A 114,465-nucleotide genomic window follows, 5' to 3' on the forward strand; every position below is an offset into this window, starting at 1 on the left:
GAATTATAACGCGTCGACTATTTCTCTCTAAACCATATACCTTTGACTATTACGAGCCTGCTGCTGCCTAACACCCCTCAGTCAGACTGCTCTATCAAATATCAAATCATAGACTTAACTATAATAAACACACAGAAATACGAGCCTTTCCGGTCAAATCCGGTAACTATCACCTCGAAAACAAAACGTTTATTCCGTTCCGTATTTTATCTAACGGGTGGCATCCATGAGTCTAAATATTCCTGTTACATTGCACAACCTTCAATGTTATGTCATAATTACGTCAAATTCTGGCAAATTAGTTCGCAAAGAGCCAGGCGGGAAAAATTGTTGCATTACCCTGACTCTGCGTGCAATGAACGCAAGAGAAGTGACACAATTTCACCTGGTTAATATTGCCTGCTAACCTGGATTTCTTTTAGCTAAATATGCAGGTTTAAAAATAGATACTTGTGTATTGATTTTAAGAAAGGCATTGATGTTTATGGTTAAGTACACATTGGAGCAACGACAGTCGTTGATTGATTGTTTTTTATAAGACAAGTTTAATGCTAGTTTGCAACTTACCTTGGCTTACTGCATTCGCGTAACAGGCAGGCACCTTGTGAGGCAGGTGGTTAGAGCGTTGGACCAGTTAACTGTAAGGTTGCAAGATTGGATCCCCCGAGCTGACAAGGTAAAAATCTGTTATTCTGCCTCGTTCCTGGGCCGTCATTGAAAATAAGAATGTGTTCTTAACTGACTTACCTATTTAAATAAAGATTAAATAAAGGTGTTAAAAAATATACATTAAATAAATAAATAAATAATATATATATATATATATATATATATATTTTTTTAATCGGCAAAATCGGCGCCCAAAAATACAGATTTCTGATTGTTATGATTAATAGGTCAACCTCTAATATGGAGACTGTTTAGTGCCAAAACTAAGGGGTTAATTACATAAACTAAATAACAAATGCTCCCTGATCTTTCTTATATCTTCCAGATATAACCCATATCTTTTCTTCCATGTAGTGAATATGTTATTCAATGCATTTGTATGGGCTAATAGCAATAAGGTTAAATATGTTTTTCATAGACAGGGACATCTTAACGCTACAGCATACATTGACATTCTAGACGATTCTGTGCTTCCAACTTTGTGTTTGGAGAAGGCCCTTTCCTGTTTCAGCATGACAATGCCCCCGTGCACAAAGTATGGTCGATACAGAAATGGTTTGTCGAGATCTGTGAACTTGAGATTGGTCAAAAACTTGACTGGCTTGCAGAGAGCCCTGACCTTAACTTAAATCGAACACCTTTGGGATAAATTGTAACTCAGACTGCGAGCCAGGCCTAATCGCCCAACATCAGTGCCCCACCTCACTAATGCTGTTATGGCTGAATGGAAGCTGCAGCAATGTTCCAACATCTAGTGGAAAGCCTTCCCAGAAGAGTGGAGGCTGTTATAGCAGCAAAGGGGGGGACCAACTCCATACTAATGCCCATGATTTTGGAATGAGATGTTCAATGAGCAGGTGTCCACATACTTTTAGTCATGTAGTGTACAGTATGTGTGTTGTATTGATGATTCTGGTCAACCCCTTACTTTGATCACCTGTTTCTAAAGCATGACAAGTAATCAGTCAAACCTTAGTTTGTTACTTAAGCTAATCTAATACAATCAGAGTGTCCCATCAAGTCCAGTGCTGACTGTCAAGTCTAGGGATTGTTTGAAAATAGTTACTTTTGGCCTGCCACAAGGACTGTCTGAACTTTGGAACCAGGGTGCTATTCTGGCAGTACAGGATCTCTGAAAGAGAGATGTGAGAACTATAAAAGTCAAGAGCCAAAGCAGAGAAATCAATCTTCAGGGAAAGAGGAGGATTCCCCTATCCCAAAAGGCTTCTAAGAGCTTCTTCCAACCCATCATGGGGGATACAAAGTTAGCCCTTTTGCTGCTGTTAGGCAAAGCCTGTGTCTAGGCCTGTAAGTACAGCACAACTTACAGTTTTTAGGTCCTTGTTTTATACATTAATTTCATTATTATAAAACACGTTTTGATAGTGCTGTTAGCATCAGATTGTGTTGAAATAAGCCTGAACTTAACAAGAGATCATATACCTCATTCTGAGTACACTACTTCCATTTTGTTTCTATTGACATAGGCCTATATATAATGAAGATATGCAGCTAATACATTTGACAGACATACACTTTCTGTAATGGGACAATCTCCAACTTTTCTCTGTACGTTTGTTATTTTTTCATTTACATTTTAGATGAAGGTATACAGTATAAAATAGTCCCAAGGAGAAGATAGGAGGAAATAACCATATTGCTAGCTAATGTTAGCTTGAAACTTCAAGGGATTAAAATGAAATACTGATATAGTAAACGAGTAGTAACTGAGCAGTGTCGATACAAGTATGATATGGAATTTCCGTGATTCATACACTTCATTTGCAAACATTTAAACATTTAAAAAGAGGGAACGAATAGGACAGAACAAAACTGCTGTTTACCTCAGTCATTGGGAAAATACAGGACAGAACAATACGGCTGCTTGCCTTACATGCTGACCAGACCGGACACGTCGCATGCGCGAGCGTCGCAAATTAAATTTAGAAATCCATGTTATTCAAATATTGCACCCAGACTGCTCGCGCGCGCCAACGAGCATCTGCGACACCAGGGGCTAAAATAGAACTCATTCCTATTTCTGACGCAGACCGCGCTGAAAGTCCTGCCTCTCCCATCTCCTCATTGGTTTATAGAAGCAGGTACCCATGTGCCATCTCCTCATTGGTTATACCCACGTGGGTGACTAACTGTTTTGCCGGTAGTTGTGGTAATACAATGAAAGTTTAGGTGCGATCACCATATAAGTTAAACGATGAAAAAGCCTGGAAGGAGGAGAGATGACTAAAAACGATTCGGTTGGCCGTTTTTTTGTCGGAGTAGAGGTCCTTGTGCATTTCAGGTAAAATAACAACTCAATGTTTATATCCCAGGACAAATTAGCTATCAACCGCAAGCTAGCTAAATAGGACAAATTAACGTTAGCTAGCAAGTGCAAGCTAACTAGCTAAATTGCCATACATGTTTAATGATTTTCGACCTGTCCCCAAATTAATGTCATTGGTTCAGAGTTTGTTTTGATATTTTAACGTGCGTGTCGTGATCGCGTTTGGTGTGGGGGGACAAAATAAATTTATGCACGATGGGTTCAGTGTCAGCCTCTTAAGCGCGCGTCTCTTACGTCCTCAGAACCCAAAACAGGTGTGAGATTAAACAAAAAGGAGGGTGATTTTGTGAGAAGTTATCACTGCTTGTTATAACCATAGAGGAAGAGGCAAATCTTTATTATAACTCCTTGTAGCCTAAAAGTACAAAAGTAAAATACTTTAAAGTTTTTTTTTAAATCTGTTCTTTAGTCGGATCTGGAGGACTCAGGAAAATAACCTCACACTCAACGTCAACAAAACTAAGGAGATGATTGTGGACTTCAGGAAACAGCAGGGGGAACACCCCCCTATCCACATCGATGGAACAGTAGTGGAGAGGGTAGCAAGTTTTAAGTTCCTCGGCATACACATCACAGACAAACTGAATTGGTCCACTCACACAGACAGCATCGTGAAGAAGGCGCAGCAGCGCCTCTTCAACCTCAGGAGGCTGAAGAAATTTGGCTTGTCACCAAAAGCACTCACAAACTTCTACAGATGCACAATCGAGAGCATCCTGGCGGGCTGTATCACCGCCTGGTATGGCAACTGCACCGCCCTCAACCGTAAGGCTCTCCAGAGGGTAGTGAGGTCTGCACAACGCATCACCGGGGGCAAACTACCTGCCCTCCAGGACACCTACACCACCCGTTGCTACAGGAAGGCCATAAAGATCATCAAGGACATCAACCACCCGAGCCACTGCCTGTTCACCCCGCTGTCATCCAGAAGGCGAGGTCAGTACAGGTGCATCAAAGCTGGGACCGAGAGACTGAAAAACAGCTTCTATCTCAAGGCCATCAGACTGTTAAACAGCCACCACTAACATTGAGTGGCTGCTGCCAACACACTGTCAATGACACTGACTCAACTCCAGCCACTTTAATAATGGGAATTGATGGGAAATGATGTAAATATATCACTAGCCACTTTAAACAATGCTACCTTATATAATGTTACTTACCCTACATTATTCATCTCATATGCATATGTATATACTGTACTCTATATCATCGACTGCATCCTTATGTAATACATGTATCACTAGCCACTTTAACTATGCCACTGTTTACATACTCATCTCATATGTTATACTGTACTCGATATCATCTACTGTATCTTGCCTATGCTGCTCTGTACCATCACTCATTCATATATCCTTATGTACATATTCTTTATCCCCTTACACTGTGTATAAGACATTAGTTTTTTGGAATTGTTAGTTAGATTACTTGTTGGATTATTACTGCATTGTCGGAACTAGAAGCACAAGCATTTCGATACACTCGCATTAACATCTGCTAACCATGTGTATGTGACAAATAAATTTGATTTGATTTAGTATTTATATTTTTGACTACTGTTACTTTTACTTCACTACAGTCCTAAAGAAAATAATGTACTTTTTACTCAATACATTTCCCATGACACTCAAAAGTACTGTTACATTTTCAATACTTCAATCAGGACAGGAAAATGGTCCAATTCACTCACTTATCAAGAGAACATCCCTGGTCATCCCTACTGCCTCTGATCTGGAGGACTCACTAAACAGAGAACATCCCTGGTCATCCCTACTTCCTCTGATCTGACTGACTCACTAAACAGAGAACATCCCTGGTCATCCCTACTTCCTCTGATCTGGAGGACTCACTAAACAGAGAACATCCCTGGTCATCCCTACTGCCTCTGATCTGGAGGACTCACTAAACAGAGAACATCCCTGGTCATCCCTACTGCCTCTGATCTGGAGGACTCACTAAACAGAGAACATCCCTGGTCATCCCTACTGCCTCTGATCTGGAGGACTCACTAAACAGAGAACATCCCTGGTCATCCCTACTGCCTCTGATCTGGAGGACTCACTAAACAGAGAACATCCCTGGTCATCCCTACTGCCTCTGATCTGGAGGACTCACTAAACAGAGAACATCCCTGGTCATCCCTACTGCCTCTGATCTGGAGGACTCACTAAACAGAGAACATCCCTGGTCATCCCTACTGCCTCTGATCTGGAGGACTCACTAAACAGAGAACATCCCTGGTCATCCCTACTTCCTCTGATCTGGAGGACTCTCTAAACAGAGAACATCCCTGGTCATCCCTACTTCCTCTGATCTGGAGGACTCACTAAACAGAGAACATCCCTGGTCATCCCTACTTCCTCTGATCTGGAGGACTCACTAAACAGAGAACATCCCTGGTCATCCCTACTGCCTCTGATCTTGAGGACTCACTAAACAGAGAACATCCCTGGTCATCCCTACTGCCTCTGATCTGGAGGACTCACTAAACAGAGAACATCCCTGGTCATCCCTACTTCCTCTGATCTGGAGGACTCTCTAAACAGAGAACATCCCTGGTCATCCCTACTTCCTCTGATCTGGAGGACTCACTAAACAGAGAACATCCCTGGTCATCCCTACTTCCTCTGATCTGGAGGACTCACTAAACAGAGAACATCCCTGGTCATCCCTACTGCCTCTGATCTGGAGGACTCACTAAACAGAGAACATCCCTGGTCATCCCTACTGCCTCTGATCTGGAGGACTCACTAAACAGAGAACACCCCTGGTCATCCCTACTTCCTCTGATCTGGAGGACTCACTAAACAGAGAACATCCCTGGTCATCCCTACTGCCTCTGATCTGGAGGACTCACTAAACAGAGAACATCCCTGGTCATCCCTACTGCCTCTGATCTGGAGGACTCACTAAACAGAGAACATCCCTGGTCATCCCTACTGCCTCTGATCTGGAGGACTCACTAAACAGAGAACATCCCTGGTCATCCCTACTTCCTCTGATCTGGAGGACTCACTAAACAGAGAACATCCCTGGTCATCCCTACTTCCTCTGATCTGGAGGACTCACTAAACAGAGAACATCCCTGGTCATCCCTACTTCCTCTGATCTGGAGGACTCACTAAACAGAGAACATCCCTGGTCATCCCTACTGCCTCTGATCTGGAGGACTCACTAAACAGAGAACATCCCTGGTCATCCCTACTGCCTCTGATCTGGAGGACTCACTAAACAGAGAACATCCCTGGTCATCCCTACTGCCTCTGATCTGGAGGACTCACTAAACAGAGAACATCCCTGGTCATCCCTACTGCCTCTGATCTGGAGGACTCACTAAACAGAGAACATCCCTGGTCATCCCTGCTGCCTCTGATCTGATGGACTCTCTAAACAGAGAACATCCCTGATCATCCCTACTGCCTCTGATCTGGAGGACTCACTAAACAGAGAACATCCCTGGTCATCCCTACTTCCTCTGATCTGGAGGACTCACTAAACAGAGAACATCCCTGGTCATCCCTACTGCCTCTGATCTGGAGGACTCACTAAACAGAGAACATCCCTGGTCATCCCTACTGCCTCTGATCTGGAGGACTCACTAAACAGAGAACATCCCTGGTCATCCCTACTGCCTCTGATCTGGAGGACTCACTAAACAGAGAACATCCCTGGTCATCCCTACTGCCTCTGATCTGGAGGACTCACTAAACAGAGAACATCCCTGGTCATCCCTACTGCCTCTGATCTGGAGGACTCACTAAACAGAGAACATCCCTGGTCATCCCTACTGCCTCTGATCTGGAGGACTCACTAAACAGAGAACATCCCTGGTCATCCCTACTGCCTCTGATCTGGAGGACTCACTAAACAGAGAACATCCCTGGTCATCCCTACTGCCTCTGATCTGGAGGACTCACTAAACAGAGAACATCCCTGGTCATCCCTACTGCCTCTGATCTGGAAGACTCACTAAACAGAGAACATCCCTGGTCATCCCTACTTCCTCTGATCTGGAGGACTCACTAAACAGAGAACATCCCTGGTCATCCCTACTTCCTCTGATCTGGAGGACTCACTAAACAGAGAACATCCCTGGTCATCCCTACTGCCTCTGATCTGGAGGACTCACTAAACAGAGAACATCCCTGGTCATCCCTACTGCCTCTGATCTGGAGGACTCACTAAACAGAGAACATCCCTGGTCATCCCTACTTCCTCTGATCTGGAGGACTCACTAAACAGAGAACATCCCTGGTCATCCCTACTTCCTCTGATCTGGAGGACTCACTAAACAGAGAACATCCCTGGTCATCCCTACTTCCTCTGATCTGGAGGACTCACTAAACAGAGAACATCCCTGGTCATCCCTACTTCCTCTGATCTGGAGGACTCACTAAACACAAATGCTTCATTTGTAAATGATGCGTGTTTTATTGTGCCCCTGGCTATCCGTAGAAAAGAAAAGAAAATTGTGCCGTCTGATTTGCTTATTATAATCAATTTGAAATTATTTATACTTTTAGTTTTGATACTGAAGTATATTTTTGCAATTACATTTTCTTTTGATACTTAAGTATATTTAAAACCAAATACTTTTAGACTTTTACTCAATAAGTATTTTTCTGGGTGATTTTAACTTTTTGTGAGTCACTTTGCATCAAGGCATCTTTACTTTTACTGACGTATGACAATTGCGTACTTTTTCCACCAATGGAAAATTACTAATTCATACCCCATTCTTTTTTAGTGGCAAAGAGGTTCAAGAACTTCAGGAGATTTGTGTACGAGTATGAAGTCGAGACCCTTAATGGTGTAAATGGAGCTACCAGCCTCAAGAATGGTCCAAAAGTCACCTGCAAGGTACGTGACAGACAGCTGAGCCCAGAGCCCTTAATCAACTCTTCAGTGCTTTCACTCAACTTCCCTTATAGAATGGAACATTAAATTGACAGTCCTCTGACCATCCCTTTTCTCCTTCTTCTCACAGTTCGAAATCGATGTGCTCCAAGCATGCAGTTTTATCCTGCGCACCACAGAGTGCTCCCTGAGCGAAGTCATTGACGTCGACGCATAGGGTTTCCCTGTGTTCACACCAGCTGCTGGTGCTGAGGCTTTCCAGGCTGCCATGGAGAAGTACGTTTTCACGTCACTTTTATCCCACAGGGATTTACAGACCTTTTGGGGCAATTTAAAACCGCTAAAGGAGTTCACTGAAGTGTGCAGTTGTTTCAATTGATTATTCCAACTTGATGTAATTACCTGATGTAATGTATTTATAGCTTTCTTGTAGTTTTTTATATATATTTTGTTGTTGCTGTATTGATGTCATTTGTGTCCTCAGGGCACTATTGTAAATGAGATAGTGGTCTCAATTGGGTTACCCTGAATAAATAAAAGTTGTTAAAATAAATAATAATATTTGACTCTTACAAAAACTCTCACAACTTTCAGGCCACCCTTCATGGAGTGTGACACCGACTTCACCGTTAACTCCAGGGAAGACATAGCCACTGACGTCACCGTCACCAGACACCTGTCCAAATGCGACAGCTTCATTGCCCAGAAGGATCACACCAGCCCCCTGGATATCATCTCTGGCAATGTAAGAGGAGGGAAAAAACAACAATTTGATGGCGATCCTTTACAAAAAAACATTTGGTAATTATTTGATTAAGCACTACATTTGAATATAATATAATAGTTGTATTAATTTACACGATAAACCCACCATGATTGTTGTTCCTGACAAAGTGTTTGATTCTGGTTCCCCATCAACAGCAATACCCACTGTCCAAGCTGATCAGCAGCACCCAGACTTGCAACTACAAGTTTGACATTCAGAAGAAGCACATGACTGCTGGATCCTGCACTGAGAAACACACATTCCTGGCTTTCTCCCACCAGTAAGTCCAGACAATTAAAAATCTGTTTTTCCAGTGAATAGCAAACGGAGTCTGCAATAATGGTAGCCAACATATGATCCTGGCCAGTTTGTCATTCATTAAATGTTCTTTCATCCTCTTTCCCAAATGACTGAGTATGTAGTGTCAACACTGGTGATACAGACTGACTCTCCTAGAGACTAGCAAGAACAACGAAAGAGTCTTCAACCACAGTGAGAATTTCCTCTCATAGTTCCTTTTACTGTTCAACTTTAACTTGACAACTCCGCTTTTACCAAAAATTATGAAAAGTATGTGTACTGTACCAGGCGACTATTACAACATTTCTTCTATTTTACTCTCTGAAGATGAAGCCAACCTCAAGGGTCTGCCCATGGAGGCTGCTGAGGACAAAGCTGTCGTCCAAACCGCAAATGCTGCTCTTGCCACCATGAGGGAACAGAACACCCATACCAGAGACCAACCAGGGCTGCTCCCTGCACAGAAGTCCGCCACGTGCTCCTTGGATATCAATGATTACACATTAACTATACATACAGGAAAAGTACAGGATAGTATTTCAACCAGTGGAGAATGTGGAATGCTTTATTGAAATATTTTAAGAGTTCAATCTTGGGCGGGCAGGTGGTTAGTGTTGGACTATTAACTGGATGGTTGTAAGATCGATCCTGAGCCGACCAAGGTAAATCAGTCCTTCTGCCCCTGAACAAGGCAGTTCCCTAGGCCGTCATACTAATCTGACATGCCTAGTTAAAAAAAAAAGTAGGAAAATCTGTACTTCAATGCACATATGGTGTGCGTTAAACTAGGTGGGGGGGGGGGGAGCATATGATTCATGAATGACAGTGCTACCCTAATAGCGCTGTCGTGACTGGATTCCTCTCAAAAAAACGGCAGACGAGAGCACATGATTAAGCCTTTTTATTTGAACACTGTCAGTCATAAATCACGAGGTGACCTTGGATCATTAACTCTGGGATTTCAATGTAAAGCATCTATTTAATAATCGTTCCTGTTGACTCAACCAAGTGACATCTCACCTGTGAAAAGGCTGTGCCCTCTGTCAGCCATTTCAGATGCGGGAGGGGTTCAACAAAACAGCTGCTATAACCTAGAGGATTTAGGGGGAGAGGGATGACATGGACACCACACACAATAAGTGGCTACAGAGTACTTTAAGCTGAAAAACAGACCCATGAGGACAAACAATAGAAGATGGTGTCTGCGTCACATACAGTATCTTTCTAAGTGTACCTGAAACATTTAAATATAGAGGGCTGTGTTTCTCACCACTTGGTTATTGCAAGGCTAACCCATGACTTGGCAGCAACAGATAGTCCAGTCGAAATATTTGCTGTGTGCAGCTGACGTCTTAAGGTTTTTTTTAACTCATGCACACCAGACAGATTCCACGGAGAAAAAGAACACAGAACAGTTGAATTACCTCTGGTTATGGGCACTTTTTGCCAGCAATAAAGCTTCCAAGGCCTGGTTCTCACACAGTGAACATCTGGCAATATCTACATTTTCGACCCCCTTGGTCAGCTCGCTCTCTAATGTAAAGAAAACAATAACTGAGGTATGACCGTTCAATCTAAAGCAGCACGTGTGATTTTTTTTTGGATAAATCAACACAGTCAGTGCTGCCTACCTGAGATGCCATCTTCGTAGGTGTCCGCTTTGACTTCCTTTTGTGTCGGGAAAATAATTGCTTTCAGAACTATTTTTGATTTAATCAAAAAGACTCAACAATTCGCCTGTGAATAACCACACCTTCATACAAACATGGTACTGTATACAGAATTCTTGATGCGCACCTGAAGACGCTGCCCTATCCTGCCAGCACGCCCACAAGCGAGCCACTCCGGAGCAGAATGATGACGCATGGAAGAGAGAAAGGAATGAGAGGGGAACAGCAATTTGTTGCAAGTTGGGCTAATAGCTGAACAATAGACTATTCTTTAGTAAAGGTTGAATAGTCTAATAGCCGAGCTAGGTGTGAACCCCCCCTCCCCTCTATCACAGACCAGATTTCCCTAACGACCAATGTAATGACTGTTCAAATAAGTTATGTTGCCTGACAATTTGTTAGCTACGCTGTCCATACGAACCACATAACATATTATTACACAGCACTATGTACCAGTATGTTACCTAGCTACCTAATGTTAGTAGTTGTACACCAAACTTTCCAGTATATTAACTTTAGTCTAACTACCCAACTTTTATTGACTTGATTATTCTCGTCATTCTTAGCTTAGCTAAATGGTATAGTTGTTATGCTTTCTCAATGGACTTTCGGGTGCTTTCGTAAATTCGCTCTGCCTATCCACACCGATTTCAGAGTACTCTCGTCTGAGTGTACCAGAGCGCAGAATAATGAATTTACGAGCACTCAACACCCGTTGAATATGGCTGGTGTCAGTAAATATCGATAATATAGTGCAATTAAATTGTTTCCAGCAGCACAGTCACAGTCACCAATGCCCTGGTTAACATAACTGCCTTACCAGCTCTGCTAGGGTGAATAAAATTGTCAGAGTGGTCTCATTTGTGTCTGGAAGTAGCTAGCAAGCTAGCCAACGTTAGTTTACATGCTTGACTGCTGTCAAGACAAACGTCAAGTTGATTTCCAAACTGTATCAAAGGTTGATAGAGGCTTTTCCCGATGACACAAAACATGCAAACAAAAATGTGAGGAAGACCTGGGAGACACTATTGATGATGATGAATAGATACAGATATGTTTGAATGCCCAGTTATGTTCCCAAGGGGGGCTCCCGAGTGGCACAGCAGTCTAAGGCACCGCATCACTACTGTCCCTGGTGCAATTCCAGGCTGCATCACATCCTGCGGTGATTGGGAGTCCCATGGGGCGGCGCGCAATTTTCCCAGCGTCGGCCGGGGTAGGCTGTCATTGTAAATAACAACTTTTTCTTCACTGACTTGCCCATAGTTAAATAAAGGTTAAATAAAATGAAATAATAATATATATATATATATATATATATATATATATATAAAATCTCTGTGCTGCCATCCTGTTAGAAGGTAACAGATTATTTTATTACAATGGTTCAATTGGATTTTCATTGTGTTCAATGGTGTTATTTGCCCCCTAGTGGAGCTTTCTGGTACTTAGAAAGACTACGCAAACAGGAAGTAGAGAATTTGTTCTGCACGCATAGAAGCAGCTACAAACAACGCTACGGTGCAGGTCTTTCAATGTAGTTATTTCTTGTCACGTTTCAGCCTTGGAAAATATTTGTTTGTAAATTCGATTCAAGCATTTAGCTAATGATGATAATCTTGTTATTGATAGTTGCTTTACATATCAATGTTGGTTGGTTGCATTTACTCACAAATTGCAATGCCTTTCATGTATGTCGTTAGCTGTATCACTTTGCTTGTGCGTCATGCAAACGAACTGTAAAATATACAATACTGTAGTTTTGTTACTGTTTCTAGTGTAATATGCTTTGTTATTCTACATAGATGGTTGTACATTATTAGAGTAATGAAAGGAGCCAATTACCATATGAGTAACAATTAGCTATATGGTTTGGCATCATGCCAGATGCATGGTACCTTGGCACGTGCTTTGTATTTATGCAACTGCAAATGTATAATGTGCATCTACAGTGTGTCGGTGTGAATTGAATACTAAAGTATATTCTTTTCTGTATTTTGCAGTTTCACAACAAACGTTTTCAATATATTCATTCAAGAAAAGTCACGCCTTGGGAGTTTTATTGAAGACTTAGTTGTTAGCTATCTGTCTAGTTTTGCATGGGAACGCAACTCAAGGGCAGAATAATCTCAGACATATTCAGTTTCACTGGCATATAGTATATTCTATGGATTATATTACTGCAGTTTAAGACCATCCATAGAAATACTATATGCGAGTGAAACTGAATATCATCCACTCTGAAATGTAGTTCCTCTGCTCAAGGTGTAAAACACAAAAGGGGACATATTTGCATGTTAGGATCTTGTGAAGGCTGGCTGAAATCAGGCATCGAGTATGTTTTTTTATCTCAGCATTTCTACAGATTCTCCCTGTTTTTGTTTGCTTGGAAATGTTGATATTGGAGACTTTTCAGAAGAAACTGTTTAACCTCTCTCACGCCATTTTGTGGGTATTCATTTTCAGAAATTAATTGTGTGCATTGTTTGCTGTGTATCAATTCCCCATTACATATCACAAGTATTAGCCTAAATTTGCTGTTAATTCACATAATGTCTAATCTGCAATGTTTGTTTCGTTACGGTAATTTCTGTTAATGCATTCAATATATTATCAGAGCCTAAAATGAACGTTTTGGTCCACCAGCCGCTGTGTCAGGTAGATTTTAAAAAATCGACCTGCTTTGTAATGTTTCTAAAACTATAAATGTATTACTAGTAAGAAGTAATGTGGTATATTGTTTAATTTTAGATTTTTTTTGTGGTCTTTTAACCAAAATATCACAGAATATCAGTCAAATGTTCACCTGCCCCTTTAAGGGTGGGGGTTACCGTGGTAACGCAACTCAAGAGTCATGTGCCTGTAAGATTGAGTCTGACTAATAGCTGAGTTGTCTAATCTTCCCTAGCAGTTGAAACTCAAATATTTAAAAAAGAACCTAGTTTGTGAACAAAACAATGTAAATAGGCAAGAAACACAAGGACAAAGTCTCTCTTCAGTAGACTTTCGTTTCAAGTAAATTGTGCACAGCGCTTCTAATCTTCAGCGCTTCTCCTGTCTCAGCCTCCAGTATTTATGCTGCAGTAGTTTATGTGTCGGGGGGCTAGGGTCAGTTTGTTATATCTGGAGTACTTCTCCTGTCCTATTCGGTGTCCTGTGTGAATCTAAGTGTGCGTTCTCTAATTCTCTCCTTCTCTCTTTCTTTCTCTCTCTCGGAGGACCTGAGCCCTAGGACCATGCCCCAGGACTACCTGACATGATGACTCCTTGCTGTCCCCAGTCCACCTGGCCATGCTGCTGTTCCAGTTTCAACTGACCTGAGCCCTAGGACCATGCCCCAGGACTACCTGACATGATGACTCCTTGCTGTCCCCAGTCTACCTGGCCATGCTGCTGCTCCAGTTTCAACTTCCACCTGACTGTGCTGCTGCTCTAGTTTCAACTGTTCTGCCTTATTATTATTCGACCATGCTGGTCATTTATGAACATTGAACATCTTGACCATGTTCTGTTATAATCTCCACCCGGCACAGCCAGAAGAGGACTGGCCACCCCACATAGCCTGGTTCCTCTCTAGGTTTCTTCCTAGGTATTGGCCTTTCTAGGGAGTTTTTCCTAGCCACCGTGCTTCTACACCTGCATTGCTTGCTGTTTGGGGTTTTGGGCTGGGTTTCTGTACAGCACTTTGGGATATCAGCTGATGTACGAAGGGCTATATAAATAAATTTGATTTGATTTGATTCTAATAATGAATATTTCACGTGAACGCGCACATCCACAAGCCAGGCAGAGCTGCAGCTCGAGGTGGGATAGGAAAAAAGATTTGTAGTTATTAGACTTTGTGCGATTAATTTAACAGTTATGAAACAAAACGGCAGAGATACATTGAAAACACGTACTGCAGCTTTTACTTTGCTATGTGGTCATACTTTACTATTTGTATTCATAAATACAAGTGAAATGCTCGCACTGTGGACCCCTTGGCCAACAGCCAACGTAGCTGGTGAAATGGACATCTTTACCCGCCAATGCCAAAATCTACCAGCATTTGGCAGGTGTTCATTTTAGGAGCTGTATTATTATTACAGTCATTTACAGTTCTCATTGTCAGAGTGGACATGTGTTTTGCTGAACTCACAACCTATGCTACACTTGTGAGAAACACATTTTTGTTTATTTCATTCCATTTATGAGTTTTGTCAATTTATCTCATTTGAAACGTTCCTGTTAATATTGTGTAAGGACCCAGCACCTGATTATGCATATAGAAGTAGGACTAGTCTACAAGGCCTGCGAATGTGCCCAACCATTTGAGGATGTCTGATAATTAACACCACTAATGAGCTGTGGAGCTTCTCAAAAGAATTTTTTCTTTAACTCAAACAGCAAGTAAACAAAGTCTGTTTTTAGAATCAATTGAGAATGACAACATATCCTCAGTATTTGAACAATATTTCCAACTTTCCAACAATATTTACATGTTTCCCTTTCATGCCGAGAGGCTATGAAAGGGAAAAATGTAATGCTCTGATCCACTGTAAAATATCTGATTACTTCTTATCACTTGCACAAATAACCTACAGGAAGTTCTGAGGGCCCAGAATATATTATATGATGTTTTAAGTTTGCTATTACGAAAGGCGTCCCAGTTGATAGTTGATACAATATTTAAAGTTTGTTGCAGACATGCCATGCCTAGTCAATGTGTCACGTTCGTTATAAAGATGAGACCAAGGCGCAGCGTGAGTAGAGTTCCACATGTTTTTAATAAAACCGAAACTCAGCAAAACAAAACAAACAAGCACAAACGAAATGTGAAGCTATACGAATAGTGCAGACAGGCAACTAAACATAGAACACAAAACATAGAAATCAGAACATAGAATCCCACCCAAATCACACCCTGACCAAACCAAAATAGAGACATAAAAAGGCTCTCTAAGGTCAGTGCGTGACACAATGTGATTTATAGATATTTACCAAGATATTCTCTACATGCATGATGCAATGTTTTGTGTGTTGGCTTTATGTTGGCTATTTTTACATAGATGGCAATAAGTTAAGACGGTCGTGAAGAGGGCACGACAACACCTTTTCCCCCTCGGAAGACTGAAAAGATTTGGCATGGGTCCCCAGATCCTCAAAGTTCTACAGCTGCACCTTCGAGAGCATCCTGACCGGTTGCATCACCGCCTGGTGTGGCAACTGCTCGGCATCTGACCATAAGGCGCTAAAGAAGGTAGTGCGTACGGCTCAGTACATCACTGGGGCCAAGCTTCCAGCCATCTAGGACCTATATAATAGGCGGTGTCCGAGGAAAGCCCAAAGAATTGTCAGGATCCAGTCACCCAAATCAAAGACTCTTTGTTTTCTCTGCTACCGCACGGGAAGCGGTACCGGAGCGCCAAGTCTAGGACCAAAAGGTTCCTTAACAGCTTCTACCCCCAAGCAATACGACTGCTGAACAATTACTACAATGGCCACCGGACTGTTCACAATGACACCATTTGTTTTGTACACTGCTACTTCTTGCTGTTGATTATCTATGCATAGTCACTTCACCCCTACCTACATGTACAAATTACCTTGACTAACCGGTACCCCTGCACATTGACTCTGTACCAGTACCCCCTGTATATAGCCTCATTACTAACCGGTACCCCTGCACATTGACTCTGTACCAGTACCCCCTGTATATAGCCTCATTACTAACCGGTACCCCTGCACATTGACTCTGTACCAGTACCCCCTGTATATAGCCTCATTACTAACCGGTACCCCTGCACATTGACTCTGTACCAGTACCCCCTGTATATAGCCTCATTACTAACCGGTACCCCTGCACATTGACTCTGTACCAGTACCCCCTGTATATAGCCTCATTACTAACCGGTACCCCTGCACATTGACTCTGTACCAGTACCCCCTGTATATAGCCTCATTACTAACCGGTACCCCTGCACATTGACTCTGTACCAGTACCCCCTGTATATAGCCTCATTACTAACCGGTACCCCTGCACATTGACTCTGTACCAGTACCCCCTGTATATAGCCTCATTACTAACCGGTACCCCTGCACATTGACTCTGTACCAGTACCCCCTGTATATAGCCTCATTACTAACCGGTACCCCTGCACATTGACTCTGTACCAGTACCCCCTGTATATAGCCTCATTACTAACCGGTACCCCTGCACATTGACTCTGTACCAGTACCCCCTGTATATAGCCTCATTACTAACCGGTACCCCTGCACATTGACTCTGTACCAGTACCCCCTGTATATAGCCTCATTACTAACCGGTACCCCTGCACATTGACTCTGTACCAGTACCCCCTGTATATAGCCTCATTACTAACCGGTACCCCTGCACATTGACTCTGTACCAGTACCCCCCGTATATAGCCTCATTACTAACCGGTACCCCTGCACATTGACTCTGTACCAGTACCCCCTGTATATAGCCTCATTACTAACCGGTACCCCTGCACATTGACTCTGTACCAGTACCCCCTGTATATAACCTCGTTATTGTTTTGATTTTGATTTAACCTTTATTTAACCAGGAAGGGCTCATTGAGATTTACAATCTCTTTTTCAAGAGCGTCCTGGGCCAAGATAGGCAGCACCAAGTCATTACAAAAATTACAGACAAACAACATGAAAGAATTCACAAGAGTATAACAAAATCAAAAACATTGACAAGTCAGGGAATCCGTCTCAAGATCATTCATCAGTGATTTAAAAATACCAATCGGGACAAGTTCTTCCAGTTTAAAAGTATTTTTTAATGTGTTCTAAGACGATGGAGCAGAGTACATAAAAGCCCTTTTACCAAATTCAGTTCGGTCATTTGGAACAGTTAGCAGGATAAAGTCCAGCGAACGAAGAGAGTATCCACCACATTTCTGAACAATAAAAATGGCCAAATAAAAAGGTAGTAAACCCAAAATGGCTTTGTAAATAAAAGTATACCAGTGCCTGAGCCTACGAGTGACTAGAGAAGGCCAGCCAACCTTGGTATACAAAGTACAGTAGTGCGTAAGGTTTTTGCAGTTTAAAATAAATCTCAAAGTGCCATGGTAAAGGGGGTCAATTGATTTCAAACACTGAGCGGAAGCTTTCATATAAAATTCCCCCATAGTCTAGTAAAGGCATAAATGTAGCTGATACTAGCCTCCTTCTGGCTTCAAAAGAAAAACAGGCCTTATTCCTAAAATAAAATCTAAATTTCAGCTTCAATATTTTTGTAAGTTGTTCAACATGCAATTGAAAAGAGAGGCCGTCATCAATTAAAATTCCAAGATATTTACATGAGGTTACAACCTCAACCTCCTTGCCCTGACGGGTAGTAATAGGTGAAAGGTTCAGAGGTCTTTTTCTTGCTTTAGAAAACACCATTTGTTTAGTTTTGTCAGTATTGAGGATAAGCTTCAATTGATTCAAGGTATGTTGTATAGTATAAAAAGCAGTTTGCAAGTTCTGGAAAGCTTTTGTAAGAGTAAATAACAGTATCATCAGCATAAAAATGAAGTTGCGTATTTTGGACATTTTTGTCTAAATCATTTATATAAATATATATATATATGAATAAGAGAGGACCAAGTACAGAACCTTGGGGCACACCATTAAAGACAGACAATTTAACAGACATAAGCCCATCAAATTGAGTGCACTGAGTTCTATCAGACAGACAGTAAGCAAACCAGGCAACTGCATGCTCTGAAAGACCTACACTCAACAATCTCTGCCTTATTATAGCATGATCAACTGTATCAAAAGCCTTAGAGAAAGTAAATACAAAAACTATTTTAGCAGTTCACTTGCAAGGGTTTCAAGTATATTCACCAGGGGTGACAGCTTTGAGATTGGCCTATAATTATTTTAAACAAGTTCGATCTCCCCCTTTTAAAAGTGGTAGGACAAATGCTGATTTCCAGATTTTCTGAATTTCATTACATTCCAGGGTTAGATTGAACAGATATGTAAGTGGTTCAGCTATGAAATCAGCTGCCAGATTTAAAAAGCAGGGATCCAAAAGATCAGGACCTGCAGGCTTTCTCTGATCTAAGGATTTCAGGGCTTTATGTACCTCCTGCACTGAGAATGGCAAAAAGCAAAACGTTTGACCAGCACTCACTGGTTCATCCACACAGGGTTGTACAGAGACAGAGGACACTGAATCAAACAGCCTACCAGATGATACAAAGTGCTCATTGAAACAATTCAGCATTTCGTTTTGTTTTGTCATATTCAGCAACAGAGTCCTTGACACATGACGGTAATTCATTAACATTACTGTTACCAGACATAGACTTAATATCCTTCCAAAACTTTCTAGGGTCATTCAGGTTATCAGTGGTAACAGACGTAAAATATTCAGACTTGGCCTTCCTGAGAAGAAAAGAACACTTGTTTCGTAACTGCCTAAAAATAAGCCAATCAGCATCAGAACATGATTTCCTTGCTTTAGCCCAGGCTAGAATACCGTCGTGAATAATACAAGACAGCTCAGAGGAAAACCATGGATTAACCCGCCCTTTAACTCTGAACCTGTGGAATGGGGCATGTTTGTTTACTATTTGGGAAAAAACATCATGAAAGAATTTCCAGGCAGTTTCCACATCAGGGATAAACTCAATCTGCTCCAGTCAAAATAAAACAATTCATGAAAGAAAGCCTGCTCATTAAAACTCTTCAGATTTCTCTTACGAATAAAACGTGGGTTTGTTTTAGGAACCTTAGTATTTCTAACAGCAACAACAGCACAATGGTCACTTAAATCATTACAAAAACACCAACCGCAGAATATTTATGTGGAACATTTGTCAATATCAAATCAATCAGGGTAGATTGATCTGGGCATTTAAGATTTGGGCGAGTGGGTGAGTTAATCAACTGGGTAGGATTCATAGAATTACAAAACATTTTTTAAATCATCAGACACCTGCTTTAACCAACACCAGTTGAGATCACCAATCAAGATCATTTCACTGTAAAGAAGTTTAGACATGAGGTGCGTCAAAGAAGAAAATGCATCACCGAGAGCAGAGGGGGGTCTATAACAGCCAATCACAGTTATAGAGAGACCCTTTGAAACCTCAATATTCAAAGCAAGAAATTCCAACTGTTTACAAATAGTTTCAGACTTTGCCACACTTACAGGGAATTTAGTTTTTACATATATAGCCACACCCCCACCTTTCTTAACTCGATCAGTGCGATAAACATTGTAACCACTTATACAAATATCCTTATCAAAAACAGACTTGCTGAGCCAGGTTTCAGCATCAGTTGATTTAGCCCAAATCCTAACCCCATCCATTTTTGACAACGGGCTGCGTACATTTAAATTAAAAATACCAAAACCATTGATTTAAAATCAGAGGGGGTCTGGAGACCTTGCATATCAGGGCCAGGGTTAGGTTGCACGTTACCTGATATCAACAAAAGAAGAATAACTAGGCACCTCTGTTTAATAACCTTGCACGGCTTCTCTTTTTTAAAGACCTACTGCACCCAATTTCACAGGAAGGCCATAAAGATCATCAAGGACAACAACCACCCGAGCCACTGCCTGTTCACCCCGCTATCATCCAGAAGGTGAGGTCAGTACAGGTGCATCAAAGCAGGGACCGAGAGACTGAAAAACAGCTTATATCTCAAGGCCATCAGACTGTTAAACAGCCACCACTAACATTGAGTGGCTGCTGCCAACATACTGACTCAACTCCAGCCACTTTAATAGTGCAAAGATTGATGTAAAAATGTATTGGTAAGTTAGTAAGCTGGTAAATTAGATCTTTATGGCCTTCCTGTGACATCGGGTGGTGTAGGTGTCCTGGAGGGCAGGTAGTTTGCCCCCGGTGTAGCGTTGTGCAGACCTCACTACCCTCTGGAGAGCCTTGCGGTTGTGGGCGGTGCAATTGCCGTACCAGGCAGTGATACAGCCCGCCAGGATGCTCTCAATTGTGCATCTGTAAAAGTTTGTGAGTGCTTTCGGTGACAAGCTGAATTTCTTCAGCCTCCTGAGGTTGAAGAGGCGTTGCTGCGCATTCTTCACCATGCTGTCTGTGTGGGTGGACCATTTCAGTTTGTCCGTGTGTACGCTGAGGAACTTGAAACTTACTACCCTCTCCAGTACTGTCCCGTCGATGTGGATAGGGGGTGCTCCCTCTGCAGTTTCCTGAAGTCCACGATCATCTCCTTTGTTTTGTTGACGTTGAGTGTAAGGTTATTTTCCTGACACCACACTCCGAGGGCCCTCACCTCCACCCTGTAGGCCATCTCGTCATTGTTGGTAATCAAGCCTACCACTGTAGTGTCGTCTGCAAACTTGATGATTGAGTTGGAGGAGTGCATGGCCACGCAGTTGTGGGTGAACAGGGAGTACAGGAGAAGGCTCAGAACGCACCCTTGTGGGGCCCCAGTGTTGAGGATCAGCGGGGTGGAGATGTTGTTACCTACCCTCTCCACATGGGGGCGGCCAGTCAGGAAGTACAGTACCCAGTTGCACAGGGCGGGGTCAAGACCCAGGGTCTCGAGCTTAAGGACGAGTTTGGAGGGTACTATGGTGTTAAATGCTGAGCTGTAGTCGTTGAACAGCATTCTCACATAGGTATTCCTCTTGCCCAGATGGGTTAGGGCAGTGTGGTTGCGATTGAGTCGTCTGTAGACCTATTGGGGCGGTAAGCAAATTGGAGTGGGTCTAGGGTGTCAGGTAGGGTGGAGGTGATATGGTCCTTGACTAGTCTCTCAAAGCACTTCATGTTGACGGAAGTGAGTGCTACGGGGCGGTAGTCGTTTATCTCAGTTACCTTAGCTTTCTTGGAAACAGAAACAATGTTGGCCCTCTTGATGCATGTGGGAACAGCAGACTGGGATAAGGATTGATTGAATATGTCCGTAAACACACCAGCCAGCTGGTCTGCGCATGCTCTGAGAACGCGGCTGGGGATGCCGTCTGGGCCTACAGCCTTGCGAGGGTTAACACGTTTAAATGTTTTACTCACGTCGGCTGCAGTGAAGGAGAGTCCGCAGGTTTTGGAAGCAGCTTTTCCGAAAGGTGGGCGGGGGAGGGCCTTATATGCGTCGCGGAAGTTAGAATAATAATGATCCATGGTTTTACCAGCCCTGGTAGCACAATCGATATGCTGATAGTATTTAGGGAGTCTTCTTTTCAGATTAGCCTTGTTAAAATCCCCAGTTACAATGAATGCAGCCTCAGGATATCTGGTTTCCAGTTTACATAGAGTCAAATGAAGTTTGTTCAGGGCCATCGATGTGTCTGCTTGGGGGGAATATATGCGGCTGTGATTATAATCGAAGAGAATTCTCTTGGTAGATAATGCGGTCGACATTTGAATGTGAGGAATTCTAAGTCAGGTGAACAGGAGGACTTGAGTTCCTGTATGTTGTTAAGACCACATCACATCTCGTTAATCATAAGGCATACCCCCCCCCCCCCCGCCCCTCTTCTTACCAGAAAGATGCTTGTTTCCTTCTGCGTGATGCGTGAAGGTCCCCAGTTCACTTCGAGAGTCTGGAGGGCGTTCATGGAACGTCTGGGGGTCTCGATCAGTCTCACCTCAGGTTTTCACCGCGAGAGTAATGGGCAGGTGGAAATAGTGAACCAGGATGTGGGCAGGTTTCTGCGGTCCTATTGCCAGGACCGGCCAGGGGATTGGGTGCTGTTCGTGCCCTGGGCAGAGATGGCGCAGAACTTGCTCCGCCAGTCCTCCACTAACCTCTCCCCCTTTCCGTGTGTATTGGGGTACCATCCGGTTCTGGCACCGTGGCATCAGAGTCAGACCGAGGCTCCTGCAGTGGACGATTGGTTCAGGCGCACGGAGGAGACATGGGAAGCCGCCCATGGTCACCTCCAGCAGGCCGCGCTGCGCCAAAAGACCAGCGCGGACCATCACCGCGGTGGGGCCCCGGTGTTCGCACCTGGGGACCGGGTCTGGCTCTCGACACGAAACCTGCCCTGCCGGAAGCTGGGTCCGCGGTTTGTGGGGCCATTCAAAGTCCTGAGGAGAGTGAACGAGGTATGTTACAGGTTACAGCTGTAACATATTAACCCCTCATTCCATGTGTCTCTCCTCAGGCCGGTGGTGGTTGGTCCGCTCCAGGAGTCTGAGGTGCGGGAGGTTCCTCCACCCCCTCTGGACATCGAGGGGGCCCCGGCATACTCTGTCCGTTCCATCCTGGATTCGAGGCATCGGACGAGGGGCCTTCAGTACCTTGTGGAGTGGGAGGGGTACGGTCTGGAGGAGAGGTGCTGGGTTCCGGTGGCGGATATGTTGGACCATGAACTGATGCGGGCGTTCCACCGTCGCCGGCCGGATCGCCCTGCGCCTCGCCCTCTGGGTCGTTCCCGAGGTCGGTGTTGGCACGCTGCTGGAGCCGCGCGTCAAGGGGGGGATACTGTCACGACTTCCGCCGACGTCAGTCCCTTTCCTTGTTCGGACCGGCTTTCTAGCCATCACCGCTCCATTTTTCATTTATCCATTTGTTTTGTCTTTTTCCCTGCACATCTGGTTTTCATTCCCCAATCACACTACATGTATTTATTCCTCTGTTCCCCCTCATGTCTTTGTGTGAAATTGTCAATTTTGTCAATTTTGACATGCTGGACTGATGTTCGTTTATTCCGTGTTTTGTCACGAGGTATGGTTATTTGTTTGAACTGAATTATTGTGACTGTTTGCTCGTTTTGCACTTTTGCCTCCTGGCTGGAGGTTTCGACGCAGTGGCATCCGTCTGTTGGTTTCTCCTGCCTCAATAAAGTGTGCGCCTGTTCACAACTCCCTGCTCTCCTGCACCTGACTCTGCTCCCAGTACGCACACCATTGACACCACGCCGCTAGGTGACTAACTTACCAATCTAAAAAATGTTGGCTGACATGGGCTAATTGAGTGACTGCTGATGCACAACCAAATTTCTAAATTGCACCTTGTGTAGTCTATTATTCTAAATCTCAACGGTAAATTGAGAGTTCCCTTAAAAATATATATATTTTGGGAGGGAAATTGTCGCTGGCACTTCAAAAGGGGATGCCAGTTGCCCATCCCTGCACTATGCATATTTAACCCAATATCCTTGAACATTATAAATATGATATTGACACTGACCCTGGAAGTGGTGGCGCAGTGGTTAAGGGCGCTGTACTGCAGCGCCAGCTATGCCACCAGAGACTCTGGGTTCGCGCCCAGGCTCTGCCGTGGAGGGACGCACAATTGGCCTAGCGTCGTTAGGGAGAGTTTGGCCGGTAGGGAAATCCTTGTCTCATCGCGCACCAACGGCCCCTGTGGCGGGCCAGATGCAGTGCGTTCTAACCAAGGTTGCCAGGTGTTTCCTCCGACACATTGGTGGTGCTGTGTTAAGAAGCAGTGCGGCTTGGTTGGGTTGTGTATCGGAGGATGCATGACTTTCAACCTTCGTCTCTCTCTCTCTATGTGGATACACTACCCCCAAGCATCATTTCACACATTACACATGTTGACATTAAGATTTTTTCATATATATTTCGCTCCAACATTTGATTACTGGGAATAAAACAGCAAAAACATAAGTCATCAGCCGTATGTTGATTCACAGGCAATTTTAATGTGGTACTGTAAAGGTAGGGCTCCAAAAACATCAATAAAACACAGAGTTTATTGAGACACTCTGACAAAGACCACATCATATCAAGACGTGTTGCAATTTTTTGTTGCTTTCCATTGAACACATTTCACCTCTTATAGTTGAAGTCGGAAGTTTGCAACCATCTTAGCCAAGAACATTTAAACTCAGTTTTTCACAATTCCTGACATTTAATCCTAGTAAAAATTACATGTCTTAGGTCAGTTAGGATCACCACTTTATTTTAAGAATGTGAAATGTCAGAATAATAGTAGAGAGAATGATTTATTTCAGCTTTTATTTCTTTCATCACATTCCCAGTTGGTCAGAAATGTACATACACTCAATTAGTATTTGGTAGAATTGCCTTTGCATTGTTTAACTTGGGTCAAATGTTTCAGGTAGCCTTCCACAAGCTTCCCACAACTCTTCCTGACAGAGCTGGTGTAACGGAGTCAGGTTTCAAATCAAATCAAAGTTTATTTGTCACGTGCGCCGAATACAACAGGTATTACAGGTATCACCTTCCTCTTACACAGCCTGGTGTAGAGGTCCTGGATGGCAGGCAGCTTAGCCCCAGTGATGTACTGGGCCGTACGCACTACCCTCTGTAGTGCCTTGTGGTCAGAGGCCGAGCAATTGCTGTACCAGGCAGTGATGCAACCAGTGTTGCTCTCGATGTTGCAGCTGTAGAACCTTTTGAGGATCTCAGGACCCATGCCAAATCTTTTCAGTTTCCTGAGGGGGAATAGGCTTTGTCGTGACCTCTTCACGACTGTTTTAGTGTGTTTGGACCATTCTAGTTTGTTGTTGATGTGGACACCAAGGAACTTGAAGCTCTCAACCTGCTCCACTACAGCCCCGTCGATGAGAATGGGGGTGTGCTCGGTCCTCCTTTTCCTGTAGTCCACAATCATCTCCTTAGTCTTGGTTACGTTGAGGGATAGGTTGTTATTCTGGCACTACCCGGCCAGGTCTCTGACCTCCTCCCTATAGACTGTCTCATCGTTGTCTGTGATCAGGCACTGTTGTGTCGTCTGCAAATTTAATGATGATGTTGGACTCATGCCTGGCCATGCAGTCGTAGGTGAACAGGGAGTACAGGAGGGGACTGAGCACACACCCCTGTGGAGCTCCAGTGTTGAGAATCAGCATGGCAGATGTGTTGCTACCTACCCTCACCACCTGGGGGCGGCCCGTCAGGAAGTCCAGGATCCAGTTGTTGAGGGAGGTGTTTAGTCCCAGGATCTTTAGCTTATTGATGAGCTTTGAGGGTACCATGGTGTTGAACGCTGAGCTGTAGTCAATGAATAGCATTGTCACATAAGTGTTCCTTTTGTCCAGGTGGGAAAGGGCAGTGTGGAATGCAATAGCGATTGCAGCATCTGTGGATCTGTTTGGGCGGGTATGAAAATTGGAGTGGGTCTAGGGTTTCTGGGATAATGGTGTTGATGTGAGCCATTACCAACCTTTCAAAGCACTACGGACGTGAGTGCTACGGGTCTATAGTCATTTAGGCAGGTTGCCTTTGTGTTCTTGGGTGGAGGGACTATGGTGGTCTGCTTGAAACATGCTGGTATTACAGACTCAATCAGGGACATGTTAAAAATGTCAGTGAAGACACCTGCCAGTTAGTCAGCACATGCCCGGAGCACAAGTCCTGGTAATCAGTCTGGCCCCGCAGCCTTGTGTATGTTGACCTGTTTAAAGGTCTTACTCACGTCAGCTATGGAGTGCGTGATCACACAGTCGTCCGGAACAGCTGATGCTCTCATGCATGCCTCAGTGTTGCTTGCCTCGAAGCGACATTGAAGTGATTTAGCTCGTCTGGTAGGCTCGTGTCACTGGGCAGCTTGCCAATGTGCTTCTCTTTGTAGTCTGTAGTAGTTTACAAGCCCTGCCACATAAGACGAGTGTCAGAGCCGGTGTAGTATGATTCAATCTTAGCCCTGTATTGACGCTTTGCCTGTTTGATGGTTCGTCGCAGGGCATAGCAGGATTTCTTGTAAGCTTCCAGGTTTAGAGTCCCGCACCTTGAAAGCGGCAGCTCTTCCCTTTAGCTCAGTGCGAATGTTGCCTGTAATCCATGGCTTCTGGTTGGGGTATGTACGTACAGTCACTGTGGGAATGACGTCCTTGATGCACTTATTGATAAAGCCAGTGACTGATGTGGTGTACTCCTCAATGCCATCGGAAGAATCCCGGAACATGTTCAGGTCTGTGATAGCAAAACAGTCCTGTAGTTTAGCATCTGCTTCATCTGAAAACTTTTTTATAGACCAAGTCACTGGTGCTTCCTTCTTTCATTTTTGCTTGTAAGCAGGAATCAGGAGGATATAGTTGTGGTCGGATTTACCAAATGGAGGGCGAGGGAGAGCTTTGTACGCGTCTCTGTGTGTGGACTACAGGTGATCTAGAATTTTTTCCCCTCTGGTTGCACATTTAACATGTTGATAGAAATTTGGTAGAACTGATTTAAGTTTCCCTGCATTAAAGTCTCTGGCCACTAGGAGCGCCGCCTCTGGGTGAGTGGTTTCCTGTTTGCTTATTTTCTTATACAGCTGACTGAGTGCGGTCTTAGTGCCAGCATCTGTCTGTGGTGGTAAATAAACAGCCATGAAAAGTATAGCTGAAAACTCTAGGCAAGTAGTGTGGCCTGCAATTCATCACAATATACTCTACTTCAGGCGAGCAAATCTAGAGACTTCCTTAGATTTCGAGCACCAGCTGTTGTTTACAAATATACACATATAATTTATTGTCCAATGATTGCACATTGGCAAGTAGTATTGACAGTAACGGCGGCTTTCCCAGTCGCCTTCTCCGGATCCTGACCAGGCACCCGGCTCTTTGTCCTCTGTACCGGCGTCGCTTTCTCTTGCAAATAACGGGGATCTCGGCCCTGTTGGGTGTTTGGAGAATGTCTTATGCGTCGTCCTTGTTGTAGAAAAAATCTTTGTCAAATCCGAGGTGAGTGATCGCTGTCCTGATATCCAGAAGCTCTTTGTCTAATCCGAGGTGAGTGATCGCTGTCCTGATATCCAGAAGCTCTTTGTCTAATCCGAGGTGAGTGATCGCTGTCCTGATATCCAGAAGCTCTTTGTCTAATCCGAGGTGAGTGATCGCTGTCCTGATATCCAGAAGCTCTTTGTCTAATCCGAGGTGAGTGATCGCTGTCCTGATATCCAGAAGCTCTTTGTCTAATCCGAGGTGAGTGATCGCTGTCCTGATATCCAGAAGCTCTTTGTCTAATCCGAGGTGAGTGATCGCTGTCCTGATATCCAGAAGCTCTTTGTCTAATCCGAGGTGAGTGATCGCTGTCCTGATATCCAGAAGCTCTTTGTCTAATCCGAGGTGAGTGATCGCTGTCCTGATATCCAGAAGCTCTTTGTCTAATCCGAGGTGAGTGATCTCTGTCCTGATATCCAGAAGCTCTTTTTTTGCTGTAAGCTACGGTTGCAGAAACATTATGTACAAAATAATTTACAAATAAAGCGAAAACCCCCCACATTTTAGCACAATTGGTTGGGCGCCCGTTAAACTACTGCCATTTCTTCCGGTACCATTTTTAGGTTTGTAGGCCTCCTTGCTCCTTGCTTTTTCCATTCTACCCACACATTTTCTATAGGATTGAGGTCAGGGCTTTGTGATGGCCATGCTTGGGGTCATTGTCCATTTGGAAGACCCATTTGCGACCAAGTTTTAACTTCCCGACTGATGTCTTGAGATGTTGCTTCAATATATCCACATAATTTTCCTGCCTCATGATGCCATCTATTTTGTGAAGTGCACCAGTCTCTCCTGTGGCAAAGCACAACCACAACATGATGATGCCACCCCCGTGCTTCACGGTTGGGATAGTGTTCTTCGGCTTGCAAGCCTCCCTCTTTTTCCTCCAAACATAACGATGGTTATTACGGCCAAACAGTTCTAATTTTGTTTCATCAGACCAGAGGACATTTCTCCAAAAAGTACATTCTTTGTCCCCATGTGCAGTTGCTAACCATAGTCTGGCTTTTTTATGGTGGTTTTGGAGCAGTGGCTTCTTCCTTGCTGAGGGCCTTTCAGATTATGTCGATATAGGACTCGTTTTACTGTGGCTATGGATACTTTTGTACCTGTTTCCTCCAGCATCTTCACAAGGTCCATTGCTGTTGTTCTGGGATTGATTTCCACTTTTCACACCAAAGTACATTCATCTATTGGACACAAAACGCATCTCCTTCCTGAGCGGTATGACGGCTGCATGGTCCCATGGAATTTATACTTGCGTACTATTGTTTGTTCGTGAACGTGGTAACTTCAGGCGTTTGTAAATTGCTCCCAATGATGAACCAGACTTGTGGAGGTCTACAATTTGTTTTCTGAGGTCTTGGCTGATTTCTTTTGATTTTCCAATGATGTCAAGCAAAGAGGCACTGAGTTCGAAGGGAGGCCTTGAAATACATCCACAGGTACACCTCCAATTGACTCAAATTATGTCAATTAGCCTATCAGAAGCTTCTAAAGCCACAACATCCTTTTCTGGAATTGTCCAAGCTGTTTAATGGCACAGTCAACTTAGTGTATGTAAACTTCTGACCCACTGGAATTGTGATACAGTGAATTATAAATGAAATAATCTGTCTGTAAACAATTGTTGGAAAAATTACTTGTGTCATGTACAAAATAGATGTCCTAACCGACTTGCCAAAACTATAGTTTGTTAACAAGAAATTTGTGGAGTGGTTGAAAAATGATTTCTAGACAATGTATTGTAGTTTTACAATTATTGTGTAATATATCCTGACAGTTCTCTTGATAGAACCATCCCAAAACCATTCCCATTTTAGAAACAAAAACCGTCTATCTTATCTCCCTAGTTTAAACCAATAACGTACACAATACAATAGAAGTGGCAAAAATTGTGTCATTATTGTCTTAAACCACTAAGCTGACCACTAGCAGCTTACCTTCACATTTAGTAGGCCTACCAGTGCTTCCAGTCGTTTCTATGTAGTTGGGGTGTAATGGAAAGCAGTCTCCCAGTCATCCTGTTTGCTCTGTCTTTATCTGTGTGCTCTGTCCTTTGAGCTCATTTCCTCTTATTGTGCTGTACTACTATTTCCAGTATAGTATTTCTCCTCTTGCTTTTGATAGCTTTCCACACCACCTAACCCCTTCCTGCATCAGGGGTAGTTGGTCTTGTCCTGAATTGTGTTGCCATTTATCCTAAACAAGGCTGAAGTGAAAACATGCATGATGTGGGTGAGCTGCTGCCAGCAGTAAGCTATAATTGCATTACATAAGTTGATTGCTTTGTGACCCTGAGGAATACGAGACACATAGGTCAGGGTTGAAATATTTTTTGGGGGGGGGATCTCTATATTGACCTTAAATTCCTGACTTCTGAGTTAATTCTTGCTATGATGATCCACTATGAAACTGTCCCTATCAATTATGGGACAGATAGTTATACACAAAAGTAAAATAATGAGGTTTTCCCATGTGCATTTACAGTTTACATCCCCAGCAGAGGCCAACCATATGGAATTCAACTGGCACTAGGTTATACATTATGATCATATCTTTATTTAAAAACAATAGAAATAACTGTGACACAAACTTGAAGACATAACAACATATTGCACTATTGGGGTCTTTTTGAAACTCCATATACAATATGTGAAATAATTGCATTCATTCTTTACAGTGCTGCAGACCCTGTCATCTTAATGCAATGTCAAAAATGTACACAAAAAAAACAAAACACTGCAGGCAGGATGGACAGCCTTTTTGATCAGTTTGAGAGCAGCTTGGCCCCCAAAAGAATGTAGTCTAAGGCTTACAATTCAAAACAGTCATGTAGGCTCCAACACTTTGAGTAAGTAGAATCTTGGCTTGAAAACTGGACAATAACCTCTTTCACATGAATAATGCAATGTGACCATATAAGGGGATAAAGCCTTCACTAAAACTCGAGGTTGTACGTTGCTTTTCCCTTTTGAACACTGCTTTCAGCTATAGGCCTATATTTCCCTCCACAGATTCCATAAATTGCCAAACACACTGGTTGCATATCAACAAGCCTTGGCCCCCGACACTCAAGTAGGCTACTTGGAACAAGATCCTCAAAGACTACAGCATAATTTCAGGCAGCATCTTGAATATTTGATCAACGTATTTCTTCAGTAAATTATAATCACAGGGAGTGTCCGTTGTACTTGTATTTGATTATATATTCGAGTCAAATAAGGTAAATTGGTCAGAATAGATCCAGATGATGATCCATAATCGGATTATCATTTATTTTGAACATTATGCTACTGGCTCGCAAGAAAGTTTTTAATGAGAGGCACGCACAGAGTTGTTTTTTTTTTTTTTTACTTTTCAAGCACAAGGACAACAGGTCTTGATGGTGTTGGCGGCCGTGGGCCTATATTATCGCTTACGTCAGCCGTTTATTCAATCACAACAACAGACAGCAGTTTACACAACCGTTGGAGGGTTTTGATCTCTTCTGTAAAGCTGCACGTGTCGCAGTGTCGAACACCTCCCGAATACCATCCTTTGTTTTAGCAGAACACTCCAAATAGTCATATGCACTAATGCGCACGGCCATGGCGCGCCCGTCCTCTGTTTTCACGGGTTCCTGTTTCATTCTGGACAGCTCGGTCCTAACCATCTCGTCGTTGCGCAAGTCTCTCTTGTTGGCGACTAAAATAATTGGCACGTTGGGACAAAAGTGCTTAACCTCTGGCACCCATTTCTCGGGGATGTTTTCGAGGGAGTCCGGGCTGTCCACGGAAAAGCACATCAGGATGACATCGGTGTCCGGATAGGACAGCGGGCGAAGGCGGTCGTAGTCCTCCTGTCCAGCCGTGTCCCATAGTGCTAGTTGGACTTGCTTGGTGTCCACTTCAATGTCCGCCACATAGTTATCAAATACAGTTGGCACATAGACCTCAGGAAACTCGTCTTTGCTGAATACAATCAGCAAGCAGGTTTTCCCACACGCGCCGTCACCGACGACGACCAGCTTTTTTCGTATCTCTGCCATTTGTTGCTTTTGACACTGATAGACCACTTTCCCTTGACTCTAGCTTTTAAACAAATATGACATTCGAAAATGATTATGTATCAGCTGTCTTTGTGTTAGCTAGCTACGAATTCTGGCTATGAGTCTTGTTAAATTTCCCTGAAGGTATGCTAGTGCGTTTAGCCGCTCGATTCTATAATTCGCAAATATGTATCCCTGTCTAACCACTGAAGCGCTGGCTTTATAAAGAGCACGGCGCTTTCCTAATATAGCAATCCAATCGTATCTACCGAGGTGATATCATCATTTCGAAAAAAGGAGGTGATTGGATCCCAGTCCTGCTTTGTCGGTAGGGGAGGGTAGTGTACCACGAGGATCATGTCTCGCCCAGATACCAACCTGGGATCAACTAATTTGGCAATGTCTTTGGCTTATTTCCTACATTTTTTTCAATAAATGTTTCCTAATTCACAATCACATAACTTAATGTATGAATAGTCATTTGACATAGGCCTATATGCCACTATCCATATGACAAACACATAAGGCCTATACTAATGTAGAGCCAGCTCTAGGCCTACAAAAAAATATGTTTATATTTCAATAAATTGTGGGTCGCAGCTGGCCATCAAATAACAAGATAACAATTCCCAATGAGATGTTTTTTCCAGGACCTACGCACGGGCAGGCCTATGTACCCCATGAAACAACTTGCTTTCTCTCCACATGAAACAAAGATGATGAAATATTGCAAAATTGCTCAAACCAATAGAACTATTTGAAATGAGCTCATGTAGAGTTTCCTACTGCGCGTGCCATGGTGTGTTCCCATTCACAATAATCATGTTGTCGTTCCAAAATGCCTAGCATATACATCATATTGTTGCGATTTAAGTACAATTGATTGAGATAGGAGCATATGAAGTTGAGTCTTAATTGGTTTTTGCTACACCTATGGAATTAGTCATATTGATTAAAAATCATGAAAAATATTGATCAGCATTACTGAAATTTTACACTGGACTGACTCCCTAGTAGACTTTAATTGATACAGAGAAATCATGCATACTACATGTAAATAATTGAGAAATTATGAGTGGGTAATTTCATAGTCTATTTGATTATAATCGCAAATATTGGCTTGTTTGACATGTTAGTGCGCAGGTCTAATGTACAACATGCATATAGACTGCAGGGAGGGCACTAGCGTGATAGTCAAACTCCTTCATTGCACGTTCAATCGTAGCTAATCATTAAAACACCGATCTCCACGGAAACAAAACAATATACATTTCAACCACTGACATTTTGTACAAACATCGCTCTTCACTCTAAAAGACAGCGCGTGAGTATCTAAGTTTATATAATGCGATGTATTACGCATTCTCAATATTTTAAGTGTGGATTGTTGCCTTGGTCGTTGAGTATATCCCCTTTTGTTTAGCGGGTAAGGCCCCTCTGGAACTTGGAGGGGGGCCATGTTGTTAGTGTAGCTAGTTACCCAGCAATGGTGTTTTGTTAATACAGCTCACCAGGCGGCATTTGTATGTTTCACTCGGTTAACAAGGTTTGCTTACTGTTCAACGGCGTGTGCACAACGAAGAGTTATGCCTTTATTGTATGCACTTATTAAACTACACTAGTAATTTTACAGCGCTGATTTTTATCAAACTGAAAAGGTAAGGGGCCTCCCTTACTCTGCCTAGCTAGCTAGGCTAGTAGCTAACAAACAAATTAAACGTTGACGCTAGATTTGCAAGTGAACTGGTAACGTTAGCTAGTTAACTTGGCTTCTATCTACTGTTATTTTAACGAACAAATGTGATAGCCAGGTAGCTAGGCATTATAGCTAATGATCTAGTTATCTAAGTAGTTCACGAAGGGTTGTTTTGCTAGTCTGAACCAATGACTGGTCTGAACTATGAAGCCAGTTGTCATGAACAGGGAAATCGTGGACGTAGCTAGCTACTGTAGTTAACTGTTTTTCTGACGTCAGTTTCATGCTATACAGTAGACAGTTTGTAGAGTTGGTTTAGCTAGCTAGTTAAAGTAGCCAGCTAGGTACCTAACTACTCGTGGTATTCAACATTTTCGTGAAAGCAATAACCACACACTAACATTAACGTTCGCTAGCTAGTAATCTAGAGACTCTATGCGCCGAATTGCCAGCTAACGTTAGCTAGCTAGCGAATGTTATAAATTTCGCGTAAAACGTGTTTGAATGACGTTCCTACTAGCTAACGGTAGGTAGTTAAACTAACGTTAACGAACCATGTACAATATGTGGCTAATGTTAGCTAGCTACTAACTAGGTACACCGGCTTTCTACACTAATACAGTGTGTAATATTTATTTAGCAAAACACACACCCGATAACGGCGACTTGAACACTCCAGCCAGACATTCATTGTTCGAAGGCTACGCTAACAAGTTAGCTAGCTAAGTAAGCTAGCAACGGTAGGCTAGCTTGCTATCCATCTATCTAACATAGTTTTGCTAGCTATATCCATAACGTTCCATTGGTTTCTGTTTGTGATGTAGGTAGCGTATGTTCACGATTGATGTTAGTTAACTTTAGCTGTTTTGCTAAGAAGGCCAAAGCGCATATTACACGGACTTTAGGGACACTTCCGCAACGTAATGGAGTTAGCTAGCTAACGTTTCATAGCTAATTTAGCTTAAAATACGTTAATGTTAGCAGTGTAATAAATAAATTGTCTAGATAGCCAGGTAGCTAAATCAAACAAGGGGCATGTAACGTCCCCAGAGAAGATTATGTTGCTGTTGCTAGCTAGAGACGATGCTTATTTATGACGCTGACAGTGCTTCTGCTGCAGTTCTGCAGACATTTCAGCTAACTTATTAAATAAATAAAATAACGGAAACTGTCTTAACGTTAGGGACCAAAAAAGTATATATCGATATTTATTTTACTAGCTACAGTTGATACACGTGTATGTTTGGTTGGTTCAATAAGCTTACATTCAATATCTGAAACGTCAGCCTAATGTTTTACAAGTGCTATCCATAACCAATGTAAAGCAACCCTCTGACATGTTCTATTATTTCCCCCTTCCATAGGCTTCCCCGTGGAATGAGCATTCCATGCAGCATCCTAAGTATGAATGACGTGGCCTGGCAGGAGACACGGGGTGGGATGCTGCACACAAACGGTGCCCCTGAAGCTGGGGGCATCAGAGTTCATGGAGGGGGTTCCCTGGCAGCTGTAGGGGGAGCAGGGCAGGGTCCCGGGGGGCCACACCCTCTGCAGGGCATGGATAGGGGCCCCAACCCCACCCCAGGCACCCCACAGCCTCCACTGAGTGGGCGCTCTCAGGACGATGCCACAGTTGGCTACTTCTTCCAGAGGCAACCTGGTGAGCAGTTGGGAGGTTGCACCCCTAGCAAGCACCGTTGGCCTACAGGAGATGGCAACCACATTGACCAGGTATGATTATTTTGCCAGGGCCAAACTGCTTTCTGTTTGAAAAAGGTACACTATTTGAATGAAGCAAACCTTAGACGTTTTAGAAACTTACTTTACCACGCAGAGACCTTATGCCGTTTCAGCCCCAAGCATGACAGAAATTTCACCGGTCATGCTTGTCTACAGGTTAATTTGCATAAATTAGTATAATTAAGTTGGCACGTGTGCATCTTCGTTACTTTATCCTGTGTCTTATTTATCACACATGCACAGCGTTTAGAGCCTAGTTTGAGCAGAATAATATCACCTGTCAGACAGCGAGAGCTGCTGCGTGAGAGGAACGTGCTCTTAGAAACACAGTCATTGCGCTGCAAATTGTAAATGCAATCGTGTGTTAACACTCTTGATGGCCACGGCTTTCTAATGCTACTATTTTTTATTTCTCAACTCCTAATTGAAGCCCGTGCTCCATTCGAGTGCCTAGGCAATGAATACGGTAGGTAGGCTACCAGCGTGTCACCAACCACCTTGCAATTGGAGTATGCATTGTTTGAAACCTGGATGTTTTTTACTTCATATTATGAGGCATGTCTTACCTTGCTCCAAAGTAGACGAGGCGAAATCCCATGACAGAAACATTATTTTATAAAGACTCCCTCATTTGCCATTGAAACCAGCATTTATCTCCTGTTCTATTGGTTTTCATATCAACTTTCTTTCGTTGTCCGGAAGCCAAAGGCACAATTCTAGTTATTATTTTTGTTGCATCTTTAGATTCCCCCTCTAATTTTAATCTCACATGGAACTGTTTGCATCAGGTGTGCTATTTACAGTGCCTTCAAAGTATTCACACCCTTGACTTTTTCCACATTTTGTTAAAGCCTGAATTTAAAATGGTTTCAATTGCCAAATTAGAAATGTGTGTTTAGACCCCCCCCCACAAAGAAAAGGTTAAATGTCTTGTCAATAAGTATAGAGTAAATTTGCTTCACAAGTTGCATGGACTCAATCTGTGCAATAATGGTGTTTAACATTACTTTATTTAATGGCTACCTCATCTCTGTACCCCTGACATACAACAATCTGTAAGGACCCTCAGTCGAGCATTACAGTTCAAAAACAGATTCAACCACAAAGACCAGGGAGGTTTTCCAATGCCTTGCTAAGAATGGCATCTGTTGTTAGGTTGATAAACAAGCAGACTTTGAATATCCCTTTGAGCATGGTGAAGTTAATAATTACAATTTGGAGGGTGTTTCAATACACCTAGTCACTACAAAGATCCAGGCGTGCTACCTAACTCAGTTGCCGGAGAGGAAGGAAACCACTCAGGGATTTTGCTATGAGGCTCATGGTGACTTTAAAACAGTATAATTGCTTTGGTAGGAGAAAAAAAATGAGGATGGGTCAACAACATTGTAGTTACTCCACAATACTTACCTAATTGACAGTGAAAAGAAGGAAACCTGTCTAAAGTACAAATATTCCAAAAGATTCATCCTGTTTGCAACAAGGCATTAAAGTAATAATGCAAAAAAAAAGTGGCAAAGCAATTAACAGGGAAATGTAGAGGGCCAAATTCAAATAATTTACTATAAAAATCAAACTTTCATTAAATCACACATGCAAGATAGCAAATTAAAGCTACACTTGTTGTGAATCCAGCCAACATGTCAGATTTGAAGGCTTTTCGGCAAAAGCAAACAATGCTATTATCTGAGGATAGCACCTCGGTAAACAAAGAGAAACCATATTTCAACCCTGCAGGCGTGACGCAAAACACAGAAATATAAGTCATGCCTTAGATTTGACGAGCTTGGCACTACAATATGTCCCATAAACATCACAAATGGTCCTTTTGTTTGATTACTTCCGTCGATTATATGTTCATTTATTTGGCGCGTTTGATCCAGAAAAACACCGGTTCCAACTTGCTCAACGTGACTACAAAATATCTCAAAAGTTACCTGTAAAACTTTGCCAAAACACAACTTTAGGTGTTTTTTTGTACGTAAATAATCAATCAAATTGAAGACTGGGTGATCTGTGTTCAATACAGGAAGAAAACAAACTGAAGCATGCTTTCTGGTCACGCGCCTCTATCTAACTACACTTCAAGTGACCCTCGTTCAAGATCGCTGTACTTCTTCATTACACAAAGGAATAACCTCAACCAATTTCTAAAGACTGACATCCAGTGTAAGCGATAGGAACTGCAAGAAGGTCCCTTGGAAATCTTGATTCCCAATGAAAACCCATTGAAAAGAGTGAACCCCCCCCAAAAAAATATATGAATGGTTTGTCCTCGGGGGTGTATCTGCTAAATAAGTTCTGTTATACTCACATACATGATTCAAACAGTTTTAGAAACTTCAGAGTGTTGTCTATTCAGATCTACTAATAATATGCATATCTTATCTTCTGGGGATGAGAAGCAGGCAGTTGAATATGGGCATGCATTTCATCCGGATATGAAAGTACTGTCACCAAGAAGTTAACCTTTTGTCCTGAATACAAAGTGTTATTTTTGAGGCAAATCCAATACAACCACGCTCTACATTTCCAAGCATAGTGGTGGATGCATCATGTTATGGGTATGCTTGTAATCGTTAAGGACTGGAGAGTTTTTCAGGAACAAAAAGGAAACTGAATGGAGCTACGCACAGGCAAAATCCTAGAGAAAAGCCTGCTTCAGTCTGCTTTCCACCAGGCATTGGAAATTAATTCACATTTCAGCGGGACAATAACCTAAAACACAAGGCCACATCTACACTGGAGTTGCTTACCAAGAAGAAAGGAAAGGAAATGTTCCTGAGCGGCCTAGTTGCAGTTTTGACATAAGTCTGCTTGGAAATCTATGGAAATACTTAAATGGTTGTCTAGCAATAATCAACAACCAATTTGACAGAGCTTGAAGAATTTTGAAAAGAATAATGTGCAAATATTGTACAATCAGGTGTGCAAAGCATTTAGACTTACCCAGAAAGACTCACAGCCGTAATCACTGCCGAAGGTGATTCTAACACACACTACAAGTCAAAGGTTTGGACACTTACTCATTCAAGGGATCACTGCCTCATTGCCTGCATCCGTAATGGGTCAGCGGTCAAACGACCTCCACTCATCACTGTAAAACGCTCCCTGAAACACTTCTGCGAGCAGGCCTTTCTAATCGACCTGGCCGGGGTATCCTGGAAGGATATTGATCTCATCCCGTCAGTAGAGGATGCCTGGATATTTTTTAAAAATGCCTTCCTAACCATCTTAAATAAACATGCCCCATTCAAGAAATTTAGAACCAGGAACAGATATAGCCCTTGGTTCTCCCCAGACCTGACTGCCCTTAACCAACACAAAAACATCCTATGGCGTTCTGCATTAGCATCGAACAGCCCCCGTGATATGCAGCTGTTCAGGGAAGCTAGAAATCATTATACACAGGCAGTTAGAAAAGCCAAGGCTAGCTTTTTCAAGCAGAAATTTGCTTCCTGCAACACTAACTCAAAAAAGTTCTGGGACACTGTAAAGTCCATGGAGAATAAGAACACCTCCTCCCAGCTGCCCACTGCACTGAAGATAGGAAACACTGTCACCACTGATAAATCCACCATAATTGAGAATTTCAATAAGCATTTTTCTACGGCTGGCCATGCTTTCCACCTGGCTACTCCTACCCCGGACAACAGCACTGCACCCCCAACAGCAACTCGCCCAAGCCTTCCCCATTTCTCCTTCTCCCAAATCCATTCAGCTGATGTTCTGAAAGAGCTGCAAAATCTGGACCCCTACAAATCAGCCGGGCTAGACAATCTGGACCCTTTCTTTCTAAAATTATCTGCCGAAATTGTTGCCACCCCTATTACTAGCCTGTTCAACCTCTCTTTCGTGTCGTCTGAGATTCCCAAAGATTGGAAAGCAGCTGCGGTCATCCCCCTCTTCAAAGGGGGGGACACTCTTGACCCAAACTGCTACAGACCTATATCTATCCTACCGTGCCTTTCTAAGGTCTTCGAAAGCCAAGTCAACAAACAGATTACCGACCATTTCGAATCTCACCATACCTTCTCTGCTATGCAATCTGGTTTCAGAGCTGGTCATGGGTGCACCTCAGCCACGCTCAAGGTCCTAAACGATATCTTAACCGCCATCGATAAGAAACATTACTGTGCAGCCGTATTCATTGATCTGGCCAAGGCTTTCGACTCTGTCAATCACCATATCCTCATCGGCAGACTCGACAGCCTTGGTTTCTCAAATGATTGCCTCGCCTGGTTCACCAACTACTTCTCTGATAGAGTTCAGTGTGTCAAGTCGGAGGGTCTGCTGTCCGGACCTCTGGCAGTCTCTATGGGGGTGCCACAGGGTTCAATTCTTGGACCGACTCTCTTCTCTGTATACATCAATGAGGTCGCTCTTGCTGCTGGTGAGTCCCTGATCCACCTCTACGCAGACGACACCATTCTGTATACTTCCGGCCCTTCTTTGGACACTGTGTTAACAACCCTCCAGGCAAGCTTCAATGCCATACAACTCTCCTTCCGTGGCCTCCAATTGCTCTTAAATACAAGTAAAACTAAATGCATGCTCTTCAACCGATCGCTACCTGCACCTACCCGCCTGTCCAACATCACTACTCTGGACGGCTCTGACTTAGAATACGTGGACAACTACAAATACTTAGGTGTCTGGTTAGACTGTAAACTCTCCTTCCAGACCCATATCAAACATCTCCAATCCAAAGTTAAATCTAGAATTGGCTTCCTATTTCGCAACAAAGCATCCTTCACTCATGCTGCCAAACATACCCTTGTAAAACTGACCATCCTACCAATCCTCGACTTTGGCGATGTCATTTACAAAATAGCCTCCAATACCCTACTCAACAAATTGGATGCAGTCTATCACAGTGCAATCCGTTTTATCACCAAAGCCCCATATACTACCCACCATTGCGACCTGTACGCTCTCGTTGGCTGGCCCTCGCTTCATACTCGTCGCCAAACCCACTGGCTCCATGTCATCTACAAGACCCTGCTAGGTAAAGTCCCCCCTTATCTCAGCTCGCTGGTCACCATAGCATCTCCCACCTGTAGCACACGCTCCAGCAGGTATATCTCTCTAGTCACCCCCAAGACCAATTCTTTCTTTGGCCGCCTCTCCTTCCAGTTCTCTGCTGCCAATGACTGGAACGAACTACAAAAATCTCTGAAACTGGAAACACTTATCTCCCTCACTAGCTTTAAGCACCAACTGTCAGAGCAGCTCACAGATTACTGCACCTGTACATAGCCCACCTAAAATTTAGCCCAAACAACTACCTCTTTCCCAACTGTGTTTAATTTTTATTTATTTATTTATTTTGCTCCTTTGCACCCCATTATTTTTTTATTTCTACTTTGCACATTCTTCCATTGCAAAACTACCATTCCAGTATTTTACTTGCTATATTGTATTTACTTTGCCATCATGGCCTTTTTTGCCTTTACCTCCCTTCTCACCTCATTTGCTCACATTGTATATAGACTTGTTTATACTGCATTATTGACTGTATGTTTGTTTTTACTCCATGTGTAACTCTGTGTCGTTTTATCTGTCGAACTGCTTTGCTTTATCTTGGCCAGGTCGCAATTGTAAATGAGAACTTGTTCTCAACTTGCCTACCTGGTTAAATAAAGGTAAAAAAATAAATAAATAAAAGGGGTTTTCTTTATTTTTACTATTTTCTGCATTGTCAAATAATAGTGACGACATCAAAAACTATGAAATAACAAATGGAATCATGCAGTAACCCAAAAAGTGTTAAACAAATCAAAATATATTGGAGATTCTTCAAAGTAGCCACCCTTTGCCTTGATGTTTCTTTGCACACTCTTGGCATTCTCTCAACCAGCTTCATGAGGTGGTCACCTGGAATCCAGAAGCCAAAGGCACAATTCTAGTTATTATTTTTGTTGCATCTTTAGATTCCCCCTCTAATATTAATCTCACATATGGAATGCATTTCAATTAACAGGTGTGCCTTGTTTGTGGCATTTCTTTCCTCAAAGTGTTTGAACCAATCAGTTGTTGTGACATGGTATGGGTGGTATACAAAATATAGCCCTATTTGGTAAATGACCAAGACCATATTATGGCAAGAACAGCTCAAATAAGCAAAGAGAAACAACAGTCCTTTACTTTCAGACATGGTCAGTCAATCTGGAAAATGTCAAGAACTTTGAAAGTTTCTTCAAGTGTGCAGTCGCAAAAATCATCGAGCGCTATGATGACACTGGCTCTCATGAGGACCGCCACAGGAAAGGAAGACCCAGAGTTACCTCTTCTGTAGAGGATAAGTTCATTAGTTACCAGCCTCAGAAATTGCAGGCCAAATAAATGCTTCAGAGTTCAAGTAACACACATCTCGACATCAACGGGTCAGAGGAGACTTCGTGAATCTGGCCTTCATGGTCAAATTGCTGCAAAGAAACCACTAAAGGGCAATAATAAGAAACTTGCTTGGGCCAAGAAACGCAAGCAATGGACATTAAACCGGTGGAAATCTGTCCTTTGGTTTGAGCCCAATTTTTTTCATTTTGGTTCCAACCGCCCTGGCTTTGATGCAGAGTAGGTGACCGGATGATCTCTGCATATGTGGTTCTCACCGTGAAACATGGAGGAGGTGTGGGGGTGCTTTGCTGGTGACACTGTCTGATTTATTTAGAATTCAAGGCAAATTTAACCAGCATGGCTAACACAGCATTCTGCAGCGATACGCCATCCCACCTGGTTTACGCTTAGTAGGACTTTCATTTGTTTTTCAACAGGACAATGACCCAACAGACCTCCAGGCTGTGTAATGGCTATTTCACCAAGAAGGAGAGTAAAGGAGTGCTGCATCATATGACCTGGCCTCCACTTTCACCCAACTTTCACCCATTTTGAGATGGTTTCGGATGAGTTAGACCACAGAGTGAAGGAAAAGCAGCGAACAGGTGCTCAGCATATGTGGGAACTCCTTCAAGACTGTTGGAAAGGCATTCCAGGTGAAGCTGGTTGGGACTGTGTGCAATGCTGTCATCAAGGCAAAGGGTGTCTACTTTGAAGAATCTCAATGACAAAATATAGTAAAAAATAAAGGTACCGTTGAATGAGTAGAAGTGTCTGAACTTTTGACTGGTGCTGCAGTATATAAACTCAGGGGTGTGAATACTTATGTAAATGAGATTTTAAATTTTCAGTATAGTTGCAAACATTTCAAAGCAGGTTTTCACTTTGTTATTGTGTGTGTAGAGGGGAGATCGACTTGAATCAATTTTGATATCGGTCTGTAACACGTGGAATAAGTCAAGGGGAATGACTACCTTCTGAAGGCACTGTATAGAAAAGTATTTTCCTGCAAATTGCATTGGCAAATGTTTGAAATTATCTTTTTACATTTGTTGCTTCATTACAGTAGTTGTATGTTCCATAATAAATCCTTTTGGCTGTGAGATGATTGGCTTGCCACTGCATGTTTCAATTAACCTCTGAAAATGTTAAATTCCTTGTATGTATGCATAGTGTTTTCAATTGGTCACATTATTTTACTCTTTGCTAAAAAAATGACCTGTTACCGGTTAACAAGGTTAGGTTAGTCAGCAGAGAAATTGACTGAAATTGCCATCCTAGTTAAAATTCTTTTTCAAAGTTGAGTGCAAGTTTTTTTTTAAAATTTTTGTTTAGGTTCCATTCCCAGGAAACACCCAGCTTGTAGACAACTGACTGGGGTTTGTGTGTAAAAGGTGGGGTCTCAGTCAGTGATATCGCGCACACGGGTATAGGCTTGGCTTATATCTAACACGGAAACCAAACCGGCTTTGCGCGTGCGCAAACTTATTTTGTCCCCCACAAAACGCGATCACGACACGCAGGTTAAAATATCAAAACAAACTCTGAACCAATAGGGTATGTGGGACGCTTAGCGTCCCATCTGGCAAACATCCAGTGAGATTGCAGAGCGCCAAATTCAAATAAAGAAATGCTCATTAAAAAAATTCTGAAAACAAAACATATTTCACAATCTTTTTAAATCTAACTTCTTGTTAATCCAACCACGGTGTCAGATTTATAAAATGCTTTTTGGCGAAAGCATACCTAGCCCAGAACATACCTAGCCCAGAACATAACCCAGTTGACAAATTATTACAAACAGTAACCAGCCAAGCAGGAGCATTACAAAACTCAGAAATAGAGAGAATTAATCCCGTACCTTTTGATCTTCATATGGTGGCACTCAGAAGACATTCATTTACTCAATAAATGTTACTTTTGTTTGATAAAGTCTCTATCCAAAAACCTTCGTTTTCTTTAGTAATCCACAGGCTCAAATGCAGTCAAAACAGGCAGACAAAAAAATCTAAATTGTATCCGTAAAGTTCATAGAAACATGTCAAACAATGTTTATATTCAATCCTCAGGTTGTTTTTAGCCTAAATGATCTATAATATTTCAACCGGACAATAACGTCGTCAATATAAAAGGTAAACAAGAAATGCACTCTCTCGGGATTGCGCATGAAGAATCTCTGCGACACGGTAGGGTCCACTCAGTCAGACTGGTCTTACTCCCTCATTTATAAGAATACAAGCCTGAAACAATTTCTAAAGACGGTTGACATCTAGTGGAAGGCATAGGAACTGCAAATTGAGGTCTAAGTCAATGGATACTGTAATGGCATTGAAAGGAAAACTACAAAACCAACAAAAAAAACGACTTACTGAATGGATTTTTGCCTGCCAAATCAGTTCTGTTATACTCAGACAGTTTTTCAACAGTTTTGGACACTTTAGAGTGTTGTCTACCAAATCTACCGTATCATATCTTCTGGGCCCGAGTAGCAGGTTGTTTAATTTGGGCATGCGGTTCATCCAAAGTTCCAAATGCTGCCCCCTACCCTAGAGAGGTTAAACATGTATGGCAATTTAGCTAGTTAGCTTGCACTTGCTAGCTAATTTGTCCTGGGATATTTGACCAGAAATGCACAAGGTCCTCTACTCCGACAATTAATCCACACACAAATCGGTCAACCGAATCGTTTATAGTAATCTCTCCTCCTTCCAGGCTTTTTCATCTTTGAATTTATATGGTAATAGGCATCTACACTTTCATAGTATTACCACAACAACCGGTAAAACAGCTTGGTTATACCCACATGGGTTATTGAAAGACAATGAGGAAATGGTACGGGGGTACCTGCTTCTATAAACCAATGAGATGGGAGAGGCAGGACTTGCAGTGCGATCTGCGTCAGAAATAGGAATGACTTCTATTTTAGCCCTGGGCAACACAGACGCTCGTTGGCGCAATAATTGAGTAACATATATTCCTAAACTTATTTTGCAACGCGAGCGGTTTAGTCAGGGTATAACGTCAATGGGGAAAATAACATCTATTGTGTCTAGGGATGTTAGCCGCTTATCGGTCTATAGTTTAATTTGCACAATTTAGTGGAATTAATTTGCCTCGTGTGTTTTCAGTAGTCGACATGCATCTTATCACGCACGCAGCATATAGAGCCTAGTTTGAGGAGGGGAATGGCCTATCACTTGTTTTGACAGCATGAGAGCATCCTCAAAGCTAGTACTGGAGTGAGATGTGCTTCTAGAAGCCCATTCATTGCACAACAAAAAACAAATCCCAATGGAATCGCATTATGTTTTTAAAGCTTATTTCTCAACTCTTAGTTAAAGCGTGTTTCCCATTCGCCATTTGAGTGCATAGGCTACTGCTGACTATCAGCACGTCACCCACCACTTTACAATGTGAGATTGAGGCATTATAATTGTTTGAAACTGATTTAAAAAATATGCATATATTAAAAATCAATTCCTTCAAATATTGAGCCTTGCCTTGCTTCAAAGTAGCGTAGCCAAAATCCAACCATTAAAAATGTGAAGGAAAGTCCGTCTCGCTTTATTTGAATTTAATCTTATGGAGGCTTTGTGAAGCCTTTATTAAGTCTAAAGAACTACAGATTCCTAACAAATCATCTAACTGTATACTATGCTCTAAAGAGTAACAATGTGACACAAACCATTTATTTGTTCACATTTATTAATATTTTATAGAGCATGAAGTACGGTTATAGATTTGACCTATTTATGCAGTGCTTTATCTCATATTTTTCATTGTGCTCCTTATTTGTGTGCGCAGAGCCCTGCTTGAATAATGCAACGCGGCATGTAGAAATGTTGCAACTGTTAACTGTTTGCAAAAGTACATTCATTACAGGTTTGAACACTTTACAATGGAAAGAAGATACCAGTAGCTTCCAATTTTGTTGTCTTACCTACCTTATTTGGTTTCAGCTGAAGCCATCGTCAATTCATTACCCTAGTACTTTGTTTGATAATATACATAATTCAAAATATGGTGATTTCAAAGCTGATTGTCATTGCCACTAACTTTATTCATTCACTTTCTATCCCTCAAGTCACTTCTCTCTCACTGTGAAGGACATCATTAGGTCTTAATGAGACAAACACTTCATTATTTATTTTTTATAAAACATGCGGTTGCGTCATATGAAGAAATGTTGATCAGTACAATAAGTCCCATATGGAAGGGGAACATCTGTGGCCCCATGAAATCAGCCAAAACAAGCAAAATAACTTGCTGCATGCACACTTTTATTGAATATACATTCTATGGTATTGTGAATTGGCTAAGCTTCATCTTGATTTACCCAGTTTATCAATACAGATTTACCATTTAAATATTAATGTACTTTGTTTATACAATCAATTTGACGTTGGTTAAAAAAAACTGACACCGGTCATGTCCTTGTTGGTTCGACCAAATCATGTGCTGGTGCCATCAACTGAAAGTTGGTAGCACCAGTGGAAAAAGTTTGTCTTAGAACCCTGCTAAGTGATTTCTATATTACTTTTCAATAAACAGGTACATTTATTTTAGACTCTCAATGTTGACTCATGTTGGCCAATAAAATGTCAATGTGTGACGTTTTATAGGAACCTTGCAAGTGCTACAGGAGTTGGCATCCATTTGCTTTCTTCCAATTTTTTTATGGTGTCCTACATGAGTGGCATTTCCATGTTATGATTGATTGAGGATCTCCATATTGCAGACGTCCACGGGTGTTATTAAAATAGGCCGACGGCCTCAGGTTGGTCCCCCAGGCTCCGGTCTTCTGGGAAGTCGTCAAATAGTCACTACGTCATTTAGTTTCCGCATTACACATTTCTGTATTTTGACATTTTTTTGCTGTACCGGAAAAGGCTGTATATTGCAAATGGACATGGCTGTTTTCTCAAACGGAAAAGACTTTGAAGACGAAACTTGGTGAGCACAGGTTTGGCCAAATGTACTTTTAGCCCAGAAACAAGATGGAGGCGGTCTCAATGCTCTGAGTTAATCACATTTTCCAAAATCCCAGAATCACACGGCTAGGTGCATTGAAACCGCCTCGGCCCATATAGACGACCCTAAAGTTTCTGTCCGATAGCTCTTTCAGGGACCCCGAAGCAAAAGTGAATTTTCAGCACTAAGTAAGGTCGCTGCTTGGGCTCCGAATTACCTATTGACCCGAAACTCCGGATTCGGGGTTGACTCAGCTAGGCCTACACAATGTCAGCCCACAGCTCGAAAATAAATAACTTTTTGATTTTTTTTTAAATGGTTTTAACAGAAGGTGCTATGAATTGTGGGCCGGCAATGGAGAGGAATCACTATCACTACTAGGCCACCCCGAGGTCAACGTGCCAGTCAATTGGGCATTTCTGCAGTATATTAGAGCATGTCCAATTCGTGTTGGTAAATGCCCATTGTAAGACATTGTAAATGGACAGTTTACATTTGTCCATTTCCAATGTATTTAATGAGGTATTTTCCATCACCAAATGGACAGGCTGAAATCAACACCAACGAGCGATTGGACAGTGTCCATTACACACATTACGAAATGGACATGCTGAGTCAACATCAACAAGACATTCTTACTTCCTATGATCAAACATGACAAGTTGACCTTCTAGGGTGATTCAGGGCTTAATTTATATGCCATTTGGACATGGTTCATTGACTTTTGGGTTCGGAAGCTGACTTCCTATGATCATATATGGCAAATGGACAAACTCAATAAAATAAGAGCTGTTCATACGGTTACTACATATGTATAATTTTGCAAAAACAATCGGTCCCAAACAGTTTTTATGAGGGTTTAAAATTGTGAAAAGAAATTGATTTTGAAAATGTCACCCTTAGGACCTGACTTTGACCATTTCCCATATGAAATCCTATGGTGGAGTGCTCTCTCCACCTTTGGGATTTTTGGAGTATGACATTTGCCATGTTGCGCTTGCAATATGTTTTTGATAAACTGCCGTCCATTTGAGTGGTATTTGCAATTGTGTATATGTTTCGCCCAATGCCAATAAGATGCCATTCATTTTTGTCCATTTCATGGGGGTCTTACCAAAACTAGCCTGTTATACGAATAAGGATACCATATTCACCGGGTCGAAGTGTGTGTGTGTGTGTGCTGTAACTGTCTAAAGGAAAATATTTGTTCCTATCTCAGGTTCGCACTGTGGATGAGATGAACTATGGTTTTCAAGCCCTTGCTTTGGAGTCCAGGGGCATGGGTGAGGTAGGTTGAGATCTGCCACATTGCAAGTTTCTTCCCCGTAAACTTAGGATAGGTTTTGTGCTACATCTTTCATTGAAGTCTTCCTGAATGTTCAAGTTTCCTTTTTGCCTTCTCTTTACAGATGCTGCCAGCAAAGAAACTGTGGGATTCGGATGAATTGGCCAAGGATGGAAGGAAAGGGATGCTCCTTGGAGAGGAGTGGAGGGTGAATGCCTGGGGATCTTCTCGTGAGTAGTTTTCTGTGCCTCTGCTGGTCTGTTTGTTTTACCCTCAGGTTTTTAGAGAACCGCAATGACTAAGTCTGTCGATCTGCTAGCAGATCACCACAGAGTTAGCATTGGCTCGCAAAACTGCATAACATTCTTCATACTGTACACAGAGACATAAACATGGTATCTATGAGTTCATCTGACTCAGGGGCAGTACCAAAATTGCCAATTCAACCCAAAATCAAAATGTCCTAAGCATAAATAAATAGTAGGCTTGGCCCGTATCCAGCTTGTCATACCTTCATTCCTAATGTATTCCATGAGTTGACTGCAAGTATTTACTTAAAAAGTAGCATAAAATATTCAAAAGATTTAAATGAAATAATTTCAACGGTATTGATGATATGGAAAAACCATCCCATGTCTATTTCCAAATACCCCGGTACACCGCCCAAGCCTAACAAATAGCCTTACAGTTTAGTGCGTGAAATTAAAGTACTGCATTTACTACTCAGTTCAACTGGTACCATGAAGACCATGCAGATAGCTTTTTCAAGAAACATGCGGAAACTCTAAATCTCCTTTTGTGGAATGCTTGGTCAACGCTATCTTCCTATTATGATCATGTCTCAGTCCTTGATGTCTCTATTCTTTGCTCCACCCCCATTCCTCTGATGAGCAGATCACTCAGTGTCCCAGCCTATCATGGTGCAGCGGCGACCCGGACATGGTTTCCATGGGAATGGAGATGCTAGCTCTGTGCTGTCCCCTCGCTCTGAGGGAGGAGGCCTGGGAGTGAGCATGGTGGAGTACGTCCTGAGCTCCTCCCCCGGTGACAAGATGGATGGCCGCTACAGGAACGGTGGTTATGTAAGTCTTTCTGCCAAGGTCTCTTTTGCTCTTTCCTTTTCACCAATCCACACAGAACCAAGAGAATACCTACATCAGGCTCAATAGATGTGTTTGCTGACTGTCACAAATTATGTACTCGCTTTAATGGGGCAGAAGTCTGTGTGTTATGATTATGGATGACCACATGGCTATCAACAAGGACAAGTGGGAAATCGTAGGTGGCTTGTTTTTGCTAGTTTTTTGATACCATCTTGTTCTTGATACCATGTCTTGTTTTCAGGTGTTTTGACTGTCACATTTATGCTAATATGGCCCAAAATTTGCTGGCTAACAATGTATTTGAGACATTGTGTGCATGTTTTGTTGTCAATAAACATTGGATTCGAAATATACTTTTAAATGTTGTCAACAATCTAAGCCAACCTCATCTGTGTTTCCCCCATAGTTGTGCACTTGTTGGTTTTGTGCCTAACCAGTCCATAGTGATACAAAAATGGTTTAGTTATTCCAGAAATGCAACTTCAAATGAACTTATTGCTTAGTGTTGGGCTCTACCCTCATGGTCTCCAATGGAGTATTGTGTCACTTTGGAGAAACCAGCCTGAATTTTAGGGGGTTTTGCAGGGCGGAGTGGACGTTGACACGGACAGGAGGGAGAAGGGCGACGCGCAAGACAAGACGTCTCCATTCGAAGAGGACAAGAGCACTGAAATGAAAGTGGGAGAGGAGAATGATGCCAATGGGAGAGGCCTGCTCAACGGCATGGACAGAGACTGCAAAGACTTCAAGTACGGTTCCCTGTTAATGGTTATTTGGGGGGTCATGAAAGAATCATTATAAGATGTATTTACCAATCCTTCACTGCACTTGTAGATTTCATTTTCCAGAGGAAACTATTTTAATTGAATTATGCAGATAAGACATTCAAGTCACTTCCAAGCTGTATTAGATGTATTTATTTTTGGTTCAGGCAGTCAATGTCATTGAGACAGTTGTGAACAAAGCCTCTAAGGCCATATTGTCACATGTACTTCTCTAGCCCCACCCCAGGAAGTCGCCAGGCCTCCCCGATTGAAGCGGTGGAGAGGATGGGTCCCGGCCAGGCCGGGCTGGAGATAATGACTCAGCACCAGCACCACGCACAGCACCATGCCATGCAGCCCCAGAATCCAGCCCAGAACAAGCCCCAGCAGCAGGAGGACTTCCAGAGCCAAGAGACTCAGAACATAGGCAGCATGGATCAGCAGCAGGGTGTGGAGTCCCTTCAGTTCGACTACGCTGGCAACCAGATCCAGGTGGACTCCTCAGGCACCCCCGTCGGCCTGTTTGACTACAACTCCCAGCAGCAGGTGGGTTGAGCAAGGGACCAGATTTCTTATCAATGCATAGATAAACCTGCTTGAGAGGAGTGGAAACTGCCGTAGAACAAGTTACACACTTGAATGTCTGTTTTCCAGTTGTTCCAGCGGTCCAACCATCTGACTGTCCAGCAGCTCACTGCTGCCCAGCAGCAACAGTATGCCCTGGCTGCTGCCCAGCAACAACACCTTGGTAAGTTGTAGCTTTATTACTATAGACAGTGTGTGTACTGTGGATTTATTTATACATATACCTGGCTCCAAACGGTACACGTACATACAAGGATTAGAGCATGTTTGTGCAAGATTTGGTAGTCATAGTTAGAATTTTGTGTAAGTGAAACATTTACAGAATGCCATACTAGTTTGAGTTTGACGGCCGTTTGAAGTGTTATTCAATATGCACGCATGGCTAACTGTTTTCTCCAGCCGGCCTTGCTCCCGCGTTCGTGCCTAACCCATACATCATCAACGCTGGACCCCCCGGAGCCGACCCCTACACCGCTGCAGGACTTGCCGCAGCAGCTACACTTGCCGGTTAGCAATCCACACACACATACAGCGGTGGGAAAAGTACCCAATTGTTATACTTGAGTAAAAGTAAAGATGCCTTCATACAAAATGACTCCAGTGAAAGTCACCCAGTAAAATCTTACTTGGGTAAAAGTTTTAGTTTTAAATATACTTAAGTATCAAAGTACAAGTATAAATAATTTCAAATGCCTTATGTTAAGCAAAGCAGACTGCCACATTTTCTATTTTATTTACAATAATTTTCCTGTCCTGCTAAGCATTCAAAATGTAATGTACTTTTGGGTGTCAGGGAAAATGGAGCAAAAAGTACATAATATTGTTTAGGAATGTGGTAAAGTAAAAGTTGTCAAATATAAATACTCCCCCTCTCCTCCCCAAAAATACTTAAGTAAAAATATTTGAAAGTACTTAAGTATTTTACATTCACTCATTGTGTACCGTTAATAGCTTCTTGATCCACACTAACGTAACAATCTTCTACTTTAATGAATGCAACAATTTTATCAAACTGTTCATGCCAGAGGTTTGGTAGTAGTAACTGAGGACTCCCTTCCCTTAGGGCCTACAGTGGTCCCCCCCCAGTACTATGGTGTTCCTTGGGGCGTGTACCCTGCCAACCTCTTCCAGCAACAGGCGGCGGCTGCGGCTGCCAGTCACAACGCTAACCAGCAGGCATCCAATCAGGGACCAGGGCCGGGACAGCAACAGGTAAGCATTTCACCAACTAACAGCAGGTAACTGGAGAATTTAAGTATCAGAGTTATGATGGAGAATTTAAAGGGATAATGCTTGTATTTGGCGCATGTGACAAATAGTTTGATTTGATCTTGTCATTGAAGTCATTTCTTTAATGAGGTTGGGGTGCTCTTCTTTCCAGGTGATGCGTGCCGGGAACAACCAACGCCCCCTCACCCCTGGTCAGGGCCAGCAAAGCCAGCAGGACTCCCTGGCAGCAGCCGCCGCCAACCCGGCCCTCGCTTATGCTGGTATGCCAGGTCGGTGACACTACACAGAGTAGCGTTAGTTTAGGAGCAGACATAAGGGCTTTTAACACTGCCAAACCAAGCTATACTGAGCAGGCCTGGTTAAGCATCTACTTAGGCCGTGTCTAGACTTGACAGTTCCGTTATTATTCTGATCATAGAGTTCTGATCACGGAATTCCCAAAGCATGCTCCTACACCTACATTTTTTAAATGTGTTGACGATGTGTCCGGATTCCCTTTCCCCACGCTATATTTAAATTCCAGTATGCATTCTACAAAAGGTGGAATAGGCTAAATATGATAATAACACAACTACTGATGGCAGTAGCTTACTAGCCAGCTAACCTCTAAAGCTAGCCAGCAAGTTAGCAAGCAGCAATAAAAGGGATTGCAAATAGGTTAGAATAACTAGCCCAAAACGTTTTTATTCTCTAAATATTATCTAACTGGCTTGCATTTATGAGGCCAGCAAACACATTCCTCACATGCTAGGAACATGTTTCTTCCGTTATAATGAAAAGTGCCTCTCGGTCCCAAAACAGGTTTTCTGGAGACTTGTGGGATGAGTTCTGATGACGTCGCCCACTGTATTCGCTTTCAGTAGCCTGTTTGCTTCCAGACTGAGAATATTCATTCATACTGTTGGAATACCTTTTGTGTGCATACTCCTTCAACCTGCCTTTCTCTTGCTTATGATTATGGTGCAATAAGATAGCTCCCCTTCAGTGCCCTCACGCTCCCTCTCGTAGATCACACATCTGGCTGGTTTTCATAAGTGCGTTTCCCCTCAGTGTGTCTGTCTCCTGCCCACCCAGGTTACCAGATGCTAGCCCCCGCCGCCTACTACGATCAGAACGGAACCCTGGTGATGGCCTCCGGAGCCCGTGGCGGTCTGGGAGGGCCTGTCCGCCTGGTTCAAACCCCGCTTCTCATCAACCCACAGGCCGCAGCGCAGGCTGGTGAGTACCTAGTGTTGTCTGGCCCTGTGCTTTCATAATGTTGCAGTGTTGGAAATGGTGTCTTTTTTAAAGGAGGCTTAGAAGCCAGTGGAATGAGTGCCACATTTAGTGTGAACACACTGTGCTTGTGAAAATTTGTCAGGATTTTATCATCTCCAGACACGCACTTGCAATGACGTGAAATAATTGCTAATGCTGATGGTGCTGTCCCACAGTTTTATGGCACTAACCCACCTCCTGTCCTCTCCCAATGGGCACCACACTGAGCCGTGTTGACCTAGTTTTGATCTCTTTTCATCCCTCTCTCCCTCTATTTAGCCGCTTCAGCGTCCGGCTCGGGCAACAACATGTCGGGCCCTCAGCCCAACGGCCTGTACCGCTCCATGCCGCAACAGCAGCCCCCGCCCCAGAACCAGGGCCTGCCCTCCAGCTCCTTCTATGGCACTGCGTCGGTGCCGGCCAGCTCCCAGAGCAGCTCCCTGTTCTCCCACACATCCCAGGCCCCGCCGCCCACCTCCTCCCTGGGCTTTAGTGGCACCGGTGGCTCCCTGGGCGTGGGCCTGGGCTCGGCGCTCGGAGGCTTCGGATCATCAGGTAAGTGGAGAAGGAACTTGCAGCTTCAGATTAATCATTGTACATATGCAAAAAGCATGCATAACATGTAATGCCATGCACCACAAAAAAAGTATACTTTTCTCCTGGCAATTCACTGAGTTTTTCAATCTGTACCCCCACTTTGTTCTTTTTCTCTACTCCCTCTTAAAATAATTTAATTTTTTTTCATTTTTTTTAACCTTTTATTTAGCCAGCCAAGTCAGTTAATTAAGAACAAATTCTTATTTTCAATGACTGCCAAGGAACAGTGGGTTAACTGCCTGTTCAGGGGCAGAACGACAGATTTGTCAGCTCGGGGATTTGAACTTGCAACCTTCCGGTTACTAGCCCAACGCTCTAACCACTAGGCTACACTGCCGCCCCAAAATTAACCCCCCCCTCCTAATTTCAGTCTTCGTCTCTCTCTCTCCCGTAGTGTCGAGCTCTACCAGCAGCAGCGTCTCTCGCCGGGACTCCCTACTGGCAAGCTCTGACCTGTACAAGCGTGGCGGCAGCAGCCTCACCCCCATTGGCCAGCCCTTCTACAACAGCCTAGGCTATTCTTCCTCGCCCAGTCCCATTGGCCTAACTCCAGGCCACTCCCCACTCACACCCCCACCCTCTCTGCCATCCTCTCACGGATCCTCCTCCAGCCTTCACCTGGGTAAGGCCGCAAGGAGTTTTTTTTTTTTCTCAATATTTTTTATTTGAGCATATACAGTTGCGGCCAAATATATTGGCACCCTTGCACTTTCCTTAAATAATTCACTATTTCTTAAATAAGTTGAAATATGACGAAACTTTTGGTTTCCTGTCCTCTCCCATTGGCACCCCGGAAGTAGTGCACCCCAGAGGGGAGCACAGCCTTGGGCCAAAATAACTGCAAACAAGCACTACTTGTCGCTATCAATGACCTAGTTACACCTTTCTACTGGCAATTTGGTCTACTCTTCAACAGCAGTAAACATTGCCCTCAACCAACTGCTGTTTTCAGATCTTGCCATAGAGTTTTGCTGGCCATTTCAGAACAGTCCATTTGTTTCTTGAACCAATCCTGGATGCTTTTTGATGTGTGTTTGGTCTCCACAGAACATTTTCCCGGAATTGAAGCTTTAGGTAGGTTTTTGAGAAGTTTTTGTCTCCTTCAGCAGTGGGGTTTACCAAATGAAGCATTCAAAGAAAAGAACACCCACTGCTTTGGTAACTTATTTGAGAAATATGGAATAATTTAAGAAAAGTGCAAGGGTACTGATATATTTTGCAGTAAACTATACATGAACTTCACTCAACCAATACTCTGCGTAACTGTGCTGCTGTCCATGCAACATCTGTAGAAATGGGACTAGAGTGGAATTTCAAGTTAACGTAGTGGGGGTTGACATTTTTTATTTCTATGGCAACACCCATTCATCATTTTGTTCCACCCTGGCATCCCCAACCCCCAGGCGGCCTGACGAATGGCAGTGGGCGCTACATCTCGGCAGCGCCGGGTGCGGAGGCAAAGTATCGCAGCGCAGGAGCCACCTCCAGCCTGTTCAGCTCCAGCAGCCAGCTGTTCCCGCCATCGCGGCCCCGCTACAGCCGCTCGGACGTCATGCCCAGTGGGCGAAGCCGCCTGCTGGAGGACTTCCGCAACAACCGCTTCCCCAACCTGCAGCTGCGTGACTTGCCCGGCCACATGGTGGAGTTCTCCCAGGACCAGCACGGCTCCAGGTGGGCGATAGACATACGGATCAACGGACACACACACAGTGATACACAAACACATCCGTTGCTGCATATTACGCCCTTCTATCATGATCTTGAGACACTTCCTTATCACTATATGATGATTGTGTTGCCACTAAAATTCCCTTCCCATGTCCCTCTTTCCTCTTCCCCGTCTGTCTCCAGGTTCATCCAGCAGAAGCTGGAGAGGGCCACCCCCGCCGAGAGGCAGATGGTGTTTGGGGAAATCCTGCAGGCGGCCTATCAGCTGATGACCGACGTGTTTGGCAACTACGTCATCCAGAAGTTCTTTGAGGTGGGGACCGTTGTCACAGTTGTAGGGTTACATTTGATGGTACTTGGGATATTTGTGTCATCATTGATTCATAACCATACCAACTTTTAATGTGCCTTCAATACAATATGTGTCTGATTTTAGCTTTTTACTAATGCTGATTAAAAAATATATATATATCAAAGAAGGTTAATCATGACATGGTTGTCTGAATGACTTGGGATGCACCTATTGTAAGTTAATGTGGGTAAGAGCATTGCTTTAAAATGCATGCAGTACCAGTCAAAAGTTTGGACACCTACTCATTCAAGGGGTTTTCTTTATTTTCACTATTTCCGACATTGTAGAATAATAGTGCACACATCAAAACTATTAAATAACACATGGAATCATGTAATAACCAAAAAGTGTTGAACAAATCAAAATATATTTGAGATTCTTCAAAGTAGCTACCCTTTGCCATGATGAAAGCTTTGCACACTCTTGGCATTCTCTGAACCAGCTTCACCTGGAATGCTTTTCCAATAGTCTTGAAGGAGTTCCCACATGTTTAGCTCTTGTTCGCTGCTTTCCCTTCACTCTGCTGTTCAAGTCATCCCAAAACCATCTCAACTGAGTTATGTTCGGGTGATTGTGGAGGCCAGGTCATCTGATGCAGCTCTCCATCACTCTCCTTCTTGGTGATTGTTCTGTTGAAAAACAAATGATAGCCCCACTAAGTGTAAACCAGGTGGGATGGTTTATCGCTGCTGAATGCTGTGGTAGTCATGCTGGTGTTGCTGAGATCATCCATTCACCTACTCTGCATCTCACAAAGACATGGCGGTTGGAACCGGTCTGATGTTCATTGCTCGGATTTCTTGGCTCAAGCAAGTCTCTTATTGGTGTCCTTTTTAGTAGTGGTTTCTTTAATAGTGGTTTAATTTCTGAGGCTGGTACCTAATTAACTTATCTTCTGAAGCAGAGCTACCTCGGAGTCTTCCTTTCCAGTGGCGGTTCTCATGAGAGCCAACTTCGCCATAGTGCTTGATGGTTTGTGACTGCACTTGAAGAAACTTTAAAAGTTCTTAATTTTCCATATCGACTGTCATTCATGTCTGAAAGTAATGATGGACTGTCGTTTCTCTTTGTTTATTTGAGCTGGTCATGCCATAATACGGACTTGGTCTTTTACCAAATAGGGCTATCTTCTGAATACCACCCTAATGGGTTGGGACTCCTAAACTTGAAATATTGTTAATTATCAGGTCTCCTATGGAAATGAGTGCCATTGTCTAGTTTCTACACCAGAAGTTAATGGTTATCTGTAGGAGGAATGTATATGGTGGAGACCATTAAGCTTGCAATGCACTGAGTAAAGGCAATCACATGGTTGCAGTCACTGATAAGGGTGGTGAATGGGGGCCGAGGTTAGGTCAGGTCACTAAGGGAGAAGGAACAGTTTATTGCCCGGAACACTTAACTTCCTGCTTAGCAATAAAGATGTAATGTTTAGAGGGAAGGAGGATACTTCACCCAAATTGGGGTATATATATACTTGTGCTGGTGGAAACAAGTCTTTGTCTGTTCAGCTGTCTGACCCTTTGGGTGAATACAACCCTAACCTTGTCACAACACAACTGATTGGCTCAAACGCATTAAGGAAAGACATTACACAAAATGCCAAGAGTGTGCAAAGCTGTCATCAAGTCAAAGGGTGGATACTTTGAAGAATCTCAAACAAATCTAAATGTATTTGATATATATATAACACTTTGTTACCTCATGATTTAATGTGTTATTTCGTAGTTTTGATGTCTTCACTATTCTACAATGTAGAAAATAGTAAATAAAGAACCCCTTGAATGAGTAGGTGTCAAATTGACCTACTGTATATTCAGCAAACACTTATCAATAACATATGCCATTTATCAGACTTAAACATGATTTTATAAATCCAAAGTGACTTAATCATGCTTTAATACATTTTCGTGAATCAAACCCACATTGTGGCGCTGCAAGCTCCAACTGAGCCAGAGAGAACAGGTCGTCATATTTTTTGCATCATCATTGAAATGTTCTCTGCAGTTTGGTAGTGCAGATCAGAAGCTGGCTCTTGCCACCCGAATCCGCGGCCACGTGCTGCCCCTGGCCTTGCAGATGTACGGCTGCCGAGTGATCCAGAAGGCCCTGGAGTCCATATCCTCCGACCAGCAGGTAATTGTAAGTGGATCTTCACTTCTCTTTGGATTATAGATGGAGTTTTTTTGGGGGGGGGCACCCTATTCCCTAGTTTGACCAGAACTCCATGGGTCCTGGTCAAAAGTTGTGCACTACAAAGGGAATAGGGTGCTGTTTGAGACATTGCCCTGGTGTTGTTAACTGTGTTTCTGAGTGTGGTGTACTCTCCAGTAAGCATGGGGGATGGATACCTATGTAGTATGGTCCTGTTGTCGTCCTCTTTGAATTGCCCTTTAAATTGTCTGTCACCCAAAGTCCTCAATCTATTATCAACAAGCCATTAGAAGGTAAATGGATGTGTAATGACTTGGCCATTCTATTTCCATGGGATTAACATAGACTGGTTGAAAATGTTGAGAAGATCTATGGAGGGAGAGCTGGATGAATTACTCCACTCTCTTTCCCCTTCCTCAGAGTGACATAGTGCGGGAGCTAGACGGCCACGTGCTAAAGTGTGTGAAGGATCAGAACGGAAACCATGTGGTGCAGAAGTGTATCGAGTGTGTGCAGCCCCAGGCCCTGCAGTTCATCATTGATGCCTTCCAGGGGCAGGTGAGAGCCAATTCATTTGGTCATGCAATGGAAAACTGTTTGTAAAGGAGAATGTGTTTCTGATAGGAGAATTTCATGTTGACCCTTCCTGTTACGTAGTTTTTTCTTATGTTTAGTGCTTAATGTACACGACCCAGAAAACATCAACCCAACCTCCAGTCACATTGTGTTCAGCAGGGCACACTGCAGCAAAACATTATCCAACGGGGAAACAATATATGTTCTCATTGGACTAGTTCCAATAGCTGTACCTGCCCCTTTCTGAATGCTTTTCACCTACTGAAAACGACCCAGACACACACACACATTATTCAGCTTCCCCACAGTATCCAATGTATGGACCATCTGATTTGGGCCCTTTTCAAGTGTTAAAAATGTACAAACATTTCCTAACATCCACATATTCCTATTATTTAATTCATCTTCCTAAATGCTTTACTTTATGCCCCACTTATTTAGGCTCAAGGGGGCCTGTAACATTTTTGTTGATGTGTCGTCTCCCCTGCAGGTGTTTGTGCTGTCCACCCACCCTTATGGCTGCAGGGTGATCCAGAGGATCCTGGAGCACTGCACCCAGGAGCAGACCCTGCCCATCCTGGAGGAGCTGCACCAGCACTCTGAGCAGCTTGGCCAGGTAACTGCAGCCAGGCGAGCCGTAGTCTCAACTCTTAACTAGACCCCAGTCGCTCACACATGGCCAACGCTTTGCAGGGTTTTTACTGGATCAAAAAGGGGCTTAGGTGGTGGGTATAGCATGGGCTGTGGCTGTATGTTAGAGGCCCACATCTTGGCCGTGTAGATGTTTTCATATTTAAGCCAATTTCCTGCAATTCTACCTATTTCTCCATGGAGCTGAGAGAGTTTCAGTTTTAAGCTAGTTACCTGAAATTCTACAAACTTTGTCATCTGCCTGATTGAGAGAAAAATCAGGAGAAATCAGCAGTTGCTATGTCCACTTTTGGACGTATAAATTAATGATATGTACCCATTGACTATTAAAGAATATAACTTATAAATGCCTCAAACTTAGTTCAACTGTCATACCCAATCAGAATCCAAAATATTAACTTGTTTTACACCAATGTTTGTAAACGTACACCAGAGGAGGCTGCTGAGGGGAAGACGGCTCATAGTAATGACTGGAACAGAGTGAATGGAATGGAATCAAACACATGGAAACCATGTTTGTATTTGATACCATTCCGCTTCAGCCATTACCACAAACCCGCCCTCCCAAATTAAGGTGCCACCAACCTCCTTGACATACACGATATAGACCCCATACTCAGCAGAACACTGACCGGACCCAGAACCGGGTCCAGAGGGGAGGGAATAAAAAGTAAAATCTACTTTTTATTCGGTCGGACTTTGACCCCTGGTATCATAAAAACACACAACACATGGAAGAATACATAGAATTGCAGGAAATTAAAACGGCAACATATTTTCTATCTGCAAACAAGAGGGGTGTGTGAACAGTTAGGGTTGCATGGGTTGTGAGGTGGGGGTTTGTTACTACGCTGATAAATTACATTATCTATCCGGACCTTTGCCACCTAGGAAATTTGTGTGAACGGACTTTCACAAATAGTACTTGAGTACCCCAGCTATATAGCCTCAAAACATAGTTAAAACTATAATAGTGATATCCTGGATGATCAGTCCTTGCATCCATCATGCAGTCTATGAATTGTAGGTTACATTTCTCCAACCCCATCCCTCTGTTTTTACCAAAATGGGTGGGAAAATTCTTTGTTTCAACTGCTGAATGCTGCTTTAAAGTTAAATGTCCTACAATTCAATTTGTTTAGTGATTGCTTATGCTGGGTTCTTTATTCCTGGGTTCTTATACTATCTGGGTAACTCAAATATAACAATCAGTGGTGGCTTGATGACATTTTAGATTCTCAATGTCTAGTTTTTACTTTGGTCATTGTTAGTTCTCAAATATTGTTATTATAATTTACAGTACTAGTCAAGTTTGGACACTTACTCATTCCAGGGTTTTTCTTTAATTTTACATTTATCCTACAATGTAGAAAATAGTAAGACATCAGCTGTGAAATAACACATGGAACCATGTGTTAAACAATTCAAGATATATTTGAGATTCTTTAAAGTAGCCAACCTTTGCCTTGACAGCTTTGCACACTCTTGGAATTCTCTCAACCAGCTTCATGAGGTGGTCACCTGGAATGCATTTCAATGAACTTCTTATGATTGAGATCCCGTTACCGGGAGCGATATAACAGCCAGTGAAAGTGCAGGGCGGCATATTCAAAAGAACAGAAATCTCATAATTAAAATTCCTCAAACATACATGTATTTTATATTGTTTAACGTAGTCTTGTTGTTAATCCCACCACAGTGTCCAATTTCAAATAGGATTTACGGGGAAAGCACCACAAACGATTGTTAGGTCACCAACAACTCACTAAAATACACAGCCAATTTTACCAGCCAAAGAGAGAGAAAAAGCACAAAGAGAGAAAATGAATCACTAACCTTTGATAATCTTCATCAGATGACACTCATATGACTTCATGTTACACAATACATGCATGTTTTGTTTGATAAAGTTCATATTTATATCAGAAAATCTGAGTTTACATTGGCGCGTTAGATTCACTAGTTCCAAAAACATCCAGTGATTTTGCATAGCCACATCATTCAATAGAAATACTTATCATAAATGTAGATGATAATACAAGTTATACCTCTCCTTAATGCAACCGCTGTGTCAGATTTTAAAAAAACTTTACGGAAAAAGAAACCCATGCAATAATCTGAGACGGCGCTCAGAAGTAAAAACACCACAGCCACAAAGATGGCGTCAACATTAACAAGAAATTATATGATAAATATTCCTTTACCTTTGATCTACATCAGAAAGCACTCCAGGAATCCCAGGTCCACAATGTTTGTTTTGTTTGAAAATGTCCGTTATATATGTCCAAATACCTTCTTTTGTTAGCGCGTTTGGTATACATATCCAAACGCAAATTCTGGTCAGCGTTATATCGGACAAAAACTTGAAAGTAATATTACCGGTCGAAGAAACATTTCAAACTAAGTACAGAATCAATCATTGGGGTGTTTTCAACATATAGCTTCAATAAAGTTCCAACTGGAGTACTCCTTGTCTTCGTGAGCAATGGAACACAAGTGACTACCACGAGGAATAAACATGATCAGAAAATGGCTGACTGCCAGACACCTGACTGATTCTGCTATCATTCACTCCCACAACATCATAGAAGTCTCATTATAATTTATATTGATGGTTGACATCTAGTGGAATCCCTAGGCAGTGCAACATCTCAAGGGGATTTCATTGGACTCTGGTGAATACATACAAAGCTCAGATTTCTGACTTCCTGTTTTGATTTCAACTCAGGATTTTGCCTGCCATATGAGTTCTGTTATACTCAGACATCATTCAAACAGTTTTAGAAACTTTAGAGTTTTCTATCCAATAATAATAATAAAATGCATAGATTAGAAACTGAGCCTGAGGAGCAGGCTGTTTACTTTAGGCACCTTATTCATCCAAGCTACTCAATACTGCCCCCCCCCCCCCAGCCATAAAAGGTTAACAGGTGTGCCTTGTTTGTAGAATTTCTTTCCTCAATGTGTTTGACCCAATTAGTTGTGACAAGGTGGGGGGCTATTTGGTAAAAGACCAAGTCCATATTATGGCAAGAACAGCTCAAATAAGCAAAGAGAAAGGACATTCCATAATTACTTTAAGACATGAAGGTCAGTCAATATGGAGAATGTCAAGAACTTTGAAAGTTTCTTAAAGTGCAGTCGCAAAAACCATCAAACGCTATGATGAAACTGGCTCTCATGAGGGCCGCCACAGGAAATGAAGTCCCAAAGTTATCTCTGCTGCAGAGGATAAGTTCATTAGATGTACCAGCCTCAGAAATTGCAGCCCAAATAAATGCTTCAGAGTTCAAGTAACAGACACATTTCAGATGAGACTGTGTGAATCAGGCCTTCATGGTCGATTTACTGCAAAGAAACCACTACTAAAGGACACCAATAAGAAGAGACTTGCTTGGGGCAAGAAATACGAGCAATGGATATTAGATCGGTGGAAATCTGTCCTTTGGTCTGAGTCCAAATTTGAGATTTGTTTCAAACTGACGTTTCTTTGTGAGACGCAGAGTAAGTGAACGGATTATCTCAGCATGTGTGGTTCCCACTGTGAAGCATGGAGGTGTGGGGGTGCTTTGCTGGTGACATTGTCAGTGATTTATTTAGATTAAGGCACACTTAACCAGCATGGCTATCACTGTATTCTGCAGCGATATGCCATCCCATCTGGTTTGCGCAATGACCAAACACACCTCTAGTCTGTGTAAGGGCAATTTGACCAAGAAGAAGAGTAATGTAGTGCTGCATCAAATGACCTGGCCTCGACCCAATTGAGTTGGTTTTGGATGAGTTCGACTGCACAGTGAAGGAAAAGCAGCCAGCCAAGTGCTAAGCATATGTGGGAACTCATTCAAGACTATTGGAAATGCATTTCAGGTGAAGCTGATTGAGACAATGTGGGTGCAATGAGTGTGCAAATCTGTCAAGGCAAAGGGTGTCTACTTTGAAGAATCTAAAATATATTTTGATTTGTTTAATACTTTGTTGGTTACTACATGATTCCATATGTGTTATTTCATAGTTTTGATGTCGTCACTATTCTACACGGTGGAAAATAGTAAAAAATAAACGCTTGAATGAGTAGGCGTGTCTAAACTTAGGACGGGTACGGTTGTGTGTGTGTTTATAAAGAAAAGCATGTATTTCTAAAATAGCATCAGTGTGGACATTAATGTTGTAAATTACTATTGTAGCTGGAAACAAGAATAGATTGGCGAGTTTCAGAAGAAAGTTCTTTGTTTCTGGCCATTTTGAGCCTGTAATCGAACCCACAAATTCTGACGCTCTAGATACTCAACGAGTCTAAAGAAGGGCAGTTTCATTGCTTCTTTAATTAGAACAACAGTTTTCAGCTGTGCTAACCTAATTGCAAAAGGGTTTTCTGATGATCAATTAGCCTTTAAAATGAGAAACTTTGATTAGCTAACACAACGTGCCATTGGAACACAGGAGTGATGGTTGCTGATAACCGTTTCCAGCTACAATAGTCATTTACAACATTAACAATGTCTACACTGTGTTTCTGATCAATTTGATGTGATTTTAATTGACAAATGTGCTTTTCTTTCAAAAACGAACATTTCTAACTGACCCCAAACTTCTGAATGTGTGTGCGCATGTTTTGTTCTTGTGATGTTTTCATTTGTTAATGTGGCTGTGCAGCATGTCGTGTTCATTAGGGCACGAAAGGGAAGAAAAAAAATGGGCCATTTTCATTGAACAAGTCAGGGGAGCCCCTTCCTGTTTCAGTACGTTTTCTTCCCTATGGTGCCTAACGAACATGACCATGCGCAGTGTCCATTTTTATCCTACGGTTGATAATACATGTATTTATGCTGTCAATGACTTCTACCTATGATGTTAATTTAACCCCCCGCCCCCCACTTATTCCATCTAGAAATATCAAGGCGTTTCATTGGAGATGACACCCAAAACATATTATACAGTGTCCAGCGATGCACTGTTCAAGGTCAGCAATTCGCCTCCCACATGGACGTCCTCCTCGTGTCGCCTCCCTCACTCCTCCTCCATATTCCTCTTTCTCAATAACCAGTCTGCTTTAACACCATAGAGGCCTTTTACCTTCAAACTCTCTCTCCCTCTTTCAGACCTGTTAAACTCAGAGCACGCCTCTTCCTTCTTCCGCTGCCTCCCTCCCTCCTCGTTTTCCTTGTTCCTTTGTTTAGAATACATATTTCTGTCCTGTCACGTAGAGGATTCGCAGCATCCCGCTTCTCCGCTCTGTTTGGATAATCACTCTGGTCACTGACACCTCCTGATTCTAAGTATTTTTTTCCCCACCTCTCTCCTGCCTGCCTATTCTGATTTTAATTATAAATACTTGCTAGAAAGACTCCCCTAGTCAAGAGCTTTTTTTAGCCACAATTTGGACCCCCAACATTGACATATTGTCCCGTATGTTTTGAACTTACTGTGGTTTCTTGGATTTTAGGGTTAAAGTCCATCAGACCATGTTGAGCAATGAAGCAAAATGGTTGGGCAAAGTTTGTAAATCAAATCATGTAATTTGCTTCAAATCAAATAAGTGGGAGGGGGACAACTGTAGTATAACAAGGCATGCTACTAATTTCAGGTGGTCAAATGTTGAGTCACTATTGATATCTGGTCAGGTGAGTTTGTTCGTTTTCCTGCAAAGCTTTAGGTATATTAAGTTATTTTTCCCTTAAAACCACACCCATAACTGTCTTATCACCTATCCCTGAAGGGGCAAATATGCTGCTGGTTCCACATGGACCTGAATAGGTCTGTGTCTAATGCAAATCAGAAGCGTGCGTCTTGTCGTTTGACCTTCAGCAATCTGCGGTGACTGCAGTGATATGTAATAGTTTTTTGACATTTCAATGGTGCTTTTCATAAGATTCTCAAAGCTTGTCAAAAACAGAAAAACTATTCATCATGAGTAGCCTAGCTGTAGTTGGGTCAACCAATAGAGGCCAAGTCTGAGGCCATCCTCCCAAAGATGGAGGGGGACAGTTCATGTCTTGATCAGAGGAAGATGGTCAGGTAGAGGATGGATGAAGAGTCTGGTGAGGATTGTGTTGAGGTCTACTCGGGGAACCAGCCTGGAGTTGTGTAGTTACTGGACTTCTCCTCCTTCACAATGTGTAACACCCACTTGGGTGATGTCTCAGCAGCTCTGGCTCCCAGAAGCTCACTACACACAGTTCAGAGTAGTAGCCAGTCATCCTCAGGATGAGCCCCCTGCCTCCATACTGCATTCCTTTTATTCCATCTCCCATGCCTCTTAAGCTTCAGGTGACTCTTCAATTGAATTATTCAAAGGTCAGGAACTAGCAGGCAGAGGAAACAAAGCTGGTACCGTGTCCAGATGCATCATTCAAACAAAAACAATTAGCTAGCCAAGCCAGAAAGTGTTGACCTGCCAGTCAATCTGCACATTCTGGCAAACAAAAACCAGAAATATTATAATAAATAAAATGGCTGATAAAAAAACATACAATTTAACACTTACCAGTAATTAAATGTGGACACCTGCTAGTATGAAGTTAAATGGTCTGAATACTTACGTAAATATGTTTTATTTTTTATTGATTTAAAAAAAAGTTTTGTTTTAATTTAACCTTTCTATTTAACGAGGCAAATCTGTCAAGAACATTCTTATTTACAATGACGGCCTAGGAACAGTGGGTTAACTCATGTTCAGGGGCAGAATGACAGATTTTTACCTGGTCAGCTTGGGATTCGATCTAGCAACCTTTCGGTCACTGGTCCAACACTCTAAACACTAGGCTACCAGCCGCACTATATAAATGTCCAAGCATTTCTAAAAACTGTGTTCGCTTTGTCATTATGGGGTATTGTGTTTAGATCGAGTACCCATTTTTGTATTTAATCCATTTTAGAATAAAGCTTTAATGTAACAATGTGGAAAAGGTCTGAATACTTTCCGCATGCACTGTATGTGACCCATCACCTGTATTCGGTCCAATGTAGCAAAATTTGATTGTACTTAAAAATACATTTTTTTATATATTAATATTGATAAAAGTAGACTTAGCGCTAGAAATGGTATCATACACTACAATTGGGAAGTAATTCTGCTTTGAAAGTTGATAAATCTGTGGCCCCACTTTTGAGAAAAATGGCCCTTGAATGTTTTGGTACATCTACTGGAGACCACTTCGTCTACACCCATTCAGCATCCTTCACGCCCTCATAAGCTTTAGCCCCACCCATCTCTTTAAGGATTCACATGAGGCCATGTGCCAAACCGAGTTGAGTAGTAAAAAAACTAAGTAACTAGTAGTCTACAATAAGGAAACTCCAGATATTTTTTTATTTTTTATCTTTGCCTATATCCTAATCTGACTTTGGTGCAGGTCATGTTCTTCCCATTACCTCATTAGTCTCTGGGAAACACAGTGGGTTAACTGCCTGTTCAGGGGCAGAACGACAGAATCCCCGACCTTGTCAGCTCGGGGATTCGAACTTGCAACCTTTCGGTTACTAATCCAACACTCTAACCACTAGGCTACCTTGCCGCCCCCGTTAACGGGATCGATTTGACAACAGCCAGTGAAAGTGCAGGGTGCCAAATTCAAACAAATCTCATAATTAAAATTCCTCAAACATACAAGTATTTTACACCATTTTAAAGATCAACTAGTTAATCCCACCACAGTGTCCGATTTTCAAAAAGGCTTTACAGCGAAAGCACACCAAACGATTGTTAGGTCACCGCCTAGTCACAGTAAAACACAGCCATTTTCCCAGCCAAAGAGGAGTCGCAAAAAGCAGAAATGGAAAAAATTCATCACTAACATTTGATCTTCATCAGATGACACTCATAGGACTTCATGTTCATGTTAAACAATACATGTATGTTTAAATAAAGTTCATATTTATATCCAAAAATCTCAGTTTATATTGGTGCGTTATGTTCAGTAGTTACAAAACATCCAGTGATTTTTTTTTTTTTTTTTTTTTTCAGGGCCACATCAATTTACAGAACTACTCATAATAAACATTGATAAAAGATACAACTGTTATGCATGGAATTTTAGATCCACTTCTCCTTAATGCAACCGCTGTGTCAGATTTCAAAAAAACTTCACTGAAAAAGCACACCATGCAATAATCTGAGTACAGCGCTCAGACAAAACAACCCAAACAGATACCTGCCATGTTGTGGAGTCAACATAGTATTATTATATATTCACTTACCTTTGATATTCATCAGGATGCACTCCCAGGAATCCCAGTTCCACAAATGTTTGATAAAGTCCATAATTTATGTCCAAAAACCTCCTTTTTTGGTAAAAGAAAATCCAAACTCGCGAGGTGCGGGCAAGTCCAGGCGAAAGTTCAGACAAAAGTAATATTACAGTTCGTAGAAACATGTCAAACGATGTGTAGAATCAATCTTTAGGATGTTAACATAAATCTTCAATAATGTTCTAAACGGAGAATTCCTTTGTCTGTAGAAATGCGATGGAAGGCAGCTAACTCACGTGAGCGCGTGTGATCAGATCATGGTACTCTGCCAGACCCCTGACTCAATCAGCTCTCATTCCCCCCTCCTTCACAGTAGAAGCCTCAAACAAAGCTTTAAAGACTGTTGACATCTAGTGGAAGCCGTAGGAAGTGCAATTTGACCCCATAGACACTGTATATTGGATAGGTAAAAACCTATAAACCTCAGATTTCCCACTTCCTGGTTGGATTTTTTTTCTCAGGTTTTTGCCTGCCATATGAGTTCTGTTATACTCACAGACATCATTCAAACAAATCTGAGTAGCAGACAGTTTACTCTGGGCATGCTTTTCATCCAAGCTACTCAATACTGCCCCCCAGCCATAAGAAGTTAAGACACTAACAGCTTACAGCAGGTAGGCAATTAAGGTGACTGTTAGGCCTCTTTAGTCTCCTGAATTTTAATTTCTACTGACTCTGAAAAACACCAAAAGAAAGATGCCCAGGGTCCCTGCTCATCTGCATGAACGTGCCTTAGGCATGCTTCAAGGAGGCATGAGGACTGCAGATGTGGCAAGGGTAATAAATTGCAATATCTGTACTGTGAGACGCCTAAGACAGAGCTACAGGGAGATAGGATGGACAGCTGATTGTCCTCGCAGTGGTAGAGCACGTGTAACACCTGCACAGGATCGGTAAATCCGAACGTTACACCTGCGGGACAGGTACAGGATGGCAACAACTGCCCGAGTTACACCAGGAACGCACAATCCCTCCATCGGTGCTCAGACTGTCCGCAATAGGCTGAGGCTGGACTGAAGGCTTGTAGGCCTGTTGTATGGCAGGTCCTCACCAGACGTCACCGGCAACAACGTTGCCTATGGGCACAAACCCACCATCGCTGGTCCAGACGGGACTGGCAAAAAGTACTCTTCACTGGCGCGTTGCTGTTTTGTCTCACCAGGGGTGATGGTCGGATTCACGTTTTATTGTCGACGGTTGTAGCTACATCTTGTTTGGCCAGCATTGTCAAATCACTCCGGTTCACACCGACTGCGGTGTGTGTGTGTGCGCGCGATAAATAGCCCCTCACAACTTCCAACTGATCTGTTGATGGCGCCTGCTAAGTTCAGGCCATCAATGTTGAGAAAAGTAGCAACATTTTTGCTGTTCTCGATGGCTAACGTTATATCTTTCAAAAACCCTGCAATAGAAAGGACTGTCAACACATGCTGAGCAGCTCACGTTATAGACAGAAGCAGGCTATATGGCAGACCTATCCAAATTCATCTTCTTTATCTCAGCCAATCCTAGCTAGTGGGAAGGTTTTTGTATTTTTCCATGGCTAAACCAACTTGGCTTGTAGTTAAAGAAAATATTCGTATTTATGGATGGAATACAAGTTTGTTATTAAGGCACATGAGGGTTCACATGCATTTTGATAAGTATAAAACATAATCTAATGCCTATCCTGTGAAGTAATGACATGCGACAGGCCCAGCTTCCTGAGACGGGTCACATATTTACAGGAGCTCTCGGCTTAGGTGCCTTGGCCACTACATAATTAGGGCTATTGCTACTATGGGGTGTCATTTATAGATGTCTGTGTCAAAGGAAAATCTCACGACTATCTGAACATTATTGAATCTGTAGTGAGTGTTATCTAAATGATATTAAAAGATGGTGAAACTTACTATTTTTCCTTTTGGTGTGAAAGGGAAATGTGATCCCACACTGTCTTTTGCTTCCATCGCCCCCTGCAGGATCAGTACGGCAACTATGTCATCCAGCACGTCCTAGAGCACGGCAGACCCGAAGACAAGAGCAAGATCGTGGCAGAGGTCCGTGGGAAGGTGCTTCTCCTGAGCCAGCACAAATTTGCGAGGTATGGCAACACAAATCCACCCCTTTTTTATTTTTTTTAATTAATTTTTTATAGCTGGTGAGAGTGAGACATGTGAAGACGTGCTTTCCAGTTATACCATTCCAATGAGGCCCACCTCCAATTTTAAAGTGACCCTAGCCTCCACTGAGTGAGACAAATTACTTTCATGGGCGGTTTTCCAATGAAGATTTTCCCCGGACTTTCAATGGAGATGCTCCATTGAGTTAAGCCATTACAATTATTATTTTTTGTCTGATCTACGGGCTTCCGCATTTTTTTAGAATCAGAGCAAACCCGACGTAAAACTTAGACACAACCCATAAAGTGTAGCACTTACCCGATTTTGCGGTTGATGGCAGGATCCGGGCGTCCTGATGATTTTCAAACATTGAATATATTCGGCCATTATTGCCAAGTGTGAGCAGTGCTCAGAGCAGATGCGAGCATGGCTCACCGTCAGCCAATCAGCTACTCAGAACTAATATAAAGATTCTGGCCGATGCTATAAGGTCCCCACATGTTAGCCGAATAGGTATAACCTAAACAGCAATAAGTAAAGCTGTGCCCTGTTCGTACGCCACTGACAGAATAAGGGAATATGCAATGTGTTATGTTGATTGTCTTTTGTGTACAGCAGTACTGTGTCTAAGACAATTTTTCCCATGGAACATTGAAGTTCATCCTACCTTAAGTTAATCTCTCACTCACAAAAAAAAGATGGGCTAGGTTACAAGTCGCATTTAAACCTGTTCTTACCTCAAACTCTTTCTGCAAAATCGTTAATCCATATTGTCCTCTTTTCCAGTACCAGTCACGTGCCCAAATGTGCATCTTTCTTGCTTTTGTATTTAGCTTTTTCTGAGCAACACAATCAGTGATGCTATATTTTTAAGGACAGAACTGCATTTTTATTTAAAATGTTTAATTTTTCAATTAAAGTTGTTACCAAAAATGTTAACTATTGAACTATGTAATTTTATAATACACATTACCTGCAATGTATCACCAAAATATAATAACTGCCTATTCCTACACATGGCTCAAATACATTGTTCTATTTTTTAAATCCTCAAACACCAAATTAGGCCTACCTTTATAAAAAATGATATACTGTCAATCATGAATGATAATTCTTCACATTTAACAGGTGCAGCGTCCATGTTGCAACTGCATGCTGACTATTTGATCCCAATCAGTTTCATGGGAATTTTCATTTCTATCTTCTTCTTGAATGATGTCGGCCAAAATTTTGCTTAGCGCCCCCCAAAAGGCTAGGGCCGGCTCTGACTGCATGGGTCGGTATACACTCATCTCAACCAATCATGGCTAGCGGGAAGGTTGCTTGCTTTTTCCGTGGCTAAACCAACTAGGATCGTAATTTAACATTTTTATTCATATTTACAGATGGCATACACGTTTGTTATTAAGGCACATGAAAGTTCACGTTCCAGAAGGCATTTCGGCCAACAAATCCATTTTTATTTTTTTGGAATGGTTCAAATGGCTTTCCTGTGAAGTAGTGATGTGCGACATACACCTAGTTTCCTGAAAATAGTCACGTTCCAGCCTTTAGCTTTTTAATTAAGGACTAGGCTGACTTTGTGTTCAGGACACCACCCCGTATAGTTTGTTTTTAACTGAGCCCACGTCTCTCCCTAAGTAACGTGGTAGAGAAGTGTGTGATCCACTCATCCCGTGCCGAGCGGGCCCTGCTGATTGACGAGGTGTGCTGCCAGAAGGACGGCCCGCACAGCGCCCTCTACACAATGATGAAGGATCAGTACGCCAACTACGTGGTGCAGAGGATGATCGACATGGCCGAGCCCGCCCAGCGCAAAATCATCATGCACAAGGTGGGTTGACATATACCATCTAGTGATTTCACTGTAAACATTTTGCTACATTAACAGCTATTTCTCATTGGAGAAGTTCAGGTTAGTCCCTCCCTGTTTCGGCCTGTTTGGTTCCTTGTGAGTACACCCCACGTTTCCCATTGTTTGTTAATTCAGATCAGTTTAATTTAGGCCAGGTTCATGTATTGCCATAAAGCCAAAGGTTGGTGGTACTTTTGGTACAGTATTTCTAGTTATCCAAATTCTAATTGTTACCCATGGCAGTCTCCTTTCCATGTGGTGTGAAAAGTATTTTACACTGAACACAAATAAACCCAACATGCAATGATTTTACTGAGTTACAGTTCATATAAGGAAACCAGTCAATTGAAGTAAATTCATTAGGCCTTAATCTATGGATTTCACATGACTGGGAATAGAGATGTACAGTAGGAAGATTGCATACACTTAGGTTGGCGTTATTAAAACTCGTTTTTCAACCACTCCACAAATTTCTTGTTAACAAACTATAGTTTTGGCAACTCGGTGAGGACATTACTTTGCATGACACAAATGATTTTTCCAACAATTGTTTACGGATTATTTAACTTATAATTCACTGTATCACAATTCCAGTGGGTTAGAAGTTTACATACACTAAGTTGACTGTGCCTTTAAACAGCTTGGAAAATTCCAGAAAATGTCATAGCCTATCAGAAGCTTCTAAAGCCAATTGATGTCAATTGGCAGTGTACCTGTGGATGCATTTCAATGCCTACCTTCAAACTCAGTGCCTCTTTGTCTGACATCTTGGGGAAATCAAAAGAAATCAACCAAGACCTCAGAATTTCTTTTAGACCTCCAAGTCTGGTTCATTCTTGGGACCAATTTCCAAATGCCTGAAGGTACCACGTTCATCTGTACAAACATTAGTATGCAAGTATAAACACCATGGGACCACACAGCCATCATGCTGCTCTGGAAGGAGACACGTTCTGTCTCCTTGAGATGAACATACTTTAGTGCGAAAAGTGGAAATCAATCCCAGAACAACAACAAAGGACCTTGTGAAGATGCTGGAGGAAACGGGTACAAAAGCATCTATATCTAAGTCCTATATGGACATAACCTGAGGCCGCTCAACAAGGAAGAAGTCACTGCTCCAAAACCACCACAAAAAGCCAGACTACTGTTTGCAACTGCACATGGGGACAAAGATACTTTTTGGAGAGATGTCCTATGGTCTGATGAAACAGAAATAGAGCTGTTTGGCCATAATGACCATCGTTATGTTTGGAGGAAAAATGGGGAGGCTTGCGAGCTGAAGAACACCATCCCAACTGTGAAGCACGGGGGTGGCAGCATGTTGTGGGGGTGCTTTGCTGCAGGAGGGGCTGGTGTACTTCACAAAATAGATGATGGCATCATGAGGCAGGAAGATTGTGGATATATTGAAGCAACATCTCCAGACATCAGTCAAAAGTTTAAGCTTGGTTGCAAATGGGTCTTCCAAATGTACAATGACCCCAAGCATACTTCCAAAGTTGTGGCAAAATGTCTTAAGGACAACAAAGTCAAGGTATTGGAGTGGCCATCACAAATCCCTGACCTCAATCCCAGAGAAGATTTGTGGACAGAACTGAAAAGGTGTGTGCGAGCAAGGAGGCCTAAATACCTGACTCAGTTACACCAGCTCTGTCAGGAGGAATGGGCCAAAATTCACCCAAATTATCATTGGAAGCTTGTGAAAGGCTACCAGAAACGTTTGCCCCAAGTTAATAAATTTAATGACAATGCTACCAAATACTAATTGAGTGCATGTAAACTTTTTACCCACTGGGAATGTTATGAAAAAAATAAAAGCCTAAATAAATCTTAATAGTGGTGATACTGACCCAAGACTGGGAAATCTTTACTAGGATTAATTGTCAGGAATTATGAAACTGAGTTTAAATGTATTTGGCTAAGGTGCATGTAAACTTCTGACTTCAACTGTACATCTGGTCACAGATACACTACATGACAAAGTATGTGGACACCTGCTCGTCGAACATTTAATTCCAAAATCATAGACATTAATATGGAGTTGCGGCCCCCCCCCCCCCCCCCTTGCTGCTGTAACAGCCTCCACTCTTCTAGGACAGCTTTCCACTAGATGTTGGAACGTTGCTGTGGGGACTTGCTTCCATTCAGCCACAAGCATTAATGAGTTCGGGACTGATATTGGGCGATTACGCCTGGCTCGCATTCGAATTCATCCCAAAGGTGTGGGGTTGAGGTCAAAAGCTCTGTGCAGGCCAGACAAGTTCTTTGACACTAATCTCAAAAACACTTCCCCAAACTGTTGCCACAACGATGGAAGCACAGAATTGTCTAGAATGTCATTTATTGTATGCTGTCACGCTAAGATTTTCCTTCACTGGAACTAAGGGGCTTAGCCCGTACCATGAAAAACAGCCCCAAGCCATTATTCTTCATCCACCAAACTTTACAGTTGGCACTATGCATTCGGACAGGTAGCGTTCTCCTGGCATCCGCCAAACCCAGATGTCTGTCGGACTGGCAGATGGTGAAGTGTGATTCATTACTCCAGAGAACGCGTTTCCAGAGTTCAATGTCCATGTTCTTTATCCAACTCCAGCTGCCGCTTGTCATTGCACGTGGTGATTTTAGGCTTGTGTTCGGCAATGGAACCCCATTTCATGAAGCGCCTAACAAACCCGTTGTTGTGCTGACATTGCTTCCAGAGGTAGTTTGGAGTGTTGTAACCAAGGACAGACGGTCCCGTTCTGTGAGCTTGTGTGGCATACCACTTCGCGGCTGAACTGTTGCTCCTAGACGTTTTAACTTCATAATAACAGTACTTAGTTGATCAGGGAAGAAATTTTACAAACTGACTTGTTGGAAAGGTGCCATCCTATGAAGGTGACGTGTTGAAATTTGACTGTGCTCTTCAGTAAGGCCAATGTTCGTCTATGGAGAGAACATGGCTGTCTGCCTGTGGCTGAAATGGCAGAATACGCTAATTTAAGGGGTATCCACATACTTTTGTCTTTTATAGTGTACCTTTAAAAAATGGAAGGGGCGTAGATCAGAACCAGTCAATATCTGATGTGACCATTTGCCTCATGCAGCATGACCTCTCCTATGCATAGAATTGTTCAGGCTGTTGATTGTGGCCTGTGGAATGTTATCCCACTCTTCAATGGCTGTGCGAAGTTGCTGGATGTTGGCGGGAACTGGAACACTTTGTCGTACATGTCGATCAAGAGCATCCCAAGCAAGCTCAATATTAGACGTCTGAGTATGCAGGCCATGGAAGAACTGGGACATGTCATCAGAGTGCACAGCTGAACACTGTATGCTGGAGAACACTTGGTTTATTATTTTTGATTTAAAACAAACCGCTATGCATTAAATACGAATACCAAACTTTGTGTGGATTTACGTGATGTTAGCTTTTAACAGCTAGGAAACACCGCTAACCAAACAGTGCTAGGTGGCTGTTCTACAAAGACACCGGTTGTCATCGTGGGAAAGACGCGTTACCTTTTGAAAAACAACTGGTTGCAGTAAAGAGCCAACCTGGATACTAAGGACATCCTGAGGGAAATCGATGAGTATCAACAGCTTTACGCTCTGGAGGAACAACCTACTCCATCATTGAAAGATCCGGCTACCTTGCAAAAGAATCCAACAAAAAAAGAGATGAATCGACAGACCATTTACTTACCGTTGAAATAGAGGCTAGTGCTCTTGCTGGAATCCATGCAACCCTGAAAGTTGTGTGAGGAGGTAGCAGGGGGGAGTTTTGCTAAACTCGAGTGAAATTCTCATGCGCCAAGGAGGGAACAAGGCACTCGCAGCCGAGGTAAAAAATTCACGATTCCAAAATGGATTGTCTCCTCACGGAAAACAGGGTGATGAGGGAGTTGCTACTAGACATACAAAGTCGTAGCATGCGTGAAAGTCTCATATTTTCTGGGATTCCTGAGGACGCATCCAATAATCCAGAGGGCGCGATCAGAGAATTCATGCATCCGCCCTGAAACTTCCTCTAGAGACTTAACAAGACCAAGGGTCCCCGACCGATCATCTCAAAATTTGAACAATACCAACAAAAGGAGCTGATCAAAAACAGGGGAAGGGAGCTTAAATGGACCAAATTCAGTCTCCATTACCAATTTCCACGAGATGAACGAACATCATAAGAGGCTGTATCCTGTACAGAGGCAAGAGGGTGAGGGGTACGCGTGCCTTTCTCATTGTGGATAAACTCTTTTTTTATAGATCGACAGCTCCATAACACCATGGCTGTACTAAATTCTACAGGGACTTCAGGTTACGAAAAAAAGAAAGTATGGGAACTAAAAATATCTGAACACTATGAAGTGGATATGAACACACGTGCTCGCTTACACATACTGACTTACACATACATACTTGATCTCGCTCGCTCGTCTTCTCGCCCTCTAGTCGAACTGTTCTGTAATTGAATGTTTCTTGTTGGTTCATGTCCGTCTACATGTTTGTTTACAACAAGCAAGGGGGAAGATATCCGAATAGGGACATTGGGGAATAATAACATTGTACGGGATACGTTTGTATTGTAGTGAAGCTGTCTCTATAGTAATGCAAGGTCTCATTCATGATCATGTGAAACGTCAATTGCTATGGAAATGCTGGGATGTGTTTTTCGATGATGGTGATGATGATAAAGGCAATTGTGATGCAACTATGGTGATATGGATTACAATTATCATCATGAATATTAAGGCTATACGCACTACATGTTACACACAGCCACTCAACCATGCAAATTGGCAGGGTTATTTATTTGGACATCACACATTAGTCTTACTCTTATACAGACATCGTACACACACTAAATCACATCCAATGTCATACACTCAACCTACTCAGATTTACTACACACATAATATCTTATCTAAATGTTCGAACATCTGTGGCATTGGCTCACACGCTAGAGAAAACAAATATTGCTAGATTCTATATCTTGAATTCTAAATATCAGACATTTGAAAGCTGACCGTCAATACCTCTGATGGCAGTATTTTTACAAGCACTAATTATGGTCAATTTACACTGAGAATAGTATCTAGTTATGGTAAGGGGTGAAATAAGTATAGCCTGTTATAATTGTAATGGTTTAGCAGATTTTTTTTTTATGGCTAAAAGGAATATAACATATACTGTTTACAGGAAACTCACTCTATACCCTTAGATGAAGTTGCATGGAAAAGGGAATGGGGTGGTGAAATGATTGTCATGGACAAAAGAACTCAAAAGGTGTGATTATTAATGAACAAAAATGTTGATCTGAATGATTTGTGAGGAAGGTGGATCTTTTTGAATATGAAAGTGGACCAAAATATTTGGCCCATCTATATGGTCCAAATCAGGATGATCCATACCAATTGTTTTTTTATAACTTACAGGCAACAAAGGAACAAATCATTATGGTGGGAGACTAATTGTTAAGTACCTCCAATGGACTAAAATAAATCAATCTACAAGCTGTCATACACTGCCCTTAAGGAAATAAACATATATTATGGACACATTTAGAAATAGTGGATATTTGGATACTAGAAAAACCCTGACCTAGTGAGCTATACATGGAGACTTAATCAAGCTAGTTGTTTTGACTACTTTCTTGTCTCTCACTCTTGCATCAGAGGTTAAAGTGCGATCGGATCATCTAATTGGCCTTCACGTAACTCCTATAGAATTTCCACGTGGACAGGGATATTGGAAATGTATTCAAAGTTTACTGGAGGACAACTTAGTTAAAAATAAGAAAATAATTTAACTTAATTTTTCTAGTATAATATAGATTCAGCAAATCCCCTTATTGTTTGAAGGTACATTTTAAAGGTATCCCAGAGGTCATTCAATATTCATCAATAATAAGGCTGTTTCTGGCTAAAGAGACAGACCGGACTAACAAGGGAAATACATAAACTAATAGTACAGGTAGATACAAAAGCACTTGGGGGACATATTGAAGACCGATCGAATGTAATCTATTACAAAAATAAAGCAAGCTGGATGGAATATGGAGAAAAATACACTCCATTCTTCCTGAGTCTGCAACACAGGAACGCTAACGCAAATAATTTGCAGAAACTCATTACTGAAGACGGAATCATTTATGATTCTACGAATTATATTTTAAAGGAGGAAGCTAAATATTTTAAGCAGATGTTCTTTTCCGTCTCATCCTCTCCCACTGAATGCTAAGGAATTCTCATCCTCTCTCATTGATTACGGTAAGGAATTCTTTCCAAACAATACAAAATATTAACAAATATACAGAGATCAGTGCGACGGCCAAATTAGAACTTTTTGAGGCTATTAAATCCTTTCAGTCTGGAAAAACCCCTGGGCTTGATAGCCTTTTGATGTACTAAAAGCTCCATTGTTAGATTGTTTTAACTACTCCTATAGAAATGGTCGTCTGCCAGGTACTCAGCAGGAAGGTCTGATTTCACTATTAAAACAAGACCCAGATAGACAGGATCTTTATACTTGCTATCTAAGAAACTGGAGGCCCCTTACACGTCAATGTTGTGATGCAAAAATACTAGCAAAATGCATTGCACTTACCTGGTTTTACCAGGTATTGTTCATCCTGATCACAGGTTGTTCTTACATGGACGATACATTGGAGATAATGTACTACAAATACTAGCAATAATAGAACATCATGAAACATCTAAGAAGCCAGAAATGATATTTGGTGTATTTCGAAAGGGCATTTGATAAAGTAACACTGGATTTTATTTATAAATGCCTGGATTTTTTTCAATTTCGGTGATTCTCTCTTATAAAATGGGTAAAAGTAATGCATAGCTACCCCAGGTGTAAAATAGTAAATGGCTACTTCTGAGTTTTGAATTGTCAAGAGGAGTTCAACAAGGGTGTCCGCTGTCACTATCTATTTGTTATGGTCATCAAAATGCTAGCTATTAAAATGAGATCCAATAACATTAGATTAGAAATCCAAGGCAGAAAAACAAAGGTGTCTGTATATCCCGATGACTCAAGTTTCATATTAAGTCCACAAGCTAGATCCCTGCAATGTCTCATTGAAGATCTAGATAATGTTTCTGGCCTCTGGACTAAAACCTAATTATGATAAGTATACCATATTATGTATTGGATCTTTATCTAATACCACTTTAACATTACCCTGCAGTTTACCTATAAAATGGGCTGACGTTGAAGTAGACATACTTGGTATTCATATCACAAAAGATATAAATAAGCTCTCCACAATGAATTTTTAATAGAACATTTGTAAAAAAAAAAAAAAATTGACAAGATCCTGCAACCAAGGAGAGGGAAATGCCTGTCTACTTATGGAAAAAAAATCCCTGAATAACTCCTTAGTCATATCTCCGTTTGCTCAGTGATGGCATTGCCTACTCCTGATGTGATTTCTTTTTTTCAAATCATATGAGCAAAAAATGTCGTTTTATCTGGGACGCTAAACTAGACCAAATAAAGCGTGCCTGTCTATAACATTTATATGAATTGGGTGGGTTGAGACCTCTCTAAAAGCTTCACTTATTCAAAAGTTTTACTTGATCCTTAAATGGTTCTCAAGTAGATTACTAAAAGCTCATCCTTTGCAGATTGCCATGTCTCATTTACAATTACTGAAAAGGATACTTTTTTTCAAACAAGGATTGCAGAGCTGGCTCAAATTTTCAATTTCATCTCCCTGAAAAGAACATGTAATTACAACAAATATTATGGCATATCTCAAATGTGCTGGTTGATAAAATACCTGTAATTATGGGAAAGATGTTTTGAAAATGGTATTTTGTTAACCACAACATTGCAATATAATTTATCAGAATTGTACTGAAAGGTCTGGTCAATCCAAGAGCACAACCAGTTGATTACAGCATTACCCCAAAAATGGAGGAGGCAGCGGGAGGAGGTAGGGAACTGGTCTGTCTGCTCAATATAAAGGATCAAAACTTGTGGAGGAATAAAAAATTGCATAAATAGAAAGTTTAACAGTTTCATTTGAGGACCAGGATGTTGACAACTGTGCCACACAGATTGCAAAATGGTTGGGAAGAGATTTTTTTGATGTACCTATTCCATGGCATCCGGTGTATGAGCTGATATATAAAACGATGCACAATTCAAGAATTTGTGCTTTTCAGCTAAAAGTATTATATAGAATTCTTGCCACAAACAAAATGCTTAATATTTGGGGCATACAATCATTGAAGCTCTGCAGATTTTGTGAGGATACAGAATCAATAGACCATTTTATTTTGGTATTGCCTTCAGGTAGCCTGTTTCTGTTCTCAGGTTCAGGAAAGGCTGAAAATGCATAACATGTATCAAAAATTGACCCTAGAAATAATACTGTTAGGAGATCTGGAGAGACCGGGTCAGTCATACTAATACTCGTAGTAAAAATATTTATCTTCAACTCAATCTGTGGATTCTATTCGATGGATCGAAATTGTACGTTAAACATCACAGCATAGTTGAAAGTTATATGTTGCGTATAAATCCGAAGAGGGTGGGCATCAGCGATAGGTGGGATGGGCTGAGGGTTGGGATGTGGGATTGGAGTTGCTGGGCGGGAGATAGACTGATGGTCAAGATAAAAGTATAAAAAGTCAGTTTGAATGGCACTGAAGTTTTTTTTTTTTTTATTGATTTATTTTTTACTGCTAATGCAGGTTTGCCTGAGGCCGATGCCGTTCGGGTGCTTATACTCATGCAAATACACACACACACAGATAGTGCTAGACATATACAGTTGAAAATACCAATACTTCTATTTGGTTGGCGCGTAATGTTCAGAAAACCACAGGCTCGAGCGGTCACCACGGGGCAGACAAATTCCAAATAGTATCCGTAAAGTTCGTAGTAAAACATGTCAAACGTTTTTTTAGAATCAATCCTCAGGTTGTTTTTACAATAAATAATCTATAATATTTCAACCGGACAGTAGCATTTTCAATAGGAGAGCGAGAGAAAATTTCTCCTCCAAGCTGCTCGCGCATGCAAAACGCTGCTGGCACCCAGCCATCCACTGATGCGATGTGATATTTCTCGCTCATTTTTCAGACTGTTCAGACCATGTGGAAGCCATAGGAAAAGGAATCTGGTTGATATCTCTTTAAATGGAAGGAAGGCATGCAATGGAACAGGGAACTTTCAAAATAGAAGGCACTTCCTCTTTGGATTTTCCTCAGGTTTTCGCCTGCAATATCAGTTCTGTTATACTCTCAGACAATATTTTGACAGTTTTGGAGACTTTAGTGTTTTCTATCCTGACAATTATATGCATATTCTGGGCCTGAGAAATAGGCAGTTTCATTTTGGTACGTTTTTCAACCAAACATCAAAATACTGCCCCCTACACTCAAGAGGTTAATGGAATTAATGTTATTTTTTAATTGCGTGGGAGGGGTCACAGATGTTTGAGGGGCAGCTATTGGGGAACTGTGGGGGGGGGGGGGGGGGGTCTTGGAGTGTCCCTGTTTTTGGCCTCAACATGCCCTTGAGCAGGGCATTCACCCTGCATACTACTTTGTCGCTCTGAATGGGAGTCTGTTGGATGAGTGGTGCAGTTGTTGGATGAGTGGTGCAGTTGTTGGATGAGTGGTGCAGTTGTTGGATGAGTGGTGCAGCTGTTGGATGAGTGGTGCAGTTGAGTGGCTTCACTGCAAGTATATATTTTATGTTTTGGATTTAAAAAATTATTACAAAAAGAACTGGCATTTTCAGCTTCCAGGAATTGTGTACAGAGAGATCCCTTGCGACATGGGGCTGTGCATTATTAGATGGAGGCGGATGAATGGCACGACAATGGGCTTCAGGATTTATCACGGTATCTCTGTGCATTCAAATTGCCATTCATAAAATGCAATTGTTTTCGTTGTCCACAATTTATGCCTGCCCATAACATAACCACACCGCCACCATGGGGCACTCTGTTCACCACGTTGACGTCAACAAACCGCTTTGCCTGTACATTTGAAACCAAGATTCAGACGTGACGAGCACACTTCTCCAGTGGCTGTCGAAGTTGAGCATTTTCCCACTGAAGTCTGTTAAGACACCGAACTGCAGTCAGGCCAAGACCCTGGTGAGGACGACTAGCACACCGATCAGCTTCCCTGAGACTGTCCATGCAAACGGTCAAATATTCTTCAGTTGTGCAAACCCAGTTTCATCAGCTGTCTGGGTGGCTGGTCTCAGACGATCCCGCAGGTGAATAAGCCCGATGGGGAGGTCCTGGGCTGGTGTATAAACGCAATGTGTAAAGTGTGGCTCCCATGTTTCATGAGCTGAAATATTGGATCCCATCAATTTTCCGTTGGCATAAAAAGCTTCTTTCTCTAAAATTGTGCACAAAATTTACACATCTCTTTTAGTGAGCATTTCTCTTTTGTCAAGATAATCCACCCACCTGACAGGTGTCATATCAAGAAGCTGATTAAAACCTCTCTGGGATATGTGGGACGGTAGCGTCCCACCTCGCCAAAAGCCAGTGAAATTGCATGGCGCCAATTTCAAACAACAAATCTCATAATTACAATTCCTCAAGTATTATACACCATTTTAAAGATACACTTCTTGTAAATCCAGCCACAGTGTCTGATTTTCAAATAGGCTTTACTGCGAAAGCACACCAAACGATTTAGGTCAGCACCTAGTCACAGAAAACCATACAGCCATTTTCCAGCCAAGGAGAGGGCTCACAAAAATCAGAAATAGAGATTAACTTAATCACTAACCTTTGATCTTCATCAGATGGCACTCACAGGACTTCATGTTACACAATTAATGTGTTTTGTTCGATGAAGTTAATCTTTGTCCAAAAACCTCATTTGAAATTGGTATGTTATGATCAGAAATGCATTGTCTCAAACAAACATCCGGTGAAAGTGCAGAGAGCCACATCAAATAACATAAATACTCATAATAAACATTGATAAAAGATACAAGTGTTATGCATGGAAATATAGATAAACTTCTCCTTAATGCAACCGCTGTGTCAGATTTCAAAAAGGCTTTACGGTGAAAGCACACCTTACGATTATGTTTGGTCAGTGCTAGTCATAGAGAAACATCGAGCCATTTTCCAAAGAAGGAGAGGTGTCAGAAATAGCGTTGTAAATATTCACTTACCTTTGCTCTTGATCGGAATGCACTCCCAGAAATCCCAGTTCCACAAATGTTTGTTTTTTGTTTGATAAAGTCCATTTATGTCCAAATACCTCCCTTTTTGTTCACGTTTAGCCCAGTAAACCAAATGCATAATGCACGATCACTTGTTCAGACGAAATGTCAAAAAAGTTATATTACAGTTCGTAGAAACATGTCAAACGATGTATAGAATCAATCTTTAGGATGTTTTTATCATAAATCTTCAATAATGTTCCAACCGGAGAATTCCATTGTCTTTAGAAATGCAATGGACCGCAGCTACCTCTCACAGGCGCACGCATGATCAGCTCATGGCATTCTGCCAGACCCCTTAGTCAAGCAGCTCTTATTCGCTCCCCCTTCATAGTAGAAGCCTGAAACAAGGTTCAAAAGACTGTTGACATCTAGTAGAAGCCTTAGGAAGTGCAATATGACCCCATAGACACTGTATATTCGATAGGCAATGACTTGAAAAAGTCATTTCTCAGGTTTTTGCCTGTCATATGAGTTCTGTTATACTCACAGACATCAAACAGTTTTAGGAACTTGAGTGTTTTCTATCCAAATGTACTAATTATATGCATATTCTAGCTTTTGGACCTGAGTAGCAGGTAGTTTACTCTGGGAACCTTTTTATTCAAGCTACTCAATACTGCCCCCCAGTCCCAAAAGTTCAACAGCATGATCTCTACACAGGTGTACCTTGTACTGGGGACAAAAGGCCACTCTAAATGTGCAGTTGTCGTCATATGATGCAATGCCACAATGTTTTGAAGCGAGCGTGCAATTGGCAAGCTTGACTGCAGGAATGTCCACCAGAGTTGTTTCCAGATAATTTAACCAGCCTCGTAACCGCAGACCACTTGTAACCTCGCCAGCCCAGGACCTCGACGTCCGGCTTCTTCACCTGGGGGATCCTCAGACCTGCCAGCTGATTTAAACTGAGTATTTCTGTCTGTATTAAAGCCCTTTTGTGGGGAAGAACTCATTCTGATTGCCTATGCCTGTCTCCCCAGTGGGCTGGCCTATGCCCACCCATGACAACTTATATGGAAAATGATTGAGGATAATGGTGGACGATATTGCCGCTCCTATTTGCCATATTTTAAATTTAAGCCTACTAGAAAGTATGTGATCCCAGGCCTGGAGGGAAGCAAAAGGCATTCCGCTACCTAAGAATAGTAAAGTCCCCTTTACTGGCTCAACGAGCCAACCAATCAGCCTGTTGCCAACCCTTAGTCAACTTTAGTAGAAGAAAAAAAATGTTTGACCAGATACGAATCAAATTTTGTCACATGCACCGAATACAATGGATACAAGCACTGCTCTACCTTAACAGAACTAACATGGCAGGCCCTAGTTTGTCGCACCTGGACGACTGTTCAGTCGTGTGGTCAGGTGCCACAAAAAGGGACTTAGGAAAATTGCAATCGTCTCAGAACAGGGCAGCACGGTTGGCCCTTGCATGTATGCAGAGAGCTAACAATAATATGCATGTCAATTTCTCCTGGCTCAATTTGGAGGAGAGGTGGACTTCATCGCTACTTGTATTTGTGAGGTATTGACATGTTGAATGCACTGAGTTGTCTGTCTGCACTACTGGCACACAACTCGAGACACCCATGCATTCCCCACAAGACATGTCACGAGGTCTCTTCACAGTCCCCAAGTCCAGAACAGACAATGGGAGGCGAACGGTACTACACAGAGCCATGACTACATGTAACTCTATTCCACATCAAGTAACTGATTCAAGCAGTACAATTAGATCAAAAAATCAGAATGCACCTTATGTAACAATGGGGACTGAAACAACACACACATGCATACATACGCACTACATGCACATATGCATGGATTTTGTATTGTAGATATGTGGTATTGCTTGAGTAGGGGCATGAGGGCACACTCCGAGTTGTAATGCTTTAATTTTGCTGGACCCTAGGAATAGTAGGCAGCAGCTAATGGCTGCGCCCCGGCTCAGTCAGTTGAAATCTGTAGATTACAGCCTAGTTTAGTTAAATTGACTGAGTTCCTTGTGAACTGTAACTAAAAAAAAATGTTGCATGTTGCGTTTATATTTGTATGTATACACAACCTTTTGCTGTTGTAAAGCACTGAGTCAAATCAATACAAATGTTGACACGGACATGGAGTGGCGACATTACGAACTGCTTTTCACTGCAAAGTTTGGATTTGTGAACTGTGCAGTTTCAGATTGAGACAGTTTAATTCCTTCAGCCTATGTTTATTAGTGTACTTGTGGTGCTTCAGCACAAACACTAATGCATTCTTAACCACCGACATAGATAGCCTTCTTAGATTTGTCTAACTGAACAAGTGTTTTGTATTTTGGTGTTAGTTGTGTAAACCTCAAGTTTACACACACAATTTAGTGTCTGATTCTTTAAGCACAATAAGTTTGTTTTTTATATTCCACAAACAAATGATATATATTGGTGTGTGTGTGTAGTAACTGGTGACTTTTTCCTCCCTAAAATCTGTAACAGACCTAAAAGTCCCATATCGGTTGGTTTAGTCGTAACACAAAACATTTGCTCCATTAATACATTACAATTTCACGTACAAATGTACATTGATCCTTCATTACAATACTCCATTGATAAGAATGTGTCTCCACAGTCTGTTTTGTCCTGTTACGTGGATTGTTGGCGAGATTGACTTTTGCTGTCCAATCACTTTTTTTAATCTCTTAGAATCCTTCAAGGACAATGTTTAAGTGGGAGGCAGGTGGCTTAGTTCTTTAAAATCAAAACAAGAAGCACTTCTTTAAGGGCCAGTACCACTATAAATGTTAATGATTTCATCTTTGTTCTTCTCTACCCCAGATCCGACCCCACATCGCCACCCTGCGCAAATATACCTACGGCAAGCACATCCTGGCCAAGCTGGAGAAGTACTACATGAAGAGTGGCTCTGACCTGGGGCCTATTGGCGGGCCCACCAACGGCCTCATGTAGACCTATCCTCCCTCTCGTGTCCCTTGACTAAAGAGCAGAGTAGGAGCCCCCCCACCCCCTTTTTTCTAGTTCTATAAAGAGGCGCTCCATCAGAGCTGACCTTTGACATACCCTTTGTGTCCCCATTTTGGGGGAATTACCCATAAATTATTCAACTTCACCTAAGAAATGCTGTGACATCTGGGGGCAGGCAGACAGACTGACTGACTGTCTTGCAGGCAATCTCTTGCGGGTAAAGCACAACCCGCCCCTATTGTTTATGATGTAATAGATATAACTGGCTGGTTTTTGGTATATAATCTTGTACATTTTTGTTTTTTTACTTTGTAAATCCCTCTGTAAGGGGAAAAAAAAGGAGAACCGCATTTGCTGAAAATGTACAATTCTTACAATTACACCAGCAAGTGACTTTATAAGGCCAAATTTGAGTGATCCTTTTAAACAATTTTCCATTTGTTTTTGTACCCAGACTTACTATCAGCTGTTCTAATTAAAAGCCATGTGTTTAAATATAATATACAAAATTATTTCTACTACCACACAATGATCCCAATGCAAAAGCAGCTGATGGATCCATTTCTACTTATAGCACTGCATAGTATGGATAGATTATGAAACCCATCTTTCCCACCGGTTACTATGTCTTTCGTGCCAATGAGTTAGTCACCCATTGGTCTCTATTGGACCAACTAAAGTACTTTGCTTTGGAGAGCTCTGTACTTACATTTTTGGGGGGTGTCATCCAGTTGGCTGCTCGTGATTGTCTCGATTTTGTTGCCTCTGTTTTTTCGCAGACCGGGGTGTAACGCCTACTCTTCGTCTCGGGCTGTTGGTGAACAGCTTGCAGTTGGCTTGATTTGATTAGTCGGCTCCAGGTGATGACTGGCATCGTTACTAAACGGTGTACTTTGAGAAATGAAAACATGCGCTGTTTCATCCGTAGGCAGTGATTCCACTATACTCCACCTATACTGTCTTAAGCAACAACAACAAATGTTTTGCCGCCCACTCAATGGCTACTTGGGGGCTACACCGGACACTGCTATGTAAGACGTTTATTCTTTTTCAGAAGCAAAGCATGAGGTCGGGTTGTATAGTGAAAGTTAAACCTGGTTGTAATATTTACATGAAATGACCGTAGTGGGGCTTTTGGGGAGGGGGTGGGAGCAGGTTAAGCATAGGCATGCTGTGACAGGCTTTTAGAACTTGGAATGATTTTTCGTTATCATGTTATCGGTCTTGTAGTTTGAGATGAACACTGCCCTAGAAAAGGTATATTTATGTACTGAATATTCATCTCTTGCATAGAAGTAGCTTAGCAAAAATGTATAGCATCTTTGTGTATGAGTAAATATTAAATTGTTGCTTTTTTGGGTAGGGGGCTTTGGCCTAATGACGGCACCCTCACCACCTGCAGTTCAGAGCAGTAGGAAGACTATATTATTATTTTCAAGTGGCTCATTCCATGTGTGTGAAGTGGAGAATAGATTTGGGGATGAGCTAAGAAAAGGATCCTTGTTTATTTTTAAGTGGCTCATTCCATGTGTGTGAAGTGGAGAATAGATTTGGGGATGAGCTAAGAAAAGGATCCTTGTTTATAGGATTGTGAGACAGTCATAGAGGTGGTTTTAATTTTGTTCATCTTTTTTTTAAATTTTTGCAGTCTGAATATGCAATCGATTTGGGTAGTCTAAAAAGCTATACACCTCATCTGTAATACTAGTAGTATTGGCTTTTGTTTTTTGCTTCATATGAATAATTGTAGAATACATGTAGTATATGTGCAGTTAAGTGTAAGTTTATTAGTTGACAAAAAAAATTATAGTTGATGTTTGACAGGCCTTGCTAAATTGGTAGTGATGCTTTTATTTCGTCTGTACAGTTGTACATTTGTAAACGTTGATGCTGTAAATGGGATGTCTTTTACACTTTGGGGGGGGGAATTGCAAAAATGTGCATTTTGATGTGTGTATATTCATCACTCCTTTCCCCTAAAATATAATGTATACAGTTTTATTTGATCAATCGTTATTTTAAAACTATTTTTATGGCTTCACAATCTGACTTGGTTTTTGTTTTTAATCTGTTATGAAAAAGGTTGGCCTTGTTTTGTATGTGGAGCTGTATAACATCTCCTGTTTATTGTCTTTCTGACATGTGACAGTTTAAAGGAACACCAATGCTCTGTACTTAAAATGAGGCTGCTTCTGGTCCTCTCTGCTACCATGGAAAACTTCACAGGATATGACAGAATTATTTTTGTACAGAAGAGGGCTGTATTTTGGAACAGCTACTACCTTGTAAGTGAAAGAAATGTAAGATATTGTCAATTATATAAATATGAACATATGAGTTTTGTCACACTGTCAAAGTCATGTACATTTTCAGGTGGCCTTATGTACATTTCCAGATGTTAGATGAAGAAAAAATACTCATTTTTTGGGGGGGAAGCAGAATTGTGACTATGTATGATTAAACCGTTCTAACATTTGATAACTTCGTTCTGTGCCTTTCATTTCCATATCTTGTTTATGAAGTTGTTGTGCAAACTTGCAGTACATGAATTGGACTTGAAGTTGTTTTGAAATGAACCTGTTTTGAGCAGCAGATGCTGTTTGTCAGTCACCAGTTAGCCTACTTCATTATCAATTGTTTTCTAAAGGAGTCTAACGGGTTGCTGAGCGTTCACATTTGCCAGAACAGACTATTTTAATTTATAGCCTATATCTACAAGGAAGAATAGTTGTCTGACTCACCCTGTGTCTATAACGGTGACATGATCACTGTACTACAGCAATTTTTTTTATTGAACCATTAACTAGGCAAGTCGGTGAAGAACAAATTCTTATTTTCAATGACTGCCTAGGAACAGTGGGTTAACTGCCTTGTTCAGGGGCAGAATGACAGATTTTGACCTTGTCAGGTCGGAGATTTGATTTTGCAACCTTTCGGTTACTAGGCCCACGTTCTAACCACTAGGCTACCCTGCCGCCCCAAAATGGGGGGGAAACCCCTTAATAGGGCTTTGGGCCACCACAGCTTCAATGCTCCTTGGCATAGATTCTACAAGTGTCTGGAATTGTTTCGGGGGGACGTGATACGTTTGTTCCATGATAAATTCCTTCATTTGGCATTTTGTTGATGCACTCATTTGACTGGTAAGGCGAAAGCAACCAATGTAGACAAGTTGGGGGAGGTGCATCTGCGACAGTCTGACACTGACGTGGTTTTCCAATAGCAAGGTTCGGTGCCCCCCCCCCCCCCCCCCCCCCCAATATCAAACTGAAAATATACTGTATGTATAAATGTTCTACAATCAGTTGGTGAGAGACTGCCTCAAATCATGTTAATTTGTCAATATACTCTATACACTAATTGCGGCAAAGTTGGTTCCTGTTTCAGTCACGTCTTTGGTCACGCTCGTGTGGGTCAAACAAACACCCTAATGATTGGTTGACCATAGAGCTGCACACAATGCAGGCGATGGCTGCAGGATGAAGTTGAAGAGCTTCTGCAGAAACTTGCAGTCAATACTTTATGACCTTGGATCACATGATTTTTGTAAAGTTCATCCAGTTGACATGTAGGTGAAGGTCAGACAATTGTTATTTCCATAATGCAACACACTTTGAAAGTAGGACTGGGAATTGCCAAGGACCTCACGATAAAATATCACAATACTTACGTGCCGATACGATATGTATTGCGATTCTATATGTATACTGTGATTTTATTGCAATTCATTGTCCCAAACATATTGCTAACCATATGTCTTCTATAAAGGGACAAGAGAGCATGAGGACATAAAATTTGATCAGTCATGGAAATAAAAGTGCTGTACACTGTCTCCCTATTTGAAAAAGATGGGGAAACAAGCTATGAAGGAAAAATTGTCGTTTTGGTTCAGGTACAGCCAACTAATGCACAAACAATATTGTGATATTAAAACGATAGTCAAAAATAATATCCCGATTTATGAAACTATTTATTTTTTCTTCCATCACTATTTGAAAGGTGGTGTGCCAACGATGGTCACCGATTTGACAAAAGTGTTCCGCTCAAACACAGCAACTGTCCAGCATCTTTGTGTTCAATTGGGTTGAGACGGCCATGGTATATGGTTTACATTGTTTTCATGCTCATCAAACCATTCAATGACCACTGGTGCCCTGTGGATGTGGGCGTTGTCATCTATCGGTGCATAGCAGGGACTGCCCCCTCTCATTGAAGCCACAGAAGTTCAATGCTGACCGCAGTACTGCAGGTGTTGTTTCCAGAAAACATCCCCCATTATAGTGAATGGAAAAATGTCAATCTCTGTATAAATAAAAAAAACATTTGAAGACTATCATTGTACCAATAATTGTTTCTAATACACCAGGTCTATGTCCTTGAACCGGTTATTTTAAAATCACACACGGAAGTAATTATAAGGAAAATTGAGTTGCTAATAGTTGATTGCATCTCCATGAGATGCTCTCTTAACCCCCCTTCAATGCCCCATAGACCCACAGTGGAGGTGTCATAATACCCATAAAATCTAGTCAAAAACGTACATGGTTCCAATTGTTTTTCCACCATTCATTTTTCCCATTGAGGATTTTAGAAGGGGGCAGTGTTTCGTGTAGGCTAGCCCTGCTGTGACATTTTGATAACCATGTAAATCTCTCTTGGACAAGGTGATTTTTGTCAATATATTCGGCTATATTTACTCTCAGATTCGAAAATGCTAATTAGCATCAAGTAAACATGCAAAACTACAAATCTTTGCCAGCTCCTGCACGTCATCTCTAGCTAACACCTTTGCTAACAGGTTTTATGTCAATTAAAAACTTGCACAAGACAGTTCACAGAATTGTCCAGTTAAAGAAATGTAACCAATTTATTCATTATTACATTTAGTTAATATTATATTGTTCATCCAGAGATTCTTACCTTTGCTTCGATTCGGCAGTTTCGTCCAGATCATGGCATTTTATTGTTTTTTTTAATGATAAACACATTAGCAGTTAGTTAGCATTTCCTTTTTGGTGGGAAAATACAGGAAAATATATTGATAAAAGTCACCTTGTCCTAGAGCGATTTACACGGTTATCAAAATGGCACGCCGGGGTAACCTACACAAAACCCACCCCTTTAAGTGTTTCAAAAATTACCTATGGGAAAAACAGATGGTGTATAAAGATTGGAACCATTTCCCTGTTTGACTGCTAGGTTTTATGGGTATTATGACTCATACTATGGTACTCTATTGAGTGTTCACATATGAATGAATGCTGTCACTTAGTTGATGGCATAGTCCATTCTTACAATATATACAGTCATTGGGGCATAGCCATGGTAGCCAAAATAATGGCCTGCCCAACATTTTTATGCATGAACTGAAGCATGATTTGATCTTAACTGCCGTAATTAACCACACCACTCCCTCATTTACTCCAAGTGTTTCCATTATTTTGGCAGTTACTTGTATGCCTGTGCTTCTGTAAACAGAGTGGGTCTTTAAGAATCCCGCCACAGGTAGGTTTAACTCACACCTGTACTACTATGAGATGGAAAATATGCTTTAAGGGCTACAGTTGTAATAAAACCACTGCAGACGAGATATAATAATGATTTCATTTTTTACCCCACTGTATAACATAGCCGTATGTTTACCTGCAATAACTACATTGGTGAGTAGCCTGGTATACTTTTCTCATGAATGTCAGTGGTTGCGTTTACACAGGCAGCCCAATTCTGATCTTGTACCCAATTACTGGCAAAAGAGCTGATCTGATTGGTCCCCCCAAAAAAATGAAAAAAAGAACACAGTGATTTACATGTTATGAATGTAAATTTGAGCTGTGGACATTTCTCTGTCACCTCTGCTATGACGTTGCATTGAATGAACATAGGCTTCAGCATAAATTAATGCAGTGTGAAATATCAAATACCTTGTGATCGATTGCTTGTTAATCTTTTATAAGAATTCACAGTAGGCCTTTGAAATGATATGTATCATTTGGCCTATGAGATAGTATATGGAGGATCAGCTCTCAGACAGGCTTTCAGAACATAAAAAAATATGTTGTTGAAAAAAGCAGCAAGCTATGGTATTGCACAACACAGCTGTCTGGCAGCTCACCTTTAGTGTGTCTGTCTAGGCCCGTATTCATTAAGCATCTCAGAGTATAAGTGCTGATCTAAGATCAGTTTTGCATCCTAGATCAGCACTTATGTTCACGTTCAGATCCCACCGTCTATGGTTCAGATAATTGTCCAACGTGGTTTCCATATGGTTGATACCGTTCCATTGATTCCATTCACGCGGAACGAGGGAGAGCTCGTTTTGTTATTTTGGAAAGTTTGTTGTTTTGAAAGTGTAAGGCCATCAAACTGCGAAACAGCAATCAATAACTCAGAGAGGCTACTGCCTACATTGAGACCCAATCACTGGCCACTTTAATAAATGGAAATCCTGCAGGCTCTAATTTTGTCTGTTCTTGATTATTGTCCAGTTGTGTGGTCGACTGCTGCAAGGAAAGACCTATTTAAGATGCATTAATATGTTGAAAATCCCAAATGGTTTGCATAGTCAGTTTACAAACAGCTCTGACACACACACTAACCCCACCAGCCCTGCCACGAGGGGTCTTTTCACAGTCCCCAACTTCAGAACAAATTCAAGAAAGCATACATTATTATATAGAGCCATTATTGCATGGAACTCTGGCCATCTCATATTGCTCAAGTGTCATGGCACAGCGCCGCTCCCCTATTTGACCGATATAGTTTGTCTGTATGTATTAATATTTAGGCTACATGTGCCTTTTGTAAAAACACACACACTGTCCTTGAGCTGTTCTTGTCTATGAATGTTCTGTATTATGTCATGTTTTGTGTGGACCCAAGGAAGGGTACCTACTGCTGTTGCAAGCGCTAATGGAGATCCTAATAGATTACCAAATACCAAAAAATGGTATATTCAAAGTAGCCTACCTTGGCCTCAAAGGTAATTAAACACCTAAACACACATCCTAATAACTGCAGGCAGGGCAGAGATAGTGTGCACTTAAACACATATCTCGCCTTTTTTTGTGTGTGTATGCGTATGTGTGTATGGATTGGGGGGGTCAAAATTTACTGGTGGGGAAGGGGTTGTCCAAAATAGGAGAGGGTTGTCATGAAACAAAAATATAACTGTTTGGCCATAATGTCCATTGTTATGTTTGGAGGAAAAAGGGGGAGGCTTGCAAGCTGAAGAACAGCATCCCAACGTGAACCACAGGGGTGGCAGCATCATGTTGTGGTGGTGGTTTGCTGCAGGAGGGAATGGTGCACTTCACAAAATGGATGGCATCATGAGAAAGGAAAATGTATGTGGATATATTGAAGCAACATCTCAAGACATCAGTCAGGAAGTTAAAGCTTGGTGGCAAATGGGTCTTCCGAATAAACAATGACCCCAAGCAAACTTCCAAAGTTGTGGCAAAATGTCTTAAGGACAACAAGGTAAAAGTATTGGAGTGGCCATCACAAAGCCCTGACCTCAATCCCATAGAACATTTGTGGGCAGAACTGAAAAAGCGTGTGCAAGCAAGGAGGCTTACAAACCTGACTCGGTTATACCAGCTCTGTCAGGAGGAATGGGCCAAAATTCACCCAAGCTTGTGGAAGGCTACCCGAAACGTTTGACCCAAGTTAAACAATTTAAAAACAATGCTATCAAGTACTAATTGAGTGTATGTAAACTTCTGACCCACTGGGAATGTGATGAAAGAAATATAAGCTGAAATATATAATTCTCTCTACTGTTATTCTAACATTTCACATTCTTCAAATAAAGTGGGTATCCTACCTGACCTAAGACAGGGAATTTTTACTACGATTAAATGTCAGGAATTGTGAAAAACTGAGTTTAAATGTATTTGGCTAAGGTGTGTGTAAACTTCCGACTTCAACTGTATACACCTGTTCTGAAAGGCCCCAGAGTCTGCAACACCACTAAGCAAGGGGCACTACCAAGCAAGCAGCACTATGAAGACCAAGGAGCTCTCCAAATAGGTTAGGGACAAAGTTGTGAGAAGTACCGATCAGGGTTGGGTTATAAAAAAATATCAGGAACTATGAACATCCCACAGAGCACCATTAAATCCATTATTAAAAAATGGAAAGAATATGGCACCACAACAAACCTGCCAAGAGAGCGCCGCCCACCAAAACTCACGGACCAGGCAAGGAGGGGATTAGAGAGCGAGTGAGTGGAGTGAGAGGGGAGGGGAGTGAGAGCATGAAAGCCCTCGTCTCCTGCCTGTCAGGCAAAGTGCTGGAGTGGGCCAACGCGGTTTGGGATGGGCCAGACTCGGCGAGGGACCACTACCAAGAGTTCACCGTCGCTTCCGGGCCGTGTTCGACCATCCACCTGAGGGTCGAGTGGCGGGTGAACGTCTGTTCCATTTGCGGCAGGAGATGAAGAGCGCACAAGACATCGCTCTGGAGTTCAGGACCTTGACCGCCGGCCCAGGGTAGAATGATAGGGCCCTGATTGACCCCTATCGGTGCAGTTTACGGGAGGACGTCCGCAGGGAGCTAGCATGCACCCTGGACCAGCTAGTGGACATGTCCATAAGGTTGCACAACTTGCTGGCTACACACGGGTGTCCGGATCGGGTCCTGTTGGTTCCACCCCCCAGCTCCTCTGCGCCAACCGCCATGGAGTTAGGGGGTGCTGCAGTGAGGGCGATCGGAGGAGGAGCCTCTTCCTGCACTAGGTGTGGACGGAGAGGGCACACTGCCGACCGGTGCTGGAGGGACTCGTCTGGGAGTCAAGACGGCAGGTCGAGCACTGTTTCGGACACCCCAGGTGAGTCAGCACCAGGCTCACCCAGAGCCCCCTGTTGGTCACATGTATGTGTTGATTTCTTTCCCTGAGTTTTCCCCTCATTCCCAGCATAAGGTGCTAGTAGATTCAGGCGCAGCGAGGAATTTTATGGACTGCGGTTTCGCGCATAGGTTAGGGATTCCCCTGGTTCAGATTGACAAACCTTTCCCTTTGCACTCCCTAGATAGTCGACCATTAGGGTCAGGGAGTCCACAGCTCCACTGGACATGGTTACGCAGGAGGGTCATGAGGAGAGAATTAGTCTCTTCCTCATTGATTCCCCTGCGTTTCTGGTGGTGCTGGGGATTCCCTGGTTAGCCTTTCACAACCCCATTATTTCGTGGCAACAGAGGGCTCTAAAGGGGTGGTCAGATGAGTGCTCAGGTAGGTGTGTGGGAGTTTCCATCGGTGCAACGAAGGTGGAGAGTCCAGACCAAATCTCCTCCGTCCTTATTCCCCCCGAATATGCCGATTTGGCTATCGCCTTCTGTAAAAAGAGGGTGACCCAATTACCACCTCATTGACAAGGGGATTGTGCGAAAAAGCTCCAGGTAAACGCCGCACTTCCCAGGAGTCACGTGTATCCGTATGGGTTGAAGAATGCCCCAGCCGTCTTCCAATCCTTTGTAGACGAGATTCTCAGGGACCTGCACGGGCAGGGTGTGGTGGCTTATATCGATGACATTCTGATATATTCCGCCACACGTGCCGCGCATGTGTCTCTGGTGCGCAGAGTACTCGGGCGACTGTTGGAGCATGACCTATACGTCAAGGCTGAGAAATGCGTGTTCTCCAAACAGGCTGTCTCCTTTCTGGGGAATCGCATTTCCACATCAGGGTTGGTGATGGAGTGTGACCGCATTGCAGCCGTGCGTAATTGGCCGACCCCCACTACGGTAAAGGAGGTGCAGCGGTTTTTAGGGTTTGCCAATTACTACCGGTGGTTTATCCGGGGTTTTGGGCAGGTGGCTGCTCCCATTACCTCACTGCTGAAGGGGGGACCGGTGGGTCTGCGGTGGTCGACTGAGGCGGACAGAGCGTTTTGTCACTTGAGGACTCTGTTTACAGAGGCTCCCCTGTTGGCTCATCCGGATCCCTCTTTAGCATTCATAGTGGAGGTAGACGCATCCGAGGCTGGGATTGGCGCCACTGAAGATACGCCCCTGCGCTTTCTTTTTGAGGAAGCTCAGCCCGGCGGAGCGGGAGCTGCTGGTTGTCGTATAAGCTCTGAAGGTGTGGAGACATTGGCTTGAGGGGGCTCATCTGGACTGACCACCGTAATCTGGAGTACATCTGGGCGGCGAGGAGGCTGAACCCTCGCCAGGCAAGGTGGGCCATGTTTTTCACCCGATTCAGATTTACGATATCGTATAGACCAGGGTCCCAGAATGCTAAGGCAGACGCACTGTCCCATCTTTATGATACAGAGGAGCGATCAATCGATCACATCCCCATACTTCCGGCCTCTTGTCTGGTGGCACCGGTGGTATGGGAGGTGGACGCGGACATCGAGCAGGCATCTCGGTCAGAGCCTACTCCACCTCAGTGTCCAGCTGGACGGAAGTACGTTCCGCTTGGTGTTCGCAACAGGCTGATTCGATGGGCTCACACGGTACCCTCCTTTGGTCATCCGGGTATCGATAGGACGGTGCAATGCCTTAGGGGGAGGTACTGGTAGGCCACTTTAGCTAAGGACGTGAGGGTTTATGTCTCTTCCTGTTTGGTGTGCGCTCAGTGCAAGGCTCCTAGGCACCTGCCCAGAGGGAAGTTACAACCCCTCCCCGTTCCACAGCGTCCTTGCTCACACTTGTCGGTAGACTTCCTGACTGATCTTCCTCCGTCTCAGGGCAACACCACAATCCTGGTCATTGTGGATCGGTTATCTAAGTCCTGTCGTATCCTCCCTTTGCCCGGTCTACCTACGGCCCTACAGACTGCGGAGGCCCTGTTTACTCACGTCTTCCGGCACTATGCGGTGCCTGAGGACATAGCTTCGGATCGGGGTCCCCAGTCCCGGGTTTGGAGGGCGTTCATGGAGTGTCTGGGGGACTCAGTCAGCCTGACCTCTGGTTTTCACCCCGAGAGTAATGGGCAGGTGGTGAGAGTAAACCAGGATGTGGGTAGGTCAGGGGGGGGCTACTGTCACGACTTCCACCGAAGGTTGCTCCTCTGCCTGTTCGAGCGGTGCTCGGCAGTAGTCGTTGCCGGCCTACTAGCTGCCATCGATCTATTTTTCCTTTTCGTTTGGTTCTGTCTGTTTTTGTTATCACCTGTGTCTAATTAGTTCATTTTGGTGGTTTTATTAACCTCCGCTGCCTGCTAGTCTTTGTGCGGGATTATTTTACTGTTTAGGGGTGTGTGTTTGCGCCACAGGATTTTTGTTTGTTCTCAGAGTCGTTGTACCATTGGCACTGTGTTTAGGAGTAGAGGTTTCTCCTCCGTGTGTGTCGTGATTTTTCCCCACCTGTTGTTGGTGGGTTGGGACTTGAATAAACGACTGTGCCAACTGGAATTCCTTGCTCCTGCTCCTGACTCCTGCAACTACCTCTACTTAGGAGGCACCTGACACCAAATGAACAAAGGAAATTGAAGGACTAACAGTATAGTTAGATAGCAATAAAACTGTACCATAGAGGCACAGAATAAGTTAGAGGAAAACCAAAAAGAAATGGAGGAACTTATTCAAGAAAGATCCAGTGTAATATATTATAAAAGTAAAGCGAACTGGATGGAATATGGGGTAAAATGCACCAAATTATTTTTCAATCTTCAACATAGAAATGCTACCAAATGTATTTTATTGAAACTTGTTACACATGATGGAGTCACACATGATTCACCGAATGATATTTTGAAAGAGGAAGTAAAGTACTTTAACCTATTTAATCCCATAAAAAAAACGTTTCCAGTTATAAGGCTCTATATATGTTACTGAATGATGTATCAATGCATTTCCAGACAATATTGAAAAAAATCAAGGGTCTCAATGAAATATGTGCAGTGTCACATGTTTAGTGTAAATTGTCACATGACCAGAGCTGTTTACTTCCTGGTAACCCTAACCATGAGAAGAGGATTGCTGCATCAAAGAAGGGGCGGCAGGGTAGCCTAGTGGTTAGAGCGTTGGACTAGTAACTGGAAGGTTGCAAGTTCAAACCCCCGAGCTGACAAGGTACAAATCTGTCGTTCTGCCCCTGAACAGGCAGTTAACCCACTGTTCCTAGGCCGTCATTGAAAATAAAAATTTGTTCTTAACTGATCTTGCCTAGTTAAATAAAGGTTAAAAAAAAAATAGCTCCCAAACAAAAGGTTAGTAATGTATGTTAACATAAAGATAGGACAAAGATTTTTGGTACACATCATCTTTAAGGTGTCTAGTATTGATATATGCATTTACAATTACTCAACTGTGTTCAGTGTGGTCATAGAATGAGTAAACATGTTGACGGCAACAATAGTGACCGGTGGGATAACACAGTGCATCTAGGTATACACATACTGATACACATACATAGGTCTTGTTCTACCTAACTTTCTACTCTGTTCTTTCTTTTAGTTTCACTTTGAGTCAAGTTCTGGATATGTTGGATCTAGGTGACTGCCCAGACAAGGCATGCAACATTGCAGTTATCCCTCAAAATGAGAAAGATGCTGTCCTGAGTGATTGTGATAGCGATGGGTCAGATATGGACTATGGACAGGCCATTTGCCAGCCAGGCTGTCGAATGCATATGCTAAACCTATGCAAACTGATCATGACAGGAACAACGTTATCAGTGATGATGACCTACCTACCCCCCTCCCCATCCACAACCTTCCCCACCCACCTCCATTGTTGATAATGAAGAGCCAAGGGCCTCTACCCGCCAGAGGGTCCAGTCAGGGGAGCCAAGGGCCTCTACAAGCCATAGGGGTCAGCCAGAAGAGCCAAGGGAAAAGCTGCAGGTGGTCAAAAATAAAGATTGAGTGTTCAAACGATCAAAGAGGCCTGCCACTGATGTGATTCCAAAACACATAGTATACAGCCCAAATATGCAAACGTTTGGCACGAAACCACTGAGCCACGGAAGGAGATCTTTACTGGCTGCTACCGGTTCCAGAGAAGTCGTCATTGTAACAAACGTACTACCTATGCATGTGAGAAATGCAAAGTGCCACTGCCCAGTGCTTCAAGATATACCATGGACAGTAGAAAAGGAGATAAGAGTGAATGAAAAAGGGCTGAAAAAGACAATAAAAGAAAAATTGAAAAGTCAATAAAGGGTGAGGAGAAGCAGTACAATGGAAGAAAAGAAAAGTAGACGAAAAAGACAATCAAAATGACTGAAATGTTTTTGGAAAAGAAGGTCAATTGATTCAAGACATACTGTATGACAGGAGGTCTGACTGATCACAGTTTAAAATAGTGATGCACAAACTAATCTTGCACTTGGTTCTGAAGCCTAACTCTATGAGATATATATAAGCACTCGTTGTGCAGTGGCACTTTTTATATATATAATTGTATTTTGTTCAGTGTAGGCCTCTACTTGAATGCATATTCTACAGGTTACCTCTATCCTAAATGTTACCTTAATGTTCAGTGGGAATGAATAACACGACTGCTATACAGTTGTTAGTGAATGTTGCACTAAAATGTCACAATGACAATGTTACAATGAATATTGCACTAAAGTACAAGTTCCAATGTTACAATAAAGTTACAATATTAATGTTTCAATACATGTTGCACTAAAGTTACAGTGTTACAATGTATGTTACAATAAAGTAACAATGTTGAAATACGTTGATGGTTGTTTTTTTGTCTTTGCTCTCAGTATTCATATCGTGTTGTATAAGGGTTTTTGATGTGTAAAATAGTCACACTAGAATGTGACGGAGCATTCTAGAGGCAATGCTGGGGACTGCAAGTGACAAAGTTTTACATGTGTTAATAACTGGGCTGGGGACTGCCAGTGACAGAGTTTTAAATGTGTTAATAACTGGGCTGGGGACTGCTAGTGACAGAGTTTTAAATGTGTTAATAACTGGGCTGGGGACTGCCAGTGACAGAGTTTTAAATGTGTTAATAACTGGGCTGGGGACTGCCAGTGAAAGAGTTTTAAATGTGTTAATAACTGGGCTGGGGACTGCCAGTGACAGAGTTTTAAATGTGTTAATAACTGGGCTGGGGACTGCCAGTGAAAGAGTTTTAAATGTGTTAATAACTGGGCTGGGGACTGCCAGTGACAGAGTTTTAAATGTGTTAATAACTGGGCTGGGGAATGCCAGTGACAGAGTTTTAAATGTGTTAATAACTGGGCTGGGGACTGCCAGTGACAGAGTTTTAAATGTGTTAATAACTGGGCTGGGGACTGCCAGTGAAAGAGTTTTAAATGTGTTAATAACTGGGCTGGGGACTGCCAGTGACAGAGTTTTAAATGTGTTAATAACTGGGCTGGGGACTGCTAGTGACAGAGTTTTAAATGTGTTAATAACTGGGCTGGGGACTGCCAGTGACAGAGTTTTAAATGTGTTAATAACTGGGCTGGGGACTGCCAGTGACAGAGTTTTAAATGTGTTAATAACTGGGCTGGGGACTGCCAGTGACAGAGTTTTAAATGTGTTAATAACTGGGCTGGGGACTGCTAGTGACAGAGTTTTAAATGTGTTAATAACTGGGTTGAGATATAAGAACTTTGATAACTGCATTGGAGAAATATGTTAATTCAGTAACATTATCCCACCGGTCACAACTGTGACCGACCATAAAACACACTTTTTCACCTACTTTTCCATTAAAATTTCGAAAAAATAATGATTGATTACTTCAAAGGGTTACTAATGACACTTGATTTGGATATTTTCATGTCTGGGAAAAATTTGGGATTAAATGGGTTAAGAATATGTTTTCGTTTCAGTCTCCTCCATCTCCACTAACCGAAGCTAATTGCATGGATCTTTTCCCTATTAATAATGTCAAATTAACATCTGTACAGAGAGACTCATGTGAAGGCCAAATTACAGAGGAGGGACTTCTTGATGCAATTAAAGCCTTTAAGGCTGGGAAAACTCCAGGGCTGGATGGCTGTAATACGATGCTACTGGCGGCAAAGAAGTCAGGCGCAGGAGAGCGGAAACTGATTTACAACGGTTGTGGTTAATAACCATAAACCACCGTCAACAGAATAATACAATAAATGGGTCAAACAAAATCCGGTAAATACCAGCATATCGTGCACAAGCACTACAACAAACAATTACGGACAAGGACATGGGGGTGAAACAGAGGGTTAAATACACAACATGTAATTGATGGAATTGGGACCAGGTGTGATGGAAGAAAAGACAAAACCAATGGAAATGAAAAGTAGATCGGCGATGGCTAGAAGGTCGGTGACGTAGACCGCCGAACGTCGCCCGAACAAGGAGATGGACCAACTTCGGCGGAAGTCTTGACAAAGGCATACCAGTGGAAGTATACCAACCTTTTTTGATATACTCAGAGGACCAGTATTAGCATGTTTTAACCACTCCTATATATTGTAAATGGTAGATTATCGGACACGCAACAAGAATGTCTGATTTCATTATTACTGAAACAGGATCCAAGTGGTATATATAAAGTTCCCGTCCATTTTTTAAAAATGGAGACCTCTTACACTTCAGTGTTGTGATGGAAAAATTCAAGCTAAATGCTTGGCACATAGAATTAAAAAGGTATTGTCAGATATTCTTAATCAGACAGTTTTTTTTACATGGATGACCGTGACTGCTATCAAACCACTGTGCTAACATGCAATGTAACATAAACAATAACCCACAAACCACAATACAAAACAGGCTACCTAAATATGGTTCCTAATCAGAGACAAACACCTGCCACTGATTGAGAACCATATCAGGCCAAAACACATAGAAACAGACTAACTAGACATGCAACATAGAATGCCCACTCATATCACACCCTGACCAAACAAACCATAGAAACAAACAATGCAAATAATGGTCAGAGTGTGACACATAGAGGTTCTAAATACTTTTGCTAACCTCTCTGGATTAAAACCAATTTATGATAAGTATATTACATATTGAATCACAAAAAAATTCAACTTTTACATTACCGTGTAGATTACCAATAAAATGGTCTGACGGGGATGTGTACATACTCGGTATACAAAGAAATTATCTCACTCCAATACATTTTTATAGAAAGTTTGCAAAAATAGATAAGATCTTGCTACAATGGAAAGGAAAATACCTGTCTATTTGTGGAAAAATCACCCTGATTAACTCTTTAGTCATATCACAGTTTACCTATTTGCTTATGGTTTTGCCTACACCTGCTTTTTAAATGATATGAACAAAAAATATTCAATTGTATTTGGAATGGCAAAACAGACAAAATGAAAAGGGCCTATTTATATAACGAATATGAATTCAGAGGGCAGACATTATTACATATTAAAGCATTGGACCTCTCACTACAGGCATCAGTCATACAAAAATTATACTTAAATACAAAATGGTTCTCTAGTAAATTAGTAAGGAAGTCTCACCCCATGTTCAAGAATGGCCTTTTTCCCTTTATTCAGATTACAACTGTTCACTTTCGGTTATTAGAAAATTAAATAATCTCCAAAATATCGTTATTTTTTTAAAACAAGACTTAGAAAGTTGGTTGCAATTTCAGTTTAATCCACCTGAAAAGACAAAACAAAGACTACAACAAATATTGTGGTTAAACTCAAATATATTGAATGATTAAAAAAACTTTTTTTCAATAACATTTTTAAAAAAGGTATGATTTTTGTAAATCATAAATAGGACTGGTGGAGTTATATCACACATGCAGCTAACACAGACATGTGGTAATGTCTGCTCTACCCAAAATGCAAGAGGCATGTAAGAAGGGGGGAAAAGTAAGGAACTTGTCTGTCAGCCCTGCATTAAAGACCATAAATGGTTAAAGAAAATTGTGATAAATAAAAACATATACCAATTTAATTTAAGGAGCAAAAAATTGACAGCTGTGCCATTTAAATGGCAAAATAGTTGGGAAGAGATTTTCGATGTACCGATTCCATGGCACATGGTTTATGAATTGACACGCAAAACAACGCCGGAGTCAAAACGTCAAATTTTTCAATGTAAATTATACAAAATTCTTGCACCAATAGAATGTTATATATATGGGGGAAACAATCTTCCCAGCTCTGCAGATTCTGCTGCGAGGATGTAGAGTCATTAGATCATTTATTTTGGTACTGTCCATAAGTAGCTCATTTTTGGTCACAGGTCCAGGAATGGCTGAAGAATTGGAACATTTACCTAGAACTAACGCTGCATATAGCAATACTTGTTGATTTGAAAAGTCATAGTCAATCAATCAATAACATAATAATAATTTAACAAAAAAAAATTATCTTTAATTTACAATCTGTGGAAGCTACGAGAACAGAAAGGTTCAGTACTTTTGTGAAGCATCACAGTACAATTGAAAAATATATGGCAAATAGAATTCCAAAATGGATGGTGTTGAGAGATAGATGGGAGGGGTTGAATGGAGCTGAAAGGTGGGACTAATAACAACAAGATAACCAATGTAAAACACAAGGGGTTTGTAAAAAGTATATAGGTTCAGAAGAAGGACTAAAAACAAACAAAATATAACTATTATAAAATAGATTGTCTGTAAAATGTGTATAATATGTATAAACTGAAGGTAGAAGCCTAAGTGTTATTGTTTATTAGTTATTAGTACACCATTTTGGGGAGGGGTGGTAGGGTTTGCAGCGAATAATAAAGGTATATATTTTTTAAAGTTTGTATATGTATATATACATATATATATATGTATGTATGTTTATGTATGTTGATATGTGTATATGTACGAATGCTTATGTATACATATATATATATATGGGTATTTATGTATGTATATGGATATATATATATATATATATATACCCCAAAAATATGGGGGATTGGAAATTATGCAATTACAGTGATGGAAGCAACAATCTATCCGCAATATTAAAGCTGATCTGACCCATAAAAATATATATATACGCAGGGCTCTATTTTTGGCTGGCGTTAACGCGGTGCTAGTGTCAAACGCATGCTCTTTAGCAATTTCGAATTGTAAAAGCCAGTGCTCTGCTGTTGGTAATTTACCTGTTCTATATCAGCTCACTTGTTCTGAGGTGGGAAGGGTGGAAATATTTCCTTAAAAATGTGCATCAATGTGCCAATGTCCAGCAACGCTACTGGTGATATTAAAGACACATGTAAAGCTGGTCTTAGCGGTAATGCAACTGGGGTTATGGCATTGATTTTGCTAGTGGAGGCACACGCTTGTAGGGCTGGGACGATACCAGTATTTTAGGAAGGAAACAAAATAGGAAGTGGATTTACTTCTTTAGGAAAACAAACTTAATGTTGGAAACAAATATCATTATGTTGTCATCCACAGTCATATTTATTTATTTTCAAGTGAAAGAACATAATATTTTACATACAGCAGGTTTTTAAAGGACCAAAGTATTTGCTCTGCTTCGGGTTTTCATTTTTGCCATGTGAATACAATGTGTGTTTTCATTTTTCGAAATGCGAACAGAATGTGGGAAGACTAATATTTCCATGTTGAAGTTAGAATTTGATTAGAATTATGCTCTGTCTTTTTAGGCCTTGTTATTGGACTAGTGAATTTAATCTTGCGTATTGACTACATTTGGCATGTCCATGTCCAGACTGCAATTAGGCATAGAGTAGGCATAGACCCTATATCAGTGTGAATGCTACAGCTTATGTTTAACAATGTATTACCATATTGAAGCAATGCAATTAAGACAGTGTAGACCACAAACATGTTCAACATATTTAGCAAATATGGGGCAGGCTATTTAATGAACTAGGCTATAACGGGCTAACATTTGAATTGGAGTTGATGACAACAAAATGCATAAAAGACGGCAAATACACAACTTGAAGCAACCCAATATTTAGCCATGGAGCACTTTCTGATTGGCCAGTGAGGTGTCAAGCCTCGACACACCCACAACTTGTTTATTCATCTAAACCCAGCCCTTTCGCACCATGGCCAGTTACTGCACCCAGTTGTGAAAGCTACCACCAGCGCTAAGATTTCCTGTTGCGTTAAGCTTGTTAAAATAGAGACCACAATCTTATCTCTGTTCAATCACATTCACATTTTTGGTGAAAAATTACAAGATAAGATTCCGCTCTGAAAAGTACATATCAGTGTCGTTTTTCTTCTCAATATGCAGGATTACAGTTGCATCTTAAAAAGATGTGCACTCATGTGTGATGATAGTGTTCATGTGTGATAATGACAGTGTCATGGACACAACTAAGTGCATATCACTCACCATTATTGTGAAGAGATTAATTTCACAGACCTATTAATTTCACAGGGCATGAAGAGTAAAATCTATTATTTCTTCTCAGTATCACCATGATACTGACATAATATTATGGCCTAATTCTATGTCTTTGAATTGAAAGAATATCATAACAAATGAGAAATTAAACTATTATTTTATTTTACAAATTTGTATTTTTATTTATTTCACCTTTATTTAACCAGGTAGGCAAGTTGAGAACAAGTTCTCATTTACAATTGCGACCTGGCCAAGATAAAGCAAAGCAGTTTGACACATGAATGGTAGATTTGCAGTAGAAGAATGTGCAAAGTAGAAATAGAAATAAAGAGCAAAATAAATGAATACAGTAGGGGAAGAGGTAGTTGGATGGGCTAAATTATAGGTGGGCTATGTACGGGTGCAGTAATCTGTGAGCTGCTCTGACAGCTTGTTCTTAAAGCTTGTGAGGGAGATAAGCGTTGCCAGTTTCAGAGATTTTTGTAGTTCGTTCCAGTCATTGGCAGCAGAGAACTGGAAGGAGAGGCGGCCAAAGAAAGAATTGGTTTTGGGGGTGACTAGAGAGATATACCTGCTGGAGCGTGTGCTACAGGTGGGAGATGCTATGGTGACCAGCGATCTGAGATAAGGGGGGACTTTACCTAGCAGGGTCTTGTAGATGACATGGAGCCAGTGGGTTTGGCGACGAGTATGAAGCGAGTGCCAGCCAACGGGAGCGTACAGGTCGCAATGGTGGGTAGTATATGGGCCTTTGGTGACAAAACGGATGGCACTGTGATAGACTGCATCCAATTTATTGAGTAGGGTATTGGAGGCTATTTTGTAAATGACATCGCCGAAGTCGAGGATTGGTAGGATGGTCAGTTTTACTTGGGTATGTTTGGCAGCATGAGTGAAGGATGCTTTGTTGCGAAACAGGAAGCCAATTCTAGATTTTACATTGGATTGGAGATGTTTGATGTGAGTCTGGAAGGAGAGTTTACAGTCTAACTAGGCACCTAGGTATTTGTAGTTATCCACATATTCTAAGTCAGAACCGTCCAGAGTAGTGATGCTGGACGGGCGGGCAGGTGCAGGTAGCGATGGGTTGAAGCGCATGCATTTAGTTTTACTTGTATTTAAGAGCAGTTGGAGGCCACGGAAGGAGAGTTGTATGGCATTGAAGCTCACCTGGAGGGTCGGTAACACAGTGTCCAAAGAAGGGCCAGAAGTATACAGAAAGGTGTCGTCTGCGTAGAGGTGGATCAGAGACTCACCAGCAGCAAGAGCGACATCATTGATGTATACAGAGAAGAGAGACGGCCCAAGAATTGAACCCTGTGGCACCCCCATAGAGACTGCCAGAGGCCCGGACAACAGGCCCTCCGATTTGACACACTGAACTGTCTCAGAGAAGTAGTTGGTGAACCAGGCGAGGCAACCATTTGAGAAACCAAGGCTATCGAGTCTGCCGATGTGGATGTGGTGATTGACAGATTCGAAAGCCTTGGCCAGGTCAATGAATAAGGCTGCACAGTATTGTTTCTTATCGATGGAGGTTAAGATATCGTTTAGGACCTTGAGCGTGGCTGAGGTGCACCCGTGACCAGCTCTGAAACCAGATTGCATAGCGGAGAAGGTGCGGTGGGACACGAAATGGTCGGTAATCTGTTTGTTGACTTGGCTTTCGAAGACCTTAGAAAGGCAGAGTAGGATAGATATAGGTCTGTAGCAGTTTGGGTCAAGAGTGTCTCCCCCTTTGAAGAGGGGGATGACCACAGCTGCTTTCCAATCTTTGGTAATCTCAGACGATACGAAAGAGAGGTTGAACAGGCTAGTAATAGGGGTTGCAACAATTTCGGCAGATCATTTTAGAAAGAAAGGGTCCAGATTGTCTAGCCCGGCTGATTTGTAGGGGTCCAGATTTTTACAGCTCTTTCAGAACATCAGCTGACTGGATTTGGGAGAAGGAGAAATGGGGAAGGCTTGGGCGAGTTGTTTTGGGGGGTGCAGTGCTGTTGACCAGGGTAGGGGTAGCCAGGTGGAAAGCATGGCCAGCCGTAGAAAAATGCTTATTGAAATTCTCAATTATAGTGGATTTATCTGTGGTGACAGTCTCCTATCCTCAGTGCAGTGGGCAACTGGGAGGAGGTGCTCTTATTCTCCATGGACTTTACAGTGTCCCAGAACATTTTTAGTTTGTGTTGCAGGAAGCAAATTTCTGCTTGAAAAAGCTAGCCTTGGCTTTTCTAACTGCCTGTGTATATTGGTTTCTAACTTCCCTGAAATGTTGCATATCACGGGGGCTGTTCGATGCTAATGCAGAACGCCACAGGATGTTTTTGTGTTGGTTAAGGGCAGTCGGGTCTGAAGAGAAACAAGGGCTATATCTGTTCCTGGTTCTACATTTCTTGAATGGGGCATGCTTATTTAAGATGGTGAGAAAGGCATTTAAAAAAAAACAGGCATCCTCTACTGACGGGATGAGGTCAAGATCCTTCCAGGATACCCGGGCCAGGTTGATTAGAAAGTCCTGCTCGCTGAAGTGTTTCAGGGAGAGTTTGACAGTGGTGAGTGGAGGTCGTTTGACCACTGACCCATTACGGATGCAGGCAATGAGGCAGTGATCGCTGAGATCTTGGTTGAAAACAGCAGAGGTGTATTTAGAGGGCAAGTTGGTTAGGATGATATCTATGAGGTTGGCAGAGTGTGCTAAAGCAGTGAATAAAACAAACTTAGGGAGGAGGCTTCTAATGTTAACATGCATGAAACCAAGGCTATTACGGTTACAGAAGTCGTCAAAAGAGAGCGCCTGGGGAATAGGAGTGGAGCTAGGCACTGCAGGGCCTGGATTCACCTCTACATCGCCAGAGGAACAGAGGAGGAGTAAAATAAGGGTACGGCTAAAAGCAATAAGAATTGGTCGTCTAGAACGTCTGGAACAGAGACTAAAGGAGGTTTCTGGGGGCGATAAAATAGCATCAAGGTATAATGTACAGACAAAGGTATGGTAGGATGTGAATACAGTGGGGGTAAACCTAGGTATTGAGTGATGAAGAAAGAGATATTGTCTCTAGAAACATAATTGAAACCAGGAGATGTCATTGCATGTGTGGGTGGTGGAATTAATAGGTTGGATAAGGTATAGTGAGCAGGACTAGAGGCTCTACAGTGAAATAAGCCAATAAACACTAACCAGCAATGGACAAGGCATATTGACATTAAGGAGAGGCATGCTTCACCGAGTGATCATAAGGGTCCAGTGAGTAGGGAGGTTGGTTGGGGTCACGGCGATTCAGACAGCTAGCCGGGCCATGGTTAGCAAGCTGGCAGAGGATGGAGGTCTGTTTTTAGCCACCTCGTGCATCTCTGTCGGTAGATTAGTGGGGTTCTGTGTGGTAGAGGGGACCAATCCAATTGGCAAAATAGATATAGTGATATTGGCCCAAGAAATTTGTCCGATAGACCTATTCAGATAGCAGCCGATAAGACAGCTAACGATTAGCGGGCCGCAATTGGGCGTTCAGGTTACGTCGCGACGAAGGGGCCAGTTGGATAACTCCCTCGGGCAGATAACGTCGGTAGTCCAGTCGTGAAGGCCCGGTGGGGGCTCCGCATCGGGAGTAAAACGGGTCCGGATAGGTGATTGTAGCCCAGGAGTGGCTGATGGAACTCTTCAGCTGGCTAGCTCCGGAATAATTGATGTTTGCTCCGGGACCGACATAAGCCAATAGTCACTCGGATAGCTGCTAGCTAGCTGCAAGATCCAGGTGTAAATGTCCAGAGCTTGCGGTAGAAATCCAGGGATATGGAGAAAAAATAGGTCTGGTATGCTCTGGTCTGAGTCGCGTTGTACAAACCTGGCGATAGCTTTTCAAGCTAAAGGATAGCTGATGACCGCCAACCGTGGTTAGCTGAATACTAATGTTAGCCAGCTAACTTCTGGCTAACGTCTGGCTAGCTTCTGTTGTGGATTTCAGATTTGAGGTGAATAATATATATATATTTTTTTTAAATTGGTGAGGCGGGTTGCAGGAGAGTGTTTTGAAGTTGAGTTTTTAGAAGAAAAAAAATATGAAAAGATAAGCGAAGAAAATATGTTTATTTATATATACACGGGACACGACAAGACGAGATCAAAGGACGTCTGACTGCTATGCCAACTTGGAAAATGGATGAGGTCTTATATTGTTGTTGAGGTCTTTGTTGTTGAGGTCATAAATTCTAGGTTCTAGCCCCTCATTGGATTCTGTCCGACACCTCATGAGCATTTCTGTTGTGAATCACACTTCTACCAACCATTTCCTTATGGCAGACAAAATATCCAGTGTTCGGTTTGTTATCTCTTACTGGGTTAGTCTGGAAGTGTATTGACACTCACACACTTTGTAGAATCCAGCCAATGCTATTGTCCCTCCAGGTTTTTTTTGTCGGACAATGACAGCTTGCCGGCAGTGCCTCATCTTGAGTCATTATGTATCAGCCATGTTGTGTTGTGAAGGGAGGAAATGGCCTGTGTTGCTGGTGTGGTGACGATACTGCTGGCGTAGCACTTGACTTTGGACCACATGATTCACTGGTTGACTCACAGAATAATGTTGAGAATAATGTTGTTCTAGTCTTTTCTTTTGTAGTCCTTAAAGCTACTCAAGTATGACGTAACTAAAAGGGTTACATGAAAGTTAACCCTGTAAATACTATAATTAATTCACTAAATCACTAAACTACCATTAACATTTTAGAAATACTCTGTTATTTTCTGTTTCTGTTTCTATAGAGAGATATGTATTAGTACAGAGGTGCAGACAGTTATTGGCTTGTATGGGAAATGGCCTAATGACTTCTTGGGTCATTTCTACACTGAAGTTGTCCTTGTGTCTGTATGTCCTGTAAGCAGTATTATTATATACCTCGAGAAGTCTTGTATGGATCTGGAAATCATCTAGATGTTTCTGGCTCTGGCTTAGGCTCTGGGCCTGGCTCAGGCTCTGGAGAGTGGGTTGAAGGTAATCCTGTTCATTTTATGTCTGGGTGTGTATGTGCGTCTGTCTGTGTCTGAGTTTTTTACATTTCTCAGTACCAAACATCTCTGACCAAACATGCTTCCACTCCTTTCAGTGTCCAAAGGCAGCAGCAGTTCAAATGACCATGGCACAGTGAGGTTTACCACAATCTCAACATTTACATTGACAATGAGTCAAGATGACTCCTTGTTCAATGCCATCGACGAAGAGGATAAAAGTGTTCCAATTATAAGGAGAGACAACACCATAATAAAATAACGTTTTTTTAGGATTTACTATGAGCTAAATATGTTCTCAAGAAAAAAATTGTGGAGTGTGAGTATCCCCTCTTTTTAGTCTTTAGTGTGACTCCGACTTGACCTTTGACATAAGCCCTAAGATAGGAGATGATTCTGGATCTGTCACGCCCTGATCTGTTTCACCTGTCCTTGTGATTGTCTCCACCCCCTCCAGGTGTCGCCCATCTTCCTCATTATCCCCTGTGTATTTATACCTGTGTTCTCTGTTTGTCCATTGCCAGTTCGTCAAGTCAACCAGCATTTTTGTTCTCAGCACCTGCTTTTCCCAGCATCTCCTTTTTCTCACCCTCTTGGTTTTGACCCTTGCCTGTCCTGACTCTGAGCCCGCCTGCCTGACCACTCTGCCTGCCCCTGAGCTTGCCTGCCGACCTGTACCTTTGACCCACCTCTGGATTATTGACCCCTGCCTGCCTTGACTTGTCTATTGCCTGCCCCTGTTGGAATATTAAACCATTGTCAATTTGACGTGTCTGCATCTGGGCCAAACCCACTGGCTCCAGGTCATCTATAAGTCTTTGCTAGGTAAAGCTCTGCCTTATCTCAGCTCACTGATCACATTAGGAGCACCCCCCGTAGCACGTGCTCCAGCAGGTATATTTCACTGGTCACCCCCAAAGCCAATCCCTTCTTTGGCCGCCTTTCCTTCCAGTTCTCTGCTGCCAATGACTGGATCGAATTGCAAAAATCACTGAAGCTGGAGACTCATACCTCCCTCACTAACTTTAAGCATCAGCTGTCAGAGCAGCTCACATATCACTGCACCTGTACATAGCCCATCCAACTACCTCATCCCCATACTGTTTTTTTTTCTTTCTCCTTTGCACCCCAGTATCTCTACTTACCATTCATCTTCTGCACATCTATCACTCCAGTGTTTAAATTGCTAAATTGTAATTATTTTGCCACTATAGCCAATTTATTGCCTTAACTTCCTTATCTTACCTCATTTGCACACACTACATATACTTTTTTTTCTATTGTGTTATTGACTGTATGTTTGTTTATTCCATGTGTAACTCTGTGTATGTGTCGTACTGCTTTGCTTTATCTTGGCCAGGTCGCAGTTGTAAATGAGAACTTGTTCTCAACTAGCCTACCTGGTTAAATAAAGGTGTTCTCAACTAGCCTACCTGGTTAAATAAAGGTGTTCTCAACTAGCCTACCTGGTTAAATAAAGGTGTTCTCAACTAGCCTACCTGGTTAAATAAAGGTGTTCTCAACTAGCCTACCTGGTTAAATAAAGGTGTTCTCAACTAGCCTACCTGGTTAAATAAAGGTGTTCTCAACTAGCCTACCTGGTTAAATAAAAAATGATTCAAACCTGCAGATATCCACTTACAGTAAATGAAGATACTTTTAATTTATAATTTAATTTATAAAGGGTTGGTCACCACTGAGATCAAGCCCTGTGAACATGAACACACACAATTTAATGCACATAATGTAAGATAATAAAATCAATATAACAAGATTAATCAAAACAAATGTAATGATTATTGGGTTTCTATTTCTCCAGAAACTCAATCCAGGTGTGTGTGTGTGTATGTAGCTTAGGTACATGATGAAGTGAAAGGGCTAGCATGCTTTTTGTCTCCAAAAAATACAATACATGTAGTGATTGTTATTGGTGTGAAAATACTATATATTTTGATTTAGTTTTGTCGTGTGTAGTGTCCTAACAGAAATGTTTCTATTTATTAGAACTTTTTGACCGACTTTCGCTCTTTTGTAACCATAATGTACTTTATATGTAATTTCAACAACATAATAATAATAATGAGTGGAAATGAACAGTGACATCCCTCACACAATACACTGCTTGTGTTGCAACCGTGAGACGACTTATTATGAAGCAGAGCCAAAAACAATATCCCTCTGACTCTGATCAATGTCAATACACGGTGTTGAATCACTGAGGTCATGAAGAACTGTATTACTACATTTCTGAAGCAGATTATATTATGTATATTACGTGCTTCACTTGCATTGCTTGCTGTTTGGGGTTTTAGTCTGGGTTTCTGTACAGCACTTTGACATCAGCTGATGTAAGAAGGGCTTCATAAACAAATTTGATTGATTATGTTTATCTTGCAAAACACACATTTATTAGATATTTTCAAATGCTAATAGAGAAACTGAGTCTTCTTGGGTATGACGCTACAAGCTTGGCACACCTGTATTTGGCGTTTCCACCATTCTTCTCTGCAGATCCTCTCAAGCTCTGTCAGGTTAGATGGGGAGGGTCGCTGCACAGCTATTTTCAGGTCTCTCCAGAGGTATTAGATCGGGTTCAAGTGCGGGCTCTGGATGAGCCACTCAAGGACATTCAGACTTGTCCCGAAGCGAACTCCTGGCGTTGTCTTGGTTGTGTGCTTAGGGTCGTTGTCCTGTTGGAAGATGAACCTTCGCCCAGTCTGAAGTCCTGAGCACTCTGGAGCAGGTTTTCATCAAGGATCTCTATGTACTTTGCTCCATTCATCTTTCCCTCGATTCTAACTAGTCTCCCTTCCCTGCCGCTGAAAAACATCTGCACGGCATAATGTTACCACCACCATGCTTCACCGTAGGGATGCTGCCAGGTTTCCTCCAGATGTGACGCTTGGCATTCAGGCCAAACAGTTCAATCTTGGTTTCATCAGACCAGAGAATCTTTTTTCTCATGGTCTGAGAGTCTTTAGGTGCCTTTTGGCAAACTCCAAGCAGGCTGTCATGTGCAATTTACTAAGGAGTGGCTTCCGTTTGGACACTCTACCATAAGGGCCTGATTTGTGGAGTGCTGCAGAGATGGTTGTCCTTCTGGAAGGTTCATCCATCTCCACTAAGAAACTCTAGAGCTCTGTCAGAGTGACCATCGGGTTCTTGGTCAGCTCCCTGACCAACACCCTTCTCCCCCAATTGCTCAGTTTGGCCGGGCGGGCCAGCTCTAGGAAGAGTCTTGGTGGTTCCAAACTTTTTCCATTTAAGAATGATGGAGGCCGCTGTATTCTTGGGGACCTTCAATGCTGCAGATATGTTTTGGTACCCTTCCCCAGATCTGTGACTTGTCTCAGAGCTCTATGGACAATTCCTTTGACCTATAATGGCTTGGTTTTTGCTGTGACATGCACTGTCAACTGTGGAACCTTATATAGACAGTTTTGTGCCTTTCCAAATCTTGTCCAATCAATTGAATTTACCACAGGTTGATTAATGTCTAAAAACCTGTTTTCACTTTGTTATTATGGGGTATTGTGTTTAGATTGATAAGGGAAAACAATTATTTAATCAATTTTAGAATAAGGCTGTAAAGTAACAAAATGTGGATACTTTTGGAATGCTCTGTATGTGAGTGGGGATATTGGCATGTGAATCGTAACCGTTGTTTAGCTTAACTTCATGCACTCACACACAAGTATTAAATTAGTATATCCAGATTTGAATAGTTTGGATAACACATGCAGGTTAGCGTTTTTCGTCATGAATCTTGTTCTGGAGGCAGCTCTGCAGAATGGTCGCTAGCAGGCAAAGACACAAAGTCATAACATCTAATTGTAAAACCAAACCTTAACCCTAACTTTAGGGCTCCTAAGTGGAGCAGCGGTCTAAGGCACTGCATGTCAGTGCAAGAGGCGTCACTGTAGTTCCTGGTTCGTATCCAGGCTGTATCACATCCGGACGTACTTGGGAATCCCATAGGGCGGCACACAATTGGCCCAGCGTCGTCAGGGTTTGGCCGGGGTAGGCCGTCATTGTAAATAAGAATTGGTTCTTAAATGACATGCCTAGTTAAATAAAGGTTACATTTAAAAAATATATATAATAATATATATATATATATAATAATAACTTTAACCACATAAACATCAACCTGCATAACACATTGCCACATCTAACTTCAGAGTAAATCAAATGTATTTATATAGCCCTTCGTACATCAGCTGATATCTCAAAGTGCTGTACAGAAACCCAGCCTAAAACCCCAAACAGCAAGCAATGCAGGTGTAGAAGCACGGTGGCTAGGAAAAACTCCCTAGGAAGAAACCTAGAGAGGAACCAGGCTATGTGGGGTGGCCAGTCCTCTTCTAGCTGTGCCGGGTGGAGATTATAACAGAACTTGGCCAAGATGTTCAAATGTTCATAAATGACCAGCATGGTCGAATAATAATAAGGCAGAACAGTTGAAACTGGAGCAGCAGCACGGCCAGGTTGACTGGGGACAGCAAGGAGTCATCATGTCAGGTAGTCCTGGGGCATGGTCCTAGGGCTCAGGTCCTCCGAGAGAGAGAAAGAAAGAGAGAAGGAGAGAATTAGAGAACGCACACTTAGATTCACACAGGACACCGAATAGGACAGGAGAAGTACTCCAGATATAACAAACTGTCCCTAGCCCCCCGACACATAAACTACTGCAGCATAAATACTGGAGGCTGAGACAGGAGGGGTCGGGAGACACTGTGGCCCCATCCGAGGACACCCCCGGACAGGGCCAAACAGGAAGGATATAACCCCACCCACTTTGCCAAAGCACAGCCCCCACACCACTAGAGGGATATCTTCAACCACCAACTTACCATCCTGAGACAAGGCTGAGTATAGCCCACAAAGATCTCCGCCACGGCACAACCCAAGGGGGGGGTGCCAACCCAGACAGGATGACCACATCAGTGAATCAACCACTCAGGTGACGCACCCCTTCCAGGGACGGCTTGAGAGAGCCCCAGTAAGCCAGTGACTCAGCCCCTGTAATAGGGTTAGAGGCAGAGAATCCCAGTGGAAAGAGTGGAACCAGCCAGGCAGAGACAGCAAGGGCGGTTCGTTGCTCCAGAGCCTTTCCGTTCACCTTCCCACTCCTGGGCCAGACTACACTCAATCATATGACCCACTGAAGAGATGAGTCTTCAGTAAAGACTTAAAGGTTGAGACCGAGTTTGCGTCTCTGACATGGGTAGGCAGACCGTTCCATAAAAATGGAGCTCTATAGGAGAAAGCCCTGCCTCCAGCTGTTTGCTTAGAAATTCTAGGGACAATTAGGAGGCCTGCGTCTTGTGACCGTAGCGTACGTGTAGGTATGTACAGCAGGACCAAATCAGAGAGATAGGTAGGAGCAAGCCCATGTAATGCTTTGTAGGTTAGCAGTAAAACCTTGAAATCAGCCCTTGCTTTGACAGGAAGCCAGTGTAGAGAGGCTAGCACTGGAGTAATATGATCACATTTTTTGGTTCTAGTCAGGATTGTAGCAGCCGTATTTAGCACTAACTGAAGTTTATTTAGTGCTTTATCCGGGTAGCCGGAAAGTAGAGCATTGCAGTAGTCTAACCTAGAAGTGACCA

The 114,465-nt window shown here is 42.2% G+C and overlaps 2 protein-coding genes and 1 pseudogene across 19 annotated transcripts; 2 read left to right on the plus strand and 1 right to left on the minus strand.

The window, feature by feature from the left end:
• Nucleotides 1-7,856: 7,856 nt before the first annotated feature.
• On the plus strand, nt 7,857-10,037 carry LOC109884006 (apolipoprotein B-100-like; annotated as a pseudogene).
• Nucleotides 10,038-29,786: 19,749 nt separating this feature from the next.
• On the minus strand, nt 29,787-31,485 carry LOC109884011 (rho-related GTP-binding protein RhoB). The gene has a single exon (XM_020476014.2). The coding sequence runs from the start codon at nt 31,279-31,281 to the stop codon at nt 30,691-30,693; it is 591 nt and encodes a 196-aa protein (XP_020331603.1). The 5' UTR covers nt 31,282-31,485; the 3' UTR covers nt 29,787-30,690.
• A 973-nt stretch (nt 31,486-32,458) lies between these two features.
• On the plus strand, nt 32,459-87,102 carry LOC109884009 (pumilio homolog 2). 18 transcript variants are annotated; one of them, XM_020476006.2, is made up of 23 exons: nt 32,459-32,605; nt 34,342-34,708; nt 47,247-47,315; nt 47,437-47,542; nt 48,207-48,394; nt 49,001-49,164; nt 49,416-49,725; nt 49,834-49,927; nt 50,164-50,271; nt 50,828-50,976; nt 51,146-51,263; nt 52,045-52,212; nt 52,531-52,806; nt 53,243-53,470; nt 54,252-54,519; nt 54,700-54,829; nt 56,876-57,010; nt 57,443-57,580; nt 58,089-58,214; nt 63,141-63,212; nt 68,461-68,582; nt 70,243-70,435; nt 84,478-87,102. In XM_020476006.2, exons 2-23 carry the CDS (start codon nt 34,355-34,357, stop codon nt 84,607-84,609), a joined length of 3,648 nt encoding a protein of 1,215 aa, XP_020331595.1. In that variant the 5' UTR covers nt 32,459-32,605; nt 34,342-34,354; the 3' UTR covers nt 84,610-87,102. The 18 variants fall into 18 exon arrangements, with proteins under 18 accessions (XP_020331595.1, XP_031656004.1, XP_031656005.1 ...); XM_031800144.1 differs by having other exon boundaries at nt 51,146-51,254; nt 52,069-52,212; XM_031800145.1 differs by having other exon boundaries at nt 50,837-50,976; nt 51,146-51,254; nt 52,069-52,212.
• Nucleotides 87,103-114,465: the final 27,363 nt, after the last annotated feature.

This window comes from Oncorhynchus kisutch, linkage group LG21 (assembly GCF_002021735.2).
Source record: "Oncorhynchus kisutch isolate 150728-3 linkage group LG21, Okis_V2, whole genome shotgun sequence".
NCBI classification, from domain to species: domain Eukaryota; kingdom Metazoa; phylum Chordata; class Actinopteri; order Salmoniformes; family Salmonidae; genus Oncorhynchus; species Oncorhynchus kisutch.

Excerpts from the sequence above, each read along its gene's own strand:
- LOC109884011 (XM_020476014.2), bottom strand. The coding sequence starts at position 31,281 with ATGGCAGAGATACGAAAAAAGCTGGTCGTCGTCGGTGACGGCGCGTGT.
- LOC109884009 (XM_020476000.2), top strand. The coding sequence starts at position 32,881 with ATGCACTTATTAAACTACACTAGTAATTTTACAGCGCTGATTTTTATC. Across the intron at positions 48,395-49,000 it reads GCTACAGGAACGGTGGTTAT|GGCGGAGTGGACGTTGACAC; the intron begins GTAAGTCTTTCT and ends GGGGTTTTGCAG. Across the intron at positions 54,520-54,699 it reads CAGGACCAGCACGGCTCCAG|GTTCATCCAGCAGAAGCTGG; the intron begins GTGGGCGATAGA and ends GTCTGTCTCCAG.